This window comes from Catharus ustulatus, chromosome 2 (assembly GCF_009819885.2).
Source record: "Catharus ustulatus isolate bCatUst1 chromosome 2, bCatUst1.pri.v2, whole genome shotgun sequence".
Taxonomy (NCBI): domain Eukaryota; kingdom Metazoa; phylum Chordata; class Aves; order Passeriformes; family Turdidae; genus Catharus; species Catharus ustulatus.
Window position 1 is genome coordinate 119649991 of NC_046222.1, and position 127981 is coordinate 119777971.

Sequence of the window (127981 nt, forward strand, 5' to 3'; positions counted from 1 at the left end):
AATGGGCTGTGGGACCTCAGAGATTTGAAGAAAAAAAAAAAAAAAGAAGTAAAATGTCAGAGCTCATCATGAGTTTCCCAGGCTAAATGGTGTGGAATTGTTATAACCCATTTCATGTGCAGCTTCTTTGATCACAAGTCCAGGATTGCAATGCAAGGCTGGGATGCACCTGGCACTGCCAGGATGCTGAAAGCTGCCACAGGTCACGGAAAGCTCTGTGTAAGACACCTCCTGTAAACTGAAACAACACTGAGACACAACACTTACTCACTGGAATAGGGGGAGAAAAGATTAAATCACACTCTCTGGGAGACATCTGTCTCCCTGCCTCAAAAAACTTCATTGTCATGCTAAGTCTGGGTTTGAAATGTCACCTTGAAAATGTGTGACATTTTAACGGGCTGATTGCCAAGATTCTCAAATCCTTTAATTAGCATATGAATCACAATGTTAAATATTGTGGGAAAAGCATAAGAAACTAGAATTATGAGAGAATGCCTTGCACTTCCCTTGGTTAAACATATCTTGGGAGGACTGTCTCATAAAAATCGAATATTACAAAGACAAATGAGATTAAAAAAATACTGTGGTATTCCCATTTATACCATCAGCTGACTGTGACTGCATGGGGTTTTTAAAATTTATTTTACTGAGAAAGCAGCCTGGGTGTTGCCTGTTCTTTCAATAACCCTCACAGCACATTGCAGCATCACCACACTCACTACTGCTGCAGCCCTGAGGATGAGCTGCATTCCCTTTTCCCACGTTCCTGATGCAGCTCCAAAAAAATTCAACAGGATTTCATCAAGGCCTTTTGTTCATCTCTCTCCAGTAAACAGTTTTTTTTTGGTTGCTCCCAAAAGTGTTGGAGGCCAAAATAAACCATCAGCTCCCAAAAATCCTTCAGTTAGAGAAAGCCAAGGAGCCTGAAGTGTGCAAGAAGCTCCTTTGTGCCAGGGTCCATGGCTAGGCTGATGGGAATTAAGCACAGGGATAAATACTTGCTGGATTAGGGTTTGTGGTTAGAGAAAATCATTCCAGCTGAAACAAAACTTCCTATAAGAAGTTTTAGTGGGAGGAGGGCGCAGTCAAGTTTGTACAGCAGCTTTTCTCATCTAATGTGAGCAGCACAGTGCAGGAGCTGGCAAAGCCTGAGCAATTGTTCATGGCTCCTGCACAGCTCATCTGCCCTGGGAGCTGATTTGGGACGGAAATCCGCTTGAATGGAGAGGGTAAATTCCATTTACTTGTGCAAAAGTGGTGAAGAATTCCACAGCAGAACAGTCTGGGTCCAACAATCCAACGCATTTTGGATTATAAGATTTAGTGAAGAAAAAGGGCACAAACCACGTAATTCAGATTCGACCTTCAAGCATCAGAAGTTGGAGGTTAATCAAAACTAGGGTGTAGTTCATCCATTCATGAAGATGTCTGTGGCAGTTGGAGCGGACCCTGTGCTTGGATCTTTCCATTTCCCTTGGGATCTGCTCAAATCCAGGGATCAGAGCCCTTTCCAGTTTGCAGCAGAGAGCCCAAAATCAAACACAAGAAGCTGTTTAAAGGAGGAGGCACCAGCAGACAGAACTGGCTGTGAGTCTGTCCTGACTCTCTAGAAACTTCCAGGTAGGAACAGAACAGAGGGATGGAAGCTTTGAGGTAATTTGGATCTCCTTGAGAGATTGGAGAACAACTTAAATTACACAGTTTGTCTGCAAATGAAAGAGACCAAACACAGGAAAAAGCACTGGGGGAGAAACCAGAGTTAAACTCAGGATTAATGTGCAGAAACAACAGGAGAATGAACCTGAATTTCCAGAGCAGGATTTGCTGTTAGGGCTGGTACTAGAGATGCCAGAGAGGCTGAGCTGCCCAAAGTGTTTCTTGGGCCATGGGGGGAAGGTTGGACCCCTCCTGCTCATCTCTGTGACAAACCAGCTGTGGGCTTTGCAGAGCTGGGGAGCCAAGGGGAACCTGAGCAATGGAATCGCACACCAGGATAGGGAGGACAACATTCCCAGCTGGGAGAAACCAAGCTCTGGCTTGGCTCTCATGGGGGATTTATTCCAGGTGCACAGGAACCAACCCCAGCTGTTCACACAGCTGCAACACCCGGGCACAGCTTGGCTCCCAACCATCACACAACCATCAGTGGAATTGAACTCTTCATGATGTACCACAGGAACAATTCCAAGGCTTCTCCTCCAAGGAAAACCATCCCTCCCCTCTGTACATCCCCTTCCCTTGTATTCATTGTGGCAGCACTGGTCTTTAGGAGTATGGACAGCTCTCATGTGAACAAAACACAAAATGAAACAATAACACCCATTTCTGTAGAAGAATATATTATTTAGCAGATCAGTTTAAAAGTAAAAAAAAAAAAACAAACCAAAACTGTACATCTTTGAAGGTGTCTCTTGGGGTTTTTTTTGTTTTTTGTTTTTGCTTTTTTTTTTGCATCAACAAGGATAAAAATGTGTTTGCACCATGGTTTTTTCAGCTTTGTGCTCCCTTCTTTGCTTGTACTGAAGGATCCCATGGTGTCCACAAAGCAACTCTGGCAAACCCACTAAGGTTTCTTCTGATTTCTTCTAGTGTAGAAAAAAAAAAAAAAAAAAGAAAGAAAATTGCATCCACTATGCTGGGCTTCTGAATGTACTGTGAACACTATAAAATTCAGAGAATAATGAGGAGAAATGTGTCATTAGGGCTTACCAGGCAAACAAAAATGTGTGCCAGGACCCTTGTCAGTGCATGAGCATCTGCTGAGCCATGCTGTAATTAGCAACTGCTGTACATATACAGGGAGAATCTTGACTAAAACAACTCCTGGTGCCAGTGCATCATTTCCCAGAAAAGGCTCCTTGGCTAAACTCTGATTTGTCTCTCCAGACTGTGGTCATCAAAAAGGCAGATCTGCTGCAGCCTATGCAGTGTCCAAAGGGAGAATCCTGCTGGGAGATCTTGTGGGAATGCTGGAGCCTGGGCAGTGCTGCCAGGAGCTGTGGTGAGAGTTCAGGAGGCTGGGCAGTGCTGCCAGGAGCTGTGGTGAGAATTCAGGAGCATGGACAGTCCTGCCAGGAGCTGTGGTGAGAGTTCAGGAGCCTGGGCAGTCCTGCCAGGAGCTGTGGTGAGGATTCAGGAGGCTGGGCAGCGCTGCCAGGAGCTGTGGTGAGAGTTCAGGAGGCTGGGCAGTGCTGCCAGGAGCTGTGGTGAGAGTTCAGGAGGCTGGGCAGTGCTGCCAGGAGCTGTGGTGAGAATTCAGGAGGCTGGGCAGTGCTGCCAGGAGCTGTGGAGGGGATGCCAGGGTCTGGGGAGCCCGTGGTGTCCGACACAGCTCCTCTGTGAGGAGGCTGCAGGCTGTGGGTCCATCCCTGCACCTCTCCCTGTATGGTCCCTCTTGGATTTGGATGTAGCCACCACCTCTGCTTGGCAAATACAGCATTTCTCAAACCAGAGTAGCTCAGGGCTCGTGGTTTTTTGTTCAAAGGCTGTTTCATCTCACTTTTCAGTAGTGCTGGACGTCAAACCTTCACTTTTCTGTTTCTGCAGCTGGGAAGAAGAGAAAAGCAGGATTAATCCCCCCTGACTCACACTCACAGTGCTGCTTTCCAGGGCTGCTGTGAGTCCCACGCTCAGCTCTCCACAAGGCATGTGCAACATTTCCTGGGAAATAATAGGCAGCAGCTTGGAATATCACAGGCATTGTTTCATCCAAACAGCTCTGGATGAATGTCCTGGGCAAGCAGAGCTCAGTCTTTCTCATCAGCTATTGTACTAGGCTCTCAGATTATTAATTAAGTCCTCTTGTTTCAGGATATTTCTGAATTCAAGCAGTTCCTATTTTTTAAGACCTCTTGTGCCAGTACACTGTAATTAAAGCTCCATCAGTTTGTATAAAGATGCTGTTTTGACAGCTTTTGTAAGCCAGAAATAAAATCTCAGCTCAACTTGAAAGATGAATAAGACTCAGAAAGTCTGGCAGTCGTGTTTGAGTTCTTTTGCCCTCGTTTGAGAAATGCTCCTGTCTAAATGGAAAAATGCCTGAAAGACTTTGTTCTCCTTTAAAATTTCGTGCCCTCAGAGCCTGTGCTCTTTGATCAACAAGGCTCAGCACTTGAGCTGCTGAGGGGCTTTTCCTCCACAGCTCTTGGGAGGAGATGGGAGTACAGCAAAGCTGCTGTTCCACTCACGGATGATCCAGTGAAGGAACCTTCATTGCCCACTCACCAAACAATATCAGCACAACTGGTGCTCCAGGGCACTTCCCAACTTATTGTAATGATGGAGTGGCTGAGAGCACCCTGCCTGCATGATGAATTTGTTCATGGCAGAAAACTCCCTGCTCTGTGATGCTGTTTGGGCAGGTTTTGTCATGGATCTTGGCAGGGAAAAGAGGCACTGGGAGAAGTGTGCAAGGAAGGAGTGCAGGGCCATGGTCACAGGCTGCAGGGAGCTGGACCAGAACTGTGACTGCTGCCCTGGCACTAGTCTCTGCCCTGTCAGGCTCCTGAGGCAGTGCAGACATGCTGAGAGACAGCAAATGCAGTTACCTGGAATTCCCACCTCCTCTGAGCCTTACAAAACAAGAGATGCTCTGTACACAAAAGTCCCCAATGGACAATAAAAAGGCTTCACTGGTTGTGTGTTTAATCCTCCTGGGTGCTTTGCATGACAGAGTGATTCCTCATAAATGCCAAGCACATCCTTGATGACACACACGTGGCTGGAAGTTCCTTCCCAGAAAATAAACTCATGCACTGGTGCTGCAGAGCCTTGGACTGCCCAACCAACCCCAGAACATTTTGCTGCGGTGTAACCCAGGCAAACTCCTTCCCAAGGGAGGGCAGATCCCTCCAGGGAGAGGTGTTTGCCATTGTGCTCCCTTTAGGGGAGTTATCCCTGGGGTCTCTGCCTTGCAAACAGCTCCTCTCCCGTGTCCATATCTGTGTGTTTTCACTGCTTGTGGCACACACCTCCCTCCAGCCAGGTGTAATGGATTTGTTTCTCAGGATAAGGATTGTGCCACGAGCATTCCCACTGTTTCAGAATAAAGCTGCTGCTTGATTATAATGTTTGGCTTATTCAATTATAATGTTTGCTGTATCAAGGAGATAATTGGAGTTTACCTCTTTCATAGCATCATCTATCTGCTTTAACCCCTCATAGTGGTCCCTGGATTCCCACAGAGGCTGGAGCATCACCTCCTCCACTTCTGGGAATAGCTAGGTGGAGACAAGAGAAAGAATATCAGCATTTCCCTTTGCATTCCTTGCCTTGCTGCATTATTTAACTGCACATGCTGAAGACGGGGTGGCAGGCAGGGAGGTACAGTAATTATACGATTACAAGCCACACTGAGTACAAGCCGCACTTCCAGGTCCCAGCAACTTTTCATTCTTTGTCCATACATAAGCCACACCTGATTATGAGCCCCACATTACAATACAGGCTGTGATAAAAGGTATCTGTTCTATCACCATCTGTTGAGGGTGGGGGCAGTGATCCTGATCTCCCTGGGAGATATTCTGCTAATGGGCCATCCATTGAAACCAGGCAGGGCATTGTTCTTTATCTTTTCACAACCCATCCTTCCTCCAGCCACTCATTTTCTGCTCATGGCCATTGAGTCCCACTGTGGCACTGATAAAATTACTGCATCCCATTGGGAGTTGCTCCAGCCAGGGGGAAGAGCCCAACATTTCTTACCAAGATAAAAACAGAGGTTTTGGGACACTAAGGGAGCCCCTTTCTCCACTGGACTCCAGAGGAAAACCGGATTTCTCCACATCCCCACTGGAGCTCCGGAGGGAAACTGCACCTTGTACAGGAGCACTGCTCCAACTGAGCCACATCTGTCACTGCAGGAGGATGCAGCCACCATGGAATGGGACTGCTGCCAACACCCTGCCTGACGGGTGTCAGGTTGTACTCTGACTGTGTCAGGGTTTGGGGTTTGTTTCTTTGTAGTGCTGTATTTCTATTTTAATTTCCCTAGCAAAGAACTGTTATTCCTAATTCCCATATCTTTGCCTGAGAGCCCCTTGATTTTAAAATGATAATAATGTGGAGGGAGGGGGTTTACATTCTCCATTTCAAAGAGAGGCTCCTGCCTTTCTCAGCAGACACCTGTCCTCCAAACTAAAACAGCAACTTTTCGTTCTTTGTCTGTATATAAGTCACACCTGATTATAAGCTGCACTTCAGGTTCGGACCAAAATTTTAGTCAAAATGGTGCGGCTTATAATTGTGAAATTACTGTACATCCCCATTTCCCTGGGTAACTAAACACTGCAGCTCTGCTCTGCCCCTCTTTGGTTTCTGGCCCTGGATGACTTTACCTTGGTCACTGTTTCGAACATGGGGATGAGGACAAACTTGAGAAACCCGATCTGTGCCGTGGGCTTGGTCACTTTGTCGCGGTCCATGAACGGCGCCACCGGCAGCCCCTCGGATTTCTCTCGGTCGCTCTGGAACAAAACCAGAGGTAACGAATGTTAATCCTGCCTAGCAGAGTAATGCACCCAGCAGATCAGAAGCCCTCAGATACAGATCACAGAGGTGTCTGAAGATAGCACAGAATAGTGATGTGCTTCCCTCAGGCCAATGTCTCTGCTTTGTGCAGAGCAACATCTGAATAAAGAGAATTCTGTTCAGTTATTTCTGCTCAGCACCAGCATCAAAGTGTTCACCTCCAGGCTTACAGGGTGGCTGACTCCCTTTGCAAACCCACTGGACTTGTGAGGTTAAATATTTCAGAGCATTCAGAAAGTTGGTGATGACTCTTGCTGCTCTCAAAGAGAAGGAATAGTTCTGTGATTTCTTCATTGCTCTCCAGAGAGTGACTTTTTTCAACCAGAAATTATATCTTCTTCTTTACTAGTGATTAAAAGAAAAATTCAGTTGCACCCACTTGCTTACTGAGCAGGTTCTTTTGCTGGCATCCTTCTCTGCCTTTCTGTAATAGAAGTTTTCCATGGAATCACAGAATGGTTTGGGTTGGAAAGGGCTTTAAAAACCTCCCAGTTCCAACCCCCCACCATGGGCAGGGAAACTTCCACTAAACCAGGTAGCTCAGAGCTGGAAGCTGTCTGGACTGTCAGACAGCAAAGCACATGTGAGACTTGGAAATAGCAGAAAATTGTGAAATTGTGAAATTGCAGCTCTCCCTCCCTCTTACCTGCATGAAATACTCCTCCAGTAAGCAATCTACCCAGGGCTCTGCCACCTCCATCGGGCGCACTTCGTTGGAGATGTCGCAGCATTTTATCAGTACCATCTTCAGCTGAAAGAGAACACTTCAATGCTGCAGCCCTAAAGCCAGACCTTCCCCCCATCCACAACCTTGCAATGCAGCGGGAGGCAATGCTTTCAACCAAAAAGGACAATTTCAGGATAAAACCAGAGGTCTTAAATGTTCTGGATCCTTTTTCCCTCTCTCAGTGGCTCTGTGTAAATCATTTATCCCCTCTCTGCCTTGGTTCCCCGCTCTGCAGCACTGGGATGTGTCACAGTGGGATGTCCACTTATCTGCTGCATGAAGACATTCTGTCACAAGTGACCACTGAGTTTTTTGTGGAGCACTCAGAGGCTCAGAGTTTTTTCCCTGGAAATCAAAGACAACTGCTCTGGGAAATAAAGGAGACTAGAGGTTTTACTCTTATGGATTTTTTTTTTTCCCCACAGTAAAGGATTATAAGAATTTGTGGCCTAACAGAACAATATTATTTATTTTCCTGATGGCACTTTAGGATTTCTAAAGCTGGAATAATCTATTTAATACAGAGCACTTCCAAATTCTAATTAATTTTTGGTGGGGCAGAGACTATAGGAAGGATTCTTTTTTGATAATACATATTAAATCTTGCTTTTTAAACAAACAAATGTTAATCTACAAGCTTTCCCACTATGCACAGAAAAATAAAAATCCACAAAACCTCCTTACACAGGTCATGTGTTCTTCATTTGTGTAATCAAAGTTTTCCATTTTTTCCTTGAAAGAGTCCAGTATTTCTGCATGTCTCGCCATGTCTGTAGCCAGGATTAATGTAATTATCCCCTAGCAAAGAAAACATGTTCACATATTAACTTGAATTCCTCACAAAGTCTGCTGTGGCAAAGCCAAGTAGGGTCTGTCTTGCACACAAAATGCCTGAGATGCATTGAATTGCTCATGCTGGAAGGGGAATTTTCTGACTTGGAACTGCCAAGGAAACTGGAAGAAGGTTATAAAGAGTTTGTGGTACATGAGGATCATGGTTTTATGTGATACTCCAGAGACACTGAGGTTTTTCCTTTCTGATTGACTAATTGCAGAAAAGCAAACTGTACAACAGGATGTTAAAAGCCACACTCTGGTTGCCAAGATCCACTTTCATCTCCTTGGAAGGCACTGTGGGTTTTGCTGCTGCCTTAGTGGCCCTGAGACAAAAATGATGATGTAGGTGCCAGCTGTGCCCATCCTCTTTGGATTAAGGGCTTTGAAGCACTCAGACAGAGATGAGGAGCTCTGTATCCTCCTTCTGTGCAGAGTTTATGATGGGGAAACATGTGGTTAATTTAAAGTTGTGGGTTTTCATACAGAACAGTCCATTCTGGGCCTGTGCCAGTTTCCCACATATTGGCAGAATCAGGAATCCCAACCAGCCCTTTCCCTGCCTCTTCACTCGGTGTGTAAGGAAGGTGTAATGGCAAAAATAAGATTAATTTTTGGCCGTTAGAGCCCTAATGGGAATTATAACATTGTTCAGTGCCTCAGAGATTACTGTGATGACTCCCAGTGCACCAGGGCCTCTTCCAACAGTACAAGTGATCTGCTGTTGCAAATCTTTTCCCCTTTTGAAGCCCCTCTTAAAATTAATACAGTGTTCCCTTAAAGCATGAACTTCTGAGCCTAATCCTTCCCCAGTCAGAGCTAACTGACTCCTCCAACAATATAAATATCTACCCCCAAAATGTCATAGCTTTAATAGGCAGGATGCACTCGTTATTCCTCAGCAGTGCTGCTGTGGAAATTTTCCAAGAATCTCTCTCAGATCCATCCAGTGTGAGGGGATTTTTCATCCCTGCCCTCCAGGGAGAACGCGCTCTCACCACGGAGCAGGGAAATCCGCGCGCGTTTACATCCCCAGGAACAGGAGCGGCATTCCCACCTGTCTGATCTGCTTGAACTGCTCCTGGTCCACGTTGGAGAAGATGTTGAACTCTGGCTGGGAGAAGATCTGGAAGGCCACGGCGCAGTGGTGGTTCTCCAGCGGGGAGATGTCGTTGTAGCGCACGGCCAGCTCCGTCCGCGCGTTGATCTGGTAGCTGAGGGCAGGGAAAGCCGTGACTAAAAACTCCTGCAGGCACCCTCCAGCTGCTCCAAACCATGCTGCTTATGTCCTTTTCAATGTTTTTTCAATCAGCTGCAGCTTTGGGGTTTGTTTGGTTGTTGGTATTAAATCAGATTTTCAGAGAAAATAGATATTGCTTTAATATCATCTCAACTCTGGTTCCCCTCAGTGGATGGACGTTCACCCAAAAGGTTTCTTTGCTTTCTTTAAATTTTACCACATCTCTAGTTTAAGAGCAAAATGGCATAGAGAAAAACCAGAAGGAACTGTTTGGGTTTAATTCAACCCCCACTAATGGCAAATGCAGGGATTCTCACTGATCCCAGTCAGAACTGCCTCATTTAACAAATGGTTACAAATAAATCAGATACTCTCACACAAAAAGTGTCTGTGGGTCAATGGCAATAATTTCCTCACATGAAATTAACAGAGTAAAGTACTCTTCATTATTTATAATTATGAAATAAAGTGTAAGCTAAATCCCCCTTTGCATTTTAGTGTAATTATTCCATTATAATAATTTATGGCTCTGTTACCAGCTGTAAAGTATTTCACTTTGCTTTCTCAGGAGTTAGGGGGAAAAGTGTTGGACCAGAAATTTAAAAAAAATCCATTTTCCTCACAGAACCAAGGACAGCTGGCCAACCCCAACCCAGACCTGAGCTCTGCTTTGTCCCACGTGTGAGTGATCATCAGGGCCTTGGGAAAAGGTCTGTATGTGAGAAGGAAAACCTGATCTACCAAAAAATGCCAACCAGTGTTACCTTCCCAATAAATTTTAAGGGGAGAGAAAGCAAGAGAACAGACTCACGTGTTGTTATAGCCTGGATGGTCCAAGTCATGGCACACTGCTGCCGTCATGAGAATCAAAATGTCAATTTGGGAAAATTTCTCCTAAAATACAAAACATGAACGTAATATTATGATTTCTACATCCCCTGTCCCTGTAAATTAAAAGAAATGAAGAAACCAGACATATTTATTTTTTAGAGAAATGCAAATCTGAGCAAAATGAAGCAATTTTCCTTAGAGGAATTTACTTCAGTCAAGAAAGAGAAATCTGCCTTCCCTTCCAGTAAAAATGACTCAGATTTGCCTTTGTTGCATTAAATAACAGCAGCTCAGAGGAGGCAATTTCCTTGAAACTTGCTATTACTGCAGAGAATCATATAAAAGCACTGAGACATTAGTACAGTCTCCTACAAGTCATTTGAGCACCCTGATTAGTTAAAGGGAGGACTGGAAGATGGCTCTGTTCCCATTGCATTCTGCATTAACTAAAGTTAGGAAAAGAGCAAGAAAAATTAAATCTTGTGTTCCCACAGCTTTTGAATTGCATGGACTTACATTAAAGCAAATTTTTCTTCATACTGCTACTGGCAAGAAAACAGACTTAGGCCAGTAACTGATATGTGTAACTATGGAGAAACAATGGGCTTTTAAAGTGAAAAAAGCAGTTTTGTAAAGAAATGAAATGAATATATGAGTGCAGGTTATCCAGACGGTGAAATTAATTGATGCCTATAGTTTTGGACAAAATAAAGGTCAAATGTGTGTCCTGCATACCATACATGCCAGGACAAGCACAGGTAAAAGCACAGATTTGGAGGAAACCTCTTGTGGGAACATTTTGTGCCCCAAACAAAGAACATGCCCACAGACCATAATTCAGCAGGGGTGAGGTTGTCATTCCTAAATGCTTCACTCCATCAGAATATGAACTGTGGACATCCAGGAGGTGAAGTGACCTTCCCTGCAGCCTCAGAGAGCTGTGCAGGGGCTTGGGGTCAGGAATGGGATGGCCAGAGGTGGAAACACAACTCCTGTCCTCGTGTGTGTGCCCAAGGACTGAGCAAGTCCTCAGAGCCACCACTTGCCAGCTGTTGTGCAGGAGTGGCTCAGGTTTGAGGGTGGAAATGGAGTGGTGCCATGCAGGGGGTGGTGTGGCTTTCCTGTTTTTTGGTCCCTGGTGGTATTTACCAGGAGCAGAGAGTGCTAATTTCATTTAGCTATCTCCCAGAAAGCTCACATTTAGCCAGCAGAGAAAGACTGGAGGCCTTACTTGACGAGTTCCACAAGAGAATTTCAAGCAGAGATTCTCTCAGAACAAAGGGCAGCCAGCCATATTTATAGGTTCAGGGAGGATTCAAACTACAACCAATAAAAGTTTATACAAAGAACAGCATCCAATCTAAGTGAGAAGTTCTAAAGGTGAATGACCAATTACACAGACTAATTTCTAACCAATTATCTTCCAAAGTGTTAGGAGAGTGACCAAATTCTTAAGGAATTTGGCTCAACCTTGGCATCTAGGATATCTTATCTATTATAGCAAGTTCCAGGGGCCAGGGGAAGATGGCTTTGGAGGAATTGTATCATCCACAATGTGGTACCTGGAGGCTGCAGAGGGAGATCATGCTGTACATCATCTGGGTCACGCAGAAGCAGTGCCGGAAATTGTGGAAGGGGTTGTTTCTGTAATTGTCATGAATGCACAGCTGCAGAGAGAGGGAATGGAGCTGTCAGAGGGGGCAGAGCTGTTTGCCAAGCACTGTATATCCTTTAAAAGAGTCCCATGGGGTTCAGAACTATTCTCTGCTAGGACAGAGTGACAGCACAGGGCTTCTGACACTTTCTGCCTTCCTGGGTGAGATTCGTGTGTTCCAAGAATTCACCAGCAGGTAAAGCTCACAGAAAATCCCCTCTGATACCAGCCAGCAGTGGGCAAACATCCCAGCACAGCTGCATCTCAGTCCTTAAAAGAGGAATCTGCTCTCATCCTGAATTTGTATTTCAAACCTTGCAGTGGCTAAATGGGGCTAAATGACTCTGAAGGGCTCAGAGCCCACCCCTGCTCCCCTCTCCTGCTGAATACAAACTGCAGCTCTGACACCTTGAGGGCTGAAATGTGGCTGTCATTTCATTTGCCAGTGCTCAGAGGTGGCACTTTGCTTGGCAAAGGGAAGATGTGAATGCACACCAGGCTGGAGCACACCTGGGTGGGTTTTCTACACCAGTCAGCCTGGGAGAGATCGAGCTGTTATGGGCTCACAGGAGCTGAGTGCTGTGTGGTTTCACTTTCTACAGATCCTGGCTTGGATGCCTTCATTCCACAGGCAGAATAAAACTTTGAGTTACAATACAAGATGTAATAAAAGGCATCTATTCTATCACCATCTGTTGAGGGTGGGGCAGTGATCCTGATCTCCCTGGGATATATTCTGCTAATGGTCCATCCATTGAAACCAGGCAGGGCATTGTTCTTTATCTTTTCACAACCCATCCTTCCTCCAGCCAGTCATTTTCTGCTCATGGCCATTGAGTCCCACTGTGGCACTGATAAAATTACTGCATCCCATTGGGAGTTGCTCCAGCCAGGGGGAAGAGCCCAACATTTCTTACCAAGATAAAAACAGAGGTTTTGGGACACTAAGGGAGCCCCTTTCTCCACTGGACTCCAGAGGAAAACCGGATTTCTCCACATCCCCACTGGAGCTGCGGAGGGAAACTGCACCTTGTACAGGAGCACTGCTCCAACTGAGCCACATCTGTCACTGCAGGAGGATGCAGCCACCATGGAATGGGACTGCTGCCAACACCCTGCCTGACGGGTGTCAGGTTGTACTCTGACTGTGTCAGGGTTTGGGGTTTGTTTCTTTGTAGTACTGTATTTCTATTTTAATTTCCCTAGTAAAGAACTGTTATTCCTAATTCCCATATATTTTCCTGAAAACCTTTTAATTTCAAAATTATAATAATTTGGAGGGAGGGGGTTTACATTCTCCATTTCAAAGAGAAGCTCCTGCCTTTCTTAGCAGACACCTGTCCTCCAGACTAAAACAAGCCTGTCTGTCCCTGTGTCCCGGCTAGAGCCAGCCAGGCTGGCTGAGGGAGGCTGACACATGCCACGGTCATTATTCCAATGCTCCTCTGGTTTCCTGTCCCTCACAAAGCAGCCAAGAGTCAGCAGCACTGCTGGACCCCTCTGCTGAATCCTCCTCCAGAGCCTGGACCCCAGAGAGTCCTCATGCACATGCTTCAATTACTGAGCCTGAATTAATGACATGGACAGAATTGCTGTCCACTTCCCCAGCTAAATCAGGAATTTACTTCAGGAGTCCTCACACCCCATCAGGATCAAACACTTTAACCCATCACCTGACTTCTAGGAAACCTCAAAGCTCCAGATGAGGTCGAGAGAAATGTGGTATTTCAATGCTTATTCAATACTTGAGGGTTTCATTGCAAAAGCTGCACAGATTATTCTTCAACAAGGATTTTAGAAACACATTTCATGGTTTTAAAACTACTTAGGAATGGCACAATGTGGTTGTGAGCCAGGCTCACAGGTGGTGAACATCTCACAGCCTACACAAGGACCCCTGTGGCACTGCACAAAACTGCTTGGATGTAATGGATACATCAGCACTTGGAGCCCAGAGCATCCCAGGGGACCCCTGACTCAGAGCTCTGAAGGGATGGAGTCACTGGGTTGCATTAATCACTCTTTCCTCCTCTTTCTGGAAGACTTCTGGAGCCAGTGGATGTGGGAGCAAGAAAGCCAGGATAAGCACGAGGTGGTTTTTCCTCTCCTGCTTCAAAGTGATGCCCACACTGTGCCTGGGGGAGTATCCCACTTTGGAGCAGAGCCCTTGAGGCTTTTAAAAACCACTTTTCTTTCTGCAAGAAGATTGGAAACCTCACCCTGTCTTACCTTTGTAGAAAACACACAACAAACTCCCCTTTTGTTGCTCAGAGCAAGGCTGTCTTAAATGTTAGCGGTGACAAATTGCTTGGAGACACAAGCCAGGGGAAGCTGCCTGCAGCAGTGTGTGGGTGGGCTGTTGGTGTGTGTTGACATATCACCTTGCTTCCCATGTTTTGGGGCTGTGAAACAGGAGGGGGAGATCTTCTGCTTCATCTACTCTGTGTTACCCTTTTTTGTGTTGGGTTTCATCCCACCCCTCATCCAAGGTCAACACCACCCAGCTTTTCATTTGTCTCCTTCAGAGAGAGAGATTTACCAGCTTTTGATTGATTTTGGTGTCTCCTGTGATGCAGTCACATTATTTTTCTAAAAAGGCTTCACCAGCACAGGGAATAAATTCCAGGTGAGCCTCCTGCCTCCTGTGGTGACATTTTATCCCTTATTCCAGGCTCTGCTCAGCCTTGTGCCTCGTTGTCCCCTCCGAGCAGTGACAGCCCCTTGTGCCTCCTGCCACTGCTGCACTGTAATAAGTGATGGACCCAGTCTTTCCTTTGTCTTTTCCAGCGAATCCTGATTTTGTGAAATTTTTAGGAGTCTACATCCATCTAAAACAGTGCCCTCTACTCTCAGCAGGCTCCTCAGGGAATCAGAAGAGATTAATGAGATGTAATCTTTAGTACAAGAATCCTGTGAAACATCAGTATGTTGAATTCACACCATGACATTTTTAATTATTGTCTCAATCAATTTGTGAGACACAGAGGTAAGTTTTTACCAGTTATAATTCCTCAGGCTATCCCTGGATGTTTTTTAAACAATGGTTAAAATATTTACTGTTCTACAGTTCTCTAGGAACATGGTGTTTTTTTTCCTGAGAAAGCCAATATATTCTTCAGCTTTTTAGCAAACACTTTCTTATGCTCTCCCTTGGACCTGAAAAATTGCTTTTTAAATATTCCAGTGTTTCTTCCTCAGACATCTCACTTTTGGCATGATCTCATCTTTCTCACATTTTGCATCTCTGCAGCATTCTCACATCAAAGACTGAAGCAAAGAAAGCTACCTTCTCAGCAATTCCTTTTCCTTCCTGACTTGCTCTTTTCTCTGCTCCCTGTGATTTAGTACATTGAGTGATTATTGCACATATTGGCACTTTTTAGCTATATCTGAAGGCACTTGTCTTGCCTCCATTTACAGTAGGTATCAAGAGCATTCAGCAGAAATGAACTGCTTTCAGCAACAGAAACCTCAGCAAATGAAGGCAAAACAGTTAAAAAAGAGTCATTTGTGACCACAAGAATGCAAACATTTTCTGAACTACTCAAATTTTAAGGATTTGTATAGACTGACTGCTTTCATTGGGATTACTCATGCAGGTCATGTTAATTCCATTACTAAACACCTTGTTTATTGATGTTTGAATGGGAAAAATCACAAACACCAGTAACTGAAATACTCACCAGCCACCTCTTCAGCGTGATAGGGTTGATGTTGAAGTCTTTTACCAGCCCAAGGTCGTGGTACATGTGCTCCAAACAGCTCAGCATCTGCAGCCAGGAGCAGGCAGGTTATTGTTGGCTCTGTAAACACCCCTGGAGGACACCCTGTGAAGTGAATTTCCCCCTTGCAAGCATCAAATAATTGCAGAGCCCTCTTTGGATGAAGGAAAGATGTTCAAAGATTGCATGATTAAAGGCAGTGCAAGAGGGGAGACAGAGAAGGTCTGAAAGGTTTTTTTAAGCAGCACTCTGCTGTGGAGTTCACAGGTTTTGTGCAGGGCTTTGAATATCCCCAGCACTCCTCAGTAACTGTGATTCCTGTGTATCACAGCAATTCCTGCTCATAAAAAAAAAAAAAAAGTATTGCCATTTTTCTAGTTCAGCTAGGATGTGTCTTACTGCTCAGTTGGAGCTTTTCCCTGGCTGTACAGGAATGGATCAGGCTCTAGCTGAATAGAAAATGACAGCAGAAAATAAGAGATTCCCTAAAGAAACATTTATTTCAGGCATTTGTCAATACCTTCTTTCTTTATGACTTCTTGTGAGCTCCTAACTCCATTACCTTAGCTCATATTTCTTGTTTAAAAGATTTCCCATTATAATCCTACAAAATTGCAGCAGTTTTGGGATTATCCCCTCGTGGGGACTGTAACTATGGATCCCAAGAGCTGAGATGCAAGGACAGGCAGCTCTCTCACCTGCTCTGCAGTAGCAAGGGGGATGCAGGTGATTTAGCAGCACCCCTCATGTTTAATCATCTAGGCTTGAAAACAAAAGATATTGATAACCTCAGGTGTTTGAGTGCTTAACATCTCCCACCAGTCAGAAACAAACAGGTTTCCTGGAGTTCAGGAGTTTATGTGCATGTGCATTCCCATTTCTGAAGGGCAAATCTGCAGGGGATGGAATGTGGCCATTGTTAGAAAATGCAGTTTTTAGACTCTAAAACAATCCAGGGGTTTCAGCACAATGAGTAAAATGTCACAAATACAGCCCTGGAGGCATTTCTAGTTAGTTTTCTGTTATTTAGGCTCTTAGAAACTCACCAGTAAAAAAGATTTAATCTAATGAAACTTTATCCAGGGCATAAATCTAAGTCATGGGGTAACAACAGGGCTGATTTTGAGTAATCCAAACAGGAAGAGACTTTCCTGCAAGACCCGAGGGACAAAGCCATGAGCTGAATTCTGCTCAGATCACACAGACAGCATTTTGCTGAAAATCCCCTTGTCCTGGTAGAATATATGTTTTGTAATCACACACAGAATCACTGGGTTGGGAGAGACCTCCAAGATATCAACTCCAACCCATCCCTAACACCTCAACCAGACCATGGCACCCAGTGCCACATCCAGGGATGGTGACTCCACCACCTCCCCAGGCAAAGCATTCCAATACTTTATTATTCTTTCAGTGAAAAACTTCTTTCTGATAGTTCCATAAAAGACTTTCCAAGACAATGAACTTTATCCAGAAGTGCTGAATTACCCTTAGAAATGCAGCTGTTGCTAAGAGAGCTTTGGGTGAGTGATGGGGTGACTTTTTGAGTCCCCAAACTGCCCCTGAACACAGCAGAATCTCAGTTTTCATGTTTAGCTTTCTTGGTCAGCAGCAAAAGCCTGAATATGGGACTCTTGTAAGGCTTGAAAAGTGAGAGGGCATTTGAGAAGGAGCCAGGCTTGCTGCAGAGCTGTGTTTGCTGAGATGCAGCAGAGCACATTATTCATTTGCTCACAGCTGAACGAGGTTTATGACCTGCCTGTCCCACACTGAGCACGTGGGCAAACACTCAGGGCTAAACAAGCAGAATTGAAATATCCTCTGTAAACATAAAGCAGAGCTAAGAGGGCGAGATAAACCCATATGGTGCTTGGCTCACCACAGCTTGTGTGGAATCTCATTTCTGAGCAGACTCCTCCTTGCAGGGCAAGTTTGATCTCCACACCCTGCTGTTTGCCTTGTTCATGCCACCATATAAAGCTTCCCAGCCCTTTGAATGAGTTACTGTGCTAAAGTGCTGTCCCCCAGTCCACAGGAAACCGTGGAGAATGGATTTGGTCTCTCCTCATTCTTCCTTAATAGTCAGAACAGCAATAATCCAGCAGTGTTGTGGTGTACCTGTCAGACTGTAATTCCCCCTTGCTGCAAAGACCTGACAGAGAAAAGGGGCTGGAGATGGATGTTTTTCTTAAGTGAGATTTGTTAGTATTTGCTAAATCTGCTTTTACATTATATTATTAACTGCTCACTCTCCTTCACACTCCTACAGGTTTACACAGAGACCCTTCCAGAACCTTCTGCAGTACAAATGATGAACCATGAATAATAGCAGTAAGGAAAGGAAGAAAATGAAGCAATGAGGAGATACTAATTGGCTGTGAATGCAGCCTTGCAACCTCTTCAGAACAAACTGCAGAAAAAATCCTCAGTTTCAAGGGGTGTGAATCAATGCCTGCACCCCTGCCTGCTGCTTTATTGATTTGAGTGGAGTTATGGATGATGTGCTTAAGCACACACTTCACTGGGGATTGATTGGTTCAGATGAAGTGGTATGAGAGAATTCATGTGGCAGTAATGACAGTGCACCAGTTGAGGGACTTTACTAGGAAGAGATTAAAGAGAAAATAAAGACGAGCCAGGGTATGACAAGCAGCATAATCTACCTGGCATCTGCTAGGAAGAAGCACTGGAAATTAAAAAAAAAAAAAAAAAGAGACAGTAAGGGGCAAGAAAAGGGGGAAAACCCTGCAGACTGTCTCAGAGGGCTCTTCTGGCCATACTGGCTCCCAGAAAGGGCCAGCCCAGCTAAGGTGGCATCCTCACCTCGTTGGGCTCCCACAGCCACACGTCAAAGGTTGGTTTCCGCAGAGCCTCGATGGTCTCCTGGGACAGCATGTACTGCAGGCAGAAAAGAGGAGTGAACAGGGGTGTCCCTGCCATGGGAATGCTACTGGCATGTCCTTGGGGCTCCCAGGCTTCTATTCATGAGGGGTTTGGCCACATTTCCCAAGGAGAGAGCAGATGATCTCCCCCTCTGTCCACCCATCCCTCCTCATCCTCCTCACCAGCTGGCAGCTGCTCATTGAGGCAGGTCCTTGTGGAGCAGAACTTGGGAGAAAAGGGAGACTGGAGGTGCTAAGGAGAGGGTCATGGCTAAATCCAGCACAGGGAATCAAAGGCACAGGGCACAGACCCATCCCTGGCTGCGCTGGTTCTGCTGCCTGCAGAGCATCAAAGCTGCCAGCTAGGGAGGGGTGGTGTGGAGTCTCTGCTTACACTGCTAAATTAGCTGGTGGGGATGATATGTTTATTTTCAGATGATTTATGCTCTCACTTCTAGTGTTTTTTCAAGAGTGCCCACAGTTTCAAATTGGTTGTCAGCCTGCAAGATTCAAGTGATTTTTTATCATTACGCTCAGAAGCCTAAAACAAAAAATCAAGCTCATTCACCAGTTATGGTTGTATACAAAATGAAAAGAAAAGGAATGTGCAGGGTTAAAAGACATGGGGGTATCAGGATGGTACAGATTCATCTTTTCAGGATCCTATTCATCAGTGGTTTTGGGACTCAAAAACCTTGTGGCTTCAATTGGCCCATTCACCATGGCTGTCTCTAGCTTGGGTTTGCTCTCCTGAGCAGGTGAATGACAATTTCTGAACCATCAAATTGTTTGATACTTAATCCAAGGAGGAACAACAGAGAAGATTAATTTTTCCTCTTCAGAAGGCAAGGAGTTTTGCATTTGCATACACAATGCATACTTAGTGTGACTTTCTGCAAGAAAACTGCAAATTAGCAGTACAGATTTGATGGTGCAGTGACATCTTCCTTCAGCTTCACTGGCATTGGACAAATCCAGCACCTGACAACTGATAACAAATTTTGCAGATCTCCAAAACCCCAGACTCCAGTGAGTTTTGGTCTAGGAATAATGCAGAAATAAAAGCTACCAGTTTGCTCTGCAGTGGGTCAGTGCAACTCTTCACAGCCTTTATTCTTGATTCAAGATCCTAATGCAGCAGTCCATCAAAGTTTAATCTGACATGTATACTTATCAAGGGAAAAAAAAACTGGCTTAGAACTGATGTGTTCTGTGAAATCATGTGTTAGTGTCAGGAGCACAAGCCTCCTGGGCAGAAGTTAATTAAAAGAAGTCCCCGAGTGCTTCAGTGGAGGTCGCTTTTGCAAGGCAGAGCGGAACAACGAGCAGAATTTATTGCTGTGCTGGGCTCTGGAGACAAATGTGCACAGAGCCACGTCCATGTCATGCACCTGCATCACCCAGGAGTGTGAGGATTTGGGTGGCTGAGCCAGCTTTGGTGCCCAGGAGATGCTCAGGTGCAAGGTGATGCCCATGGTTAAACCAGGATTTACAAATGTGTGAGCTGGTTTTTTGAGCTGAGCACTGGGCAGGCATAACCTGGCAGCTTTTAATAATTCTTGTGGGCAAAGACTGCTGGTTCTGGGACCAAAGATCCTTCATGGTTTCAGCCCCATCCATCACTGTGGATTTGTACTTGTATTTACCCAGGAGACATTTTTCTTCCAGCATTACTGTTTTCTCTAGCAAATACACTAACTCATTTTCACAGGGACAATGAATCATTTTGGAGAGAATCCAATGTCGCATTTTCTCTTTGTTTCCCTAGGTGAAGCATGCCCATAAATTACATTTTAAATTAAAAAATAATCTATTAGGAGAAAACAGGCAGCAGCACCACTTTCAATCAGAACACAGCATTACAGGGTGTTTTTGATTGTTGCTGTGAGCATGGAGAATAAACAAATATAACTAGACAAAAGAGTGTTAAATGTTGATGAATGCACAATGTTCATTAACATTTCAAACACTAATGAGCTTTCAAGTATTAAAGACTACTGAGAATTAAACTTTAAGTCACCGTGGGCAACTGATGATTTTTTTCCATTGGCTGGTAGGAGTTTTGGATGAAACCTTGGATGTAGAACAACTAGGAATTAATGGCTAAAGAGTCAGGCAGGGGCTGGTCAGGGGGAAGCCATGCAGTGGGAATTGGGGAAGGATTGTGTGGTACCTTTGGGTAGGATGGGACATCCCTCCGGGGAGCTGGCTTCTTGCTTTCATCCAAAAAGCTGTACTTGCAGGGACAGTTCGTCCTGGAATGAAATATTCATCTCTTACATCGAGGGAACAGAAGCACAGTGCCTCAAAAAGCACCAGAAGTGCTCTGGTGTCCCAGTAGCCACCCCTCAGAGAACCACCCCGCTCCTCAACCTCTCCCTTTCCAATGTGGTGTTGTTCAAATGATTTGAAAGCATCATCCTCTTTAAGATTTTCTCCCCTTTTCCAACACCCCTGTTGCCTTCTCTTGGTCTGTTTGCATCCAAGAGAGAAGCTGAGTTCAGGCATGGACAGCCAACCACTTCTCAAAGCAAGTCAATCCCAGTGAGCAGCTTGGGGTCCATGGCATCCTTCCTTCTCCAGGCCCACCAGGGACCAGGCTATGGGCACACCTGTGCTGATTTACTGCTGAAGGCACCCCCTGAGCCCTGCTGCAGCCCATAAGAACTTCCACTCTGCTGCTGTGAGCTCCTTTCACATGGGACAGCAGCACAGAGGGACTTGGCAAAGAGTTCTGCTTGGCTCCCTGATCCTGGAGAAAGGGAGCCACTACCAGCAATTGCAGTAATTAACTTGCCTGGTTATTAACACTGCCAGTCCTCTACTCTTCTTTCCCCTGCAGGTGGAAAAGCCAAACTGATGCTTTTCCATCTGAGCAGAGGCCCAGGGGGAGCCTTATCAGTCTCTGCAATCCCAGGTGATGGTCAGGATCTTCTCCCAAATAATCTCAAACTGTGCCATAGGAGGGACAGGCTGGACATCAGGGAGAATTCCTTCCCTGAAAGGGTGGCCAAGCATTGGCAGGGGCTGCCCAGGGAGGTTTGGAGTCCCCATCCCTGGAGGTGTCCCAGCAAGGGCTGGATGTGGCACTCAGTGCTCTGGGCTGGGGACAAGGTGGGGATTGGTCACAGGCTGGACTCGATGGCCTTGCAGGGCTTTTCCCAGGTAGCTCCTGCTTATTGGATATCTCCTACCATGGACTTTATTAACCTTCATGTGAGGCTGATCTTGCATTTTGCATTTATAGTCATGGAATGGTTTGGGTTGGAAGGGACCTTAAAATTCATCCAGCCCCACCCAGCCTGCTGTGGGCAGGGATGCTGCTCACCAGCTCAGGTTGCTCAGGGCCCCATCCAGTCTGGCCTTGAGCACTTCCAGGGGTTTATCCCTGGAGTCCTAACATTTGGATTATCCTCTCTCAGTTTTCAAGCCCCCTGCCAAAGGAAGCAAAAAGAAACTTCCCAAAAGAAGCCAAGCAAAGCATTCCATTAGCTTGGTTTGTGCATTTTTGATTATTGTATTTTGCATTGTATCTCTTTTGAGTGATTCTCTTCTCTGTTGGGAATTAGTCCAGGTCTTTTTTCTCCTCCTAACATTGATGCCTGCTGTCATTTCTGGTGGCAGTGTCTGAACCCTGTGAAAGTTATGTCATCTTACAGCTCATGATGGTCAGCTGACTTCAACCAGCTGCCTTTTCCTGCCCTGGTTAAGAAGATTCTCAGTTGATGAAAAGCTGTCTTAATCGTTTCTAAAGCTGCTTCCTCAGAACTGCACTGTGTGGGGTATTAGTAGGATAAAAATAGTGAGATTGGGGCATTCCTTGCCCTAATTGGAGCTGACTGCCAGGGTGAGCTGAGGGTCAGCCAGCTATTTCTAATTCCCAGCTGTAGTAGGATATTGAAGCCTTCATCCCAGCACACTGGGGAACACATCAGAGCATCAGACCTTCACAAATGCAAAACTGTATCTGCAAATGATCATGATTTTAAATGACACCATAATGCTATTAGCATCTGCCAATGGTGAGTGCAAAAAGCAGACAAGCAAAAAAAAAAAAAAAAAAAGCAATCTGAGGAGGATGCAAATGGAGTTCTTTGCTCAATTCACTGTGGTTTTATAAACCTGGCTGCTCAGCCTTATTCTCTCATTTGGTAATGTAACAGCAAATACAAGAATAGGTAAACATCCATACAGCTGTGTACACTGTGATCTTATTGAAGGAATACAGGCACTCACACATATTTATGTACATGAATTAAATTTAGATGGGATCCCTAATTGCAACCACAGTGCATTATCTAGCAAATGCCACTGCACAAAGGGATGACAGGTCTAAATGAGAGCAAATACATTCCCACTTCTCTGGGATGCCTCTGTTCCAGCACACATCTCATGCCAATGGGAGAGGCTTTGCTCAGCCACCCTGGAGTGAAGCATCCCAAGGCTGGGTCACCACAGGCTGCTGAGCTGGCTGCTGTGATGGCTTGGGAATAGGGAACCACAGCTCATTCCTCAGCAGCTCTGATGGGAGCCACCAAGGAGCATCCTCTCCTCAGTCTGGTACCCACATCCAGCTCCTGCTTTGGGTCCTGAACCTACAGGGTGCAGATATGGGAATTCTTCATGGGCAGAATTCTGGGCAAGCAGGAGGAGCTTTTGAGCAGCTGGGAGGAGGGAGATGCAGCTCAGGGTAACCAAGAGGAGCTGTGACAGAGCCATATGGACACAGCACTGGAGTGATGCTGAGCAGAGCGAGTCCTGCTCCTGCTGCAGCGAGAGCAGCCCTGAGTGTGAGCTCAGAGCGAGCCAGGCTGGTGCCTGTGCCCAGCTGAGCCCACCCATCCTCACCACAGCTTTCCAGCCTCACACCCCTGCTGGTCTCTGGCTTTTGGAGCCTGTCACATCTCACCATGAGCTCTCAGTGAAGGTGACACCCCAGCTGGAGCTGGCTGCACTGAGCAGATGGAGCACCCCCCATTCCGGCTTTTCTTGTGAACAGGTTGTTTTTTAGACCACAAAATATAGATTGGAAGGTGACAGATCTGGGGTGGCAGTTAGTCATGGCTGCTGGGACAGTCTTGTACTTCCTGATGTGGTGTGGTGGCGAGTGAGCAAACGTGAATTTGCTGTAATTTCTTTTTTTGGACCTAATTCCTTGTCCACCTGTGCATCAGCGTTCAGCTCTGCCAGCTCCTACCACAGCTGAAGGAAAGACACATGGGCACACACGTTTGTACATCACACCCAGCACAAATCAGCACTCATGCTTTTGCTGCCAGCCTGGGCTTGGATTTTTCTAATGAGATTTCTCCACACACCCCAACAAGAAATGATGCAAGTCACAGGGCAAACTGCATTCCGCCCTGCTGGGATAAATCTGAGGCACAAACTGCATTCCAGCCTGCTGGGATAAATCTGAGGCACAAACTGCATTCTGCCCTGCTGGGATAAATCTGAGGCACACATCTGAGGTTAATAATGTTACTCTGCATTTATGCTAATGTGACAGCTGAATTTGGCCTTGGACTTCATGGGAATGAATTATCATTGTGCCTCCTGACATATCTGCATGGCAACATTTATAAAATCGAGTGATTATAAAGCCTGAACCTTTTAGCGCATCTCCCATTGCCCTCAGTAGGAAACAGTCTTGATTAAAGGTCAGAAAATTTGACCTGAGACTTTGAAGACAACATTTGCTGAGAAAAATCCCCTTCACATTTTGAGCAGCATATTCCTCTCCAGCAACCTTCCCAGAAGAATTCCCAATCTCACAGTGATGATTTGTTTGCCCTAGTGGGGCACTTCAGTGCCACAGGAGGCATTTTCCAGCTGAGACCACGCACCGTACCTAATGCAATTTTTTCTGCTGGTGTTTTAATTACAGCAAAACTGAGGTTCAACATCACAATGAGCCCTTGCATTAGAAAGTAAATTCCCAATTTCTCATTGCATTTGAAACGGATGATTTATAATAGCATGAGATCATAATTAGAGGAGCTGCTACATATTTATTTGGTAATTTCCCAGAATATATTGGAGCTGATTCGAGTGCTAACTGGTTCCCAACCAAAGGCTGCACTGTGCACAAGTTCTTTTCCCATTCTCTCTCTCCCCCAGTAAATCTGGATGAAGATTTCCCATTCTATATGGTGACAAATAACTCCCAAGACCTTCTTCTCTCCTCCCATGGCCCAAACTAATTTAACTGGTGAATGGCTATAAATCTCCAAGCGGTAAATTAAAGCCACTGTCCTTGATGGTTATTGGTTTCCTGGCTCTTTTACTTCTAAGCCCAGGAGATAATTCTGTGGAAATGTTGCATTAGGGTTTGAAACCAGGCACTTGCTGCTGTGGTTTTGTCCCAAGCAGAACTTACCTGCTGTTCCTTGCTGCCATTTCCTCCCTCATCTTTTTAATGTCGCGCTTGCATTTCTCAATCTCCACCACTTTCAGGCCTTCCACTGCCAACAGAGGGAAACAACAGCGCTGTTACCGTGGCAAAAAGTCACAGCATCTCCTTCCACAGTGGTGCAAAATTTCAGAGAGCTCTGCCAGTGGGGTTATCCAGCCAGCTCTCACAGGCTGCCTCAGCTCTCCCACCTGCAGGTGCTGCCAAGGATCTTGGAAACCCAGGAATTGTCTGCTGCCAGTGCAGATAACAGAGCTTTAATTCACCCAATGGTTATAACATCTCAGCTTTGCCACAGCAGCAGGCAGCCCCTCTGCTGCCTTCACTTCTCTGCTGTAGAGCACAAATCAGAGGAAATCCTGAGCAGAAAAAAAGCCCCACTCCCGTGATGGGATGATAAGCATGGCTATGCAAACACGTCCCAGCAGGATTAGAATTCCCATTAAGATAAAAGGGTTTAATTCGGAAGTTCATGCAGAGCATTAAGGAGCTCGGAGAGGCATTGTTGGATACAGAAAATCCAAAGTGAGAATGCAGGAGGGAGAGCAAAATGTTGAAAATTCGGCTCTAATGATAGATTTATTTTTTTTTAAACTATTGAAATCCTGTCACTTCTTTTTGCCAATCAATTCTGTAATCAAAGGTTATTTCTGCATGCAGCACAGAAAATCCTATATTTCCCTTCTGCATGTAATTGTGAGAGCCACGAGGCAAAAAGTTTGATTGCCTTTTTATGCAGCAGAGCACTTCATTCCCTGTAGCTGAGAGAGCCCAGTGCAGGGAGAGTGTGAGAATAATTCTCCCTTTTCTTTCCCCCTGGTTGAACTGTCAGAGCGATCAAGGACACAGAACCATTTATTGCATCCATGTCATTCACATGCAATCATTTTACAGCTCATTTGTTTACTGAACTCGTTGTTTACACGGATGAGCCATGGCTGGGGAACTCAAGAGAAGCACAATCAGAAAATCAGTATTCATCAACTTTCTTAGGAAATCACAGTCTGGATCACACTTATCTGGAGAGCAGCATGTAAGTGATAAAACCCTGCCTCGAAGGGCACAGCTCTGGAGATAAGCAGAGATCTCAGGTTTGTTTTCCTTTGTGAGAGTAACAACAAAGATTGCAGCTGGAACTGGGAAAAGGGAAAGAAATGTGTATGAACTAAGCCCAGAATGCCACGTATTAGGAGAGGAAAGGGAAAGGGGTTGGTTTATGTTTGCTTTCAGGGATGCCCTCCTCTTAAAAATCCCATTTAGACATTTATATTTTTTTGTGCATCATTCTTACAGGCAATTTCTCTGGGTGATCACAGTGTGGTGATGCAGATAAGCTGCTGTCCTGCTTATTGGATATCTTCATTCTGGATACCTGCCTGCACTTTTCTGGGTGCTTTTCTCAGCAGCTGATGCTCACAGCTGACCTGCAGGCCCTGTGCTGCACTGGTGCATTCACCCAGAGAAATTCCTGGGTAGCCCATTTGCCAAGATGTCTAATTGGTGGCCAGTGCCCATTTGGAGCAGTGGGAGCCAAGCAGAGTTATCAGAGTGACAGGGAAGTGGGGCAGGCAGCTGCAGGGAGGAGTTCTAGTGCCAAGTGCCAGCCCTGAGCATTTTTTCCTGCTGCATTTCTTTGGTTTTTATCCCAAATCTCTCAGAGGGAGCAGAGAATTTACATAATTATTTTCTTAAGGTAGATGTGAAGTGCTTAAAAATTGCAAAGGGTTTTTGTTTTTGCCAGTTATTTTTCCTTATTCTTGTGTGGGCTGCTGTGCAGAGTAAGTCAAGGCGTGGGACAAAGTGCTTGCTCTGCATGGACTCATTTTCCAAGGGGAAGTGACAAGCTTTAGCTGGGATTTAAAAATCAGCTGAAAGATTTGGCTCCCCTGAAAACTCATCTCTGGTGAGGTCTCCAGGCAGGGCTGGGAAGGAAGCTGAGAACATTTCATGTGAGGTGCTGTCATGAGCACTTATCCCCACACACAACATCCCCTCTGGGGGAGAAATCCTGGAGAGCACATGTGAAAGGGGTGGGAAAAGGATCTCTGAAGGAGGCAGGAGAAAAGGCAACATAAAAGCACAATTCTTTCCACATTTGGCTCGCCAATGATGAATGGCCATGTCATGTGCACTGATGAAGGGCCCATTACATTATCCTGCAGTGAGAAACACCTCCTGAAAAGACCCTGTGCTGTCTGAAGAAATCCTTGGGCTGAGCCCAGCAGTGAAATGTGGCTCAGAGCAACCCCTGGGAGCCCAGCTCAGGCAGGGAGGTTGGACACTCCCTCTCTCCCACGGTTCTGCCTCTCAAACACGACAGCCCAGGGAATGATTTCAGAATGCTGCAGCCTGGGCTCTGTTGCAAACCCAATTTCCAGCAGATGGGTGCAGTGCAGACAGGCAGCCCAGCCAGCTCCTGCCCACACATTGCTCCATCAGATGGATGCCCCAGCAGTGGGATCAGGCAGGGAGAGAGCCCTCCCTGGGGAGCAGGAATTCTGCATTCTCTGGGCAGGCTGCCCTCCCTAAACCAGCAATAAAGTGCTGGAGTGGTGTGCTGGCTGTGCATTGAAAAACTGGTTTTTTTCCTTGTTAAAAAAATCCCTATAACCAAACAAAAAACTCCTCCCCTCCCTAAAGTAAACAAAAAAAAAATTAACAACTAACTAAAGTGTTTCTGTATGTTGTTGTTAAAAAACAAAAGAAAGTGTGAGAGGGGGGAGGAGGAAGTGGTCTAAAAGTTTCATTCCGAATTTATTATTTCTTTATGCTCTTAATAAAGTCTTTCTTTACTTCCTTTAAGTTTAAAACCTGCCTTGCTTTTGCTCCTGATTCTATCTCACAGAAAACAAACCCAACAACAAAATTATATACAAATTACCAAATCTAAACTACTACAAGTGGGCAGGTGCTCAATTTTCTCCTGCCAGGAATGGCATAAATGCCTTGTTTATCTCCCTCCTGTGCTGTGAGCTGCCAGTGTTGAGAGGCAGAGTGTGTGCCAGGGATCCCAGGGGTTCACCAGAGGCCAAAAGCAGCCCCTGGCTGGCTGGAATAGCTGCTTCTTGGGCTGCCAAGGGGATACAAAGACCCACAGCTTACCTCATTTGCTCTAATCCATGGCATTTAGCCCTGAGGAGTGGAGCTGGTCAGAAGTTTCGCTGAAAATGCAGAGTGACTGAGCTCATTTTAATTTTCTCTCTTTTTTTTTTTTTTTTTTTTTGGGGGGGGGAGAGGGTTTTTTGTTTTTTTTTTTCCTTTTTTTTCTCTTTTCTTTTTTTTTTTTGAGCCTTGGGAGAAGCAGCAGCCAAACAGACAGCAGGAATTCATACCTGGGTTTCTTTCTGGGGTTTGACAAGCTGCAGGTTGCCCCCTCCATGGACATCCCTGAGCACCAGGAGCCTGAGGTGGCCACAGGGAGAGGCTTCCCTGCAGCTGCTCTGCAAATAAAGACACTTCACTTCTTCCTCTCCCTGCTGACAAAGGGATCAGTCTCCCCAAGCAGCTGCAGGGTCAAGGTAGCTTCTGGCTGGGGGAAGTTACAGGAAAACAACTTCTTCCATGAACCAGAAACTCCTTTTTTTTTTTTTTTTTTTTCCTTTTTTCCCAGCCAGCCCTAGTGGGAAAGTTCTTTGTGGGAAAGGCTCTCCCTGCTCCTGACTTTAACATCCTCGAGGATGTGGCTTTTGGAGTCACAGCTGCATGGCAGCACCTTATTCACACCTTTCCCTGCCTCTCTGGGACCTGTGTTCTGCATAATGCCCTGAAACAACTCAGAAGCTGCACAGGGGGACACAAAACTACCCAAAAAACCCAGAAAAGGAGCTCACTGACCGGGTGAGTTTAATTTGGCTGTTGCACTGTGGTGGTGCCAGGGTGCAAGGATTGGAGTGACAGCAGCAGGAGGGTGGTACCCCTGGAATTAGAGCCCAAATGCCCCAGTGGGGCTGGGATCAGGCTCCCCAGTGGGGCTGGGATCAGGCTCCCCAGTGTTAGAACATCAGGGGGTGCAGAGGGATTGGGGGTCACTGCTGGTGCAGGGAGTGACAGACACCTGGGCCATGGCAGGAGGAGATGGAGAGCTGGGTGCTGGAGACTCTGCCACAGGAATTGGGAGCAGCAGGACAGGGCTCAGCTCAGTGCAGGGCTCAGCACCCCTCAGAGGGAGGACAGGAGCAGCTCTGGGTGCTGGCAGCACACCCTGCTCCCCACAGCAGTGCCACCACAGCTCCCACCACCCCCAGCCTCACCTGGGGCCAAATGACAAAGGGTTAGAGAAAGTGGAAGCAGGACAGGTCAGAGGGTGCAAGGCACCAGTTCCCCCTGGGGTAGGAATAAAGGGACACTCACATTCAACCTTTTTCTCCAGCATTGCCAAGTGATTAGCTACTTCCGTTTTTAGCTCGTTGATTTTAAAAACCCTGAAAAGAAAACCCTCATGTATTAATGTTATACATTTAATGCTCTGCCTAGGTGCTAAGAACTTCTGCTAGAAATGGCCATATTTGTGTCTCTATGATTGATCTGCCCAGCCATGTTTGTCATAAGGAAAAGCAAATTTTCCATGGAAATGCTAACACTGGAGCAGGTTTGATTTTCAGAAATATTAACAAGTAATAATTTTTTTTTTATGGGCCTGGGAATGTACTCTGACTCTACAACACCTCATCTCCCCCTCTCTCAGCAGTGACTTGCTGCTGTACCCCCCCAGGGAAGCAAAGCTAAATTGATAATTGTTAAATTGATAATTCATAATTGTCCAAGAGCAGCGTCTTGGTGTCTGCACACTCTGAAACCTCCTCCCCCCTGCTGAGTTATGCTGGTGATTTGCTGGGCTGTGGTGGGATCTGTCTTATTGAAACCAGCTGGGATTAAATAAGCAGCTACACAGATGTTGAGAAATCCTCTCGAAGGAGAGACATTTTTGGGTGATAAAGGGGAAAATGAGACAAATCTGATGATTTGTCTGCTCAATGAAGAAGCAGTTCTTCTGCTTCCTAAGAGAGAAGGAACATTCACTACTTGATCTCCCTTTTAGATCAAAGATAATCACCAAAATTGCTTTTGGTTTAAGCTACTGTACTGCTGTCAGCAGGAAATAACGTGTCCCAGACCTAAATTTGGCAGGCAGAGTGGGATTTGAAAGATGTCTTAAATGCCCCTCTGCCTCCTGTGAAAAATTTCACTTCAGGCTGGTGAAAGAAATCACATTTTAAATTAATAATGATGTTCAGTTTCTTACCTCGAGAACTGCTCGGCAATCTGTCCCAATAAATTCTGGAACAATTCTTCTTTTTCTGAAAAAAAAAAAAAAAATAGAAGGGAGACATGATAGAAAAAATAGAAAGGAAAGAAGCCTCAGCTTTTCTGCAGAGGTATCCCCAGGTTTTGAGGGTGAGCCAAAAAATTGTTTTGGTCCTTGGGAAAGAGTGACAGGGTTTGGGAATGACTCCTTGTCTCACCTGCAGATTACAGTCAGGGCTCTCAGAAGTTTAATTTTTGGGTCTCTCAGAAGTGGCACTTTCTGGAGAGGAGACCCTTTCACAGTGGGAAACTGTGAGAAATCCCTTGGCTGCTGGAAGCTCCTGCTCTCAGTCAGTGTCTCTGCACCAGCAGCACACGCTGACAGAGCACTCACGACCAACACACAGCTCCTGAACACCAAATAAATCCCAGCTTCCCTCCCAGCTTCATCCTGGACACCAATTCTTGTGGTGCAAACCCTCAGGGTTGTTCTGCCTCGCACAAACCCCAGGCAAACTGGAGATGACAAAGTGCTGTCCCTGCAGAACGAGGTCTGCCCTTCCTGCTCTGTGGGATGGACACAGCAGGGCACAACTTTCCCAGCCCCTTTTCCCTTGAGAACCCAGCCTGGACCGAGCTGCCACAGGGCTCCTGTCAAGATCCCATTGTTCCCTGAGTTCCTGCAGCACTGGGAGCCCTCGTGGAAAGTCAGCCTGATGAAACCCCAGCCTCTTTAACCACAGGATTGCAGTCACCAACAGAGGGAACAGCAAACAGGACCCTGGATTTCAAGGGACAGCACACTTTAAGAAGGGAGAAGCATGATAACAATGTTTTTCCATTTTTTAGTGGGAAAGCACAAACCCCCTTTGCTGAGCCCTGAGATGCTGTTTGGGTTTGTTCCCTCTGTTCCAGCTGATGCAAACTGCCCCAAAGTGCTGCAGTGATTCCTGCACTGGGGGTATGCTCAGGGAAAGGAAACACTGAGAGCACTCATAGACACTGCAGAGTACAGAACCCCTCTTTACACCCCACACTGAAACACCCCCATGGCATTTCTGCAAACTTCTGTCCTTCCTGAGGGAACACAACACCTCCCAAGTGCAGTCACCCAGGCAAAACACAGCAGATAGAAACACAGCCCAGCATTTACCATTTATTTCTAAATAATAGCTCTTGTACCTGTTGAAAGGATTTGCAATTAGAGACCTCAGCAATATTTGTCAAGAGCATTCACATTGCTGGTTAAAACAATTTGCCTGTCACCCCCTGTGTCTTAAAACTGGAGCTGGCATTCTGTGCTCTGAAACTCTCAGATCTAATTCCCTCTTTTTTGTTTTCTTTTCCTTTTTTAATCCCCCCCCCAGCTCCCAGCAGAGCAGCTAGCAGAGAAAACAGAGATTGGTTCTTCTCACAGAGACCCATTTTCCATTTTTCTCACAAAACCCAAGCGCTGAAACAAAGCAAACGCTGCGTCCTATTTAAGAAAGGAGGAAAACTTACCGGGGACAGCACCTGGGATGGCACCAAATCCAACAGGGAAAATAAACAGAGAAAGCAGAGAAAGCTGTGTCCTCTCCCTTCAGTGCTGCTCAGCCCTCTGACAGTGGCTGGAGCGTGCCAGAGACTGACAAGTTCCCTATAAACACTGTTCCAGTTAAAAAAAAAAAAAAAAAAAAACAACCCAACAATCTTACTTTCACTCCCTCCCCCTGTCAAAACTCACTTGGAGTACTTGGAAATTCTCATCCAGGGAACAGTCAGCTGCAATCTGATGTTTATGGATGTAATAAAAGACTTTCAAAATGAAGATGTATGTTTTTATAACCCTAGGGTGCAGTAAAGATATATGACTAAGAGTGGCAGCTCGCCTCATCTTAAAGAGACAAAGATCCATTTCTCTGCCCTGTTCCTTTCCCAGCAGGAGACCTCTGGTAACCCCTGATTCTGAAGAAAATGAGACATTGCTCTGACGTTATTTAGTCTTGCTTGTCCCCTCCCTTGTAGAACAGGAGGGTTAAGTTTGATTTTGCTCCCTTCATTACCCCTCTGTTTTTTTAAACCTCTGGGCAGGGCTGAAGCCCCAGGTGCACACAGACACCTTTTACCTCAGATTGCTGCATTTGTTTTGCTGTGATTCCCTCTCTGAAAAGGAAATCCTACTGCAAGCAGCACTGGCAGCAGCTCTGGCCACTGTTGCAGCATCCCAAAAAAAACCATTTTTCTTCTCCCCTCACCTCCCACCAGCACTGCAGATGTGCAGCACTCACAGGTGCTCAGCAAGTCAGCTTTTTGCTGGGGTGTTTTCCAGCTGACAAGTGACAATTAGAGCTCCCCATCCCTCCAGGAGATGCTGCAATGGTTAATGCTGTGCAGGGACAGCCAGCCCAGGCTTCCCCAGGCTCCCTGCCCAGCTCCCTGCGGGCACAGGGACTGCTGCTCTTTGCCCTGTGGCCTCTGCCAAGCTCAGCCTGCAGAAAGGAGCAGCTCTGCCTTGTCTCCAGCAGCTTCTGGGAAGGAAGCAGGTGCTGGGGAATATGGCAGCAGCAGTTTTTTCCTGTGAGTCCCGCTGTGGCTGGGCTGGAGGCTGGCAGGGAGAGCTCCCCTTCCCTGCCAGGCTGGCACCAGGTGCACAGGAGCAGCTCAGGTGACCCTGCACTGGCACAGGTGGATTATTACCCACGGGCAGGCACCCTCTGCTCAGCACTGCCTCTCCCTCCACCCTCTCACCCTCTGGGATCACAGCCAGGGAGCCACCTCCATCCTCCCACTGTCCCTTTGCCAGCCTCAGCAGGCTGTGGGCAGGCAGCCTGGGGGTTTGGGGGGTGGTTTGGCTGGGAGGGCATGGGCATCTCCCTTTCCTTGCCAGCATCAGGCTGCTGAATTCCTGCCCTGTTTCTCTCAAATGCTTCTGGCTCGGGCTTCTGTCTGCATTTCACTTTCTGTGGTTTGCTTGGATCAGGGCAGTCAGAGTAATTAAAAAAAACCCCACAAGCAGTGGACAAAAGCCTCAGGAAGGGATGAATTTCAAGCCCAAGCCCACATCCATGAATCTGTCATATTGAGCCCCAGATTCATGAAATTCACAGCTCAGGTTAATTTGGGCTGTGGCATGCAAATTCCCTATCAGGTGAGCAATCCCGAGTTGGCCACATCCCAGCGCACTCACCCATGTGAGATGCACTGAGGAGCAGCACGTGGGAGGAGGATTTTTCTCTCCCAGTCTCTGCCTCCTCAGCCTTGCCTGAGCTGAGAGCATGAACAAGACTCCAAAAGGAGAAGAGAGACATGCCAGAATAAGAAGATTTAGACACAGTGACAAGCTCATGTTGTTTTAGCAATACCAAACTGCACAAGATATAGAATATTGAATCCTCCAGGGGGAAAAAGCATCCCTGCAGCTCTCTAGTGCAGCCACTGCTGGGCTGTGCTGCCCTACCTTTGGAGCAGTAGGAAAGTCCCTGTGAGTGTTTTCCTGTTCTTTCAGCACCACAGTGGGGCAGGCTCTTGACCTTCACAACAGCTCCTTTCTTTGCACTACCAGAAATGCAACAGACTTCAATTTTATCCCCCAAGAGGGTGCTGCTAATAGGGTTTGTTCAATTAATTGTCACCTCCATCAAATCTATAAGTGCCTGAAGCTTACTAATTAGAGCAACAGCACAGCCATCAATTTGTGAGTTTTGAGCCAGTTCCACCAGGAGCACACAGAGCAGCATGCCCACTCAATGGGCTTGGAAATTTAAATACCACGGAGAAAAGGCTTTGCTGCAGGGGTTTTGGTGCTCTGCTTGGAGCCAGGGCCACAGGAGGGACAGGGAGTGATCCAGCAGCTTCAGAGCCAGCCAGCTCAGCCATCCCCTAATCCTCACCCTGACCCTAACCCTAACTCTTGCCTTCACCCCAACCCTAATCCTAGCACTGCAGACAGCTGACACATGGATTGCTGCTGCATCCGACACTCTCTGGAATAATAATTTTTTATTTCCAACCCTTTCCCATGACTGTGGCCAGGAAATGAAGAACAGTTTCTTAGCAGGACGCTGGTGGATATCTCCTCTGCTGGATAGAAGCCACTCCTCATATTTTCCCTCCTGAAGGATTATATTTCCAGTCCCACCTTTTCCAGCCTCTGTTCCCTGTGCCATTCTTCTGCAGCTGCCTGGGAGACTGCTGAAAAGAGGTGCATTACCTCCCACCTCTGTGAAAATTGGGGTGACCCCCTTTTTGGATGAGTTGCTTTGGGAAGCAGAATCATGCAGACAGAGTTGTCTGAGAAGTGAAGAATAGAACAGAGCTGTGGTTTTTTTTTTTCTTTTAATGAAGAGGAGCAATTTCCCACTCTGTTTATTCTTCCTACTGTCAGCAAAATGTCAGGAATGCTTAAGATTAATGACAAGCCATGTGAAAGAAGAAAAGATACCAAGGAACATTAGTTCCATCACACTCAGCTCAACTTTCTTCCTCTTTCCATAGCAGACTGTGTCTTATGTTTTGACAGTCTATGGCCAGAATTTTTCTTGTCCTTTTCAGCTCAGATCATTGGAAATCCTTGTTTTATGAAATGGAGGGAGTGAAGAGAGATCTTGCTGACACAGTGAGCTGTGCTCTGCACAAAGCAGAGCCATGTGCTGTCAGCTGGGGATGAGAAATGAGGGCCTTGGGAGAGTGTGAAAAGTCATCCATGGTCCTATAAAAATATACTGTTAGCTTCATGTTAGGGGAATAAAAAACTACATTCAAAAAGGAGGATATTTTCTAGAAAGCCCCTCAGTGAGCTTCCCAGCTGGTCTAACTCAGTGGCATTCCCTGGTGGAGCCGTGCTGGCCTCATTTCTCCGTCATGGGCCAGTTGGAGACTGGCTGCTCACACCAGCAGGGACACAGAGCCACGTGCTCCACCCCACCTTTCCTCATGAGATCATGCAAACCGTGTCCTCCCAGGCCAGCAGAGTGATGCTGCTGCAGCAGGGCTTGTCACAATAAGGAAATAGTTTGGCAGACAGCTTCTGCCCCTTTGCAGTCACGTGTGCCTTGGCTGTGACTATCTCCTCCTGGCAATCACTGCCATGGAGCCTGTTTATGGCTTCTTACAAATCTTACTGTGGGTAGGTTCTTCCCTGCTCCCTACCCTCTGTGTTTTCTTTGCCCTCTCCTCACCTTTGCTCCCTGCATGCACAATCTCCCTGCTGTTGCCTCTGTGTCTTCCCCACATCCTCCTTTCCAGATGTCTCTGCCAATGCAGATGTCTCAGAGCCTCAGTTCCCTGTGCCTCCCCTTCTAGGAGAAGTTCTGTCAGACACTCTGTTTTCATCCCTAAGCCAGAAGATGAGGTGGGACCACCAAAACATCATCTCTCCTATCCCAACACACTCACCTGCTCCTGCACACTGCTGTGTCCAGCCCCAGGCTTTCTGTCTCACTCCTGTTCTACTCTCTGTGCTTCCAGGACAATCACAACCTCCTGCCCTTGGTCTCTGCTATCCTCCCCTTTGGCTGCTCCAAGGAGTGTCCTCAGCTGATCTCCTCTCCTGCTGCAGCCCCTGCCAGCCCCTCCCAGCGTGTCCAGGCTGCCCTGATGTGAGTGGCAGGAGAAGCTGCAGCTGCACAGATGAGAGAAACCAGGATCCAGATGCTCTCAGGAACTGCCCCAAGCCAATGTCCTGCTCCAGTGTCTGAGAGCTGCTGGCCTGAGGGTGATCCTGCCAAGGAGAAGTGGGAGGCACTTCAGCCCTGCCTGTGGCCAGGGAATGTGCTCCAGATGTGTTCCTTCACCCAGAAAGAATCTTTAATCTTGTCAGGTGAATTTAAATATTTATCACACTTAGAGCTACCATGCCCACAACAGAAATTATGTTCTCTCCTCAGCCATTTGGAAATAACACGAGGCTCAAATGTTGTGCTCAGCTTTCCAGCAGAGCTTTGCTGAGGAATGGGCAGGTTTAACCAAACACTGCAGGACAGGCTGTCATTTGTCTTGCCTGAAAACCTCCACTGCTCCAGGCAGGACTTTCCCCAGGGCATCAGGAGTGCTGAGCCAGACCAGAGCAAGGCACTGGAAACGTTCCCTGGACTCAGCCATTTACCTGATCCTCAAATTCATTGAAATTTGGGCACATTTTTTAAGCTGTCCTGCAGAACACTGTGATCAAACACTTCTTATTCTGCTGCAGTTGCCACCATGACACTGACATCTTTGGGTTTTTGCATCATAACTTCCACATGCAAATGTTTGCAAATCCAGCTTTACTTAATTCAGCTCTATTAGATCCAGTTCAAAAGGGTCAATTTACCTGAGAGCTGCTCAGTCACAACTGGTATCACTTTGTATGGAGACCTGGAAGAGTCACAGAGGGTTGATGTAAGCAACACTCAAAATGCAGATTGTGGTTCACATCCATACTCCCTGAGAAACAGGAAAAAATATCTGAATATATTCTAAGCTCTCTTAAAAAACCTGTGAGTTTGAATAAGCAATGGACACTTTTTCTGAACATATAACCTGTGATTTAATAGAAACAGAACCCTAGAACCTTAGAGTGGTTTGGCTTGGAAAGGACTTTGGAAATCACCCAGTTCCAACCCCCTGCCATGGGCAGGGACACCTTCCACCATCCCAGGCTGCTCAGAGCTCACCCAACCTGGTCTTTAACATTTCTAGGGATGGGATAGCCACAGCCTCTTTCTGCTCTGTGTTTGTGCCCTGTCCTGTGCAGGAGCTCCCTCCCAGCTGCTGGGGCTCCACCACATGGTATCAATAACAACAATGAAATATGATAAATCACAATGAAATATGATAAATCACAATGAAATATGATAAATCACAATGAAATACGGGCCAAAGCCAGCAATGAGGAGACCTGAACTCATCAAAGCTTTGTGTTTGCTTTTCAAGTAATCTGCTGCTTGTGCCCTAGCAGAGCAATCAGGAGTGGGGGAACAGCAGAGCTCAGAGCTTTGACACCAAACAGGGAGGGATGGGAATGTAGAACAGATGTTCTACATTAAACACCTAAAAGCAGTATTTTTTTCCCCCTCAGACAATTACTCCTGCTTTAACAAGTAAACATCTTCCAAACCAGCACTGGTGTTACAGGCCAGCATTTCTTAGTGCCATCCCATCCTCACCTCCCACTGCACAGAAAAAGCTTCTGCAGGCAGCACTCCCTTCCCCTGGACCTGAGCCTGCTCTGGAGGAGCAGGTGGCAGCAGGACTCACCTCTCTGTGTTTGCAGGCATCGTGGGGTCGATGGACACCATGCAGTTGTCTGCTGTCAAAAGGGAGATGGTTGTGTTCCTGAAAAGCAAGTTCCAAGGAGGATTATTTGACCTAGAAATGCTGGCTGGGATTCTGTGCTGCTGCATGTGGTGCAGAGCCACCTTCTCTCCTGCAAAAGCATCTTTTCTCCTCACTCCTAGCCTGGCACCTCTGTCACCTCAGAGCAAAAGGAGTTAAAGCCCAGGGCAGGGTAGGCTTGATGCTTCACCCATGTAAAATGTGAAGTGTGATCACTTTTGATCTCAGAGCAGACCTTGCTCCCTGTTAATTCATTTATTCTCTTGACTCATTGAATAATAATTTCTGTTAAAAAGCTGTATTTTGTGATACATTGACTCACCAGGTACATATTGACTCATACCACACAAATGACTTTTGGTGCTATGAATGTATTGAAATTATTTGGTTACTCATTTACCAAAACAAACAAAACAAGTATCTTGCTGAATATGGGATCTTTTTCATTTTTAACTACTGTGCTAAAGGTGATCTCATAGGCTCAGATGTAAATCTTGGAGCTTTACTTTGGCTCCAGGATCCTGGTTGAAATGCAATTTTCCTTTAAAATTCTTCTGATGAAAATAAAATGCCAAATATGCAGTGAACACCCAGATTGTGAATGTTCAAAACTGCTGAACAAAGTTTCCTGAGTGATGGGCTGGAAGTATTTGACATCATAGGAAAATGAGAGTTATTAACCTCTCTAAGGTCAAATGGGAGGAAATAGAACAAACAGCAAAGGGCATTAATTCTGTCAAGCAACTTATGCAAATTCAATTTTATCTTTCAATCCCCAGAGCTGGAGTCATGCAATAAAACCATGAGTAAAAGATTGGATTATTTTTTCTCCTGCACTTTTCCTGTATTGTAAAGTTGTGTGTCCTGAGATGAAGACTGTGCCCTGTTGCATCCAGCCTGTGCTGCTGGAGATTCTTGTGCAGACAGCAGATCCCCCTTCCAGAGGTGATTAAGGGCTCCAGAAATGGTTTAGGGGCTTCCCTCCCCCTGCTCCACTACCTGGAGCTGCTGCAGAGATGGATGGATGGATGGATGGATGGATGGATGATGGATGATGGATGGATGGATGGATGATGGATGGATGATGGATGGATGGATGGATGGATGATGGATGGATGGATGATGGATGATGGATGGATGGATGGATGGATGGATGGATGGATGGATGGAGGAATGATGGATGGATGGATGATGGATGGATGGATGATGGATGGATGAGGGATGGATGATGGATGGATGATGGATGGATGATGGATGATGGATGGATGGATGGATGGATGGATGATGGATGATGGATGGATGGATGGATGGATGATGGATGGATGGATGGATGGATGGATGGATGATGGATGATGGATGGATGGATGGATGGATGATGGATGGATGGATGGATGGATGGATGGATGATGGATGGATGGATGATGGATGGATGGATGGATGGATGGATGGATGATGGATGGATGATGGATGGATGATGGATGGATGGATGGATGGATAGATGGATGGATGATGGATGGATGATGGATGGATGGATGATGGATGGATGATGGATGATGGATGGATGATGGATGGATGGATGGATGGATAGATGGATGGATGATGGATGGATGATGGATGGATGGATGATGGATGGATGGATGGATGATGGATGATGGATGGATGGATGGATGGATGATGGATGGATGGATGGATGGATGGATGGATGATGGATGGATGGATGATGGATGGATGGATGGATGGATGGATGGATGATGGATGGATGATGGATGGATGATGGATGGATGGATGGATGGATAGATGGATGGATGATGGATGGATGATGGATGGATGGATGATGGATGGATGATGGATGATGGATGGATGATGGATGGATGGATGGATGGATAGATGGATGGATGATGGATGGATGATGGATGGATGGATGATGGATGGATGGATGGATGATGGATGATGGATGGATGGATGATGGATGATGGATGGATGGATGGATGATGGATGATGGATGGATGGATGATGGATGATGGATGGATGAGGGATGAATGATGGATGATGGATGAGATATTTAAGCTCTATAAAATAGTTCAGCTGGGCTGCTTTGTGTTTGACCATCCCATACCTGGGATTAGATTCTAAAACACCTAAAGAGAAAGCTTATTACCTGGTGGCAACACTTCTTGCTGGCCCCATTTTTTCCCCTAAAAAACAGGATCTAAACATGTGGCTGCATTTCACTCAAAAAATGTAGTGCTGAGATAGAAGTGGTAGGTGTGCCCAACCTGTGTTTACTCAGGGCTGGGCTTCTTCACTTGCTTTTGTTTTAGATTATTTCTGTGTTCTACTCTTTTCCTCTCTGTTCCTCATGTGCAGCCAACACTGAGGTGGCTCAGTTCCCTGCCTCCACACTTTTCCAGCTCTTGATTGCCCCAGTTTCTTCTTCCAGCAGGCTGGAATGAGAAACAAGCCTGAATAGCAGCTAAATAAATCATTTGGGGCCTCTCTTTAAATTGTTCCCAAAGGAAAGAAACAGAAGTGAAATGAATGTCACAAATGACAGACCTACCTCGGTAACCCTGTTGCAATGCAGAAAAGGTCCATAATATCTTTGGAATTGCAGTATTTACTGAAGATCACCTTCCAAAGGAAACAGCAGCAGAGGGAAAAAAATGAAAAAAATAAAAAGAGAAAGGATGGTTAGTTCCCAGTGAGATATGAATCCTGTTCAGGCATGCACTGGGCTAATTTTAAGGCACAGTCTGTGATTTCAATTATCTGATTTGATCTGTGAGCTGGAATATTTCTCTACTCCTGTGTAATACCTGTGTGTCTGTCGATAAACCAAGCAAGCTCTGGAGACCTAAGAGCTGCTCAGAAGTGGAGCAATAATGTGTGTGAGCTGAGAGCATGGGGCTTCTCAAAATTCAGTGTTGCTGCAGGGTGATAACAGCTGTAAATTTAAGAGTGTAAGAGCCTGGATTTAGGCAGAACAGTGCCCAGATTTGGGCAGGTCCTGGGATGGTATAAAAGGGCACTGCTTTTTGGACTATACCAGCTTATACTGGGTTTAAAGTGAGCAGAGCTTGTGCCAAAATTCCTACTGGCTGTTCCTGTTAGGTCAGGAGCCAGACCTGGAGTTACAAAATGTGCCACTGTTACCTTCCCATCTCCCCAAACACCTCTTCATCCCCCTACCCTTCCACACACACCAGGCAGCCCCAATGCAGAGAAGACTGAGCAGCACATCCCCCAATCCCATTTTTGTATTCCTGCTATTCCTGTGCCTTCAGTGACACAGTCCCATGCCACAATTTTCCCCAAGACTCCTCTGTCCATGAGGACTTGTAGGTCATGGTCCTCCTAGCATCTTCTGCAGTTAGAAAACACTTTAATAATACCATTATAGTACTTCCCATCAGTCTCACTATGCCCCTGTGCAATGTTTAAACTCTGTAATCTGAAGCATTTTTATGTTAAATCACTTGCCCTGTATCTTATTATGGGTGAGTGGCAGGGCAGAAATGGAACCCAGGAGTTCTAATTTGATGTCTTGTTGGATTCAGAGGCAGCACACTGCCTCTGAAAGAAAAAACACACTCAGGAATTCAACAGCAGCACTCTGCCTGAGGAGTGTCCCATTTCAATAAATGTGCATTTATAGGATGTCTGTCCTTGTGACTGAGGTCCCTGAGGTTGCTTCCAATCCAAACCCACATCTCCTCTGTTGGGTGCATGTTGCACTATCAACTCTTCCAGTGCTCTAAACCAAAATCTTGTTCCTAGTGGATTTATTGGGGAAAAAAGCCATTGAAATGTATGTCTGCTGCCAGTGAAAAAAGAAAGTGTGGTGGAATAAAGAGAAAGTGTAGACATGAGAATAAAGGATTGGATTTGAATGTTTCTGCCAGTGCTGTGACCCTTTTCTCAGAGCAGCTCTGAGTTTTTTTGAGTGACTGTGGGGGAGGCTTTGAACCTGCCATGGAGATTACAGTAATTTCACAATTATAAGCCACACCATTTTGACTAAAATTTTGGTCCGAACCCCAAGTGCAGCTTATAATCAGGTGTGGCTTATATATGGACAAAGAACGAAAAGTTGCTGTTTTAGTTTGGAGGACAGGTGTCTGCTGAGAAAGGCAGGAACTTCTCTTTGAAATGGAGAATGTAAACCCCCTCCCTCCAAATTATTATAATTTTGAAATCAAGGGGCTCTCAGGCAAAGATATGGGAATTAGGAATAACAGTTCTTTACTAGGGAAATTAAAATAGAAATACAGCACTACAAAGAAACAAACTCCAAACCCTGACACAGTCAGAGTACAGCCTGACACCCGTCAGGCAGGGTGTTGGCAGCAGTCCCATTCCATGGTGGCTGCATCCTCCTGCAGTGACAGATGTGGCTCAGTTGGAGCAGTGCTCCTGTACAAGGTGCAGTTTCCCTCCGGAGCTCCAGTGGGGATGTGGAGAAATCCGGTTTTCCTCTGGAGTCCAGTGGAGAAAGGGGCTCCCTTAGTGTCCCAAACCCTCTGTTTTTATCTTGGTAAGAAATGTTGGGCTCTTCCCCCTGGCTGGAGCAACTCCCAATGGGATGCAGTAATTTTATCAGTCCCACAGTGGGACTCAATGGCCATGAGCAGAAAATGACTGGCTGGAGGAAGGATGGGTTGTGAAAAGATAAAGAACAATGCCCGGCCTGGTTTCAATGGATGGCCCATTAGCAGAACATCTCCCGTGGAGATCAGGATCACTTCCCCTAACCTCAAGAGATGGTGATAGAACAGATACCTTTTATCACACTCTGTATTGTAATGTGGGGCTTATAATCAGGTGCAGCTTATAATAATGAAATTACTGTAAGTGCCTGTTTGCAGGCAGACTCTCCTTCCTAAAGCCAGGAACAGCAACAAGCAGTGGGCATGGTTTGTCCAGAGGCTGCTGGGGTGGCTGCAGGCTGCAGGGGCTGGCAGTGGGGCAGCACAGGTGTGCAGAGGGGCAGCTTCCCTGCCCAGCCCTGCAGCCCTCTCACATCCCACAGGAAAGAGCCACAGAGCCTCTGGGCTCAGGATGCAGCAGCTTGTGGAGATTGATCTAATGGCAAAACTCAGGAGGAACAAGAAACACATTTTGCAGACGGACAGGGACATCAAGGTCGAAATTCTTCTCTCCTTGAGTGTTGGAAATTTGATTTTCCATCCCCCACAACCACCCCATATTCTCAGGCACATTTTCTGTTGCTCCCCATCACAGGCATGTCCAGGGGTGTGCATGTCCACAGATCAGCCTGGAGGCTGGTGACCCAGGAAATAAGGAATGTGTCACCTGGGATGACAGCTGGGAGGAGGCAGGGGAGCTGAATCTGCCCTGCCTGGATTGCCCTGTGTGTTCAGTGAGGTGAGGACCACGCTGGAAAAATAACAAGCCATCATCTAATTAATGACTCCTCTGAAAGGTGTAGGTGCCAGGAGGTAATTAAGCCTGCAGCCTCACTTTGTCAGCCTCGGCTTTCAAGTGCTTGAATTCCTGAATTGTCACAGCACTGGTGTGACAGGTTTCCCTGTGCTTCCTCCAAGCCTTTCAGGCTGCAGGGAAATCCCTCACCTGGAGGAGTCACACGGTGCCAGCCACACCTCTGCTGCTGGAAATGGGGAATCCCAGGGGAGATCCCAGGCTGTAATGCCTGCTCAGAGGTCAGGGCATGCCAGCCTGGAGTACCAGGACAGGTCTGGCCAGGCTGGCTTGTCCTGGTGGTGCACAGACACTGCAAAGCTCCAGCCTGCAGCTTCCACTGGTGGTGAGGAGCCTTGTCACTCCTGAGCAGAGCAGCAGGGGTTTGTGGCAGAGGAGATGATGGTGGTCACTTCAAGAAGTGACCCACACCTACACTCACACCCACTTTCCTTGTGTCCTGCCCCAGATGAAATTTTTCCAGGCACTATCTTCACAAAACGTGCAGGCACTCGGTTGCTGAGGCAGGTGGAAGTGCTGCTGGGGAAATGGGTGTGTTCTGAAAGTTGCTCCGTGATTGACCCTTGGTTATTAAAGCAATCAAAGCAATAAAACATAGCCAATGGAGTTCTAATAGGGCTGAAATCCTGCTCCTAGCAGAGCCCAGCCTCCTGACAGACTGACAGCTGCTAAAATTGGCTGGCAGAATATTGGGCATTACAACTGTGCATGCAGTAACTGGGCAGGTGATGTTAATTGTGGCTGAACAGAGGCCAAAGACTTGTGATGTTCCAGGAGTGCTATTTCAGGTATTGAGGTTTCTTGTTCTGGTAATCAATTATTATTGACCACAACAGACAAGAGAGGAAAATATAAAAGAAAATTATTAGCAAACATTAAAGGTAAGAAAGTTGGCCTGACTCACAGAAAGCAGTAGGAGCTTTCAGTGCACTGAGGATGAATTTTGATGTTTCCTTTTACTCCATGCAGTAGTGAAAGAGTGGGAAGAGAAACAAAGGCTGTGATACTAGATCATGCGCTATCTCCATACATGCTTTTCAGTTTTCCATACTTGGCATTTTTCTTAGGTTTGCTAAAACTGGATTTGTGAATCACCCACTGCAGATTCGTACTCAGGATGCTTGTCCTCAGCTGGTTGGGTTTTTTTTAATCAAAAAGCACATGCTATTACAGTTTCCTTCTTTTGCAGCCTGCTGAGCTTTTCTGAGCATCCCCCTAAATCTGCTCTAAACCACAGCAGCCAGCCTCAGATGTTCTGCAGCAATGTGCAATTGTTCTGATATTGTCCACAGGTTCGTGTTCCCAGCAGAGTCGATGCCAGTTGTGCTGATGGAATTCAATTGGAACGTGTTCCAGAGGATGGCAGGACAGCACTGAGTACTATTGATGCCTCCAGCCCAGTATAGGAATCCTATTTGCCTGGAGTCCATTATCAATGGGGGGACATAAGCAGCAGGAAGGCAGCGTGGGGACACTTGGCTGGTGGCCACGTGTGGCACGTGGGCTCTGCTGTGAGCTGCACAGGCTGACCTGCAGCTTTGAGGACAGCAACCCTCACCTCTCTTTTGGGAGACATCCCAAAACCTTTGCTGCTCAGCCTGAGTCTCCATGATCATACATTCCTGGCACTGTCTGAGGGTCTGATCCATGAATTTCCTCTCCCTTCAGAGCTGTCTGTGACCCACAGTCATCCTGCTTAGGTCCCTGTGGGTGACAAGCCACTGCTGAGATGTGTCTCTCAGGACCTCATTCCCTGCATTAAGGCCAGGTGCTGGAAGATATCCTTGCTCAGGAGAAGATTGAGATCTTGCATAACAGAGGCCAAAGTCAGGACACCACAGCAGTTCCTCCAGCTCTGGTCTAAGATTGTGCATGTATAGGGTTTCCTGTAGTGAAATTCCAGGTTTGCTCATAATACACATTTTACACGTGGATAGTCATGCAAGTCAGCCCAAAAAATCCAGGGATGAACCTCCAGGGATGAAGAAAAAGAGGAACTCTGATATTTCCTGGTGGCATGAAAATCTCCTGCAAGGCCAGTCAACACAAGACTTCTTCTTTTTGTTTTTTCTGAAAGCAAAGGCAAAACCCAAATCATGTCTGAGCAGAGTCACAGCAGTGACAAACCACGTGGGGAAGGGAAACAGAGGCCTCTGCTTCAGCTTGCAGATTGATGACTAATTGCCAAGGAGAAAATCAGCCACATGTAAACCCTGTTAACTGCATTTCCCTTGGATTTGTGCCAGGAGGAAAAGGCTGTATTCCTGAAAAGTCATGCAGCATCTGCAAACAGGTTTTTGTTTCCCCTGAGAGTTGACATGATTCCATATTTCTGTCCTTGCTGTTGTCACCAAAACCTCTGAGATGGTGGATGGCCCAACCCTGGGAACATTCAAGGCCAGGTTTTGAAATTTTGAAAATGTCCCTGCTCATTGCAGGGGGTTGAATTAGACCCTTAAGGGTCCCTTCCAACCCAATTCTATGATTCTAGCACATGCAGGGGGAAAAAATTAAAAAGACAGGAAAGGCAGCCTTCTCTGAAGGTTTAACTTGTTTGTGTCAAGGAGTTTCCATCAAGATCAAGCAGTAGCCATTCAGTTTAAGTGGGCAAGGTTCTGTCAGCCCTGGAAAGCAACGTGACACAAACTGGGAAAAAGCAGAATGAATAATAACTGAGGCTTTTTGGAGTGGAAATAACATTTTGATGAGGCATGCAGGGACTGCAAAGTAGGACAGCATGGTTCCATGGGGATGCCTGGTTCCTGACCCTCAGCTCTGTGGGACTGCTTTCTTTCCTGGAAACTGTTCTGCTTTTTTTTTTGGGAATAATTTTATTCTGAAATAAGGAGCCATTGTCTCTCAATCCACAGTATCCACCTCTGGTCTAGGACCAGGATTTACAAACTCCTCTTGGGAAGAGCAGGGATTAAGAGCCCAGGTGCTCTGGGCTGGCTTTCCACTTGGAGAGGAGTTCAGATAAAGGCTGTGATGATGGAGATTTTACTAAAGGACCATTGTGCACAGACTCTGCAGCTTACCAGTTTACAACTAATCACATTATATTTTGCTTTCAGATAGGATAGGTTAAAAACACATCTTACAAATCCAATTTCTGTTCTATATTTGATCCTCAGAACAGCTAATCCTCTCTGTAAACAGCAAACTCTGTCCAGAACATTATCCTGTTCTGATCTGCTGTCTGTAATTGGGTATTCTTCCAAGAATTTAACTTCTGTTTGATTATTTTTACTTAACCCTAGTAAAATTCCTAAATAAATAATGTAAAAATATTTTTGAAGCCAGTTCTACTTATTTTCTTCTGGTTTCAACCTGCTGTCTTCAATACTTTAGCACTTGGTCATGTCTTTCATTCAGCTCAGTGAGCAATGTTCAGAGTCAGGGCTGAAATTGCAGACTTTAAACAATCTAAATTACAGTCTTTCACTAATGAGAATGGTGGATGCTATGTCAGAAAAGATTCTAGTAAAACTCAGTGATGTATCTGGCATGGACTGTGAAAATTGCTGCTCCTTCTGTAAGAGCAGCTTTCCTGGAGGAGTTCTGAACTATTAAGGCAGAAGGTTAATGTGAAATTTTTCATTGTGATTTTCCCTGTCTTTCCAGAGGTTTGTCATCCACAACAAAATGAAGAACAATCCAGAAATTTTAGGTATCCCTCTGTGGGAATCACTGGAAGAAATTAATATTTCTTGACCCGTAAGCAAATAGATCTTCCTAAAAAAATATCCATAAATGTCCTCTCTGTCATAATCCAAATATCCAAAAGAAGCTTCACCTGAAATCCAACATTTAAAACATCCCAGCCTTCTCATTCTTTAAACTCAGATACAAACATAGCATCAGCCCAGCTATACCCAAACTCTCCAGCTCCTTTTTTATTTCTCTCCCTAATTAACAGCTGATATTCAGAAAACCACTCATTTATCTGAGCTTTGAATGTTAGGCAGCATTAAAAATAGTCTGCCAGATTCACCATCTGTTTGATACAGTGGGAGCTTCTCTAAGAGAACAGAGAAGCAGTGCATGTGTGCATGTCCATGTGTGGGGGAGAAAACACGAGAGCCCTCAGCTCTGAGCAAAAATGAAAACTCCCCCAAGCTCCTCAAACACTACTCTGATAGAGCAGGAGAAGTGTGGCAGATATTTTATCCCCAAAGCTCTGTAATCCTGCTGATTCACACAGTTTTGGGCAGGGACGTGGCTTGAAAATGTTCATTTCAACACAAAATGTGCGTGTGGGGTTTGCCTGACCTGATTTGAACCATCCACAGGCTCAGCATCTCTCCAGTGTCCCTCTGCCAGGTGCCCCCAGAAAAGGAGGATGATGTCCAAATCAGCCCACACGTGTCCAAAACCCCCTTTGGGTGGGATGAATCATCCTTGGAGATGCCACCTGCCTGCCCAGGGCTCTCCTGGAGCAGCCATCCCTCACTTTGGGATGCCTGTGGTTAATCCTGCTCCTTTCCTGATCACATACACGGCTCTAAATTAAGAAAGAGGAGCTGCCAGACAGAGCTGACATACCAGGATCCTGAAGCTTGTGGTGTGTGATAAGTCACAGCTCCCACCCCTGTAACATCCCTGAAAAGAGGGTTGTGGGAAAAGAGATTTTCCTCTTTTTAGGAAAGAAAAATGTCTGTGATGCACTCACAGATGTGAGCCCAGGACAGTTTTGCAGATTGTCCAGCATGACAGAGGTTGTCTCATCCACTGTGAGCAAAGAAAGATCTCAGTAATTTTTAGAGTCACTAGGGTTCATAGAAAAAGGGAGATTACATTCAAGAGAAATTTGTGCAGCCTGCTGGCTATACTAAGGGACATATTGCAAATATTCCATCTGTCACTGCTAATTATTAATGGCAGAACACAACCAGGAGCCAGCAAGGCTGATTGTGAGGGGCCAGGCTGAAAGTTTCCTATCTTCAGCAGCAGAAATAAAAACATAAACGTATCTCAACCTTTAACAAACAACACAAATGTCTATATTCTGGCTTTTCTTAACACAAGTAGGGCACACATTTGCTGCTAATGGAGTACTAAGTGCAATTAACCCTGCAGCACACAAATGCATGAGGCTTGAAATGTTTTGTAAACTGGATAATAGGGATGCTTTAGCACCAAATGTTCTCGGTAGCTGTCAGTGAAGCTGCTTGTTTTCAAGCTGCTCGCATGATTAAAGTCTGACATTGGAACTGGCTTGGTAATAGAGGACAGTTAGCAGGAAAATGTAAATTGATGGAGTGAGGAAAAGCAGGTTTGAGGACAGGACAGCAAAAGGCTGAATTGAATCTGTGCAAACAAGCTCATGAGGAAAGTTCTGATGCCTTGAGAGACTGACCAAGAGCAGAGATTAGACAGTGTTAAAGGAATGAAAAAGGTATTTTATTATTAAAAGGCCTTCAAAGGATTCACCTTGGGCAGTTCAAGAGCCTGGACAAGGCTGCACCCAAGATGAATCCCAGGTCACGAGTTTTCACATTTTATCAGTTTTGTTCCATTCTCATATTGGGGTTCATTGTCCAGTTCCAGCTCCAGGCTCTGCAGTCCCACCCTCCCAGATTCTCTCCTCAATTCTCTGTTTGCACTTTTTGGGGCTGGAGCTGCAGCGTGTCCTTGGTTCTGGGGCTGGAAAAGGATTTGTGTGACTGAGCTGTGAGAGAACTTGTAACACTTTATATGGAGTTCAGAGTTACACACCAATGCAGTGCAGAATCTGGAAAATATAAAAGCTAAAACTTAGGGCATCAGTTCTAGAAACAGAATGATTTTGTCTTGTTTGTGAGGAGCCAGAGGAGTTGTTTATGAGGAGAATAATCTGTATTTGGCTGGTCTGAACCCGTAGGTAACACCAGAGTTACCTATGAGAAAAGTGTTACACTGAGAGTGTTAAACTTACACTTTGTCTGGACTAGTGTGAACATAAACTGTAATAAATATAATACACTGAGTGTGACTTCACAAAGATAAACAGCAGTAAACAAGCCTCGCAGGGTGATGGATCTGGAAGAATTTTGGAGCTGTGCTGGAATTGCAGAGCTGTGCTGGATTATGGTTTGGTCCCCTCAATGCTCTGAGGAGCCCCCACTGGGGAAGAGGAGAAGGGGGAGCAGGGGACACATATGTGACATTTTCCTTCATGCTTTTAAAAGCATGGATTTAAGCCATTTTTACTGCTTAAAATGTTTTTGTGCTGCTATGTGACAGAGCTCAAGGAAGCTGCTGCTCATTTCATGCTGCTTCACATCAAGAACAAGCAGCCAACCCCAGTTCACCAGCTAAAATGAGAAAGCCAAGGTTAGCCAAGACCTGGCCAGACTCAGGCTGTGCCACCTTTCACCCTCCCACACCCACAGAGGTCTGCCAGCATTGAGATGGCCTTGATCCCACAGAAACATTCCCCATGCTAAAGCAGGGTGTGCCACAGAGGTGTCTGTGTCCTGACTGCCATGAACACCCCTCCTGTGCACCCCTTTGGTGTGTGGAGCTCCCCTAAACCCTCAGTCCAAACAGACACAGCATGGGCTCCATGGGCTTGCCTTGCTGTGTGCAAAGAGTCACAGGGATGCAAAAATCCTTCGAGGGGATCATCACGCCATTATTTCTTCTGCTGGGTTTTGTTTTGCATCTGAATCCACTTTTGCAGGTTAAAAATAGCCTGGTGAGCCTTGGAAAAATCTGTTGGCTTTGCTAGAATCTGGGCATTTATCTCACAGATGCTGCTGCTGCAATTGGAATGAAAACCTCACGTGCCAGAAGCATTTCCTGAGCGCTGATGTTTCGATGCACCAAAGCTCAGTCTGAGCATTGTCCTGTCCTTGGGGACCTCTGGCCAAGAGGAACAGTGGCTGTGGATGGCTCAGGGTCCTGCAGCACAAGTCAGGTCAGCAGGCACCCAGAAAGCTTGAACTCTGTGCTTTTCTTTGAGGGGAAAAAAAAAAAGGCAAATTTTCTGCTTAGCATCCAGAATGACTCAATAAACCAGCAAAATTACTCCAAAATTCTTTACTTGCTTTCTGAGGAAAATACCACTGAGTGATTTCATAGAATCCTTGACAAAGGCAACAGTCTTTTTTTCCAGTTACTTCAGGCTCTGTAGCCCACTGAATTTCCATACTTGTTACAAATATGATGTTGATTAAGACACTGGAGACAGAAATCCTCTTGAAACAAGCCTTTTTCTCAGAGGAACTCCTTAAAACTCTGCAAGCAAAGCCACTACCCTGTGACATTTGAAAAGGAGAGCCATGAAGCCACCCTGCTGGAAATAAGGCCACTGGTTGGTTCCACTCTGCTACCATTTAAATCTCAAAGGTCAAAAGAAAATGTTCCCAGTAGCTTCTCCATGGAAAAAAAAAGATTGGGCATGAGCTGGGGAATTTTTTTTTTTCCTGGTGGATTTTTAATTCAAAACAGACTCAATAGAAATTTTTCTTCAAAACCCAGCCAAAGGGTTAATAAGAGGATGAAGGAAAATAAGACTCCAGATCTGGCTTAAATTTGGCCCCTCTCCACTGATGTTGGGGGTTTGGGTGCTTGACCCCATCTAGTGGAACCATGGTGGTTTGTGGGGATCACCTTATCCTACATGGAACAGCCACAGCTTCCCCTTGCTCTGCTGTGCCTCCCTGTGTGCCCAGCCCCAGCTGCTCCTCACAAGTGCAGAGGGAGCTGTGTGTGCAAGCAGGTGGGTAATGGAAATAAATAAAGTGAGAAGTTCCTTTAGAAATAAATAAAGTGAGCAGCTCTTGTTTCCCCCACTCTGTTTCCATTTCAGGTGGGTGCTGGATAGGAGAGTGTTACACTGGAATTTCGTTTTTCACCCAGTTCCAAGAACAAGTGACCTCCTTGAAGGAGGATTGTGCAGAGCCCTGGATCTGGAGCGTGGCTGTAACCCCACAGCCCCTGCATGGCCAAACCTCTGCCAGCTTGGAGAGGTGTTCAGCCAGCTCTGCCCCCTTGAGCACAGCCCAGTGCTGTGGTTCAGCTTTGGTCAAGACAATTTTGTGCCTGGCTGTGCCTCTGGAAGGTCAGTGTACCTCAGTTTCCTCTTCTCCAGACTGAATAGACCAAGTGCTGCTCCTCACACAGCTTCCCCTCAAGGCTCTTCACCATCCTCATGCCCTTCCTTGGGATACTCTCTAATAGTTTAATGACTTTTCTATATTATGGTGCTCAAAACTGTCCCCAGCACTTGAGGTGAGGCTGCCCCAGCCCAGGGCAGAGCAGGACAATCCCCTCCCTTGCCCAGCTGTGCCTGATGTCCCCAGGACAGGGATGTCCCTGCTGGCTTCTGAAGCACTCCCAGGTCCCTTTCCTGGGTGCTGATCTTGAGAATCTCATTCTCCAGTCTGTGCACACAGCCAGGATTACCCCATCCCAGGTGCAGAATCCTTTCCCTTATTGAACTTCATACAGCTGCTGATTGCCCAGCCCTCAAATTTGTCAAGGTCTCTCTGCAGGGCTCAACAGTTCCTCCCAATTTAGTGTGATCAGCAAACTTGTTTAGTGCTCATTATAGTCCTGTGTCCAGGTTGTTGATGAGGGTGTTGAAAATCCCAGGAGCTCTCCAGAGTGCCACCAGTGACAGGACACCAGCCCAATGTCACCCTGTTCACTCCAACCCCTTGTGCCTGACCTGGGAGCCTCTTGCTCACCCATCACTCCACACAGCACCCAGCTGTGGGCTGGACATTTGGTCCAGAAGGACATTGTGGAGACAGAAATGGGCTGCAGCCCTTCCTCTGGGACGTGCTGGCACCGGTGTGGTGCTGCTTCCAACCGGGCTGACGGTGCTGATGTCACTGGAGTAACTCCTGGGAAGGGTTTCAAAGCCAGCCAACTCTCCTTTCATAACCACCAGCTCCCTCTGCCCTCCCTGCTCTGCCCCTCTGGGCCTGCCAGCACACAAACCTACTTAGTTTAATTCCATCTCCTGCTGCAGAGCACTTTGCAGTGCTCTGCAGGGTCCCTGGGGAGGCTCCCTGGGCTGGGTTTGTCCCTTCCTTTACCCCGGCACCGAGTGAAACAACAACTTCTCCCAAAGTCAACAGCACACCCTGCGGCTGCACCGGGGGAAACTCAGGATGAGGGGAAATTCAGGATGAGGGGAAACTCAGGATGAGGGGAAATTCAGGATGAGGGGAAACTCAGGATGAAGGGAAACTCAGGATGAGGGGAAATTCAGGATGAGGGGAAACTCAGGATGAGGAGAAATTCAGGATGAGGGGAAATTCGGGATGAGGGGAAACTCAGAATGAGGGGAAACTCAGGATGAGGGGAAATTCAGGATGAAGGGAAACTCAGGATGAGGAGAATCAGGATGAGGGGAAATTCAGGATGAGGGGAAACTCAGGATGAGGGGAAATTCAGGATGAAGGGAAATTCAGGATGAGGGGAAACTCTGGATGAGGGGAAACTCAGGATGAGGAGAAATTCAGGATGAGGGGAAATTCGGGATGAGGGGAAACAGAATGAGGGGAAATTCAGGATGAGGGGAAATTCAGGATGAGGGGAAACTCAGGATGAGGGGAAATTCAGGATGAGGGGAAACTCAGGATGAGGGGAAATTCAGGATGAGGGGAAATTCAGGATATGTTTTGCAAACACAAAAATTGCCTGTGAACAGCTGCAAGCACAAGCAGTGCTGGGGTAGGATGCCCAGTCCTATTGCACCATGCCCAGTTTTCACTGGAGCTGAGCCCTTTCAAACCCAACAAGCTGTTCTAATGAAGCTCGTTCCTCGTTATTGGTTGACAAGAAGCTTAGCATTGATTTAATGAGTTCCCTTTAGAAGCCTCCACTGCTGCATTCCTTGGAAGATTAAGAGCTGCTGCTTTTTCCCCCCCCCTCCCTTCTGCTTCTTTCTAATGATGTTTCTGAGAAGGCAGGGGAATCTGAGATATGCCCTGCTTACCGCTGGGTGAACCCCATTTACACGGCATTTTTACTTCAGGAATCCTTCCAAACATTACACAGGCGGGATTTCACATCTGACAAAAGAAACAGATAACATTTATCCAGCTTAAACCCCCTTAATGCTGCCGGGGTTTGCATTTGCTTTCTCATGTGACTGTGCCTCTAGTGTTAAAAGTACTCTCCAGAGGCTGGTGGGAGAAATGCTGTATTTTTTTTTTTTTTAAATCCAGCATAGATGACAAACACTGTGCATTACCGAAACACTCACCACCCTTTAGAAATGCCAAAATATTCTTTTGCACTGAACTGTACAAAAGGTACCAGGAGGCTCCATTCAATTTATACTTCGGGAAACCAATTTATTAAAGCCTGGAAAAAGAGAATCGGAGCCCTGAGCTCGGCAGAGCCGGCAGGCACAATCTCACGATTAAACCACGGCTGAGGTGGATGGAGAGCAGCAGCTTTCCCTGGGGAATCCGGCACAGATCTGGATTCTCCAAGGGCTTGTTCCTGACACCACTTTGAGCGGTGTCCGTGGTTCTCAGGGCAGTGGTGGAGGGGATGGGAGGCGTGTGCGGTGGGATGGGACTGTGAGCACAGCTCTCCATTCACCTCACACAGCACAGGGCACGGAAAGGACCGGGCATCGCTGCTGCTTCTTCACAAAGCAACAAAAGGCGAGGCTGCCTGAACCGAAAACTTGGAGCAGCAAGACGAGAGGGATTTGAATTTTGCAAATCAGAGTTTACTCGGAGCCTGGCAGCAACCCTCTGTTACAGAAAATGCGCTTGGTTTGCGGCCAAAGAACTGCTGACAAAGGGAAGGGTTTGGGAAAAAAAGACTTGCAGAAAGGCGTCGGCATTGTTTGTGTTTAAAAGCAGTGGGCTGCCAGCTCGGCAGCGTGCGAGCTCTCCCTTTCAGCCAGGACACAATTCTCCCTGCGCTGCTTAAGCAAAGGGCAGTGAAAGTTTTAATTAGCGGCGTTCGCTGGGGCACAGGCGGTGCGGCAGAACCGCACCGAGAGCCGGGCACCTTCGCTCGGCCGGGGCAGATACCCACGGCCAGAACACAACCTGGGCCAGGGGGTCGCCAGGGGGCTGGGCTGCACTCCCTACTCCTGCTGCCTGCCGGGGAAAACTCGCCCCAGGCTAAACTTTGTAAACACGGCTGCGAAACCGAGCATCCCCACCGGCAGGGAGAGCTGGCAGCGACACAGCGCTGGCAGCGCCCGGCCCTCCCCTGTGCCAGCCTCCCCTTCCCCTGCGAACAAACAGCCGTGTACCAAGCAGAAGGCAGGCAGGATCCCCCCCTTTCCCCTCCGAAAGGGATGCGGAGCCCCGGGATGCGCTGCGGGATCGGCCGTGCCAGCACCGCCCGCAGCCGCGGCTGGGTGAAAAACAGCGAAAGTACCTTTTGAATTCTTCCATCAATGTCCAAATAAATACATTTGGGCCGGTAAGTGGAGGAGGCAGATCCCATCTTGCTACAGCTGAGCTCTCACCGGACTTGTTTCCAGTGTCAATCAGAGCAGAAATTCAGGTTTATCCTACCCAGCCGAGCCACCGCTGCCTGGCAGTTTGGTGTCCCCGCTCTTCTGTATCCCACTGTACTCTCATTCTGGGAAGGTCCCTCCTCTAACATGCATGCATTTTGCTGTGCCTCTGTCTCTCCCTGCCACCTCCTTTTAGTTTCGCTTCCCTCCAAATCCAGCTGTCTCGGACAGGGATAGACACAGGCTCCAGATGCTGCCTGCAAGCCCCTTCTCCATCCCCATAGCAACAACCCCTCTTGGCTTTAAGGCTGAGCTGCTGGGCATCCGCATTCGGGCTCTGACCCTGGGACTGACCAGCTCCTGTCATGCACAAGATCAAGTGGCATTTATCCCTCGGGGTGGGGGGGGGGGTACGGAGGAGGAAAAACCTCCTTTATCAGGGTGGTGAGAGATATAATTTGATTTTATGCTGAAATAGGACCGTAATTATTACTTATGCCTGTCCTGGTGAAGTGCTTGCACACACTCCTGTCAGCAAGTGCCCTGTGCTGGAAGTGTCCTTTCAGACACCCATTGCCAGCCAGGCTTGGACCATCTCAGTCCAAACTCAGCAGCTCCATTTCCACATCCCCCCGTTATCATTACAATGACAGAAGGAAGAAGCAGGAGCTTTTTTTTCCCCCTGTAAGCTCCAGCAGCACCAAGAAAGCACAAAGCCCATGCTCTCGCCCACCGCCATCCGTGGTGAAGGAATTTGTTATTTAGGGGAAGGTGAAGTCTCCCGACAAAGGAGTGAGGAGGGCAGGAGGGAGCGGAGCCCCGCGGTGCTCCCAGAGCAGATGCCCGATGCAATGTGCAATTCCCGGGATGCAGAGCCCGGGGAGCCGGGGTGAGCCTCGGGGATGGAGCTGGGAGGAGCAGAGAGGCTGCACAACCAGCACACAGCCTGTCCTGCCAGCACACAGCCAGAGCACAGCCAGCACACAGCCAGAACACAGCCAGCACACAGCCAGAACACAGCCAGCACACAGCCAGAGCACAGCCAGCACACAGCCAGAGCACAGCCAGAGCACAGCCAGAGCACAGCCAGAACACAGCCAGCACACAGCCAGAGCACAGCCAGAACACAGCCAGAACACAGCCAGAACACAGCCAGAACACAGCCAGCACACAGCCAGAACACAGCCAGAACACAGCCAGAGCACAGCCAGAACACAGCCAGAGCACAGCCAGCACACAGCCAGCACACAGCCAGCACACAGCCAGAGCACAGCCAGAGCACAGCCAGAACACAGCCAGCACACAGCCAGAACACAGCCAGAACACAGCCAGAGCACAGCCAGCACACAGCCAGAACACAGCCAGAGCACAGCCAGCACACAGCCAGAGCACAGCCAGAGCACAGCCAGAGCACAGCCAGAGCACAGCCAGCACACAGCCAGAGCACAGCCAGCACACAGCCAGAGCACAGCCAGAGCACAGCCAGCACACAGCCAGCACACAGCCAGAACACAGCCAGCACACAGCCAGCACACAGCCAGCACACAGCCAGAGCACAGCCAGCACACAGCCAGAGCACAGCCAGAGCACAGCCAGCACACAGCCAGAACACAGCCAGAGCACAGCCAGAACACAGCCAGCACACAGCCAGAGCACAGCCAGAGCACAGCCAGAACACAGCCAGCACACAGCCAGAGCACAGCCAGAGCACAGCCAGAACACAGCCAGAGCACAGCCAGAGCACAGCCAGAGCACAGCCAGCACACAGCCAGAGCACAGCCAGAGCACAGCCAGAACACAGCCAGCACACAGCCAGAACACAGCCAGCACACAGCCAGAGCACAGCCAGAGCACAGCCAGCACACAGCCAGAACACAGCCAGCACACAGCCAGAACACAGCCAGAGCACAGCCAGCACACAGCCAGCACACAGCCAGAACACAGCCAGCACACAGCCAGCACACAGCCAGAACACAGCCAGAACACAGCCAGAGCACAGCCAGAGCACAGCCAGAACACAGCCAGCACACAGCCAGAACACAGCCAGAACACAGCCAGAGCACAGCCAGAGCACAGCCAGAGCACAGCCAGCACACAGCCAGAGCACAGCCAGAACACAGCCAGCACACAGCCAGCACACAGCCAGAGCACAGCCAGCACACAGTCAGCACACAGCCAGCACACAGCCAGAACACAGCCAGAGCACAGCCAGAACACAGCCAGAGCACAGCCAGAGCACAGCCAGCACACAGCCAGAGCACAGCCAGAGCACAGCCAGAGCACAGCCAGAACACAGCCAGAACACAGCCAGAGCACAGCCAGAGCACAGCCAGAACACAGCCAGAGCACAGCCAGAACACAGCCAGAACACAGCCAGAGCACAGCCAGCACACAGCCAGAACACAGCCAGCACACAGCCAGAACACAGCCAGAACACAGCCAGAGCACAGCCAGCACACAGCCAGAACACAGCCAGAACACAGCCAGAACACAGCCAGAACACAGCCAGAGCACAGCCAGCACACAGCCAGAGCACAGCCAGCACACAGCCAGAGCACAGCCAGAACACAGCCAGCACACAGCCAGCACACAGCCAGAGCACAGCCAGCACACAGCCAGAACACAGCCAGAGCACAGCCAGAGCACAGCCAGAACACAACCAGAGCACAGCCAGAACACAGCCAGCACACAGCCAGAACACAGCCAGAGCACAGCCAGAGCACAGCCAGAACACAACCAGAGCACAGCCAGCACACAGCCAGAACACAGCCAGAGCACAGCCAGCACACAGCCAGAACACAGCCTGTCCTACCAGCACAGACTCTCTGGTTATTCTGGGGCTTTTGATGGAGGGGCTGCAAAAGCATCTCCTGGCCTTTAGTGTAGGCTGGGAGAGCAGGGCTTGGGGCAGTGGGGTCAGTGCTGCTCACTGTGCCCAGCCCAAAGCCTTTCTTTAGCCAGAGAGACACAAAACTGACCCCAGCAGAGGCCAAGGGGCTTGGCTGTGGCTTGTCCTTGGCTGTGGCTTGTCCTTGGCCATGGTTTGTCCCTGGCTCTGGTTTGTCCCTGGCTCTGGTTTGTCCTTGGCTGTCCCTGGAAATGCAGACAGGGCTCTGCTGCTCTGCCAAGAAGATTTGTAGGGGTTGGAGGGCTGAGCAGGTGCCAGAGCTGCCTGGGAGTCAGAACCTTTCAGGCTGAAGCCAGTGGTACTCCTAAAGCTCTCAGAGCCAGCAGCAAGGCAGCTCTGCCTTTCTGGGAAGTGCAAGCCTTTGCTCCACATCCTTCCTCTGCCTGCTGGGAGCAGGCACTGCAAGTCTTTCAGGAGAGTGCCCTTGCCACTGCAGGGTTATCCTGGGGGTGTCCTGTGGGCTGTCCCCTTGGCTATGCCACAGCCTGTCCCATATCCCACTCGCCACCCCACTGTCCTCTAGGCTGTATTGCAGTCCATCCCACAGACTATCCTGTAAATTACCCCAGGAGCCAATCCCTCAGATCACTCCACAGGTGATCCCCATGGCTATTGTGAGCTTCTCCCACTTCAGCAGCCCTTGCACAGCAAGCCCACTGCTCCTGTACACCAGCCAGGACCTCTGTGACCCATCACTCCACACCCTGCCCTGCTGAGCTCTGCCCTGATCCTGTCCTGCTGTGATTCAGCCCTGAGTGACTTGACTGACCCAGCAGGTTCCTGAGGAAGATGGCCATGATGGCAGAAGTGCAGCCATTTGGAAAAAGACAACAAGAACTCTCCCTCTGGGGGATGCACATGGGACATTTGGGATTGTGGAGGAGGATACTGAGCTCTCCCGCTGTGATCACCCACTCCAGCAGTGGTCACACAAAGTGACTGGTGCAATTCAGGATTTGATCACACCTCACTGAGATATCTAATGGTCAGTCTCACACTAGTGAGAATCTACTTTTTGATTTTTTTTTTTTTTTAATGTGACCAGCTTCTCCAACCAGCAAAAAGACAAGCTCTGAAATCCAGGTGATGATCCTAACCCTGCCTCTCCACTGTCCTTGTCCCATCTACTCTCCCTGTGGATATAAAACTGTGTTTCTTAAGCTCCAGCACACATCCCCCTCTCCCTAATTACATTAACACTTGTTGGAAAAACTGCTTTGCTGTAAAACTGCTGCTTATTGCTCTTTTCAAGAACTTCATGTAGAAGTGAATCTTCAAAAGCTGAGAGCACTCAGAAATTATGACAAAAGCCTGATGCAATCGAGGGCTCAGTTCAAGCCCATGCCTGGAAGGAGATGAAAGATAACATTCATCAAAGAGAATGTGCAGCTCCAGCAGATCACTGCCCTGACTTGGTTTAACCTTCCAGAGTCTCCTTATTTCAGTATACACTGGGCAATGTGGGGCAAAAAATTATTGGGAAGCACTATCCTGTCTCACCAAATCCTTCAAATCCAAGACTAAATCCAATCACTAGAGTGCTAGTCAGTGATTTTCCATCATTTGCCTTAGAGGAATGTTTTGCCCAGCTCAGGGCAGTACCAGGCTCTCACCCTGACCACTGGGGGCACATAAAGTATTTCACAGCTCTGCTTTGCCTCCCCTAGGATGTTTACTGAGGCCAACAAGGAGTGAAAAAGGCACTTCTGTCTCCGTGTGTGTGGTTCAGAGGCAGCTTTGTTGGGGTTTCCAAGGCGTAGCCAAGGATGCTCGGATCCCTCATCGCCCTGGGCTCGCTGCTGTCGAGGCACAGCTCAGCCACGCTGGCTTTGCACGGGCTGAGATCTCCCCCTGCTGCAAACCCTGCTCAGAGGGCGAGGGAAAAGCTTTGAGGATGGAAAGGGCTGCTCAAGCCACTCTCCATGCAGGCCATGTGTAACAGTGTTGGGAGTTTGCACCACTTCATTATTGGTTTGTCTCAGTCTCTTCTGCCTGCACTCAGAGCCAGGATTAAAGAATACATGAATGAAACTGATTTTCTCAAGTTTGGGCTTGTGTGTTTATTAAATCTTATCAAAAAGTACAGAAAGTTCAGCAGCACTTCCAGCTACCTGCTAGAAGTGAGGAAAAAGGAGACAGATCCAGCTGTTACGAGGTCTCTTAAAGCTAAACTGTCCAATAAAGAACTAACACCTATATTGTTTATACTTTTAACCCAATAACCAAATTCCTGATCCTCAGTGTGACACTGACTGACCAACCAGAAATGATTGCCTGAAACATGAAGAAGGAAGATGAACACTGAGACACCACCCAAAATCCTCCATCCTGTCCCATACCTATTACTATATTATAAAAACCCCAAATTCCAAACCCTTCACCATATGAAATCACACACTTCTATTTAACTACACACCTGTGATTTTAACTCCACTCAAATTTGGGAGCCAGCTTGCCCCTGGAGCTGGGAAGGTTTCCCTTTCCCTCCCACAGCTCATTTTCTCCCTGCTTCACTCAGTCTTCTCTCCCTCTTTTCACCCTCTTTGGTGTTTTGCCATTTTTGCTTCTAGGTGTTTTTTCCCCATAGATTTGAAGTCAGGCAGGGCTCCTGCAGGAATTAACTTTCTGATTTTTGCTGTTAACAGCCAAATGATGGCTGTGGCAGTGGGAGCTCCTCCATGCACAGCACAATTTGACCTTTCCAGCCCAGCTCTCACTCCTTTCCATAAACCCATAAAGAACATGGTGTGCTGCCCATGGAAATTTTACCTCAATTTCTTTTGCACACTGCTAGATTTCCACATGGAGAAGTGCTGGAAGTGATCATATTGAATGTAAATTAGAGAATGACTGGTTATTAATATTGAGACCTTTATAGGATTTGTCCACACAGGCCCTGAAAGCTCTGAAATTGGTGTTTGGCCCTTCCCCACCCAGCAGCTCAGCTCCCCACTGTCTCCTGGCCCCGTTTTTGGGTCCTGCTGCTCACCCAGCCCAGTCAGAGCAGCCACACTCGCTGTCATCCTGGTTTCCATGGCAAAGCCCCAGGAACGTGGGCTGGGAGGGAGCTGTGACATCTGACGTGGCTGTGCAGGGCACTGGGGTGCAGAGCAGGGCTCTGGGGGTGGCAGATGTGGGATTGCTCACTGGGAACCAGCTCTGCCCCTCCATCCAGCAGCCTTGGCTGCCAGGGTGATAGTGCTGCCTTCATTCTCTCTACAGCTGTAGGGAAAATCCTGATACCTACCAGGAATTCTCAACACTCAGAGCCAGTTAACAGGCTCAAATCTTGTGGGAGTGGAAACAGCCATCCCTGTTACCTCACAAATACCTCTGTGTGCAGTGCTGGCCTGGAGAACAGACTCAAGCCATGGGCAATCCTTCCATTTCGTAAAGCACCTGTCCAATACAGCATCTGGTGTTTATTGGCTATTTTATTTTGTCTGTTGAGGGAAAAAAACCCTTTTTTTCTCCTGCTGCATGTTAGCAGTTTTTGCAGTTTTTCCCTGGCAATACCTGGCAGCTCCCAGGCTGGTTTCCTGGAGCTCTCCCAGTGGTGCAGACCCACTGCCTTTCCCTGCTGGCTGTGGCAGGAGATCACTGTCCACAAGCATTTCCTTTCACTGTGGCAGAGGCACCAGGTCCTTGGCATCCTGATTCCACTTCCCACCACCTCCAGGAGCCACAGGACCCCAGGGATCTCCATGCCCTGTGCCTACAGAGAGCCTTGGCTGCCTTCCTTTCATTGCAACCTCTCTGCTTGATTTTCAGCCTCCCTTCCCTCTCTGCTTTCCATTTCCAACTCTTTGTTCCCCACTGCCATCTCCCTAATCCAGCTGTCTGATCCTAGGCTGTCATTTGAGGTAGGAGAGAGCCAAGAATCCAGTCCCAGGCACCTCTGCAGGACCTGGAGCTTGCAAAGCAAAGCACTCACACACACACAGAGCTGCTAATGACCCTGCTGCATCCCTGGAACAGAGCTGCTGGGAAAGCCCAGCTCTCAGAGCTGTGTTTTCATAAGGTCATGGAAGAAATTAAGAGACCCAACTGGAACTTTCAAGAGCTGATGAGAACAAAAATAAATGAAATTAAGTGTGCCTGGAGTCACCCACTAGATCATTTAAAGGAATGATGGCCAAGAAGTGGAAAAATCAAATCCCTCCACTGGGCAAGGCTGGCTCGTGCTCCTGGCAGCAAAGTCTGAGCAGGGGCTGCAGCCCATGATCCCAGCCTGCAGGGAAGGGATGGATGGCTCGACTTGAGGAAAGCTGCCTGGCATTTGATGTGGTGCAGGGAAGTGAAGTTCCTCAGATGCCTGGTTTGGGAGGCTGCCATGTGAGCAGCTCGGAGCTGTGCAGTGACTCACTGCACACCAGCCCCTCCATCTCCCTGCCAGGCAGACCTCAGACACCCCCAACTCCTGGCAACCCAAAAAGAATGAGGGCTGCTGATCCTGGTGCCAGCCTGCCCCACAGCTCACAGGGGCAGAGCTGGAGGTGATCATTGCTGCATCCCTGACTCATCCTGTCTGCAGGCTGCTCATCACCCCTCCAGCAGCACCAGGGATGCCTGCAGAGAGCTGCACTGCTCTGGGTGGGAGATTGCACCTCAGCTGCATCACTTCAGAGCACCACTTGGAATTCCTGGGGGGGTCAAGCAGATTTTGCAAAGTTCTTTACAGTACATTAAAAACTAGACTTTCTATGTTAACATTTTGAGAGTACCAGTCTTCATAAATAGCTAGGTGATCTCTCAGGTATATGACATTTTTTTTCTCTGATGTAGGTATCTTCTCACATTCGTTCTGTCTGTTCAGTGCTGTTTCCATTAACAGCCAAAGAATATTTTCTCAATAGAAGAGATGAAAGAGTCTCAGCTTTTAGGGAGGGAGGCCAAAAAACTGCTACAGAATCCATGTGAAAAAGATGACAAAAGCCTCCAGTAGCACTGAAAGTGTCTGATCTGCTCTGCCAGCACATTTGAAGCCAACATGAAATGGGGACATTTTAAACTAAATTCCCAAAATTATGAGTACTTGAGTGTCACTTTTCCTGGGAGTCCCACGACTTTCCAGAGTGTTCTTTCCATCTCCAAAAATCACAGGTCATAACCAAAGGAACTCAAAAGATTGGATGACAAATCATTACTGTCTGCCTTCAAATAACACATTTGTGGCTCTTCTTTTTGCTTGTCTCCTCTTTACTGAAGCTGACTGCTCATCCATGTCAGGTATGAGATTCCCTCTAGAACTTTGAGAGCCAGAAACTCTCACTGAGGAAAATTGAACTGAGATTTTCATGCAATAAGACAATCCAATTTCCTGAGCAAACAGTAAACATCATGGATTAATGGTATGGTCAGGGGAGAGGGCAGTGCTGAAGTAATGCAGAAAATGAAAGGGAAGTAGCTTATGGGGGGAGGGAGTGCCTCATACAGAACTTGAATTTTATTTTATTTTATTTTTGGATTACTTTTCCCTCTGCTTTCTCCAGCCTCCATTTGATTGGACACAGTCCAGGTTTTCACCCCAGTTTCAGCCCATGCTTCTCCTTTCCTTAGAGGTGGCCCCAGGCAAACCTTTTAGTGAGAAGCTTCTCCAAAAGGGCTTTGTCAGAGGCTGGACCCTCTCCAGTCCCACTCCAGCCCCTGAAGCCATCTCTCCTTCCTGCTCCTTCCTGCTCCTTCATCCTCCTCTTTCTTTCTCTTTGGATTTCACTGGATTCACACAAATTTATTTTTTCCCCCCTAAATCCCATCTTCTCTCTTTCAGCTGCTTCCCCACAACCTGGACACTGGATGTGAAGGTTTTCCTCTCCTTGGACCTCAGCCCTTGCCTGAAAGATTCCAGTAGGCAGGAAGGAGGTTTTCAGGGAAGAGACTGAGATTGGGAACAAGGAACTGAGATCAAGGACGTACAGAAATAAACACCCAGAAATAAAGTGAAAACCCAGGAGCCCTCCACTAAAAAAGTCACAACGTTGTGCCCAGCTCTTTTCTCCAACCCCACATCTTTTTCCTGCACTTTTACTCATTTGTTTTCCCCTGCTGCTGTTTCACCATCATCTCCTGTGGCCAGTGCTCTGCTCCCCACTCTCTTCCCCCTGCCCCACTCCATCCCAGGGGTGAAATCTCCCTCCAATCTGCCATCCAGCCCTTCTGCCAGCAGATCCACCAGCTCTCTGCCTCCCTCTGCCCAAGGAACCGTGCCCAGGGCAGCAGCAAAGCCAGAATCCCTCAGCCAGGCAGGATTCCTGCAGAGGAACCCAAGCCCTGCTTACTTTGGAGCTTGTGAGAGCCTGACCCTGGCGCTGGGGAGAAAGCCAAAGGCAACACATCACTTTGTTTCTCTTAATAAAATGGTGCTTTTGGTCTGTTTTATTTCTCCACACTGCTCTCCCCTCCTCCCACCCCAACACATCACATTCCCAGGGTGAGTGAGTGAGGCTGGAGCTGTGTTTGAAGAGGAGCTGCTGCTGTGCTGTGTGCAGGTCTGTGAGCACACCCATGTCTGGGACAGTCTCTCCAAAACTCACTATGGACAGGCTTCCTTCCCCTCAAACACACTGGTGGGACTGGAGGTGGCTCTGGGAATTAAATATTGCTGAAGTGTCACATTGCAAACATCACCATGAGCATTGCTGAGTGTTAATTGTAGGAATTCCCACCGAGTCCTCTGCAAGGATACACAGACCTCCAACAAAATAAACACATCCCAACCCTACCCAAGAGGAGCCCCACACTCTCCTCTTGTCTTTGGAATCCAGTGCTCTCTGCTGCTCCCTGGGTGCATCTGATCCATATTCCTTTGGGCAGGATCCCCAGGGAACCTCCTGGCTCCAGAGACCAGCTCTGCCCCTCACTGCATGGGTGAGGAGGTTTAAACTCAATCCAGTCCTCCTGAGACACAAAGCCCATCACTCAGCATGGCTTTGGGAAAGCATCCTGCCCTTGGCATCCCAGCACAAGCAGGAGCTGCTGCCAGGCTGCTCAGACACCTGCAGGGGCAGAGCCCAGCAAAAGCTGCTCCAAAACAACCCAGGGCTTGACTCTGGGTGAACTGAACTGTAAATTCACAGAGTAATTGCTTGGGCAAACTTGCTTGAAAACAGACTCAGGCCACAGAATACTAATCTTGTACAGAAGGCACGCAGCACTACATCTTTATTTATTTTTTTGTCTAAAAAATAAGACCAGCAAGGCAGTTTATCATGGGGGTGGTTTTTTTTTTTGCTGCTGTTCCAAGCAGAACCCGTTTATGTGGACAATTCCAACTGTGCTTGAAAAACAGAGACAACAAAAACAATGCAGAAGGCAGCTCCTGATGCTTGCAGAGATGCACAAGGTGAATGTACCAGAGCTGCTAATCATCCCCTTTGACTGCTTTTATGGGTCTGGGAAGCCTGAAAAAACCCTGTGCATGAGAACCAGTCTGCATTTTGGAATAACATTTCCCTTTTGATGACACAGAGGAATGGCATTTAGATGCTGCTTTGACAGATGCATTATTTTATTAGAGGATTTCAAGCAGGCAAACAGGGGAGCTTTGTTTTTTCCCCTGTTACTGTAAGGCTTACATCATCTGCAACCTTTCTGCCAGGAGGTCTCATTTCAAATGACAGTGAATATTGTTCTGAGAAATGCAGGATTTCATTTATTCTAGCTCCATTTTCTAGGTGCTTTGTGGTGATGGATTTCACCCTCCTCAAAAGATTATTTGCTGACACCTGGGGTAAGTTTAGAGCTTCATGACATGCCTGACAGGGATTTGTATGGGAATTTAATCTATCTAATTCAGCTCTAACACAGGTATCAGTCCTAAACCAAACATCCTTGGGCTTCTCTGCCTGCACCCCAGATTTGTCAGTCACGCTGGTTCTGCCTTTTTGGGCTGGGGACATCTATTTTGAGAACTGCCACTGTGAAAATCAGAGCAAGGAAACCCAAAGGTTTCCATTTTTCTCTGCTTTCAGCAGCAGTACAGATTTACAGGCAGACACACAAACCAGCTGTGATAGTGGATCTCCCTTAGTCAAGCAAGTGAGCAAAATTTGGAAGAAAGAGTATGCTTTTGAGACTTTTTTTTACCTCTTTCTTTCTTTTTTACTATACTTTCTTCCTTTCATTTAACTGAAAAGCTGCAGCCAGAGGGAGAGGAAGGTTTATAAAGACTTTTAACAGCAATGGCTAAATTGAATCCCATTGTTACCTCTCAGTATAAAACTAAACCTGCAGATTCTGCCACAGGAGGACACAACATTCAGCTGCTTCCAACCAGATAATCCCAGCAATTTAAGAATAAAATTCAGAACCTGCTGTACTTACTAAGCTGAAGCCTCATGTGGCCTGTGGTGAAACTGGGTGACTCAGACCCGAATAGAATACTCTGTCCTTGCAGCAGAAATCACAGCAGTGTGTTTGGTGGAAGGTTCAGAGGGAACTCACCCCTTCCAAAGGTTTTGCCTGTGCCCACACCAAGCACCCTTTACATGCCAGGGAAGAGAAGCTGAGCACTCAGACTTTATTGATCACTTTGTTTCAGTACACCAACTCAGGTTGCTGCTTCCATTGTGGCCCCAACGCTGGGAGCAGCTGCTGCTTTCTGAATAACCCATGAAATTCACAGCACCTGTTCAGGGTTTAGGTACCAGATCAACTGAAAATAACCCCAGCCCTGAACAGCCTTCATGGCAGTACATGTGAGGTCTGTTTTGTGTCCTCCTCTGCTGAAACAAACAACTGGACCAAAGGGAATATTGTGGAAATGTGGGTATTTGTCTGCTGCTTTGTAAAACAAGGAGGGAGAGAAACCCTACCCCAGTATCACCATGAGGTGAAGAAAACATCCTTAAAACCCTCAACATGAACACAGCACCAAGAGACTTGGCACACATTTTTGTAGCTGATCTCCTGACGCAGGAGTTGAGCAGGATCCTGAAATATGCTGAAGAAAGTTTGGTTCTTGTATTCCCAGTTTACAGAGCAGTCCATGTTTCACTGCAGCCAAAGGGTAAACTGGTAGACAGAGGGAAAAAAAACCCAAAAAAACCACCCCAAGCATCAATTAATGACCTTCTTATTCCAAACTGGAAAATAACCAAAAGAAGGGAGACAAAGAAGAAACAACAAACACTTTATAACACCCAGTTTATTAAACTCTAAGGCAGTGAGACATAACCCAGCACTTAAGGTCACTGGACACTGAATTACACCAGCAGTTAAATCCTCCCCTTCCTCTCCCCAGCCATAAGGATGACAGTCACATTTTTAACTCAGCAAGGCAGCAAATGCAGTTCAAGGTCCCCAGAGCAGCAGACACAACCCCCAGGAGGGTCTGCAGCCCCTGCCCAGCCCCTGCAGACTGGGACAGCAGGGCAGGACGTGTCCCCACCATCCCCTGGCTGCTTCAGCACAGCAAAAAACCCAACCAGCCTTGCTCCAAGGTGAAAAGGCCATAGGTCAGCAATCAGAACATCCTAGCACAGGTTGGGACATGAAATAATGAAATAATCTAATCTGACCACTTACATAATACATAAATTTATTTCAGGCCAGAGAACGCCACCATTACTGATCCAGGCATTGTTTGATGGAACTGTAACCAAACCTCCCCAAAATAATTCTGTATGAAAACCACCAACCTCCAACACCCTCTGCTTTAATTGACACCAATTTACACCTGCCTAAACCTGAGCAGCACTTTCTGCACCCCAGGCATCAGTTGCTGCAGAAATCTTCTAGCAGCAACCAAACACCCCGGGCGTGAGCACGATGAGTTCAGCCAGAGTCTGAGGCTGCTCAGCATTGGCACAAACACACGAGCAGGATTCCCACTGTTATTCCAAGGATGTTATGCCAGAAGCACATGCAATCATCTCCTCAAATGAATGGCAGAACCCCTCTGGAATTTCCCCTACTAGCAAAACACACAGAATTAAGTCTTGGTGCACAGGGTGGGTTTGCAGAATTTACAGTAATTTCACGATTATAAGCCACACCTTACAACACAGAGTGTGATAAAAGGTATCTGTTGTATCACCATCTGTTGAGGGTGGGGGCAGTGATCCTGATCTCCCTGGGAGATATTCTGCTAATGGGCCATCCATTGAAACCAGGCAGGGCATTGTTCTTTATCTTTTCACAACCCATCCTTCCTCCAGCCAGTCATTTTCTGCTCATGGCCATTGAGTCCCACTGTGGCACTGATAAAATTACTGCATCCCATTGGGAGTTGCTCCAGCCAGGGGGAAGAGCCCAACATTTCTTACCAAGATAAAAACAGAGGTTTTGGGACACTAAGGGAGCCCCTTTCTCCACTGGACTCCAGAGGAAAACCGGATTTCTCCACATCCCCACTGGAGCTCCGGAGGGAAACTGCACCTTGTACAGGAGCACTGCTCCAACTGAGCCACATCTGTCACTGCAGGAGGATGTAGCCACCATGGAATGGGACTGCTGCCAACACCCTGCCTGACAGGTGTCAGGTTGTACTCTGACTGTGTCAGGGTTTGGGGTTTGTTTCTTTGTAGTGCTGTATTTCTATTTTCATTTCCCTGGTAAAGAACTGTTATTCCTAATTCCCATATCTTTGCCTGAGAGCCCCTTGATTTCAAAATTGTAATAATTTGGAGGGAGGGGGTTTACATTCTCCATTTCAAAGAGAAGCTCCTGCCTTTCTCAGCAGACACCTGTCCTCCAAACTAAAACAGCAACTTTTCATTCTTTGTCCATATATAAGCCACACCTGATTATAAGCCGCACTTTGGGTTCGGACCAAAATTTTTGTCAAAATGGTGCGGCTTATAATCGTGAAATTACTGTACAGGAAGAGTCTCAAAGTGATTTAGGAACACAACACTGCTGTCCCTGCTAGTTATTTATCTTCTTCCCACCCTACTAACCCTTCCTACAAACACAGACAAACCCCCCTGCAGAGTGTCCAGCAGCACCCAGGGCTTTCACAAAAGATTTTTCACAGGGGAGGCTCCTGCTCCCCATCAGGCAGAACAGAAACTGGGATTTCAGTCTCCCTTCTTTTATAAAGCACCCCAGCCATTATTTACCTATTCCTAGGAAGCACCTCAGGCACATTTTGGTCAGAAATTCTGTAACCACAAGCTGTTTTCCTTTCCAATCAATTTTCCCCCAGCACATCTGTGGTTTGGACATTGCATATCAGGCAGAGGCACAAAAACCCCCCCAAACATTTTAACAGAATCCAGACAATAAATGTTGGGAGATGATCAGAGCTAGAGAGAAAGGATGGAGCTTTTCCATATATATTGAAGAGCAAGCAAAGCAGACAACAAAAAAGTCACCTTAAAAGTCACCACAGGAGCCACACTCAGCCCCTGGCTCAGGCAAATGTCCCTGCAGGGATGTCTGTCCTTCCAACCAATAAATGGAGCATTCCTTCATGGAGATGTAAAAGATAAAATACTCAAAACTCCTCTGTTTAGAATAGAATCTATTTTTTATTCAACACAGGATGGTGAATGGATAAAATTCACAATAATCAGCATTAAAAAAACCAACAAATCAACCCTGTAGTCGCACTTGAATTTGGCTGTACCTACTGGTCACTCACATTTTTACACACAAAATGTTGCCAGGCTCGCCCATTTCCAGATTAATGGATACAGACACCTGATCCTAACAAAACACACAGTTTATTCACTGTTTGGGGGACCTTTAAGGGTTTTTTTTAAAAAGAAAAACAAATCTTTATCTTTTTGTCCAACGGATTTGTAGCTCGGAGGAACTGAATTGTGATCTGTCATTACCCCATACCAGAGTCACTGCAGTGCAAAAGCTATTCAAATAAATAAATAAATAACAGCAGCAGCCCCAACAAGTAAAACCCAAAACACACTGAAATATCTTCAGAAATACAACCAAAAGCTTTTTAACCTCAGGCTTCAGCCCAGAGGGAGCAGCTTCTCAAAATCTGAGTGCAGCAGAGTTGGAACTGTTTCAGTATAAAGCTGTACACATATTTTTGGGGAAAGGGATTGGAATCCTCAGCTCCTCCATCCATCATCTCTCCCTCCCCACACAGGCACTGAAGCTGTTTTGGGGTTGCAATGTTATTTTTGCCCCATCAGAGGCTGTTCCAGCAGCACCCCAGGTTCAGCCTGGTTGTGAGTGAGGAGCAGTTTGATATTTCAGGAGCATGGAAATCCTTTCAAGGAACATTGCTGCACAATTCTGTCACATTTAACCCCAGCCTAAGCACAGCACAGATTTTTGAGCTCACATGTTGAGTATTCCCTCTGATTTACTCAAAATGTGTGAGATCAACCTTCCAGCCAGGTCAGTGCAGGGACAGGACACTCCTAGAGGTCCTGACACCTTCCCCAAGTCCCTGTGGGTCTGAGGTCACCCCTGCACCTCTGCCCAGCAAATCAGTGAAAAATGAGCCCATTCTGACACTGTTCAGGTCAAGCATGAAGCACCTGCTGGATCAAACCAGTGAAAAACTCAAAGGCTGAGGAGGTACAAAACAGCCCTGGAAATGAAGTGTTACCAGCAGCTGATGGGACATTCATGAATATTTTGCAGGGCTTTTAAAGTGTTTTGCTAATCAAGTGTAAAGACTCTTGCACTGTCTCACAAAACTTAAGAGCACAGATTAAAGCAAAGGCCTAGAGCTTTAATAAATACATTTAAGGACAACACAGTTTAAATTACCTTATCTTTGTGATCTAAGTATAAACACCCCATACAAAAAAAGATTTATTTTCAGTTTGTACACCTTAAAAAAAAAAAATCACAGAAACATTCTGTTTGCAAAGCAGACAGCTGTACAAAGAAATGATATGTTCTGAAGACATTAAACCATCTATTTTCTGGGTAGCACTAGGTACTCAAATGTTCTCTTACAAACTACCACCCACACAGGTAATTTTTCTTCTTTGATATTTTGGCTCCAAATCTGAAACCTAGAGCCACTTGAGAGAGATTTCTGGATATTAAGGCCCAGATCTGATGATGACTTCCACGTGCACACACCAGCACTGAAACCCAACAGAAACCCAGTGCCACTGGGCACCAAAGCAGCTCCACCTGCTCAGTCCTGTGGTGCTGAAGCTCTCTGTCACCCCAAAAAAAAATCCTCTTATGTCAGCCCAGCCTAGCAGAGCAGCACAATTCCTTGACATTTGCACAACTGGTTTATAATGCCCTGAAAAATCATTAGAGCCCCCACTGGAAATTCTGACTCATAAACTGCTTTTTGCTGCTTAGGACTCAATGGAGGACTAACATCCATCCAGAGGATTTGTGAAGACTGCTAAGTGCAGTACACAGGAAGAGTAAATTCTATTTTATAACCTACCAAAAGGTTGGATGGTGTCCTTGGGAAGTAGTACTGGAGCTAAAAACTAATAATACAGCAGGGTGATTATTGTCTGAGCAGCTTCAAATACTAATAGCAGCACATCTTAATAACCAGCTGATATTGTCCTCTATAAAGAACTTTGAGATGCTCTCAGTGTACACAAGATGACATAAGAGACACATGCTTTGCTCACTGACACTGGGACAGTCACTCACACACTGCTAAAATTTCAACTTCCTCCTGCTCCAGCTTTGCCTTCATTTTTGGCAAATGCACAGTTCATTGTTTCAATTAAAAACATCCTATCAAAAGAAATAAAAAAGGCACTTGGTATTTCTCTTTGGCTCAGTCGAGGTGTGCTGCTGAAACCTTCCCCAAGTCCCCATCTCTTCATCTGGTGAACAGTTTGCCATCCTGAGGTACTTTATTCATGTGCAAAAATCAGAGCTTCAGGGATTTACCAGTTGCTCCCAGCAAACCTGCAAGGCTCTTCATGAGACTCTTCAAATACAGGACAAGGTGTTTGGTTTTCAGGGAAGAGCTCCATCCATGGGCACACTCCTTATCCCAGCTCTGGTCTCACAGATCAGTGCTCTTTGAAGCTGGGAAATAAAAGCAACCAGGCAGGAAAAGCTGAGCTGTGAGGCAGAACAGACACCACAAGGCAGGATTCTGCCCCTGCTCTGCATTTTTCTAATCTCTCTTACTCCTCCAAAATTCTACAATCAAGTGGCTGAATCAATATTGATTCAATGTTTTTTTTTTTTCTCAATTCAAAATAAATTCAGAGTCACCCTTTTCTTTAAGGAGAATTTTTGGGAAAAGTTACATTTTAAATTATTATTAAACACAGGGCAGGCAATTCCCCACCTGCACAATGAAACCCCCATGGAGGATTAAATATTTGGAGAAAAAAACCCCACAAATAAGAGACTGTGACAGAGGTGTTTTCTCAGATATTTTTCAAAAGAAGATGTTCTAAAGGAAAATGTCCATGGCTTGAAAACATCAAACTAAGGTTACTCTTTTCAAGCAGAATTAAATCAGATAGAAATGGATATACACAAACCTTAACATGTCAGTCTACATTCAAGTATTACGGGACAAAGGTTGGAATTGATCTTGGAGGTATTTTCCAACCTTAATGATCATTTATAGTCATGAATACATGGAAGGCTGAGAAATGTATTTTCAAAGTGCTATTAAACAGCAGCAGCAGTTCAAAACACTTACAGGGTGTGATCTGCATGACACTGAAGTTCCTTCTGGATAAGACGCAGTAAGAGCTGCAGAAACAATCACAAAATCGCCTTCAGTACCATCCAAACAAACAAGAAGCAGAATTACTTGTTATTTGGAGAGTTTGCCATTTGAAACATTATCCTGTAATGCTGAACTCAGTTTAAAAAAATAAAGATTTACAGATGCTTAGTAATGTCTGGAAAAGGAGTTTTCACAATAAGCAGGCAAGAGGAAAATAATTTCCTTTTTGCATCAATTTCTTCATTAAAACCACGATGGTTTTCTGGTTACTTTAACAGCAAATGTGAAAAGAAACCAGCAGAGGGACCCCGAAGCTTCAAGAAAACGTGTCAGAAAGAAATGCTGGAGCATGGAAATATTTTAGCTGCTATTTGCAAAAACAGCTGTGTGTGTGAAAAGCTTTAATCCCACAATTAGTCAAGGTGAGCACAGACAGTCACGTTTGATGTCTGTGCAGCATCAGGGCTTTCAAAAGCACTTTAAAAGGATTACTGGGACAGCAGGAAAGTGATTTTACAAATGCAGTTTGATGGTTCTCATGTACATTAAAGACAGAATTAGAGTTCCAGGGTTCCTCACTGTTTCTGTTTATGTTATCCTCAGAATCTCACTACTAAAAGTTTGCTCACTGTTGTAAGTATGAATGTTTTAAGAGGTTAAACATTTTCAGAGGCACAGAAGTGGCCAAGAGTGACAGAACACCACAAAAGAGGATAAAGCCCCCTCCAATGTTATGATTTCTTGGAGAAATGACATTTGAACACAGATATCCATATGCTGCACTGCAAAAACCAGGAAAAGCAAAAAAGGATTTATTACAACTGCAGAGTCAGGCCTCTCAAAAACAGAGTTTGCAAAGGTGTTCTAATTGATTCTGCTAAGAAATGTGGCATTTTTTCATTTTAATCAATAACTGTAAGAGAAAAACAACAAGAACTTTATCTAGGAAAAATATGGTGACCTCCCAGGCCTCACTCTGCAGCATGAAATACCAAATCCTGAAACCAGCACAAACCAGGACTTGCTGCTGTGGATAAGCTGCTGACTACCAGTGGCAATACACTTCAGCTATTAACTTATCTAATTTATTTATTCCATTTCCAGAGAATTAGTCCTAAACATGAAAAAATTACTTTTAAGGTTGAATTAAAAAATTACTTTTAAAGTTGAATTTAGGAAAAAAAGCCTCAGTTGTAACTCAAAGGTTTTCTGATTTTCTTGTGTCAGGAAGGAAATGGTCTGACACTCTCAGCTCCTCTGCAGGAGCCCAGAACTCAGGGTTTTTTGGACCAAGCCACCACCTGTGTGCTCTTTTTCTCCAAACATCTTCTCCTGGTTACTGTCAAAAGCCAGGATTGCCAGCTCTTCATCTAACTTTGCACAGCTGTTTTAGGGCCCATCTGGAAAATGTGATGTATCAACCTTCAACAGCTTCATTATCAGGGTGATTTTGGTGATACAGCAATGCAGGAAAACATTTTTTATGGCTTTGATAGACTGGCTTTAAAGAAAACAGAAGTGATTCTTCCATGAGTGGAATCTGAGGCAACTTCTAGGTGTAAATATGAAGGTTTATTTGCAATTATGCCAGCAATTATCAGCTGAGTATCTGCTCAGGAACTGCAGTGCATCAGAACTGAGCTGCACTTTTGATTAAAATTAGATGAGAATTTCAAAAGAAGCAAATTTGCTATTAGACTGCAAATCTACCCCACTGGAAGTCTAATACAACCACAGAATATTGAAATGGCAAAAGGACAATTTGCATTTTGGGATAGTTTAGCACAGAGGAAATACACATCATCTCAATTTTTACACTTACTAGCAAGGCACATGCATCTGCCACCATGAGCATGTAAAACACGTTGTTCCAACCAGAAGGGGAAATAAGGCCAGCCAGGAGAGGCCCCAGAGCTGCACCTAAAATATAATACTGGCATTATATTTTGGTATTTTGTACTGTCAGAACTGTGCAATGTAAGATTTACTGTCCTGAAATGTAGTTATTCTGAACTAGGGTATCATTTTTCCCACCTTGTTTACCTGATGTATTAAAAATAAAATCAAAATCCCAGGAAGTGCAAAACATTACTGGTAAGATGGGAAGCTGGAAGACTTAGATGAGTGATAAACATCTGCCTTTGGTTCAGCAAAATGCCCATCTAGTACTGAGCTGAATTTTACTGTTTTTCCTTCAACATAGAAGGCATAAATAAAATCCCTGATCCCAGTTTGCCATCTCCTTTTGCTGTCTATGCCCTTCTTCCCACCCTCCGGTGTGGGACCACTGCAGCTTTCAGGGGAAGTCTGTGTCATTCCCCATTTCCAAAACTGCTCTGGGCCCTGGTAAAACGTGCCCTGGAGAGCCCAGTTTCTCCAAAATGCTTTGTGTTAGCTGCTGCAGCTGGGGCAGGTGGCTTGGCTTACCCACAGAGCCTGTGCCGTCGATGATCGCCGTCACTGTGGACAGGGCTCTCGAGTTCCCTTTCAGGCTTTTATGGGTTCCCTGCAGGGACAGAGATGGATCAGAGCCATGCAGAGCTCTGAGAAAGCCCTGAGAGCACCATGTCCCACCCCTCCCATGGGATCTGTGTGCTGGAGATGTCCCAAGCACCCTGCAGTGTCAGCCCCTTGGACAAGGCTAAGGATGAAATGGTCATTGCCTGGTGGTCACCTCGGTCTTGTCACCTCCAGGCCAGGGCTCCAGAGGCTCCTGGAGATTACTGCCCTGCTTCTTTTCTTGTATTTAAAGCATTCCTGCATTTAAGACAACAAGAGGACTTTTGCCTCTTGCTTGGTGCTCTAAAGAACCAACACATTACAAAACAAATTTCCAAAGTCTCCCTGCTGAGCAATGTTAATGTTTCACAGGGCATTTGTGACTTGGCTGACCTGATCCTGCTGGAAGCACTGGCAGCTCAAGTACCTGGACTTCTTATTTTCACATACCTTTACTTCTCCAAAGGTCTGTGCCAGATATAGCTTTCTGATGGAAACTAAATCACAAGCTCATGTCTCTCACAGGTACAGATCCTCCAATCATTGAAAAATTTAAATAATTTAAAAATATAAAAGGGGACAAGGCACCTGTACAGAGGCCTGGCTTTGCATGAAACCTTCAGATTCAATCTGGGCTGTCACCCACAGTCTTGTGAGTGGGTCAAGAATGATTTAGAAGCTTCTCACAAGCATGGAACTCATTCATACTAAAACACAAACCCTAAAAAGAATCTCAGTTGGCTGAGTTTGGCTGAGTTCAGCACTGCCTTTCCAGCTCCCTTCTCCTTTGCTTTGGGACAATGCAGCCCCTTCCCTGACTCTCTCTGGAGCCAGATGTCACAGGGGAAGCCAAACTCACCAAGTCAGCAGAGACAGCAGTGGTGATCAGGGCATAAGGGCCATTCACCAGGGCACCACTGATGAGCAGCATCACTGTTCCAGGTTAAAAAAAAAAAAAAAAAAAAAGGAAAATGTGAGTTGCATGAAAAACTGTTCACCATAACAGGAGACATCACAGCCTATGGTTCCCAAGTGGTTTAATCCTCCCTTGGCTCCCCTGACCCAATACAGAATTGGGAAAGAAAGAAAACCAACATCCATTCCTCTCTCTTTTCAATGCTTACTCCATGATGTGAATTCTCAAACACACCAGAAGGTGGGGCTGAGACAAAAAGCATTTCCCAGGGTCTTTACTGAGGTAGGTCACAGAAAGGGGAATATTTGACCAAACTGAGCATGCTCACAAGATACACCCACAAGTCCCTTCTCTCCTTGAGACCCTAAAAGCAATCAAGGCTTTTGGATGGGTGAGACAGCACTGCCAGCACAGTGTTTTAATTTCTGGCTTGATGAGCATAATGTTAATGCTGCTGTCAAAAGTACTACAGGCAATGTTTAAACATCTGACATTTGGCACAAGGGATATAAAAAAGGCTGTGCTGTCAAAAAAAGCTGCAGAAAGACTAATGATATTAACTAAATCTGTTTTCTTGCCACCCCTTACTCATTTCCTACCTGCCCACTTCAACCTGTAAAAAGCCTGCAAGACCAAATCTAAGGAATTTGATTCCATTACTTCCTCCTCTAAGGAAAAGATAAAATAGAAAACAAATAAAAAACCCAAACCATCAAAGGTCATAAATGCAAAGTTCATAGAAAGCTAGGCAGAATAATTTAAAAATACTCACCTACAGTAGCCTCAAGGCCCATTTTACTGACTGCAGAGAACATGTACAGCTGTCAAGAGAATAAATAAACATTCAGAATACCAACATGTGGACTAACCCTGGGTTCCCCATTTGCCCCATGTTAACTACAAGGTGTCTTAGTGGGTATTACATGAAAGTTCCAGGTTTTACTAAGCCCTTCTAGGCCACAGCAGAATGATTGTTTGATTGTAGGGAGACAAGGGGAAGGATCCCATTCCTCTTTCCTTTCAGAAGGAAAGGCTGTGTTATGAGATCACTCAGTTTTAAACTCTCCAACTGCAGCTTCAACACAGCACAGACTACAACCAATGGAAAAACCAAATAAAAATGTCTCTCATGTCATGCTGATTTTCCAACAGTTACAGCTCAGAAATTTTAGCCTTTGAGCAGCTAAAATTCTGGCTAACACCAAATTTTACAACAGAGTGAAATTTTCCATATATTCTGTAACAAAAAATACATTAGACTTGTTAGCTTGTTTACCCCAAGATCTATACTTGCTCAGTTTTTCATGCCAGTTATTAATCTGGCCTGGATTCTACATCCAGGCTGGGAGATGCTGCCTGCAGAACTGTCCAGGGAATGGTGTCACAGCCTCAGCCATGGCTGAAAGAGGGGCAGGCTCCTACCGTGGGTGCTGCAAGCAGCAACATCATTCCACAGGTTGATGCTCTCTTCTCCAGCCTGTCTGAAATGAGACCTGCCAAAATCCCACCTGAAACAACACACAGCTGTGAGGAAAACATTCAGTGTGAGGCATCAGTTTAATCTAAGGAAACAGAACCCAATGGTTTTTACTGCTTAGTTACACAATTCACACAGCAACATCCTCAATAACCCAGCCAGTTTTGACCTGAAGACAACAGAAGCAGAAAGTTGTTCCTCCTCATTATTTATTCCAAATATCCAAGGCAAAAAAAGCCTTTTACCAGGTGCCACAAGGCCCTACTGCTGGATTTCTGGTATCCACTCACTGGTCTCTTAATTCCTCACATGCAATAGAGAATTTGGTTCTCTGCCCTTGTCCACTGCAACCAGGGAAATGAACCAAACTGTCTGCACTGGCATGAAAACTTATTCAGTGGTCACCTTGAAAATTACAGAGGAATAGCCTAGTCCTCATTATTATTATAATTTTCCATTTTATCATGTACAGTTTTATAAGGCACCAAGAAAAAAACAAACCAAAACACCTGTGGCCATTAACCTGTGCCCACAAAATCCACTGAACAAACTGGGGCAGTTCTCAAGTCAGACTGACAAAAGGAATTATTTTGATGGGTGGTGACCAGGGCCAGAGCTGACAGAGGTAAAAGAATCCATAATTTGACTATTCCAATCTGTATTGGACAGTATCACTGGCTGTGAAGGTATTTTACTAGATTTTCACTTTTCAACACAACTCTCAGCTCAGTACCTTTACTGCTACTCTTCCTCAGTAGAAATAATGCACATGAACTATAAAAGATGCAAGTTGTGAATACCAGAGCCTTTCCTGAACTGTGTGATTAAAACTTACCAAAGATCCCACCCACATCAAACAGTGTAGAAAGATCTCCAGCTCTTTTGGCATCAAGATGCTCTGGTGAGAGAAGCAAAGCATTTGTCTCATTTCTGGGCTATAAAACATGGAAATCTCAGTAGTCTTGTAATGGCAGGGCAAAGGCATCTTACAGCAGAGCTCTTTATTCAGAATAAACCACAATAAGGTGATGTTGTATAAAAGAAATGAGAACAGAAGTATTCAGCAATACAGATTTTGAATGCAATTACTCTCATTTGAAGAGACATCTGACCACTTTTATAAACACAGAATTACAGAATGGTCTGGACTGGAAGGGATCTTTAAAGGTCATCCAGTCCAACCCCTCTGCCATGAGCAGGGACATTTTTAATTAGATCAGGTTGCTCAGAGCTCCATCCAGCCTGAGCTTGAATGTTTCCAGGGATGGGACATCCACAGGTTCTATGGGCAGCCTGTTGCAGCATTTCACCATCCTCACTGCAAAAAATTTCTTCTTTGGATCTAGTCTAAATCTAGCCTCTTTTATTCTAAAATCATTACCCCTTCTCCTATTGCAATAGAGCTTGCTAAAAAGTTGGTCCATCTTGCACTCTTTTTAGGAAAAATCAGAACATCAGGACTGAACAGAAAAGGAAATTAATTTACATTATTTTGTATGCATTTGAATAGAAAACTTCAATCATGTAAAATACTGTTAGAAAGTAAAACTTTTTGTTTTGTTTGCAAGAACCTAAGACACATCATTTATGCCTGGAATTACTGAAGATAAGCCAGACATTTCTGTTTGATATCAAAATGCCCTCCCATAACACTGAATTCATAAAGCTGCTTGGTGACCTACAACTCCCCTGCTAGTGCAGCACAGAAAGCCTCTTTCAGAAGCAGCAATATTTATTTTCTTATTTATTGCAAGCTCATATTTGCAGAGACTGTGCAGCCATAATTCTATCCCCCTTTCCTGTAATACTCACCTACATTTGTGATGTAGAGGGGAAGCCAGAAGAGGAAAGTGTAGCTCACCAGCTTTGCAAACAGGAGACAAAGGGAGAACTCCACAACTCCCTGAGAGAATAATGAAAAAGGGAGTTAGTATCTTGACACAGCTTTATTTGCTTTCACAGACCATTATAAAAATGGTTTCTAGGAAGCATTTAGGCTTTTCTTTTTCTCTCAAGAATTCTCAAGAAGCATTCTCCCCTTGAGAGCACAAAGCTTGCACTCTGAGCAGACTGTGACATTTTACTTACATGTTTCCTTGCAATTGTACTGAACTGCCTGAATAGACAACACTAAAATGGTACTGAATAACCTGAGCAGAGAACACAGAAATGAATGTGAAGGATTTTATACTGTTTGGGACACCTGTATCACTTGTTTCCCTTAAATAAAGTTGTTATACAGCATTATAGCAGGTTTGGGGTGTGTTCCAGAGAAACTTGTATCTTTTTGTGCTCCTTATCTCCTTCCTTCAGATGGGTTCAAGATTTCTCTCTTATTGTTCAGCTCTGTAAAAAGCCAGTAAACCAGTCTGACACAGTTCAGATCACAATGTGGTAACAGCACATCACAGACCGAGCAATGACCTGTTTAAAGCTCTAACTTCTCCATCCTCTTTCCTGCTGAGCACATAAAAGTGCATTTACTGCACAGAGCTGCATCTGAAATGCCAAATTAACCCATCTTCATTGCCTTCACCATCTGATAGATTCTTGTTTGGAACCAGAGTTCTTAAATCCCTGGTATGGAGGGCTGCAGTTACCCTGAGGAACAGCACACACACTCCACATGCAGCTGTGACCCTTCCCAACAATGGGCAGGACAAACACCCCAGAGATTTCAGAGATTCCAGGTGGCAGCAGCAACAATTTTTCACCCACTGCTTTTACTTTGCCACAGGAAAAACAGCTGAGGACCAGAATGAACACTAAGAGAAGATGCAGGAGTACAGTGGTTGGGTGCAGGAATTTTTTTATACTCTACATGTGGTCCAAATAAATCTGCAAATCCTACTTCTGCATTCAGGCTTCAGATGGGGAGGACAATCAAAAATGAGGTTCTGACCTCGAGGAAACTTCCTTTCCTTTACCAGCAGTCCAAATTTTTGGGCTGCCTGACACTTCTCAGACAAGAGATTTTAAGATCAAAGCTTTCTAAAACAATGCTGAGGAATGCAGAAACAGGAGCAACAGAAGGAAGTTCTGACACACAGAAGTGTTATGGACTCAGTTTGCTGTTCCACCCTTAACAACCACATATCATTAGGTTCAGCCAACTTGCAGAACAGACTTTAGAACAAAATAAACTATTTCAGAGAGGCACTCACAGGTATCCTCAGGGCCCCAAGGAAGCTGATGGCTGATGTCCCATGCCTTCCTTCCCCAGTGGCCACAGTGCTGGAGCTCAGGGACACGCTGCTTTTCTCACTGTCAGTGAGTAAATGCTGCACCTCTGGATCCTGCAACATCCCCCAGCAACAGATGAGAGAGAGGAAAAACCAAAGAAACAAAGTAGTTATAAGAAATCAACCAGTTTCAAAATAATTTTTGAAAACAAGTACCTATTTTATTACAGAAAGTTACAGCTTTTAAAAATGTCTTGGTGTGGATATCCAGAGCATGCAGAGAGAGCAGAGACTATATTCAGAATATCAGGTGGTATCTAGTTATTTCTGAGTGCATACAGTCCATAATAGAATCAAGTTACTGTTCTATTAAAGAACAATTTTAAGTTGCAAAACCCTTCACATTAAGAGCACATCGAATAGAATAAAACAGTTTCCAACCTTCCCTCACCCCACTACATAACTGTGGTTTAATTAAAGCTGACAAGCTACTCAGTCCTACAACATTGTGTACAAGATATTTTGACAAGGATATGTTTCTGTATAAAATCATGTATTACCTTCTTTCTGTACAAATATTAAGCCCTGTAACATCATCTTACTGACTGATCTTTCCACATGAATTATGGACAGTAAATGCCTTATGTTAAAAAATCACTTTTTTTTTTTCCAAATCTGTTCCATTTGAGCATTGCAATCTCCAAATTATAAAAGTCTGGAGTTCACCAGCATTGCCTAAGTTGTGAATTCTGAGTTCTTTTCTAGTACTAGGAAGGATTTTATTCCAAGAATTCCACTGGCTGCTAAGAATACTTGTGGAGCAAGTTACCACTCCCCAAGAACAAGCCTTCCCAGTGTAGCCAGGAGGGTTTATGTTATTTTTAATCCTCCACCAGACTGAAGTGAACTCTCAGAATAGAACTGGAAATTTAAATCTTACAGCTGTACACAGAAAAAAAAAAAAATCAGGTATAAATAGACCTCAGCACTTATTTTCCAGCTTGCAGGAAGGATGGGATGTAGCTATCCTCACTTTCACCTGCTTGCTGAGAGGCTTTACCAAGCTGGGTACTTTTCCTACTTATGGATTCTACACACTGTCTCCTTTCTGCTAATTCTTCAGCATCTGAACAAAGCCTCAGTGAAGAATTAAGCCTCAAATATATATTTGACTGTGGGCTAGAAAGGATGTAACAGCAGGCTGTTCCATTTCCAGTGCTTATTGCAAAGATGAAAACTTTGATTAATATTTGCTAAGCTGATGGGGGAAGGAAAAAAAAGTAAGTGCTGGAAAAATTCAATTCTGTTTTTTTACACTCAGTGATTCTAAATAAATTCTGTTTTTAAAGAACATAATTTAGGAGAGGGAAGCATGGAACCATCTGGACACCTGAGCCCAGACACTCAGCATAACTTTAGAAGCTGCCATGCAGCACCCAAAATTCTAGATGTGATGTGATTGTTAGATGGGATGCAGGACTTGCAGGAGTCCAGTACCTCAGCTCAGGTGAGCATTAACCAGAAGACAGAAAAAAAAAAAAATCCAGGGACCTTTGACATGACACTGCAAACCTATGTCATAGCCCAAGAGTCACCCCATCATCATAAAAATATTTATCTTCTGAATTACTGGAACAACTTCAAAACCTGAACTATTTTAACAGCACCAATAAGCTATTCATAAGAAAAAAAAAGAAGGGGGACAAAAACAGAAGGGGGACAAAAACAGAAGGGGGACAAAAAGGGGTTTAAGCAGTGAAGCTCCTCACTGGATTCTAGATGGTGTCTGAGAATCTCCTGCACAATCAGCACAGCAAACTCAGCCAGGACTGTCTGAGGCAATGCTGCTCAGTTCTCAGACAAGCAGCTCTAAATCTGTTTTAGAGGAGTGGGTAAATATTGCAGTAGAGGTGACCAAAGTCCAAATAACTTACTTAAACTCCTGCTGGAAACTTTTGTTGATGATTTGGGAGTTTTTATGCTGCACATAGCTAAAGGATAAATAAACCCAGCAGTATGTGCTTGGCAGAGGTGATGTTGTACAGCCTTGCCAGCTTGGCTCAGAGCATGATTAGGCATATGGCACACTCTTGATCTCTGGGGAAGGATTCATTATCCCACAATTTTGTGTCATTTTCAAGAGGCCAACCTAACAAACAGCAATGAGCACAGAGGTATTCGGGTCACGCAGCCAAAAACACATTCTGCTTTCAATCACTGCAGTGTTTGCTTCCTTTTTACAGTAATTGCAGAAGTCAATGAAAACCCAGGAAAAGCTGCCATTCCAGTGTGCTTGGAGGCCAACCCATAAATGCAAAACATCTGCTGTTTGTAGAGGTTCCAAAGCTGCCTGTGCAAATCAGCTCCAAACTGCAACACAAGCACTGCAAAAAGGGGAAGGTGCTCAGCTTGGCTCTGACAGGAAAAAGATGTTCTTCTGTCACTGGCAGAAAATCAGGAAGCCCCAAAGCACGACAAAGAAAGGGTTTTAATGATTTCATTGATTTCTTTTTGAACCTTGTTAAGGCTCTGTGTTACAAGCACAGCCCAGCTGGCAGGGTGGAGAGAGGAGGGGGGATGTTCCCAGCAGGGCAGACCCTTCAAAGGGTGACAGCAGAGGCACCAGCAGAGTCAAAAAAGAAATCTCTGTCCACCGATTTGCTGATTTTTTTAGCTTTGTCATCATGATTTAGAACCACAGATTGGCTGGGGTTGGAAAGGACTTGAAGATCATCCAATTCCAACCCCCTTCCCCTATCCCAGGTTGCTCCAAGCCTGTCCAGCCTGGCCTTGGACACTTCCAGGGATGGGACAGCCACAGCTTCTCTTGTTCCATTGCCTCATCACCTTTCTTCCATAAATTAGAAAGAATTTATTCTGTAAATTCCATCTTGTCTAAAGGCACCTGCTGATATTCTTACATCTCCCCTCACCTTCCAGCTGCTTGTGAAATAACACTGACAAATGGTTTTAGGCTGGAGACTCTTGGTGGGCAGCTCAAAACAAAAATAATAAACTCAGTACAGAAGGGGTTTAAGCTGTATTGAAGTGTTTCCTTAGCAAACATTTCAAAACTTTTTTTACCAACACTGATTATTCCACCCTGTGAATGCTCATTATCATTCTATGGGCAAAGGATAAAGAGAACAGGAACTTCCTATTTTCCTGGAAAAGTCTGAAAGAAGTTTAAAAAAAAAAAAGTTATCCTCTCAGGATACATCATGCTCAGTGTCCTGAATACAAAACATAAAATTTCAAATGGAAATTTTCAGTTCATGTCCATCACAAGATAAAATGGTTTTTTTTGCCCACAAAATGGGCAAGTCCAGAACTCATTTTCTAGTGAGAAATAGCAGTCCTTATGGTTATAAGTTTTAAAGTAAGACTTTTGTGAATAATTGCTTATATTTAGAACTCTCCATCTCCACATATAATCTTGCAAGTACAGACAGCTTTTGAAAGGAAAAGGGAGAGAAGTGAGACTGCAAGGACAGGACACAACATACATAATTTAAATATTTCAAGTGGGCTGTCTTCAAAGTATTTTGCAGTGCATTATTTTTGATGGAATTGTGTCAAGATCACAAAAATAAAAGCAGATCAATTGAGCAAGCCCTGCCATCTCACACAGCTCAATCTGCATTATTTATGGCAGGCAATGCTCAGTTCCCTCATCTCAAGTTACATTCGTGTGTGAAGATGGGAGCAAATTCCAGCACCACAAAAACAGGAGCAATCTTTACAAACAGTAAATGTTTCATGTGAGCCTTGAACAGTCTTCCATGCTATTTTACAGCAGTATTTTCTATTTTACCTGAGGTTTGCCATTTTCCTTAGCATTTAAGGTTGGCATCTGGATTCTGCACCGAGAGGCCCCGTTCAGGAAGGTTTTAGAACTCTAAAAAAGGAAAACAAACTCTGTATTTTTGCTGCTTGGGTTTTGTTTTTTTTTTTTAAGAATTCCATCAGTATCAATCATATTTCTGGAAAAAGTAACATAAACAGAACCCAACTGGAGCTTCGTTAATTTGATGACCAAATTTAATTTGATGATGTGTGTTTTGAGATTTTCAAGTTCTTACACAGAACCTGTGGCAATGGACATAAAATGCACTCACAAATCGATCTGAAGGCTGATTTCACACTGGTTTTATACAGAATTCAGAGCACAGTCATGCCCCCCTCAACATCTTCAGCTGCTTTTTCCTCTACTGAACTTACTGACATTGCAAAATAATTTTTTGCTCTTAAGCAGATTCCAGCAGCAACTACAGCAGTTGATTTGTTTCATGAAAACATTGATTTTTCACTTTCCTAATCCCTTTAAGAGAGAAGTTCATCCCTTTGGGTTATATTCTATAACACTGTATTCTTTTAGCCCACAACTGTACTGTATTCTTCTGGACAGGAATATTGATGAGGAGTCTGAGCACCTCCAGTAAGTTCCAGAAGAAAAAATGAGACAAAAAGCTACATTTTAGGCACCAGGTGAACTTGCTTTTTATCTTTATTTATTAACCAGTACACTCCTGGCTCAGTTCACCCCAAACTGCATTCACTGGAAAACACCATTCTGAGATCTTTAGTTTAAAAGATTTACCAGAGACATTCAGATTTGTCTGCTTAATTAAATGTACAGCTCTGAAGAAGGTTTGCAGTCAGGTATGGACAACCTGGTGCTAAATCCAAAAGAAGCACTGTGAATTCCTCAGGGATGAGATGTTCAAGTGTCTAATCACACAGTGGATGCCACATTGAAAAAAAAATCAAGATACAACTATAAAAACCTCCACAAACTCTGCCCCAAATAATGCCCTCCTCAAGCTCATCACCACAAATAAAAAAAGAATGCAAATCCTCACTGAACAATCCAGCTCAAAAATCAATCACTGGGTAATTCTTGCCCTCTCCCCCCCCCAAAAAAAAAATAAAAAAATCAAGACTATGCACTTAAGTATTTTTTTGTTAAATTGCCCTTCATCACTCAAATCCTTCTGAAAAGAAAAAACTACTTTTGAGGATAAACTGTGGTATTTCTGCAGCTCAGTACTGAGTTGAGGCACAGGCAGTCTTGGACACGCATTCCTCAAAATAAACCAACAACACAGGAGCCCCCAGGGTCTGATAAAACAGATTTTTATGTTTTATCTTACAGAAATTCTGGCTCTTGTCAAAAATGTGATTTACAAGAATCCACGGGGAAGAAAATCCATCACCTAGAGACAAGTCATCTCCATTTTTAATCAGCAGCTCAGCAGAGGAAAAATGAATGACTTTTTCATTTGGCTGTCAAAAAATAAGATTTACTGTGGTAAAGAGAAAATGTCTAGGGAAAAGGACTAGACTGAGAGGCTGCATGTTTAATACTTGGACGACTTCCTCCTTTTCAGGAGATAAAAATTGCAGCCTGGTAATTTTTAAATGCACAAGCACTTTGCAACAGGAGTTTAAGGGAGGGAAGCTTTCTGAGAATGCAACATCGAGACAAAGGAAGTTCCTAGAGTACAAAGGCAGGTTTGTATGAACATGATGTAACTATGGGGGAAAAAAGACACAGGGAGAAAAGATGAGAAGTATTAAAACCAGTTCTAAATCACATTTCCTAAAGGGAGGGAAAAAAAAAAAAATCAACTTCCTCTTTAACTTTCATAAAGGAAGTGCAGCAATTCTAAATAAAGCCCACTGACTTCTCATTTGCATTTGTCATAGGTACAGCCCTTCAGAAAGTCAAGATTAAGCCTCCAATGCCAGCATTTAAAAGCACTTTATTGTCCTCAAGTATTTATTTGGAAACAAATTTCAGATGGGTAAATCAGAGCCAAGATGAATTCAGGCAAATGAAGCACAGCCCAGGAAACCAGAGAATAAAGAGAGAGAACCACACGCTCAAGGCTCTGTGCCTGACTCTCCATCTGTGGTTTTGGACAGCTCAATGAAATCAGATTACTCACCACTACAAACTCTCTGGAAATATTGGGCTCACGACCATGCTGCAAATAAACAGTAGACCAAATTCATCCAAGACAGTGACATCACACAGAGAGGACTGCAATCTCTGAATCTCAATATAAACCCTGAGTCCCTCCCTCGTGCTGAGCCTTTATTTCAGTGCTGCTTAAATTTAACTGGCCTCATTCTTCCACAATGAGATTTAGTTTTTAGCACCAGCCAGCAGAGCTGCCTGCACCTACCCAGGATATCTGATCAAAATTACCTGCCACAGCCTTATGAGAAAAGCAAGAGTGTACATTTAATGCCTTAAAAAAAAAAAAAAAAAGATTTCTAACTATTTGCAAAAGGTTGTTCAGTTTGCTACTGGAATGACAACCAAAAAAAAAAGGGCAGCAAGTATTTTACAGCTGCCAAATTCTATCCCTTGTACAACATAGATGACATTTTTTCCCCCTATTTTACTACACGAACCTCCCTGCAATTAGCACTGTCATCACCACATCTACATCTGGCTACCTTCAATTCTTACCTAATTGATTTCCTCAATTTCTAAGGAAATTGAGGAATTTCTGTGGTGAACAGAAGCTGTGAGCCCCTTCCACAAGGGTTTACAATCCCAGCAGACTACTCAGGACTGAAGCATTTGAGCAGTTCCAACGACATAAAGCTCCCCAGGACAAGGCAAGTCTCAATCTGAGAAGGGCACAAGTGGGAAAACCCTGTTCTAAACTCCTCCCAGATTTCCAGATGTGAAATGGGAATGGGGAAGGAAGAAGTGATGCCTTTTATTCTGCAGAGGGAGGTTTCCAGGGAAACAGAAGGTCAAATGCATCCCACACAGAGAGAGTGAGCCTGGAGCAGTGACCCTGCTGCTGTGCTAGTAAAGACTGAGTCAAATGCTCCTCCTCTTCTGCAACTGGGGGGAAATAGCTCCTAAAATACTAAATTTTTGTTTAAAATATCATATATTCCATGTGAGAATTTTCCACAGCAGCTCACTGAGACATGAGCAACATACTGTGCAGAGCTCTTTAGTTATGCTTTCCAGTTAAAGTTATTTTCAACAAATACTTATTTCCATAAGGTTTAACTGGGTATTCTGTAAAAATGATGCTCTGAACTACATAAGAGCTAAGGAAAATGGGACTCTGAACAGCAGGCAATGAGAGTCACTTAAAATACTCTCACACTTTACAGAAATTATTTCTAAGAAATGAAAGATAAATAAATGAAAAATAGAGTGTAGAGTGAGCCCACCCTTGTCTCCCAGGAATAAAGTAAGAATAGGAGTCCCACAGACCATCAAAAGCATTCAGAAGCTTTATCAGAAGTGCTTCATATGAAGATATAAAAACCATTAACTGGTAAAGAGGAGAGAACACAGACTAGGAAAGTTGTCTTCAGTGCCTATTCAAGAGCATTTAAAATGTAAAACTCCATAGATCTGAAAATATTAGGTGGCAAAAAAAGAGCAATCAACCCTGTACAACGAACCTGTGAGACTGGTAAAGAGAATGCAGAGCTCCCATGAATCCACATGTACAGAATATCCATGTGGGATTCCCCTGGCACATCCACCAACAGCCCTGATCTGCCCTCAGGCATGGGAAACCTCATGGCTTGCTCTGCCAATCCCCTCTACTATTCCAAAAAATACTTGGAAATGGGGCAGACCTGATGGCCCAAGGGTTCCTGGGAGCCTGGAGCAAGAACTGCTCCAGATTCTGGCTGCAGGAGAGACAAACACAGAGCAGAGTCTCAGGAAACATGAAACAAGATCAACCTGTGAGCACAATCCTGAACAAAACTGGGCCAGGAATGACATTTCTGTTACCAGAGGTTAAACACAGCTGGTCCTCCTAATGCTCTCTTTTTTCCTTGCTTTTCACATCTCTCCAATTCCAGCTGGATTGCCTTCCTCCTCTTGGGTTCACAGCTTCACAAGGCAGAAAAGGAACCATCTCACACAGTAACTTGGGATTTCCCAGGGAAATCTTTCCACCACTGACACAACTTTCTAAAATACTTAATTTTGAGCACATAAAACATGAAGATGCTCAGGAAGACTGAAGAAAAGTAAGAAAACTCAAGAAAAAAAGCAAAAAAGATGAACAGTTTTTACTTGGTTTACTGTAAGATCAACAGTTCCAAAGATTTGGCTAAAACACATTAATTCACCTCTAGATTCATTTGCTTTATAAGCTCCTGGCTCAGCAGTGAAGCACACAAGACCAATCATTGCCTCAAGCATAGGATCAGTTACAACACCCTGGCACAAAGAGCCACACAGACAATCTGATTCACAGAATCATCTCAATAAATGTGTCTATTAGGAGGCAAAAATCAAAAAAGGAAATGCATTTACTTACACTGGATGGTGTGCAGGAACAACTGACATCTTTAGGATCTGAAATAAAAATACCACACATAGTTAATAGTGAAAACAAGCCTAAGAAAGATCTCTTAAAACACTTTCAAATGGAGCAACTTACTGACAATAATCTGACAGTACAGATAAAAAGTGCTACTCTGGCAGTCCAGTTAGCTATAGAATTCTAGTTACAGTAATTTCACGATTATAAGCCGCATATCCAGGTGTTGGCAACTGTCTTGAGTTACAATACAGAGTGTGATAAAAGGTATCTGTTCTGTCACCACCTGTTGAGGGTGGGGGCAGTGACCCTTATCTCCCTGGGAGATATTCTGCTAATGGGCCATCCATTGAAACCAGGCAGGGCATTGTTCTTTATCTTTTCACAACCCATCCTTCCTCCAGCCAGTCATTTTCTGCTCATGGCCATTGAGTCCCACTGTGGCACTGATAAAATTACTGCATCCCATTGGGAGTTGCTCCAGCCAGGGGGAAGAGCCCAACATTTCTTACCAAGATAAAAACAGAGGTTTTGGGACACTAAGGGAGCCCCTTTCTCCACTGGACTCCAGAGGAAAACCAGATTTCTCCACATCACCACTGGAGCTCCGGAGGGAAACTGCACCTTGTACAGGAGCACTGCTCCAACTGAGCCACATCTGTCACTGCAGGAGGATGCAGCCACCATGGAATGGGACTGCTGCCAACACCCTGCCTGACGGGTGTCAGGCTGTACTCTGACTGTGTCAGGGTTTGGGGTTTGTTTCTTTGTAGTGCTGTATTTCTATTTTAATTTCCCTTGTAAAGAACTGTTATTCCTAATTCCCATATTTTTGCCTGAAAGCCCCTTGATTTCAAAATTATAATAATTTGGAGGGAGGGGGTTTACATTCTCCATTTCAAAGAGAAGTTCCTGCCTTTCTCAGCAGACACCTGTCCTCCAAACTAAAACAGCAACTTTTCGTTCTTTGTCCATATATAAGCCGCACCTGATTATAAGCCGCACTTTGGGTTCGGACCAAAATTTTAGTCAAAATAGTGCAGCTTATAATTGTGAAATTACTGTATATCTGCCAAAATTTACTTCTGAGACAGGACAGTTACAGTAAAACCTGCTCCATCAGCTGCCTGCTGCAATTCATAGCACAGAGGATGGATGGCAGCACACAATGTGCACTGCAGCCAGGTGGGACCTTCTGCTCAATACACAAACCATGATCAGCACAGGGAGCTAATGACAGCACAGTGGGCTGAATGCTGAATTCTCTCTGCCAGAGGAGCTGGGGAGGGGTCTGGGGCACCAACCAGATGAGGAACAGCTAAGGGGGCTCAGCCTGGAGAAAAGGAGGCTCAGGGGGGACCTTGTGGCTCTGCACAAGTCCCTGCCAGGAGGGGCAGGGAGGGGGGGTCGGGCTCTGCTCCAGGAACAGGGACAGGAGGGGAGGGAACGGCCTCAGGCTGGGCCAGGGCAGGCTCAGGGGGGACAGCAGCAGGAATTTCCCCATGGAAAGGGTTGTTCAATACTGGAAGGGGCTGCCCAGGAATGTGGTAGAGTTCCCATGGAGGTGTCCAGGGAAGGTCTGGAGGTGGCACTCAGTGCTCCGGGCTGGGGACAAGGTGGGCATCGGGCAAAGTTGGACAGGATGAGCCTGGAGGGCTCTTCCAACCTCACTGATTCTGACAGGATCAGCTCTGAAGGCACACAGGCTCTTCTCCACCAAATACTCTGGGAAGAAGCTAGGTTTGGGCACAGCTTGAGCAATGTGAGCCCTCCATGGTTATGCCCCAGGGAAGCACTCACGTTCAATAAGGAACAGGAAACACACAACCCCCATGACAGCCACGATGACCCCAGGCACCACAAAGGAGAGACCCCAGCACGTGGACACCCAGTAAGCAGCAATCAAGGACCCCAGGATATTCCCCACTGAAGTGTGTGAATTCCAGACTCCCATGATCAAACCTCTCCTGCATTAAAATAAAACAAAACACACAAACACACAGACATTCATTACAAGCATTAATCTCTTGAGATAAGTGTATCAGAATGGTTGTGCATCTGTGGTGTCAGTGAAATTTATCTTATGGTTCTTTAACTGATCATTTATTAATGCTGCAATCTCCATCTGGCAATTTTAAAGCACCTAAATATTAATAAAACTGTTGTAAATACTCTGTGCATGACATAATTTATCCTGTACTTACTGGAATTTAAAAACACCACTAGGGCTTGCACATTTCTGGATAGTTCCTTTGATTAAAATAAATATGCTGATGTTGTGTAGCATGTGGACACCAAGTCTGATGCTTTTGGGAACAAAAATCCTCCTGCAAACACATTGTACCAATGATCTGATGCTTGCAGGACATGTCAGACTTGTCATGCAGAAGCAAACAAACTGTACAGGATATGTGGAGCAAATTCAGTATTTTCTGATCCCTTTCTGGACTTGCTGGGCTCTGGCAGAAGATGACACCTGCACAAGTTTGGCTAAAACACACATCAGGATCCTGCCTGCCTGGAAATCCCAGATTAGAGCTGCTGCACATCAGCTCCATCTGAGCTAAGGTAAAGCACAAAAATCCCACTGAAGTCATGACAGAAGGGATTTTTTTTCCTTTTTCTTTTAAGTCATGGGAAAACTGCCCTCAGCAGGATTTTACCTGGAGCAGCCTAACTTGAACAAACGTGAATCTTTTCCATGGGCTGAAGACAAGAGCTCTGCTCATGCTTCATGGAATCACAGCAGAATGAAAACAAGGACCAGGTCACTGATATTTAAACCAGAGCCCTACTCACCAGCCCACTGTGTGGCATCCTAAAAGTAAAGGATGTTGCTTTTGCACAAAGCAAAGCCAGAATAAATGTATTTATTTTGCACAGACTCCCCAGTCTTGTTCAATATTATATAACAATTACCATTCTCTGCATTTCCTAATGGAAAATTAGTTTGAGGCTACATTTTTTAACTACCCTGTGGTTTATATTAAATATCAAATACTGAATTTCAGTGCATCCCTCTCTGGAACTAATTAACAATAATGCTCTACAATATACAATGGATGCTACCACAGTAGCATTATTATATGCTACATGCATCAACTATTATCAGAGTCAGTGGGTTTAGCATGCAGTTCTTGCAAAACTTATGGAAAATTACTGTATGGTGTGACAAAATAAACACCATGAGTGATCTCTGTGCAGGACTAAGATAAAACCCAAGTAGATGATTTAAAGAAGGTGATAAAAGAAAAGTTAAATCAGTTGCCATATGTATTTTGTCTTTGAAATTAAATTTTCAGGTTTATGTATGTGTTAGAAAAAAGGACATTACACAAAACTGTTTCTACAGTTATGCCCTGACAACTGTTTTGAAACACAAATGAAAACAGGAAATTTCACATTAAAGTGGCATAATAACAGACTTTACTAAGAGTAGTTCTAGACTGTTTATATTTGCAAGAATTATTCTAATGCAATTCTGAAATAATTCATCTGAAAAAGAGCTACCCCAGAACACTGTTTTGACATGAGGGAGACAGTTCCAAACCCATATATAAATTAGGCAGCATAACAAAGGAAGCTCCTCTCAAAACTCTAACTGCTTTGTTTCGTCTCCCAAAAAAACCCCAGAGAAGCCTAAGAAAGATATTTAAATACAGTACAATATCACAGCCCAGAGTGTATTGATCTGTACTTCCAAACCTTTGGATTATGGATCATTTACCTTCCTTTTCCAAACCAGTTGCCAATACATGTAACCACACTCGGCCAGCCAGTGGTTTGCACCAACCCATTAGCTATCTGAAAGCACATAAAAAAATAACAAATAAACATTCCCTGGCATAAATCAGGTTCCTACACAATTTCTGTTGAGTGCTGCATTAGGAAAAGGAAATCTACATAAATGCTTTGAATTTAGACATTTAGTGGGGGGTTTTGAAAGCATTTTGTTCCCCCAGGAATAAACAAGTTATGAAGTTTTGCAGTTCTTCCCTCTACCTACATCTCTATAATTAGTTTATGATTTAAACCACAGAATACTGTAATTCAGTCACATGTTTACCAAAAATCACACTGCTCTGAGCTGAACAGAGAAGTGAATTCCCCACACTCAAGCAGCAGCATAACACTTATCTCAACTTGAGCATATGGCAAAGCATGTTTGCAATCAAATAAAGCAGAAAAAAAAGACAACTTTAGGGGAAACTGGGTAACTTCAAAATGCTTAACAGACATCTGTAAATAAACTGAGAGGAGGAATTTAATTTAGCACAATCAGGGTGAAGTAAGAACTATTTCAGCCTCCACACTGCACAGAACTTAAACTCATCTCAACTCCTAAAAAGCTCCCCCTCCACAGTTGCACCATAACACAAATATCACAATCCAAAACCTCACAGGTACAACGAGCATTTGAACATGCAACAAAACCCAACCTCACCCCACCCAACAAAAAACCAATGGGGCTGGTGATGTGAGACCACCCTTGAGGGACTCACTGACCACATCCCACAGGCCAGAGACAGCTCAGCCCTAAAGGAGGCATTTCCTGTCCTGGAACACTCCTGATCCCAGAGGGCTGGGCAGTGACAGATTATTGGTGACAAAGTTACAGAAGTGCTGTGCCCAGGTTAGTATCTCTGCATGCCACCTTGCTACTGCCAGGCAGACATGCCAGAGGTGAGAGTGTTACTGCAACAACACAGAAAGCAGCAGTGCAAGGTGCACACCTGTCCAAAATGGCCCCAGTGCCAACCCTACCCTGCTCCTGACCTAAATTCCATTTCAGGCCAACGGTAAAAATTCTTGTGACACCTGATCAGAGCTCTGAAAAATCTCCCACAGTGAATCTTGTTACATAAGCTGCCTGCTCCCAGCCACACCAGTGTGGGAGATTGTTCATCATTAGCAGTGTAAATGGAATTTTCCTGCAGAGAAAGCCAGGATGTGTCACTCAGGTCTTGGCAGACTGACAGAAGTAAACATGCTTGTTTTAAAACTCATCCCCATTTAAGCTTGCAAAGATCTGATCTCTGATTTGACACAGACTGAAACACATTAATTTGCTTTCAGAGATTACTTCCACTCAAAAAAAAAAAAAACCTCACCATTTTTCAAAAATAAAGTCTGAGGGTATCCACTCTTATCACTTCTGCCTGTCATCAACAAGATATTCCAGCACTTACACCCTCCCACCCAACCACCATCACTGTGTGATGGCACAAAACCCCAGTATCACCCTACACAGCACCATGGGAGGAACTCTGAGTGTCTAAATGAACACTGTGCCTACCTGGGCCATTATGTAAAACCACAGATTATGCACATTGTAGAAATAACCCAATCCAAACATGGCAGTGAAGAGGCCACTGGCGAGCATCCCCCCTGTCAGATAATAGCGGATGGGCAGCCGCTCTCCGATGAGTCCACTTGGAACAGGGCAGGAAATAAAGAGAAAAGCCATAATTAAAAATGGAGATCACACCCCAAAAGCTTTTACAAATGAAGAATATTTTGTGTTGTTTAATTCCAGTTTAGGAGAAACTCCACTGGTAATTGGTGGTTGCTGTCACAGCAGTAAAAGAGTAATTTTTAACATTTGACAGGGGGGAAAAAAAAGCCCCATAAAACATTTCAAGTTCATTAATTGTTAAGTTCTGACTTCTGCACAACCATCTTTCAGGGAGACACTCATCTGGAGCAGATTCAAAGTCATTTACTTACAGAGTCATTTTCCAAATTACATGTCTCCAGCCATTTGAAGTGAGACTTGTCTCCCCTGCTAAGGATTCAAGCCATGAAGGTTCTGGCTTCAGCCAATTAAAAGAAGCATATTCAAACAGCAGCTAAGACTGCACATTTCAAGATGGGTTTGGTATTATTTTTGGGAGGTGTCTGTTCCCATTTTTTGACTAAAGAAAGCCAGAACAATCATTTTAACCCAAGCAGTGCCAATTTGGAGACTGACTGGAGACTCATGGATTGATTTACATTCTAGATGAAAAAAAGACAGGTTAGACTTCAATCTTGCAGTCAAGGCAAAAAGCTTCCTATGTATCAGAGATTGATACCACTGGGGCTCAGAATCATGTTGGGTTTTTTCCCCTCAGCAATCAATTTATCACTCTCCATCAGAAACTCTGCAGCAGCAAAGCACAATATCACAGAAGTCACACAGCCTCACAAACAGTAAAGAGAGTGGGGTTTTTACCTTAAATACATTCCAACTGCATATGCACACAAAAATGAGTAATCCAACGCTCCCAGTAGCTGTTTGTAGTTGCTCTTATCTAAGAATCATTTTCAAAACAAATTATCACTTTAAATGTACTAATTACTTCCCAACCATTTTTACATATTACAAGAGAAATGTCAGTGAATGTGCACTGACATTCAATTTTCAATAGGCACATTTAGACTTCAGTAAACATTTTGTCAATGTTTTATTTAACAAAAAAAAAAAAATACCCTTCTGCCTCCAACATATTAGAAAAATATTGGCAGGCCCATCTTAAACTCTACCTAATTTAAAACAGCATTTTGGAAGAGAACAAGCATCAGTTATTACCAAGGTGCCCTTAGGCAAAAGAAAATCCAAAATCCAATTTAACAGACTTGATTAAAAGTGGTCAGATCTGAAAAAGCATGATGTCCTAACAGCCCAAATGGCTAAAAAAAGAAAAACCCATCATCATGGAGGTTTTAAACAACCAGTTTAATATGTTGTTTTATTTTTTAATGGGTAAAGCTTTTTACATTTTGTTTTCCAAGTATTTTCATGGCACAGGGAAGTTCTGCTTAAAAACAACCCCACAGTTCTGCCCTGCAGAGCACAATCATCATCACACCTAAGTGGGAACTGCAGACAGGATGGAGGGAGCAAAGGGGCTCCACCCTTGGAAACACCAAGTCAGCCTTTAAGGGACCTGAGCTCACAGTCAGACAGTTTAGTTATTTATTTATTGGCAATAAATGGCCACAATTGCTATTGGCTTTGAGCATGAAGTCACAGATAGTGAAACAAATTCCTTCCCTTAGTGTCACTCCCAGCTTTGCCAGAAAAACACCTGAAAGAACAAGCCTAGAGTGCCATCCCAAAGGGGCAGCTTGGCAATAATGTCCGTGGGAAAAGGAGAACATTTGGGCTGAGAAGTCTTCATTTAAAAAGTCAATCAATATTTCAGACAAACAAATTCAATCCTCCCTTGGTCAAGGGACAAGAAACACCCCCCAGATGTTAAGTGCATCCCACCTGGAGGATTTAATTTTTCCAGTAGACCCTGCAGCAGGAGTTAATACACTGGATTTTGTCCACAGAAACCCCAGAGCTCAGATCTTTAATTATATTTGAAGAGAGCAGAACTTCTTTTTTTTTTCAATTGCTAATTAAAGACTAATTAGAATGTATGGCTACACAGACTGGGGTGGACTGGCACATTGACAGAATGGACTAATCTGTTTCACTGATGTTTCTGGCAGCAATAAAAGTGTCAAGGAATGATTCAAAGTCTCATTTCAAGTTAAATACGATTAAATTAAAATTTAATTGTTCAGTAGGCAAATATTTTTTTCTATTCAAGTGAAAGGTCAGTTCATAAAGTATCCAGTAAGTTGTCAAGTCTCTCCTGCAACAAAGTCTCCCTTTTTTCTTCATTAAAAGGTAGAGAAAAATATTCCTTCAGGCAGATGAGGACTTTGCAAAGTTCCAATTTAGATAAGCACCAAGTAATTTCACTTAAAAGATTGTTTGAATTAAGCAAGCAGAAAATTATAATGATTGATTTTGTTCTTCACCTTTTTTTCCTAAGCTGCCAAGCTAAAGACAAAACCCATTTTCTGACTGAAAACTGATCTACTGAAACCATCTCTTAGTTATAAAAGTAAAACAATATCAATTGTTTAAGTGACTTTAAGTAACAAAAAATCATAAAGTAAGTCACAACTTCACTTTCTGTGGAGAAAGAAAACACCCCTTCCCTGCACATCCCCCACATGGGAAGAAATAACTAGAAGCAAATAATCTAATTATGAATATCAGCTCATTATTAGGAAATTAAAATACAAAACCAAAAAAAGCCAAGCCTTACCAAATGGCTCCCATCCACACTGAGAGGCATTAAACGGCTTTTTGACAGGCTGGATCTGGGCAGCATATTCTTTGTAGGAGTCAAGTTCAACTTGACTTGCACACTGTTTATGCAGCTCTCCCTGAAACAGAAAGGACATTTGAAAATGGAAAATCCAAATTGGGGACTGATCAATCTCCTACAGCAAGAAATTTAATTCTAGATTTATATGTCCTTGTGTCAAACCTACCAAAATCACTAAAACTGTTGGTTCTTATTAATTGCTTGGTATTTTGCTGGGTGAAGCCACCATTACATGAAAGAGTAATGACATGGTTAGAAAAAGCATTCTACAGTAAACTGGTGATTCTGACAGTGAAAAATCTTTGAAATTCTGCAGTAACATCAAGTACTTTGCCCACTGTTACTCCTGAGTTTTATGCAGTGCAGCACTGGGGGATTTGGGTTGTGTTTGGCAAGTTGTGACCACTGAAGACTGAAGTAACAAACCCAGAATTAGAGAATTTGTGTCATCATCTTCACTGGGAACAGCCACAAGGCTACAGACAGCAATGACCACAATGCTCAGCAGCACTGGGAACACTCTTGGAAATGCCAGTGGAATGTTCAACTCATCAGTTATGAGCAACTTTTTTCAACCATAAGAATGTAAACCTCTCAAGTATCTCTAGTTAGAGTAATTCACATGAATTCAGTGTAGGCACAGCTGTTTCCAGCCCAAACTCCAGACTTGCATGCAATATTCTAGGTGTGGTCTCACTAAAGTTTATGCAGCAAATATCATTTCGTGCCAGCTTTGTCAGTCTTTCTTTTTGAAAGGCATTTCAGGTTAAAGTTTAACCCTGCCTTTCACAACAGGAAATACTGAAAATGACAACATCCTTGTCTGACAGGAGCAGGAGGATGTTTAAACAAGGCCACCACCTCTCTTACCTTCACTATGCTGATAGGTTTCCTTGAGAGATGGAAGCTGGCATACAGCAGGAAGGTGAGAGAGAAAATGAAAGCTCTGTACCTACAACATAAAAGAAAAAAAAAAAACAACTGAAAACTATTTTATTTAGATTTTCTTTCAGCACCAAGTTACACAAAACCACACAAGTCATTCATAATTTTGGAACTGTGGAAGACAACTTTTTTGTGTTCTCCAGGAGCCTGATTACCCTCCCAGTTATGCAGCTTCCCATCTGCTCTGATGTGGCCTTGGGAGGGAGCCTGGTGGCACAAGGAACAGGCAGGACAAAGTGGCAGCACCCTGAGCCCACAGAGCTGACCTGCCTGGTGTGCAACCCTCCTCTGGGGGCTATCAAATATCAGCTCAAAATTATTAAATATCAGCTGAACACACTGATGGTCAGATTCCACACCTCCCCGTCTCGTTGGGTTTTGTGGTTTTGATAGGATGTAAGTGATGGCTCTCTTAATTGTCAGTTTGGATAATTCCTTCTTTTAGGATTTCACTTTACTTTTGCCTTCCTCTAACAACAGGAATCATTCATTTCCAGAGATGGACAAAGGGACTGACATTGGAACACAGGAACAAAATTGAGCAGCTTTGGGAATGGGAAGGAATTCTCCTTTGTGCTTCACTGGGATCCTTGGGTCTTTCTCTACAGTTCAGCTGAATTAAAAGGGCATTTTAATTTCACTATCACTGCAAGCATTAAACAATCTAATCTATTCTACTCCTCATCTGTTTCAGTTGTTTAAGAAGAGCATTTTGTGGATTTGTGCTTTTAAAAGTACCCAAAGTGTGTCTACTGGCTCTTTCTAGCCTTGACTTTATAATTAGCACCAGCTAATGTAAGTACATATATATATATATACACACACAAATACCTGATATCACATTGCCTACCACAGTCCCTGATTTTTAATTAATCTTTTTAAATCTTTTTTGCATTATGAACTTCTACATAACCAGGGTCTTGTTTAATAATTTTGGCATATTCACAGGAAAAAGAGTCATCCCACATGCTGAGTTATTCACCCTCATGACTGGAAATATCCTCACAAGGGATAAAACTGAAATTACTTTGTTCCTTGTGCTCAACTAGTGAAAATGTCATTAGATGGCTCAGATGGAAAATGCTTGGTCTTTCATTTGTTATTTTTTTGTTATTCACACACAATTGACTCAGTATTCTATCTCGGGAACCACATGAACAGATGCCATAAAACTTCCAGGATTAGTTTTCCCAAAGTAAGAAGGGTTTGATTTTTGTTTGGTTTTGCTGGAGGGCTTTTCTGGGTTTTATTTTTAATATTGCAGTAGTAAAAAGTAAAACTGTAATTGTACAAGTCTGTATCCCACATCAAATTATTGGGGAGAAAATACACTTCTGACTAAGACAAGAAAGCAGATTGTGAGCACTCCTCCCACCTAGGATCTTGAAAATGCAATTTATTATTTCAAATACATATCTTGCATGGAAAAAGACAAAAGGCTTTATTCTCTAGCACATTTAAATAGCAAAAGGGTTTATCTGGGTTTCCCAGCAAAGTATCTCACTATTTAAATGCCAGCAATACTTATTTATTATACAACTGACTATATGTTCTTCCTGTATGTACTAAGCAATGAAAAAGCAAAAATTTGAGCAAGGCAACAGATCAGACTCACACTTTTCACAGCAGGGATGACCACTAAACGCTCCAAGACTTACCACTGATCTCGTGAGAATGAAGTGATGAAACGAATCCCAGGAGGAAGCTGAGCCATCTACACCTGCAGCTGGCACCAGACTGCAGGTGACACAATTATGTACGTGTGACAGTGTTATTTGTTCTTCTGGAAGTCCAACAAAGATCCCCCAAAGCCTTTGGATTCCAAAAATGTGGAATATCTGCAGCTGGGCTGATCTCCTTGCAGGTTTTGTTATTTTTTTTTCCCTTCTACCTTCAGTCACGACGTGGCAAATTCTTCACTCTGCCTTTGTTTACTGCTGATCTTCAAATAAGAGAAGCTGGTAAGTAAATAGTCTGCTCAGGTTATTGGGATATTTTCTAATCAGAACACCTGAATCAGCAGTTATCCATTTCAGAGGCAAGTAATTAACATCACTAAACTTCACATCAAAAACGCAGTGGAGAATTTTAAGACTATATAAATTGTAGCCTTCTCTGACTTCCATAATTTATGATTTATTTTGAGAGCTAGGCATGGTACAAAGCAGTGGAGACACAAAGGAAAGACACACTCAGAACTTGACCCAAAGCCAGCTTACATCAAAACACACTGCTTCTGTCCCAGAATGACTACTAACAGGCAACTCCCCAGCTCACAAAGCTCTGTTTGAGCACATCAGAATCATTCATGAGCTTGCAATTTGTTCAAAAAATGGCTGTAGTGTTTCCAGCCTGGAATGAGACTCCTCCAGCTCGAGTGGGTGCTGCTAAACAAATGCTGCCAGCAAGGCTTGACCAGCACTCCCTCTTCCACCTCATTTCCCTGACCTACTGTCAGCACTGCACAAAGCTCCACACCATCAGAAAGCCTTGGAAAGGGAAAAACCAAGTTTTTTCACCACTTGAGCTCCCTGCAGCAGCACAAGGGAGAAGGCAGGATCACGTGTGTCCTCAGTATACAGCAAAGAGCAAGACTCTGCAGTTTGGTTTAAACTTTCACAAAGTTCCTCCTGTGTGTACCAACATGAGCTGAAGCCCCTTGACAATAAAAACCCCCACCCTTTATTCCAGGTACTGCAACAGGAACTGGCTGCACTGTCACCTGGCAGCAGCTCAGGCAGGTGGCAAAAGTAGCTGTAGGCAAAAAGGCAAAAGGCGTGACCACAACTAAGTACACAAACCCAGCCACTCCAGCAGGATGGTGGGGACACTCCAGGGTCTGCAACGACCCCACAACCCTCCTGGTAGCCCTCTTTAATGTCAGCACAAGCCACTGCCACACTCCTGATGGGAAGCTGGGAGGATTCAGGATGAGCTCTCCTGGTAAACAACGGGAGGTGAGCCAAAGCAAGAAAGCACAATTGCCAAACCCACGGCTGGTGTTCATTGCTGCATCTGACAACAGAAATCAAAGCTGCTTGTCCTCAGCCAGGTAAGTGACAACAAACAGGATCTGCCATGTCCAAGCTTCACCACCTACACAGGCTTTCTCCCCAGGAATAGAGGAACACTACCCCCTCCTTACATAACTGAGTATCCCACCAAAAGATCCGGGCTCTGCTCCTTTATGCTAACACATTTTTCTCATACCTCTATTTTTTCTACAATGTCCTGGTTCAGCTTGTCACCTCCCTACCCTAAAAGTGAATTGACTTGCTAATCTCGTTTGGCATGTTCCACCCCCTCCCTGGCCCAGAATCAGCTTGTGCAATTAATCAAACCCCCTAATCATTCCCGCCCAACACAAGTTTCCTACCTCCTCTCTGAGGCTGCAAAGGTTAGAGAAAGTGCAACCTTACCCTCTCCTCCCTCCCCCTCCCAAGTCTAGATAAAGATCCCTGCCTCCCTTGTGTCAGGTCTTGCCCTACAGCCATAGTTCAGGTGCCTGATCCATCAGAAATCCTGCCCTGAGACACAGCTGATCCAATAAAGAATATTAACTCATTCCATGGCCACAAAACTGCCACCTAAGATGAATCCCAGGTAGCAAGAACATAAAGGCAAGGACTAAAAGCTGGGATTTCCCCTTACAGCCACAGCTGACTAGTTAGGTCAGATTTCAAAATTTCAATTTCAAAACAACTATTTCTTGTCAGTAATCTGTGTTTGGTTGAAATGAGCTGCAGATGGCTCCAAGTGGGAGAAAAAAGGTAAGGAGAAAAAGAGGTTGGCACAAGTAGCTCACTGCAGGAGTGAATTTTCCCTCCAGCAGTAACAAGACTCATTTCAGGGTGATCCCAAACCCCATTTCTCCTCTCTCCAAACACCAAAATTATTTCACCAACCACACCAAGCAAGCTGACAGAAATACCTAGTGGGAAGGAAACCTGAGAAGCCAGCAAAGAACAAACACCTGAGGTCAAACACCTCCTTAAACGGTTCTCTTAAAATATAATAGAACAGGGCAATTATCATTTTAGCAAAGCAATTGTTTGGCAGGTTACTATTTAACAGCTCTAGTGCAAGCAGGAAAAGACTTCACACACCTTACTAAGGGTTTCAGGGCTCAGTGGTCATGCCAGGTTGCACATCTGTACTCACACCACCTTCCCAGCAGTGTATCCTTAGGATAAATCCATCACCAGGATCCCAGTCCAGCCAAGATGTCTGGGCTATCAGCAGCACAGAGAGCACTGCAGCCTAACTCTATCTGACAGGTGTTGATTTCATTTTATGTGCTGCAGGCATAAACACCTGAGTTCTCATTTCCATGTCAACAACTTGCTTCTGTCTCCACGTATCTGTACATTCCCCTGACATTCATATGCATTTTAATAATCATAAAAAATATCCTCTGAATGATGCCTTAAGTTTCAGCCTTCATAATCTCCAGATTCTGTATTGCATTAGTGTATATAAAGTATTAGCAAGTTCTCCTCACAAAACCAAGGACACCATTACGGCTTCAAAAGTATAACAAAAAGTGTAAACAACAGAAATTCAGGACAGCAATCTGGGAGGATGGGACTTCATAACCTGAAGCTGCAACTGGACAATTAAAAAATTTATAAAAGTGTGAAAGCATGTGACCTGTCATTTATCTTGGGTGCAGCCACGGCTGGACTCTTTTACTGCCCAAGGTGAATCCTTTGAAGGCCTTTTTAATAAATCCCTACTTTATTCCTTTAACACTGTCTAGCCTCTGTTCTAGGCAGCCTCTCAAGACATCACACCTAAGCAAAGAAATTTGTGGCGATAGAACTTGTGATAACAAGTAGAGATGACCTTCTAATGTAGAATAAAGCAGATTTTAGACACCAAGACATAATTCAGAAATCACACTAATAGGCTACAACACACAACCACTAGTTTATCAATACAAATTTTCATATTTCAGTTTAACTGATGAAGCCCAAGGGCAATGCTCCAATCAAGCACTCAAACTTCTTTTATGTTCTTTCATTTTCAGCAACTCTTTCTGCCGATAGTGAAACCACCCCTCCACTTCCTCCTTGCTGTACTGACACGTACAAAGAGATATTCTGTGAAATCACATTTACCTTTCTAACTTGGTTCTGCTCCTTCTCTGCAGCGGCTGAAGCATACCTTACTCTCTACTTCAGGGAAACAAGTCACTGCTGAGCGGCTTTTTCCTCCTGCAAACACGGCAAACCCTGCATCAGCTGTGCTGGAGAGGCAGGGGGAAGGCAAGGCAAGGTCCAGCCCAGCTCCCCCGGGGCTGAGATTAATTCTGTCTGCAGACACCGGGTAACCAAACCCTCCCCGGGGTGTCCTTAAGGGCTGCAAACGCCTTCGCACGCACGTGGATCAAATGCATATTGTGCTTAATACCCGGCAGCTCTGCACCTGAGCCAGAAGCTGCCAAATCCATCACCCTGCCGCCTTAACTAGCGTTCCTTCTGTTTAAAACAGGGAGAAAGGGCTTCAACGTGGCTTTGCCACAGAGGAGCACAGTCCCTGCGAGCACACGGTGACCGCAGGACAGACCAGGGCGGCTCCGGCCACCCCAGAGGTCAAGGGCGGACACGAGGGCTCTGGCCACCCCAGTGGTCAAGGGCAGGGGGACAGAGGGCTCCGGCCACCCCAGAGGTCAAGGGCAGGGGGACACGAGGGCTGTGGCCACCCCACAGGTCAAGGGCAGCAGAGCCGAGCCGGAGGAAGGAGCAGACACCGCCTGTCCCCGGGACCCACAGGCAGGGCAGGTGTCGGGCAGGGCCGGGCTGTGTCTCGACTCCCCTGCGGTGCCACCCCCGAAACTGAGCAGCGCCTCCCTGCCCTCCCCATCCAGCAGGATGGGAGGCTCCGGGCAGCGCCTGCCCGCGGAAAAATAACCGGGAGAAAAGGAGACAAAAGGTGACAGAACGCCCGAGCCCGGAGCCGCCGCTGCCCGGCCCGGCCCGGCTTGGCCGCCGCTCCCGAGCGGCCCCGCGGCCCTGGAGCCGCCCCCGCTCCGCCCCCGCCGCGGGCTCGGCAGGTGCGCGGCCGCCCCCGCCCGCTCAGCCTACCCTGGGCTGCTGCTCCCAGTGCCACTGCTGCCTCCTGCTCCCTTCTCCTCTTCCTGCCAGCCTGCCGAGCCGAGCCGAGCCGAGCCGAGCCGAGCCGAGCCGAGCGGCCGGGCCGGGCGCGGCTGCGGATCGCCGCCCGCCGCCGGAGCTGCGCGGCGGGACCCGGCGGCCTCGGCCCCTCCCCGCCGCGGAGGAGGAGCCTGCCCAGAACCCTTCTGTGGGAGAGCAGGGCCGGCAGGTCCGGGAGGGGATTCTGCTCCTCTGATCCGACCAGGTGAGCGTCCTCTGGAGTGCCGTGCCCAGGTCTGCGCTCCGAAGGACAAGGGAGATGTGGAGCTCCTGCAGCGGGTCCAAGAGATCTCTGTGACAGAGACAGGCTGTGGGAGCTGCGGCTGCTCAGCCTCGGAGATGAAGGGACAGCAGCATCTCTCTGACCAGGAAAGGCTGTGGGAGCTGCGGCTGCTCAGCCTCGAGAGGGGACCTCATTCGTGTATATAAACAGCTAAAGAAGTGTGCCAAGAGGATGGATCCAGGCTCTGTTTCGCTGATGCTGAGCAGCAGGACAAAAGGAATTGGCAGGAGCTGGTGCCAGGAAGTTCCACTTGAACAGTGATGGAGCACTGACAGATTGTCCAGAGAGGCTGTGGAGTCTCCCTTACTGGAGATATTCCAGATATTCCACCAGGGAGGTTGGACCTGTGACTCACTGTGGTCCCTTTCAGCCTGCCCATTCTGTGATTGTGATCTGCTGCCCCTTGGCCTCTGGCAGGGCCCCAGCTCACCCCAGTCCTGCCAGAGAGGGACAAGATGCTCCCTTGTACCTGCTGTCCCCATCTGTCACCCTGGCAGCCTCTTGCAGGTGCTCCAGAGTGGTGGCCAGACCCCTGTGCACTGCCCAGCATTGCCAGAGGCATCCCAGGCAGGCAGCCCCAGCCTGGGCAGGTGTGCACAGGTGCTTCCTGCAGCACTGACACACACATGAAGGTATTTCTGGTGCCAGACTAACAGATCCCACAGCAGATCATCTGAAAGCTGAGGGAAACATTCAGCAGGGCTTCATTAAAGAAGAAAGAATGTATTTACTTTAGTTGTCTCCTGGTTTCCTGATCCTGCAGTGTTTCAGAAACCATGTAGCAAAGGTCAGTTTATTTATACAAATGCACACTTGCTGCTGCAGGTGTATTTCTTCATCACGGCCACCTCACCAGTGCAAAAACTCCTGCACTGTTTCTTTCATCCAAGACTGAACAGCTGCCAAAGTTACCTCGTGCAGGTTTAGGTTTATCTGTGTAAGTCTGTCCAAGCAACCCTCTTAAGGCCCTCACTGAAGTGTCTGATTTTGTTCTCTTTTCCCTTTCATCTTGCACTGCCTGTGCTGGGAATACCAATAAAAGAAAATGACTCCAAGTGTGATATTCCTCAGGCCCCACATTTCAAACACTTAGATGTGCTCAGCATTCCTCCATGATGCCAGAGAACCCTTCTTTCATCTCCCAGTCAGTATTAAGGAACCCTTCACCCTTGTTTTTAGGTTTGCAGAATCAGGGTCTCAGAGTTGTACCTGAACCATTACAAACTCTGGTGGGTGCTGTAAAATCTGCTGTTTTAAAGCTTGTTATGGCAGATGTTGATTCCATCTTTCTTGCTGAGATTTGTAAGTAGTGAACCAGAGATTTAAAAAAAATAATTTCTCTAAGTGCTACAAATTGGAAAGTTAATGCACTGCTCTTCATTCTCACCAATCTTACCTTCTGAGGAGAGGATCTGCATGAATCATGTGCAGTTCTGCACTAGCACCCAGGCACTGTCTATTCAGTCTGGTGCACAGACACACACACAACAAAAAAGATTTGTCTTTTTACAGCAGAAAAGGTCAGACCCATCACAGTGCATCTGTATACATGGTTAGCTATGCCAAATTATCACAACAACTATTCATCATCATGAGAAATCCTCATGTTTACAAAAAATGGCTGTTGCCTTGGCCCTTTTTATATTCCTTAAAGAATTTAGCCTTGAGTATCTTCTTATTCATAAGCCAAACAACCCCCCAAAACCCCTGATATTTTTCATACTGAAAGTAGAAACTGCATCTCCATTGAAATAAATGTTTCCTGTGATCCATTCCCCTGGCACCACTGAAACCTGCTGGCTGCCACACTTGGCACAGCTGCAGTCTCTGCTGTGCCAGTGTGGGTCAGCAGCAGCTACAATTGCCAGAAGCCATCAGATAAGCAGGAATACAGGGAGAGGCAGCAGGAGCTCGTGCTGCTGGTTGCACAACAGCCTGCTGGTGTGGAGCATCACAGAGGGGCCAGAGGTCAGGCAGAGATAAAAGGAGATCTACATGGTTAAAAAAACACAACACACACACACACAAGGTTTAAAATAACGTGTAATCTAGAACCTCACAGAAAAACAAACAGAAATCACACTTCACCAGTTGCTTTCCAGAAGGAAACATGAATTAAGGGTCTGGTCCAGGAAATTGGTGTGTTGGGAAGGAAGTGTGGCAGCGGTTTGGCTTTTTCAGCCCCGGCAATGTTCGTACCAGAGGAAATAGGAAAGAACGAGTTCTTGTCTGCAAAAGCAAACAGAAGTAAAGATGTATGAGTTGGCAGATGCTTTCATGTGCTTGTGATGGTGCTTCTGTCAGAAGAGATGATCTAATTTCCCAGTTGACAGTTAAATTTTACTTTCATAAGTGGTGCTCTTAACTCCTCAAGTCCAGACAAAGCAAAACACTTTGAAGTCAGTGGATGTCAGTCTTTCCTTCACTGAATAGGTGATGCTGATTGAGCAGAGATCTGGATGCCAACTACTGCATCCCTTAGCTGATTAGAATATTTATTTTCTTCCCAGTAAATTGCATTAAAAATACCTTTTATGATCCATAATTGCACAGATGGAAAAGTTTAATCTGTTTGGCCACAGAGTGATTGCTTTGTCTTAGGGGAATCAAAAAAATTAATACTTCATTTACATAATAATGGGTTGTTAAAGAGTATTTGACTATCTAAAAATCTGTATTTACTTAGACTTTATTCCTGACAAGAAGCAGGATTCTGAGGACTGATATAATCACGGTTTTTGGTTGCCTTTATTAGTTTTACATGCTTTGTTTTCCCAACAGAGCAGCTGGAATATTTTATAGGCAATTGACATGAGCACTGGGTGCATTCCAGATACAACCTGCCATCCTGCCATCGAGCTTTGGCAGACAAAAAAACCCCAAACATCCAAAAGAGCTAAAAAATGAGAGGTTTTGAAGGCTGTGCCTTTATTTTTGGGACTAGATGGGCACTTGGAGGGGCTGGAAGCTTTTGAGCTGAGTTAGCACATTATGTCCTGCCTGTTGAGAAATTTTAGTGCTGGCTCAGTGCCACACGAACATGACCACAGAATTTCCACACTGGTACTTTCATTTTATGTATCTTACCAGAAATGCAGTGGGAAACTCAGCTGGTAGCTTTAGGAAAAGACACCAGCACACAAGACCACTGGGCCAGCACAGGCTTTTCCCTAGGCAGAGCTGGGCAGTACCTGAGTGCTAAAGATGACTTATGAAGAAAACACCCTGTAACATGTGGAACATGGGCAGGGAAGGGCAGTAAAACTGTATAAAGATGCCTACATACAGATAGATATTGGTCAGCCCAGAGGAGACAATTAGAAATGACAGTGTTTATTTGGAACCTGTGAGTTGTCTATTGGACTCTGCCTGCTCTGACTCTTCCCAAGGCTTTCCAGAGGGCTGGAGAGTGGGATGATTAAACCACCTCATCCTTATTTCTGCTCTTAAATTTCATGGAGAACTGGGTGGAAATGCAAGATATGACTGGAGAAACAATGGCTGAGGAGTAAACAGAGTGAATTAGGCAGGTAGGCTGCTGGCAGATTCCCTTTGTCCTTGCTTGCAGACTTGATCACTGAAGGGAAGTTACATGAGAAGGGAGCACTGAGGCATATTGTAGCAGAAATCAAATACCAGAACCATGGTAAAATAGAAAGCAGACCACAACAGAGCTTACACTAAAGCAGTTGCCTTACAAGTCATGAATAAGAAGAGGAAATATGAAGGTATTCAAGCTGACAGGAATGAGGAGACAGCAAATTAGTCCCATCTACCTCAGTCATTTCATTATTGTCTGTTGAATTAATTCTGAATTACCAGATTAGGACTTCAGGGGGTATAGACAAAAGGACTGGGCAAAAACACTTCCAGAGAAAAACAGAGGAAATTGTAATATTGGTGCTTCTTTATCTTATACTGACCATAAGATTATTTTTTTTAAATCTTATGAATGCCAAATGCTTTCTTGGTATCACTAGTAATGCTGACTGTCATCAAAGTCTTGAGAAAAGACATCAGCAATTTCCTAAATAGAACCAAAGTGACCTCTGTATGTCCCCACTACACTTCAGTGGAAAGGGAGACCCCCTTAGGTAAAAGGAAAAACCTGATAATTTTCCCAGATGTCTGAAGAATGGAATGCAGTCTGTACTTCAAATTGAGCAGGAAGGTCAGAGAAATGGGAGGCAGGATATAAATACAGCAGAGCACTTTCCCTTAGATCATCTGCAGGAGGGAAATGAAAGGTCATATTTAGCCAAGAGACAGAAAAAGCATTATCTGTATTTCAAGAATGGCTTTCACACAAACTTAGGTTTTTGAATTGTCCTGCCTTCAGGATATGCAATGTTAATTGTACTTGGAGGAGGCAGTTGTAAACTGAGTGGCTGGAAAGGTTCTTCTGACTTAGTTATGAGCACAAAACCAGGCTATCTTTACTTGGCACACACACAGAGTGAGCAGATTTCATTTTCCCAGTAAAGAGCTTAAATAGAGCTGTGTGGAGAGAAGTTCCCATTTTGCAAAGGGTTTTGACATTTCAGAATCTTGCTTAATTCTTAATTGGACGAAAAAAACCCAGTGTATGGAAGTTAGTGACAGTAAATTCCACTTTGTCCACTGTTTGTTCCCATGATCTCTGAAAATATTGGAAGTGTGCCTGATGATACTGCAGAATAGTAAAAAGACCTGAAATGTATATTCCCAAATAAGGCCTCCCCTTAGGATATTATTTCAATTCCCTATTCCCACATTTTTCCTCCAAAAGGCTGTTGAAAACAATCTGGTTTATATTTAAGTGTCAGGAGGAGCAGATCTGATTTCATTAAGTTTTTCCTGTTGACACTTTGCTAATATCTGTTACCAACCATGCATTACACTTTTATAAGGAGAAAGATGGAAATTACTGTCTTCTAAGAGAGAAAAAAAAATTTCCTTGCAGATTTCTGTTCTTTCTTGTCAAAAGACATAATCCTGCCCAGCTCTGCCCTACTAAAAGCATCTCTGGAGCCCAGAGCAAAACTCAAACTGATTTGAGTGCCATGGACTGGCCCTCCCAGAATCACCAGCTCTGTCAGGAAAGATTGAGTAATTTGTGAAGTGAGGAAACCAACCTGTGAGTCAGGCAAATCATCTCCACTCATCCTGTTAATTTTGATGGCAGAAGATGAAAAGGCAGCTCCATAGAAGAAAAGCTGGCTCACCAAAGCATTGCTTCTGGAAGAAGGATGCATGGTAGGACAGGAGCAGAAATCACTGAGCTCCTGGAGGGCAGGAATTCCAAAGTGCACTGAGTGGGAATTAAGCAGCATGCTGCCTTTGCCACATCAGAGGCTGTGTGTGCACCCTGCTGTATTTTTATCATCCCTTGGAAGCAAGACACTGATTGAAACATAGAAGTCAACAAACAGTGCTGTAGTTTCTAATGTTTCTTGTGCAGAGTGTGTTTTCAGAGCTTGTCAGTGCTGGAAGGAAGTGTTCAGGTTGTTTCAAGGATCTGGCACAGTATTTTCCCTGCAAAATCCCTGAACTGCAAAAGTCTCCCCCTCTTAAGACAGAGTAAAGTCTAAGGGGAAACAGGAGCATAACGGCCTTAAAAGTGTTTTTTGGCCATTTCACTCTGCAGAGGAGCTGAACACCAAAAGTGAGGATCTGCAAGGCAGGATAAAAGGACACCCAGGGTTGTCCTCTCCCACAGGAGACACCTTCTGGCATCTTGATCAGCCTTTTCCTTCCCTGGGTTTTCTTTCCCTGGTTTTAAGCACCTCTGGCAGCAACAGCTTTGGGTTTTAGTGGAGCTCTGGCTGCCTATGGAGCTTCTGTCAAATTCCAACAGGAGCTTCCTCAGGGCCACTCACAGCTGTGGCAGCTTCTGCTGTCCCCACCAGGGTGACTGGCAGTCGGTGCTGGCAGCTGCCAGCTCAGCCAGCAGCAAGGGCAGAGCAGATAATCAGCACAAATTACCCTCTGGGACTTTGGACAAATGAAATTTGTATACAAGATCAGCAGAACTTTAAGAATATTGGTCCTTTGACAGAAAAAGGAAAAGAACAGGAAAGTAAGGATGATAGCAGACCTCCTTTCAACAGACATCCCTGAAGCTTAACTTTAACCTGACATTGAAATACAACCAAATTCAACTAGAGACAAGAAACTACAAAATAAGTTCTTCTTGTCATTAATTATACATAAGCTCTAGCTGGCCTCACAAGACAGTTTCTAGGTAGAGAAAACTTTAAATGATGCCTCCCTCATTTAAATAAAATGATCCTGTCGTAAAGACATTTATTTTCTCTGCCACTTCTGGGTGCTGAGCAGTTTAACTTTTATAAAGAAAGAGTTCTTAGCTGCTTCTCAAGAAAACTGAGCTGCTTCAGATCCTTTTTCTCCTTCAGAACTCTGAAACAGTAAGCAAGAGCATCTAATGATCATCATTAGTGGTCATCCAGGGGAGTGACTCCGATATCTTGCCACTGCTTCCTGTTTGTGTCACAGCTGTTCCCTGAGCCACGTCACCTTCCAGGCCCAAAGACATGTCTGGTTATTTTTGTCATCAAGTTTAACAGGGAGCACCTCCCTATGCATTCCAAACATTAATTCCCCTGTCACTCTGAGCCTCAGTGTCTGCTTAGAATGAATTTGCCACGCACAGACTAAGGGAGCACTTTCATAATTAGAAACATTACCTTATCACACATAAAAGAATTTAGTCAATCTTAGGTGCAAGGGAGAAACAGAGGCATCATCAAAAGTAAAAGAGGAGGAACTGCATGGACTGTGCTTCAGATAATGTGCACTCATGTCAGCTCTGCAGGAGGTGAGCAGACCAGTAGTTTGCATTTTCTGCAATTGCTTATTAACAGCCCATGATGCAAATTAGGCATCCCTAGTCAAATGCTGTGAGTGTGCAGGAAAGGGAAATAACCATACAGTTTGGAGTCAGTAAATGTATAGATTCTTAATGCTCTGCCAGCTAACAAAATTTAATTTCATCATTCTTAACTGCTTCAAAGGCAAAGTGCTCTCAGATGAGTAGCTGGACATTAACTTGGAAGCAGGAGGGGTTCCTATGAATATAGAGGTATTTAGCAATAGTCTCTTCCTTTTTCATCTTTACCCAGCTGAAGACAAAAAGACACTTGCCACAGAAGTGACACCTTATTACTATTCACACATTATTTAAATACCTATGAAAAGGAAGAAACCCACCTGAATATGGTGTATCTTTGTACAGTGATGACCCTGTTTTGATTCTGGTTTGGGTGGTAAAGCTTTGATTTAGGGCATAATGTGGCCTCCACCACATTTTCCAGCCACTTGCCAATCCTGTCTACCTCAGAAGCGTCATCTGCTCTGCCCAGTGCTTGTCTAGCTCACTGCTTTTCACCAAGCACATCCTTTCCTGGCTCTTCTTGTGAATCTTGGCCATTAAATTACTGTGCAAAGTGATGGTGAGGTGATCTGCCTGACTCCTGTACAAGAGAAAACAAAAAGTGGACTGGTATTTCTGAACGTCAATTAACCTGCCCAAAAATAAAAGAATCTAGGTGGAGGAATGGGTTTAAAATCTAAGATGTTGTTTTCAGGCCACACCAGCTGAACTACTGGGAGCTCTCAGAAGGCTGAGGGGGTCTCAGGTCACATCCCACATGTTACCAGTTTCAACACACACACAAAAAAAAAAAAAAAAAAAAATAGCTGAGGGGAAGAGGGCAAGAGGCAGAGAGTTGGAGTGATCTCTGGAGATCACCCATTCCAACTCCCTGCCCAGGCAGGGCCACCCAGAGCAGTGACACAGAACATCCAGGTGGGTTTGGAATGTCTCCAGAGAGGGAACTCTGTGTCCTCCCTGGGCAGCTGCTTCAGAGCTCTGCTACCTCCATCTAAAGAAATTCTTCCCCATGTTGAGGTGGAACTCCTTGTGTTTTATTCCATGGCTGTTGCTCCTCACCCTGATGCTGGGCACCACTGAACAGTCTGGCAGTGGTTTAAAAGGAGCCTGAGCAGCAGTGGGGGAAATGAGAAGATATTTAATCCATGAAATGGTGAACAGTCGACAGGCAAACTCTGGGTGATGTCCATGTGCTAGAAAAACCAATTAAGAATTTAGGGCTGACATCCTTCAGTGCTCTCAGACCTGGAGAAGGAAGTGAGCAGAACCTGGGAGGGAAATTTATTGTTGAGAACTGAACAGAATTTATAAACCACATTACATAAAGCAGAGATGCCCTATCTGGGAAAAAGATAATAAAAAGACTGGAAAATGCAGACTAATTAGCATGAGAAGCGAGAAATCAATTACGAATAGAAGAATACATTAATGAGGAGAACTATGTGAATTGTAAGCCAATGAACACGAATCTCTTTCCCTACAGGTATAAATAGGTGAGCCCTTTGATGACTGGCATGCATGTTGTAGGGGGCCATTACCACGTTCTTTCAACGCTGCATTGTTAATGCCGACTTTCTCACAAATAATTGGAGAGTTTATTTTTATTTCCCCGTGCTCGGTGTTGGGGTGTCTGGGCGGGGGCCGGGCTCGGGCTCCACTGAGGGGAGGCCCCGCCGGGCCCAGGCTCGGGCTCGGGCTCGGGCTGGGGCTGGGGCTCGGGCTGGGGCTCGGGCTGGGGCTCGGGCTCGGGCCCCGATCAGGGACGGCCCCGCCGGGCTCGAGCTCGGGCTCGAGTTCAGGCTCGGGTTGGGGCTCGGGCTGGGGCTCGGGCTCCGATCAGGCACGGCCCCGCCGGGCTCGGACTGGGGCTCGGGCTGGGCTCGGGCTCTGGCTGGGCTCCCGCTCCGGCTCGGGCCCGGCCCCCGCCCCCGTCCCCGCCCCGCCGGGCTCGCTCGGTTGTCACAGCGACGGCGACGCTGCAACCATGTCGGATCTGGGCTCCGAGGATGCCGACGAGTCTGGGGAGGCCGTGGAAGACATCGGGGTCCGCGGGGACCCGGGAGGAGCGGGCGGGCAGCGGGAAGGGACAGGGAACATCGCCGGGGAGAAGGGCTCCGTGCCCGCCGGGGCGGAGCGGGCAGAGCTCCCCAGGGCAGCCCCGCGGGCACGGGGGCTCGGCAGTGCGGCTGTGGCATTGCAGTGCCACCTGCCCGGTTTGTAACACTGTGGGTTTGAAACAACGCACCCACACTTGTCAGGTGTGCCGAGAAACCTGTCAGGGTGTGACTGAAGCCGGGCTGGAGCAGCTTTCCCCAAACTCCTGTTTCCCTCTCTGGTGAGGCTGGGTTCTGCCAGCCCCATCCTTGAAGCATTTTCCCTCCGCGTTTGCCAGGAGTACGAGGGCGATCGCAATTCCGAAGGCCAGCGGCATGGATTTGGGAAGGCACGGCTGCCCAATGGTGACACCTACGAAGGGGAATACGAGTGTGGTTTGAGGAGTGGATATGTAAGACACCCACCCTGGCTGTGTTCTGCTTCTGCACTTGTGTTATTTGGGCTCTGTTGAAACAAGGGTGAGAGCTGACGGGTATTTCGTTTGTACCAAATGTGTTTCAGGGGACCTACAGGTTTAAAAACGGTGCTCTCTACACCGGGAACTACCTTCAAAACAAAAAGCATGGCAAAGGTGTATTTTTTTATCCAGATGGATCAAAATATGCAGGTAAAACACTGAGCACAGTTGCAGACTCCTCCTCACTCCTTCCTCCACAAATGAAAAGAGAGAGTGAACTGGAGGATGTCTTATTTTAAGAAAATACAAGAAGATACCAAATATTTCCCAAGATATATTGCTACAAGATATTTTCGTCTTATTCCCTTTTTAGCAACAATTCTGAGAAGCTTGGGGTTTATTTATGGGGATTTATGTTAGGACACTTATTAGGTCTATTGTTAAAAAAATAGGCTGCTTATTACAGCCTTTATTTAGGGATTGGGAAGTTTGAAGCTTCAAACCTGAAGTTTGAAGAAGTTGAAATTCAGAGTTTCCCTGCTTGCTGGAGAGTACCTGAAACAATCAGAATCTTTCAGTTAAGTTTCAAAGGACAATATTTCCCCCCTCATTTCTAAGCTAGGAAAGAAAAGATATTCACATTGTGAGGGCTAAAAGCTGAGAGCAAAAAGAGCCAGCCTTGCCTTGCAGGAATATATGCACTGAGATTTTATTTTTAAAATTTTTTTTAAAGTGTGATTAGAAGAATAATTAAGATACAAACCATCTAGCATCCTTCTGAATATATGTGCACCAATACTGACAGGACAGCTTCAGCAAGAGTCAAAGTAGCTCTTCTTTAAATTTGAGTGGAAATGTCGCATTATCTAATGCAACTGTAATACATTACCCAATTTAAAGATTGGACTGGGTTGTTAATGTGTTCATAATGGTAATAGAGGGTAATAATGGAGACAGATAATTATGGAAAAATGGAAAGGGAGGTCAGGCAGTAGCATAAATACACGTGGAGAGGGACAGACTGATGAAAAAAGAGCAAGGGACTCTGAAATAGAGTAAGGAATGGTGTAAGGAATAGTGAGGAATCCTAGCAGTGCCATAGCTGTCTTTTCCTTCTCTAATACTTGTATGATAATGTTGCAAACTAGCCACTGTACCACACAGCACAATAAACCAGATCTCACACTTGGTTTTATCCTTTTGTCCTTGAAGGAGACTGGGTGGATGACCAGAAGCAGGGCTTTGGAGAATATCTGTATGCAAATGGAGACACCTACACTGGAGAATGGGCTAACAACAAGAGGTTTGTTTTGTTCTCACAGGGAACAAGTCACCCAATTAAATTTGCATTAAAATGCAAACATTATTTTCAGAGCATGTCTGACTGCAGCAAATGAAATCCAGGGGTGACCTTGGCAATTTAGTCCAGCTTGAGTAGTTTCAGCTGCTTAATTAATGCAATTTTAATACCTTAATTATAACAACAGCTAAATTCTTAATATTCACTGGTACAAAACCAAAATTATTGTCTTCTCCCTAGGCATGGGCAAGGCACATATGTCTATAAAGAGACAGGATCTAAGTATGTTGGTTGTTGGGTAAATGGAATCCAGGATGGACCAGCTGAACTTATCCACCTAAACCACAGATTTAAGGGCAGGTTTCTCAATGGAAAGGTGAGTGTGCAGGAATGCTTTCTACTCATCTGAACAGTTGGCATGGAATTGCCTTAATAGGACTTATTTCCACTTAAAATAAGAAACTAAGCTTCTGACCTTTTGTAGTGTAACACATGGAACTGAATTATTCTGTGGGACACCGTGCCAAGTTTCTTTGTAACGTTGCTTTCAAACTGTAGTGTTACTGATTATTGTATGGAATTTGTAGTAAAAGGATATTTTACATTTCTGTGCTTAGAATAGATTAGCTGTTTAATTCTCCTGATGTTTTTGTGGTTTTTATGTTTTTGTGCAGCCTATAGGTCAAGGCAAATTCATCTTTGATATTGGATGTGAGCAGCATGGTGAATACATACAACCAGTGCAGGTAAAAGAAATAGTGCAAGTAGTAGTGAGTATCAGAGGACTCAGTAGATCAAATCTGTTGCTGAGGAATATATAAAATGCCTTACAGAAGTGATGTTAAAGTAGATCTTATGAGACAAAAAGGCTTGAAACTCGTGCATTCTTAAGAACTAAATGAAGTTTCATTTTGCTTTTCTTTTTTTTAAATGTTCTCTACTGTGTAAGCTTTGAAAGTACAGGGTATGATTTTGCACTGCTTGCAGATATTAATCTTTTCTGCTTAAAAAGAATCAGGACCTTCCCAAAACATTTGAAGCTTCAAATCACAGAGGAATCTAGATATATTTGTATGCACATTTAGTCTCTACTGACTAAATTTTCTTCTGAACACCAGAAAACAATGTGCAATATTTTTTTTTATTTCTGAACTGTTTGCTGCTATGCATACAAATGGTAATTTCCAGCAGAGTCATGTTTGGGAAGTGTGTCCTATTGTTGTTCTGGTCATGTTAGGAGCTTAATATCCACAGCTTCTAATAATTGTAGGGAGTGGTTTGGATCAAAGTCTGTTTTCCCTTCTCTATGCATGAATGTTTTGAAACATTTCTGATTGATACAGTGCAAAAATAGCTACAGAAGTAAGAAATATATTTTAATATTGCTGTTTGATTTCAAGAAAAAATTGCCACATTTAAGCTTAGAGGTTGCTGCCTATGTTGTCTGACCCATTAGTTCCTGTTACATTCTCTTTGAAAACTCTGTGATGCAGCAATCATTTCTGAAGGGTAAAATAATAATCATCAAAATCTTCTTAATTGTGATAGAGATTTGCAAAGCTTGGAGGCTGTTTGGCTTTTTTCTGGCTAAAAGCAAGAGACTCTCAAACTAATATCAGATTCATAGGATGTGTGTTTCCTTGGTTCTGTTGGGAATTTCTTAGATGAGTTTTTAAAGCAAGGGACAGTGCTGTCACTAAATTAAAATTAAATTTTGCCCTTTTGCTTTGGTTGAGGTAATTACAGAAAAAATCCCATAAAAAAAGATAAGGAGTTAGCTAATAATACAGACAATGATTCAGTTATTGACTCATATTTGTAGAAAAACTATGATTTTTTTAAAATTTAAAAAATATTTTCACATTTCAAAATCATAAGCTCTGTGCACTACCATACTGCTTCCTAGACCCTTTCAAATATCCTCCCTAGACAAAGATTGAGGCAGAAACAGCTGTCTTTTCAGTCTATTTCTGTGTGAGACAGTGCAGCATCTACCAGACAGAGCATCAGCTATCAATCATGAGTAATAGGGTTCAAAGTGTAGCTCTTGTCCAAGATTTGCAGCTGCTGAAGTTCCTCCACCTGTAAATACTTTTAAAGTCATTGCCATTTTGATCCCAGATAAGGAGGTTTTAGCAGACTAACCCATCATCTTAGTTATTGTCTGTAGGATGAGATACTGGATTTCATGAATTCTCTCCTAGGAAAAAGAGGAGGAGGAAGAAGATGAGGAATCACAGTTTCCTGTAGACCCAATATGGAAAGTATCAGAAATTACCAAATTAACACCCTGGTCTCCCCATGATGAGGAGCTGCTAAGCCTCAGAGAAGCAGCAGAGGAAGCAGCAGAGGAAGCACCAGAGGAAGCAGCAGAGGAAGCAGCAGAGGAAGCAGGTGCAGTAGCTGAAGAGAAAATTCCATCACTTATGGGTTTGTTCTGGAAACATCTGGAAACTCCATGCTTTGACCATGATGACCATTGTTTTATGAGTTTAATATCAAGTGATGTGAGAGGGGGTTTGTGTTTTGTTTTGCTTTGTTTTTCCTATTATTTTCCATCTATTGAATGTTTGGAACTTCCAGGTCCATTCATAAACTGCACAATATGTATGTATGTGTTTTATTTCACATAGCATGAGACACAACTCTGTTGGGAAGCCTGTGAGGTATTTTACTCTGTATCATGGCTTATTGTACAAATTTGATTATAAACAGAAGATTTGGTGGGATTTCTCATGTGAACAACAAATGCAGCCTTCAGTAGGAGTTAGGAGCTATTACATGAAAACAAAGGCTAAATTCAAATTTATAAAATTTGTTTTCTTTGGTATTTCTAATTTCTTATATTTCAGTCACTGAGGAGGGTGGGGATCAGCCAGAAAGCGACACAGGAGAGGAAGGTGAGGGAATAAGAGAGGAAGAAGTAAATCAAAGTCCAGAGAATGAAGGTGAGAAATGGGGCATGTGGGCTCATTCTTTAATTAGCAGTCAGGGTTTGAAATTGTGGATGCCAGTCAGCTGAAGCCATGCTGCTGCTGGGAGACCATGGCAATCTCTACCTTTTATAAGGAGGGCAGTCCTCTAGTAAACCATGAGAAGTTAAATTCATATACTGCAACAGAACAAATTAAAAGTGGCACTTCTGTGTATATACACTTGACAGCACTTGCAGAGCTGAATTTGTAAGAGACTGCATTTCCAAACTGATTTTTTGGGGTTTTGTTTTGTTTGTTTGTTTTTTTTCTTTTTGAAACAAAAATCAAAGAAAATATGTCAGATCCTGAGAAGTTCAGGGAGTTTTGAGCTCTTCATTTTCCTCTATCAATGCAACTGTGTATTCTTAATTCTCTCAATTGTAGTTCAAAAGCAGGCAAAACAAATATGAAGAAACAAATTTTAGGTGTTGTTATACGTTCTGGTTTGAATAGTCTCTGATTGGTTTGTTTCTCCTACAACCCAAGCAGATTTGAAATGCAGCTGCTCAGGTTTTCTTCCAGGCAATTCAGAAGCCTGTTTTAAATACACAATTACAAGAAGCAAAACAGATACATCTATGTTTACTCATATTTAGCTTATAAATCTCCAACCAATTGTGTTCTTTGTAATTATTCTTAAAATTTACAAGCTTACCTGGCTGATATGAAAATACCAGATAAATTTATCCATTTGTAATCAGTCCAATTTACAATAAATCCAAGCCAACCACTGTCTTTAGGGATTGGAAGATCTCTTAAATCATATGAAAATGCCTGGAGGTATACACTAAACATTTAGGTCAGCTCTTGTAGTCTTCAGTTTATTTCCTTTTAATTTTCACTTATGAAGGTGCTCTCCAGCTTCAGGGCACAACAAGCAGCTGGCTGACCTGGTGTGTAGGACTGAACTCTTACAAGATCCCTAGGTTTGGGTCAAATCCAGCAGAAATCTCAGCAGATTACAGCTCTACTTTTGGATTTGGCAAAATGCATTGAACCTGGTTTGTCTCAAAGACCCTTGGACTCAAATAACCATTTGAATTGAACTTGGTTCTAATGGATTTTCTGACCCACCAAAACAAAGCAGTTCTGGTTTTCCCAGTGGCTTTTCTAGGAACAAATGAAGTCAGGTATCTGTCAGATATGGCACAGAGGCAGATGCCAATGCCTGAAAACACAGCAAAGTGATAGATGTTCTCAAAGTCCCCTTCAACTCTTTATTTCCAGAATCAAGGAGTTGAATGATTTTAAACATTTTTCAGCATAGGTCTCCATCCATAATTAATGAGGTAACATATTGTTCATCTTGTCTTTATGTTTAGCAAGATTAAGTTATTGGAAGAGAATGATTTGAAGAAAATGTGCATCCTGGGAAGAGCAGATGTAAAAAATCTGTTTTCTTTGCAGCCTGGTGTTCCCTGCTCCTTTACCATCATTCTTTTTCCACACAGAAATTCCCTTTTTCTTGTTATCATTCCCTATGATATCATCTAACCAGGAGACATTCTTTGGCTGTTCAGAGTTAGATATGGGCTGTCTGCCACTAACAAACAATGTAAACAACTTCAATTCAAGTATTGGCATTGAAAGGCAGCCAGTGAGGAGGACTGAAGTGGACAGCAGAGTTCTGGAGTTATGTTTTAGATTACTGGGATCACTTTCTAGTGTTTTATAATAAAATTCATCTCTACACCTTGTCTTTTCTTCTACTCCACAGAAACTACTGATTTAGGAGGATGAATCAAGGAAACAGGAATTGAGTACAACTAAAGGAAAAGATTAAAAAAAATTTCAAAGTAGATGATTTAGTGTGGTAAGCCTGCAATATTTTTATTTGTAAAAGGTTGTGTTAAGATGCTTTGAATAAACATTTCTGTTAGTGTTCTGTCTGGAATGTGTATCTTTGGACCTTTTATAATCTCAGAGTCTCACAGAAACATCCTTTATTCCGTGTTGCTGGTAATGAGATGTCAGATTCAGTGTGGAATTATTCTGGATTCATGAAGCCATGAAGCTGTGTTCTCACAACTTAATCTTCTACCACTGGTAGTTGTTGTCTTTTTGAACCCTGCCTGTGGGTGTTAGGGTGGTGATGGTGGTGCTGGGATGATGATGGAACTGGATGCTCTTGCTGGTCTCTTCCAATTCTGATGATTCTGTGACTCAAGAACTGCCCTGATGCAGGTGCAGCACCTTGCACTTGAACCTCGTGAGGTTCTTGTGCTTTCACTTCCTGAGCTTGCTCAGGTCCCTCTGCATGGCTCCGTCCTCCCTTGGTGTCACTTGCCCTGCTCAGCTTCCCATCCCCTATAAATGTGCTGAGGGTGAGCTGGATCCAGTGTCTGTGTCAGTGGGGAAGCCATGCCAGAGCCCTGGGGCCAAGGCAGGGCCCTGAGGGACAGCCCTCATCCCTGTCCTGCAGCTGGACATGGAGCAGTGCCCACAACTCCTTGGCTGTGTCCATCTGGCCAGTGGCTCGTGCCCCCATGGCCCAGCCTCCAAAGCCAGGGCTCTGTGGGGCACGGCTGGGGCTGTCGTGTGGGAGCGTGGCCAAAGCCTCCCAGGGGCCTGGGCACAGCAGGGCCACAAGTGCCCAGCTCTGGGGCTGCTGCAGTGCCAGGGCCAGAGCTGTGCCAGTTCCAGTGGGGGTGGCTGCTGAAGGGATGTCGGGTGTGGCCCTTTGTGACACAGGCCCGTGGTGCCAGGGCCCGTGGTGATGCAGGACATGATGGTGCCCAGAGCCCTTTGTGACATGGCAGAGCCCTGCCCTGCCAGAGGGGCACCTGAGGGGTATCCAAGGGGTGTCTAAGAGACACAGAGCCGCTCTGTCTGGAGGAAGCAGCTCCCCTGAGAGCCTCTGTGCCACAGCACGATGGAGATGCTCATGGAGGAGATGAACCCCAACTCCATCTTTGCCATGGAGCAGCAGGGCCTGTGCAGGAGGCCCCAGGTGATGGCGAGGCCTGGAGGGAGAGGGGACAGAGGGAGCTGGCCTGGGGCTGGGGACAGCGCTCTGGAGGCCAGGGCCGGGCTGGGGGCTGTGCCAAGGCAGTCGGCTCCTTCCCCCACAGCTGGGGCACAGAGCCAGGGCCCTGCCCAGCACAGCCCCTCGTGTGCCCCCAGCCCCTCATGTCCCTCCAGCCCCTTGTGTCCCCCCAGCCCCTCGTGTCCCCCCAGCCCCTCATGTCCCTCCAGCCCCTTGTGTGCCCCCAGCCCCTCATGTCCCCCCAGCCCCTCGTGTCCCCCCAGCCCCTCGTGTCCCTCCAGCCCCTCGTGTCCCCCCAGCCCCGCGTGTGCCCCCAGCCCCTTGTGTCCCCTCAGCCCCTCGTTTCCCCCCAACCCCTCGTGTCTCCCCAGTCCCTCGTGTCCCTCCAGTCCCTGCCCTGGGTGGCTGGAAGCCCTCAGGGAGCAGGAGGAGGGGGCAGTAGGGTGGACAGAGCTGCCAGGGCCACAGACTGTGGAGTGTCACTTGGTCATCGAGGAGAGAGAGTGGGAACCCTGCCTGGGCCAGGAACTGCCCCACTGGGAAAATGAGAGTGACCAAAAGTTGTACCAATGGGAAGATGAGAAATGCCAAGATCTGTCCCAAATGGAATTTGAGAGAGACCAAGAGCTGTTCCATGGGGAAGATATGAGATGCCAGGAGTCCTCCCAAAAGGAAGATGTGAATGTCCAAGAGCTGTACAAACAGTACAACAAAAGAGAACAAGAGCTGTCAGAAGGAGAGTTAGACCCAGAGCTGTACAAACAGTACAACAGAAGGGAACAAGAGCTGTCAGAAGGTGAATTAGACCCAGAGCTGTACCACTGGGAATGTGAGAGACACTGAGAGCTCTCCAAGTGGTTGGACATGGAAATCCAAGGGATGTCCCAAGAGGAAAACAGCAGCGACCAAATGTTTCTCCAGTGGGGACACTCCATGGACCAAGAGCTGTCCAAAGGAGAAGTCAGGCCATATCCAAAGCTGTCCCAAGAGAGAGGTGACAGTGACAAAAAGGAGTCCCAGGAGGAGTGGGAATGCATCACCATCCACACCATCTGGGTCAACCCCAAGTACCCCCAGCTCCTGCAGGAGCCCGACGCTGCTGCCCAGGACTCAGCAGCTTGTGGGGCCTTGGCTGAGCAGGTGCAGGCAGCAGAGGCCCAGAGCCAGGGCCCTGCCCCACACAGCCCCTGCTGCCCCCCAGGCCCCTCAGCTGCCCCGGCAGGAGCCCAGGCCCTCAGGGAGCAGCCGGCTCCCCCCAGGGAACGCCCGTCCCGCGCCAGGCGGGCGCTGTGGGCGCTGCGGGCGCTGTTCTGCTGGCCCTGCCTGAGGCCACAGCCGGACAATCAGTGCCCGCAGCCTGCCCGCTGTCACACGGGCTGCCTTTGATGGCCAGGGCTCAGGGACAGCACTTCCTTGTCGGGAGAATGGCCTGGCTGAGCCTTAGGGCTGGAGAGGCAGCAGCGATGTCAGAGCCCAGGGCAGGTGCACAGAGCCTGGGGAGAAGGAGCTCCTGCTCAGAGGGGACACCAAGGATGCACGAGTGACAGCCACAGGGACATTGGGCACAACTTCCTAGATGAGGAACAAACTCATAAAGCCAACTCAGCAACTGTGCTGAAATGGGCTCCAGCTGCGGAAAAGGCACTTGTGGCACAGGGAGATGGCAACCACCGACTCCTGGCCCAGTGACCCCAGAAACCCAGGGAGGAAAGAGACAGACTGAGCACACAGAAGGACTAGTTAGCATAAAAAGCTAGGGAATCTTTAAACCAGTAGAAGAAAAGTATCACTATTGATATATTAATGCCAATATACTAATATTATTAAATTATTGCAAATTAATATTATTCAATAATAAGATAGAAGATTACATTAAGATTTAATACATACCAAAACAAAAGATTATTATAAAATACAAATATAAATATTGTGTAATATTTAACATTTATCATGTCTATATATATTAAATATTGAGAAATAATATATTATGATTATAGTAAGATAATATAATATGTAATATATGATAGAGAACATTACACTTGCTTATAATATAAATGCACTATCTAAATAGTTATATGTGATACTATAAAAATATGAACATAATTTTAAAAATAAGTAATGTATTAATTTAATAAGAAAGCCATATAACTGGTAGCCAATGAACATTAATGCCTTTGTTTGCTAAAATGGATAAATAATGAAAAGTTTTGGTAGTTGCTGTGCTGGCTTTGTGGATTTGCCACCCAGCAGCTCCTTCTGAGCAGAACTGTAAATAAAGGAAATACCTGAACTCTGTGTGGGGATTGGCTTCTTGCACACGGGGGAAAGAATCAGCTTTGGGACAGCAGCTTTGCCATGGACACATTGCTAAAAGCTGCTGCTTTTCCTGCCATCTCGGGAGCCAGAGGGGCACAGGCAAAGCAGCAGAGATCTGAAACTCGGCTGCGCGGTCGCTGTGGACAAAACAATCCCACATCAGCCACGAGAGCCTCTCTGGGAACGAGCCACAAATCCCAGAGGGCTCCTGTCCGAGCCGGCTCCCCGAGTCCCTGCACCAAGGAGTTGGCTCCAGGTGTTTGGGGAATCTGCTGGGGCTGTTAGGAGCAGCTGTGTGGTGTTCCCAGGGCACACCTGGCAAGCTGAATTCCCCACAGGGACAAGGGTGGCTGATTTGGAGGTGTCCCTTGGTTCTTTAAAGAATCATTTGTCAGGGCCATCGTCCTGATTGGGTGGCCAAGAGCATCCTCCCACAATGATAATGCACAATATTCTCTAACAGACATCTGGAAGTATGGTCACCTCAGGTAAAGAAACGTCACTTTTGGATAAAGTAATTTTCCATGCAATATTTCATGCTGAATTGGCATATGGGGATGTTATATACTTTATTTTCTCTTCATCATCTCTAGAACATCCATTATTTTAAAGGCTCAGGATGTCAGATTTACTACAAATAAAAATCCCAACCGAGAAACCAGGTGGGCTTTTTTCTTCACAACCAGACATGGTCCCAGCTGAGCTATGGAGAGGGCACATGGTCCTGTGGCTGCCCTTATTGCTGTGATCCTGAGAGGCAGCACTACAGAACACACCAGAAGTTCCTTCCTTTCTCCTTTCCCTTCCTGGGATAGATGATTTTAGGTGATATTAGAACCTCTACTATCTCTGTTGAGGGATGCTCTTCTGGTATGAACACAACATCCATCTACTGGATATAACTGTATGGAACAGTTGAATCTTCCAGGGTAGGAGCACCTTTACATTTCTTGCTCTCTGTACAAGGTCATTGATTTTTTGAAACAAACCAAAAACCTGAACTGCTGACCAGAGCAATTGTCATGTAAATATCTGTGGTTTGATGCAATTTTCCAGTGTTGTAAGGCTGTCAGATGTGCAAACTGAATTGCTGACTGCTAGGGGGTTAATTAAAATTCTGCTTGTCAAGCTTAAGATTCTGCTTCATTTGTTTGTCCTTCAGTCCTCTCCCAGGGGCTCTCTGGTGCCATCACCACCAGCAGCTCTGGACATCCCACACCTGCAGTACATCCAGAGCTCGCAGCAGTGTCCTGCATGCTCACACACAGCCCTGCACCCTGACACACTGTGCAGCCTGAGCAGGGACAAGGAACATTGCTGCTGCTGTCAGAAATCATGAACTTCAGCAGCTTCCCTCAAGTGTGTCCTCCTCCACTGCTCCACCCAGCACAGCCCCTGACATCCCTCCACCTCAGCTTCAGGCTCTCACCTCTGGGCAGTTCCAGCTGATAGCCCATCTTCCCTCCTCAAAAGGGAGCAGTCTGCACACCTCTTCCTGCAATTCCTTGGCACCTGGACCACCACACACCTCCCCCAGGGAAGGAGGCTTGGACACAGCATCCCCCTTCCCAAACCCTGTCACCAGCCAAGGGAGATTTCTCCAGGCTGCTGGAGATCAGCCCAGTGGTGCATCAGCATTGGTGTTCCACAGTTCCACTGCTTGGAGGAGTTTCTGCCATTCCCCAGCACGCACACAAATTGCCAAAAGCTCTGCTTGCTCTGCTCCCTTCTCCCAGTGGAAGGAGCATCCTTACGGAGCAAAGCCCAGTCCAGCAGGCAGATAATAACTCAACATGCTGCTAGTTTGACATCAAAAACCTGTCAGTCAGGAAGTGACTGGCAGGAGCCAGCTGCAGAGCCCTCCTAGAAGCTTCCAGAATCAAATGGAAAGCCAAAAATAATAAATTAAAAGTACAGAGCAAGGCAGAGCTTTGCAAAGTGTTGTACAAGCACTAAATGCCACTGACAGGTTGTTTTCTCTCTTTCTGCAGGTGAATAAAGCTGCTCTGAAACTATCTTCCTTGATAATTTGTAAGCAATACCTTAATTATTATGTATATCTGTCTGGTTTTATTAGCTCTCTCATACTGTGGGATTTTGATATGAATATTAATGGGTCTGGAGCCTCAGGTAGAGAGTTGCCAGCCAATAGCAGTTTGCTTTTAAGTAGAACAACCAGGTTGGGCCCATTTGGGATGAGCTATTGTACTGATAATGCTGAAACAGGATTTACATTTCCTAGTTCTTCACCTCAGAGCAAGAAATCAGTATTAAACTTTTAGTTTAGCAGAAAGAGGAAAAACATTTTAACAATTTCCATTTCTCTACAATTCAGAATTCCAGCAAAAATGTTTCTGAAAGTGTGAAATTTAGTGATAAAAATGGATTAAGAGAAAGTGGAGATAGGGAAACCAGTCAAATGAAATAAGTAGAACTTATTACTTCTTCGTTGCAATTTTTTCTGCTACCAGAAATATCATAAGGAGAAAATTCCTATGCAATCTTTCCTCTCCTATCTTACATTTTGTTTGCAATTTCTTGTGACACTGTTGTTGCCCCAGTGAGCGTTTTTAGACAAATCCTTTTTTCCCATTTTTAATTTTTTTTCTTTTTTTTGTGCTGCATTTCCATTATTACTTCAGCTAGATCAAAGCTAACATGGTCTGCTAATGTTGGGGATGGGGGGGTTATAAGAAAATTAAAATAATTAGTTTACTTGCTACTTTTGTTGTAGTCCACTGTAAATTTGAGGAATATGTGCACAACATAATTCCAAGCTCACTTCCATTTTAATGTCATCTTCAAGTCAAGCTGAGTTCATTCTTGGGTAGTTTAAATTACTTTTTTCCCCTGCAGCACTGTTTGTTAGTACATGAGTGACCTCCAGTGGTATTCCTGAAAAAAATTAAAAGCCTCCTGCCTGGAATATAATCAAGGAGAGATGAGAACATCTGGAAATCTCTTATGTGTTACTGGTTGCTCTGAGAACAGGACTTGCTCTTTTTGGAGACCCTTGGTGTTTTTGTTGGAGAAGTAAAAAAATCCACTCAGCTGTTTTATTCCTCACCTGTGACTTAAAATTGTGCCAAGAACAGAAATATCTACTTCTCTGAGTCAGCAGAACTGTGCATATTCCTTGCACCAATATTAATGCTGGCACAAGGAAAAAAGCTTTGGAAAAATCAGGATTAGAACATTCATAGCATATTGTCTCTCACCGTTCAGAAGAATTTGTCTCAAGTGTCCTTCCAAGCTCCTCTGCCTAAAAGTAGTCCCAAACAATGCAATTTTTGATGTTAATCTAATTTCAAAGGGTATGGAAGAAGCATTATTGTTAAAAAAAAAAAAATTAAGTTCTTCCTTCTCATCTCTCAATCACACCAGACCTTATTTAGCCATATAAATCTGAGATTGTTCTCCCACAAGAGGTCACCATAGATTAGCTTCACTGCAGGTCTCCATCAAAAGAATCTCACATTTGTTCTCACAAATGTTCTCACATTTTCAGATACAAAGAAAAGATTCAGATTCTCAAGGCAGTACTAAAAGCACCTATTGAAGTACATAACTTGGTAATGAAATGGATCCAGTGAAAGAAAACTGCAATGGAGTAAAGCAACAACTAATTTTAGAAGTTGCATTAAAAAACCCCCAACAACAACAACAACAAAAAACCAAAAAACAAAAAAAACCACCCCCAAAACAAAACAACTAAACAAGAAACTGGAAAATAATTTCCTATTTCTTTTGCTTACCACAAAAATAACTTGGGAGATTCCAAGGATATTTTCTTCATGTCACCTGTGTTTAGTGCTTAGTCTCATGCTGTGTACACACCACATTAGGAATCCTGTCTCTCTCACAAGCACCAGATTGTACAACCAAGAAACCTTGTATGTTAAACACATCATTTCAGCTCTCATTTTAAAAAGTGTTTAGAGTTGAATCTGTGCTCATGGGGTCCCAGGAGAGCCAAAAGCAGCGTCCTTGTGAATAGAAGAACTTGTCTTTGCCTTTCCATCTTTAAGACTGAGATAATTCCAGTGGGTTCCTGAGTGTGCTGCCTGTTCCTGCTATTCATGTTCTTTCTGTTCAATTGACTCAAACAGCAGACATGGAGAAGTCTTTGCAACTTTAATACAGTGTTTTGTGACTAAGCATTTGTCCTCACCTGCTTTGCACTGTGGTGTCTGGATTAGAAACCACCACAAAAAAGACCTTAAATTCCCAAACCCTCTTTTCAACATGCTCTGAAGTTTAATCCATTGCTTTCACTGCAGTGAAATTCATTGGAGTGCATTGGTATTGAAAGTAAAAGAAAAGCACAGTGGGATTTTGGTTTGAGTGTTTTAGGAATCTGCCTAAAGTATATTTATAGTATATTAGTTTGTCAATAGTGTTGTCCATGCACTGTGGGCATCTCATTAGATGCCAAGATTGGGTGGAGCAGTAAAATCCATCCTCTGTAAGAGACAGACAGACAGACAGACAGACACTTCCCCCAGCCATGTCCTTCTCTCCTGTCACCTGCCTGTAGGGAGCTGCACACACTTGTTAAGGATAGGAGTTGGGTGGACAATAACAGGATCAGAGTGTCAGCAAAAATAAGTATTTCACTGTCATGTTACCCACAATGGCAGCAGCATAGGAAAGCTGTTAAAAAAATAAGGTGAAGCTGTTCTTACAGGTTATTTTTCACAACAGACCCACCCTGACAATACATCTGATGCCATTGGGTGAAAGGAGAGATCTCACTTGGTATTTTATTTTGGTATTTCAAAGAAAAACACAGATTCTTAAACCAAACTGGTGTTTGCAGCCCAATCTAGGATTAATGTATGAGAGCATTATGGAAAAAACCCACATTATCCCTAGAAAGGTAGAACAAAATTTGTAATGAAATTTAATATCACTAAGGTTGGAACCCAGAAACCTGGGAGTTTTGAGCTTTCTGTGCTTTCTGACACTGCCCCCCAGGAGAACACTGCTTTGGACCTGAGGCCTTGGAGAAGGCTCCAAATTTGAGTGATGGAGTTAAAATCACTGGTGTGTAGTTAAAGAGAAGTGTGTGATTTCACATGGTGAAGGGTTTTAAATCTGGGGTTTTTAGAATATAGTAATAGGTATGGGACAAGATAGAGGTTCTTGGGCATTGTCTCTTTCTTCTTGTTCCTTCTTCTTCATGATTTCAGGTAGCAGTTTTTGGTTGGACAGTGCTGCACTGCAGGTCACAGGTGTTTGATTATTGGGTCAAAATAGAAATAATACAGGTGTTAGTTCTTTATTGGACTGTTTAGC

The 127981-nt window shown here is 45.2% G+C and overlaps 3 protein-coding genes across 10 annotated transcripts; 1 reads left to right on the plus strand and 2 right to left on the minus strand.

Annotated features, from left to right (window-relative positions):
• Positions 1-3216: 3216 nt before the first annotated feature.
• PDE9A (phosphodiesterase 9A) lies at positions 3217-54574 on the minus strand. Of its 6 annotated transcripts, XM_033052520.2 has the most exons (18): positions 54180-54574; positions 39934-40004; positions 37296-37373; positions 36370-36413; positions 30076-30130; positions 29184-29254; positions 24801-24885; positions 20595-20676; positions 18363-18437; positions 15501-15587; positions 11726-11830; positions 10144-10226; positions 9150-9306; positions 7943-8056; positions 7178-7282; positions 6339-6467; positions 5127-5222; positions 3217-3549 (listed from the first exon to the last, which is right to left on the minus strand). In XM_033052520.2, the coding sequence occupies exons 1-18, from the start codon at positions 54246-54248 to the stop codon at positions 3499-3501; spliced, it is 1557 nt and encodes a 518-aa protein (XP_032908411.1). In that variant the 5' UTR covers positions 54249-54574; the 3' UTR covers positions 3217-3498. The 6 variants fall into 6 exon arrangements, with proteins under 6 accessions (XP_032908411.1, XP_032908413.1, XP_032908416.1 ...); XM_033052522.2 differs by lacking the exons at positions 29184-29254; positions 36370-36413; positions 37296-37373; positions 39934-40004; positions 54180-54574 and adding exons at positions 31581-31716; positions 31804-31905; XM_033052525.1 differs by lacking the exons at positions 36370-36413; positions 37296-37373; positions 39934-40004; positions 54180-54574 and adding an exon at positions 31581-31617.
• A 14041-nt stretch (positions 54575-68615) lies between these two features.
• SLC37A1 (solute carrier family 37 member 1) lies at positions 68616-103389 on the minus strand. Of its 3 annotated transcripts, none has more exons than XM_033052665.1 (21): positions 103351-103389; positions 102385-102480; positions 98923-99201; positions 97190-97271; positions 96257-96377; positions 94381-94459; positions 93463-93598; positions 91894-91970; positions 89967-90133; positions 88164-88201; positions 83657-83740; positions 79825-79956; positions 78473-78563; positions 77496-77558; positions 76606-76691; positions 75956-76004; positions 75127-75200; positions 74196-74274; positions 73591-73688; positions 71739-71791; positions 68616-71107 (listed from the first exon to the last, which is right to left on the minus strand). In XM_033052665.1, the coding sequence occupies exons 3-21, from the start codon at positions 98976-98978 to the stop codon at positions 71092-71094; spliced, it is 1581 nt and encodes a 526-aa protein (XP_032908556.1). In that variant the 5' UTR covers positions 98979-99201; positions 102385-102480; positions 103351-103389; the 3' UTR covers positions 68616-71091. The 3 variants fall into 3 exon arrangements, with proteins under 3 accessions (XP_032908556.1, XP_032908555.1, XP_032908557.1); XM_033052664.1 differs by having other exon boundaries at positions 98923-99206; XM_033052666.1 differs by having other exon boundaries at positions 98923-99222.
• Positions 103390-112541: 9152 nt separating this feature from the next.
• Positions 112542-119270, plus strand: RSPH1 (radial spoke head component 1). The gene is made up of 9 exons (XM_033084028.2): positions 112542-112638; positions 112987-113100; positions 113211-113316; positions 114319-114409; positions 114647-114782; positions 115081-115152; positions 116611-116800; positions 117259-117354; positions 119099-119270. The coding sequence occupies exons 1-9, from the start codon at positions 112579-112581 to the stop codon at positions 119119-119121; spliced, it is 888 nt and encodes a 295-aa protein (XP_032939919.1). The 5' UTR covers positions 112542-112578; the 3' UTR covers positions 119122-119270.
• The last annotated feature ends 8711 nt before the right edge of the window (positions 119271-127981 follow it).

Coding starts and splice junctions, on each gene's coding strand:
- PDE9A (XM_033052520.2), bottom strand. CDS start 54,248: ATGGGATCTGCCTCCTCCACTTACCGGCCCAAATGTATTTATTTGGAC. Junction 37,374..39,933: donor ATTGCAACAGGGTTACCGAG/GTAGGTCTGTCA, acceptor CTTGCTTTTCAG/GAACACAACCATCTCCCTTT. Junction 9,307..10,143: donor CATCCAGGCTATAACAACAC/GTGAGTCTGTTC, acceptor CCCTGCCCTCAG/CTACCAGATCAACGCGCGGA.
- RSPH1 (XM_033084028.2), top strand. CDS start 112,579: ATGTCGGATCTGGGCTCCGAGGATGCCGACGAGTCTGGGGAGGCCGTG. Junction 114,783..115,080: donor GCAGGTTTCTCAATGGAAAG/GTGAGTGTGCAG, acceptor GTTTTTGTGCAG/CCTATAGGTCAAGGCAAATT. Junction 115,153..116,610: donor AATACATACAACCAGTGCAG/GTAAAAGAAATA, acceptor ATTCTCTCCTAG/GAAAAAGAGGAGGAGGAAGA.
- SLC37A1 (XM_033052665.1), bottom strand. CDS start 98,978: ATGGCTCAGCTTCCTCCTGGGATTCGTTTCATCACTTCATTCTCACGA. Junction 76,692..77,495: donor TGATGTGGGTGGGATCTTTG/GTAAGTTTTAAT, acceptor GTGTTGTTTCAG/GTGGGATTTTGGCAGGTCTC. Junction 74,275..75,126: donor CTGCTGTCTCTGCTGACTTG/GTGAGTTTGGCT, acceptor CTGTCCCTGCAG/GGAACCCATAAAAGCCTGAA.